The following is a 144,179-nucleotide window of genomic DNA, read 5'->3' on the forward strand; positions in this document are numbered from 1 at the left end:
CATGTACATGTGGCATTGTGCATGGTTCTTGGTGGTTGAGCCATGAAAAACGCCCAACTTCTTTGTGGGCATTTTGTTGGGTCTTAAGATGTTCATAAAATGGGTATTACATGTTGTAATGCAAGAGAGTGGAAAAACGTGAGATGAGAAGATATTTGCACAGGGTTATGCTGCCGGATTTTCTCTAGAATGGAGCAAGATGTAAATCTCCATGTGAAGGCTGAAAATATATTGTAATTTGTTGCTGAATAATACATTAGCTTGATGGTTTGAAGGGTGGGGTTTTTTACCTGGAAAGGTTTTCCCCACGTATATCTACGTTCTCTATTCTGTCTTATTCTTCTAGTTCTATGATTGTAGAATAAAAATCTGTATGTCGTAATGCTGCTGAATTTTGTTTAGATTGGTAAATTGCAATCACTTTCCTTTAAGATTTTAATTGTGAAAAATCAACTATGTCTGTTTCCGCTTTTATGGCATAGTAGTATGCACTTGTATTTGCTGATTAGAAGTTGTACAAGAAACTATTGTATACAAGATGTGCATGCTGATCTCAGATGAATTTCTGGGATGCTCTCATTTTCCTTCAATTGGTATCAGAGCCTATTTTTGTGAATTGCATGTTGTTTGCATGGGAGGATTCACAAAATTTTTTGGTTTTGGGTATTTCTTCTATTAAGATTTCTTAGCTTGCAGAGCTTGAAGAAGTTTGTTTTGAAGAAATTGACTGATAATTAATCCTTTGATGAGTGGAAGTCTTGCAGTTGATTTATTCTTTCAGGAGACAACAGACATTTCTTGAAGGATGGTGAAGATAGAGAAAATAGAGTTGGTCATGTTGAAATGACATTGATCTGGAGCTCTTGGTTGACAGCAGAATAACTCTTGATGCATGGGTATTTGAAGGTGTCTCTTTTGTTACCTGGAATGCATTGAGACTATGGAGTTGATCATTGGATGATCTGGAAGCTTCTGGATAGTCTCTCTCTCTCAGATGCATGTACTAGTAGTGGTTGTGGGATTGGTCTACAAGTGGGCCTGAAGTTCCAGTAATATGTTTTTCTCTTGGATGTTTATACATGCATGGCTTGGATTCTTATTCGTTGGATTCAAGGGGTTTATAGATTTTCCGAAAAAAATCTATGGTGATGTTCATCTATGATAATCCATTATTCTGGGTTCAGTTGTTTGGTATTTTTTTCAGACTTTGAGTCTTCCAGATGAGAAGTGGGTGTGGATGTGCATGGGTGTTCTTAAACACAATGTTTTTGCAAGTTTTGCATGGTGAAATAAAAAGCTTGTGATTTTTTTTGTAGATCTACTGAAGAGCTATTTTTTGGACTCGTGTTCCTTTAGAGTGGTACCAGATAGAGTTGCAGTTCTACATGCATGCATTCTTTGTGCATGGTGAGAGGAGGTGTTTTTCTTTCTCTGCATAGAGATGATGGTACGTGATTAGTCACTCAGCATTTCTGTGGTGATGCCTTGTTGGATTCCTAGACTATGGTGCTTGATGTGGACATAATTGGCAAATCAGATTTGTGCTTGATCTGGTGTTTGAGTCATGTTGTCTACGTGATTATTCTCTTTGATCTCATTTGTATATGTCACTAATGCGATAGTGGGTTTTGCATGTTGCAATGATTGGATCTACAAGTTATGCAGTCAGGTGGGTAGGCCACCCATTTAATTGCAGTGGGATAACTTGGATGTGGACTGTCTATATCCACTAGATTTGATTCAATGTTGGTACAGACTTGTTAGGTAACCTTGTTTGTGGTCACTTGTGCATTTGTGTGGTTGCTTTGAGATGAGAGGATGGATAATATTTGAGTACTTGGATAGTCAGTTATGGAGTCCTAAAGCATGGTGAATTTCCTTAGTGTAGAGATCTTGGTTTCACCCAATGTGATGTGTGAACCTAGATGATTTTCAGATTTGGAGGATGTTGTATCATTATGTCATGGATAGCTTGGATACACAGTTTAGTGGGAGCTTGTGACAGTGATGGGGTGACAGTGCAGGATTAGTTCCTGGTTTGGTTCGGATCTTCATAGAGGAGATGGATTTTATGATGCCATAGGTGACTTGGTACCACGGTTGAGTGGGAGCTTTTTGGCAATGATTTATTTATTGAGTGTTTGCAGATGTTGGAGGTTTGTCTTAGATCCTGTTGCTGCAGAAGCATCTTTGACATTTGCATGGTGCACTTGTTATCTTCATGGTGTGTGGAGATGGTTGCATCTTGAGGACTCATAGAGTTCTTGGAAAAGGTGTGGTTTATGCTTTTATTTGGTATGTTATCCTTGGTATGAGGATGGTTTCATTATTATGTCATGGTATACTCTTGATACGCGTTTAGAGTTGTGACATGTTATAGTATGTTCATGTGGAGCATGTTATCTATTTAGTTAAGATGGTTGGATCATGTTGTCATGTTTATGTTCCTGAGGCCATGGTTGAAACTTTGACATTGATGTTGGTTTAGTTTCTTGGTATTGAGTACACTGATCATAAGTTGAATACTTCATGATATTGTTGTGTTGCATTTGGAGTTGGCATGGATTGATTGGTTACAAGTGCTCATGGATACTTATAGACAGTGGTGATGCTGATTTCTCTTGGATTAGAGAAGTATTTGTTGGGACGGTTGATGGTTTCAGCAGAAAGTTCGAGGGGTAGTCACCTGATATGGACTTGAGAGGAGATTGTTCTTAGATGAGTCTTGGTTGGAGACTTGGGTATCTTGATGAGCATTCTCATTCCCCACTCTTGGTCTGCTCGGTGGTTTGCTACTTGAGAGGTATAGCCCATTGTTTCTCTCAGTTGCATTATATTTATGCTTGTCTTTCATGGATATGGATCTTGAGCTATGGTACATGAGTTAGTTCTGAAGGATTCATTTGAAAGATGGATAACATGATTATCTCCTTGAGGTGTACTTTCATTTATGATGACAATAGGAGATTTTAGTGGGCTGATTTTCTAAAATGGGAAATGGAGTTGATTGATCTTCTTTGAGAGGCTTACATCCATGTAGATTTATGATATCATATTATGTTTGATCTGTTGAGGTTGAATAGTTTTGGATGTTGTTGTGGCTTTTCTCTTGGGGTTGTGAAGGGGATCATACATGGCACAGTTGACATTTAGAAGTGTTTGTAGAAGGACATGCTACATGCTTATGGTTTGCAGTTTCTCTCTTTGGCTTTGGTTATCTTCTTGGATGTTTAGGTTCACATAACATTGTTTTTGAGATTTGTTGGAGCTATGTGGTCACTCTTTTGTGGTCAAATTGTTATCGCTTGTACTTCATTGTTTTTGGGTGATGACAAGTTGGTTCCTTTATCTCTTGTCTTTGTTGGATGTGGAGAAGATAGGAGATTTGTGGAGACTGGATGAGAGAGATGTTTCTTGCAGTGTTTTTGCTACAGGATTTGCATATCTTTGTGGATAGTCCTTGGTACTACATGGTTTCACTTTCTTTGTGTTCTTATCAGTAGACTCAGTATGCTTTTGATTTTTCAGATTCGACATTATCCATGCAGTGGGAGTTCTTGTATGTGTTTGGTCTTCATCGACTGGTTTGCACATAGAGCTTGAGGTTGCAGTTTATGGGTTGGTTATGTTGCTGGCATGAGTTTTCTGGTGTTCGATACCTTTGAGGTATAGGTGATTGGATGAGTTAGCATTTACTATGGATGCTATTTTCAATCTCGTGGGTTTATCAATTGGATTGGACAAATCAGTTTGGTTGTTGTTCTGGCTGATGTTTTATCTTGTTTTCTAGAGGATAACTCCACAGTTTTGTTGGGCTAAGAAATTGATATTTTTTATGCTTCTGTGTACCTCATGAGCACAGTGGAGTGATGGCAATGTGTGTAGCCTTTGTTATCGCATGGATCTTATGCTTGTGTTATTTGGACAGGTGTCTAGTTGGAGCACGAGAGCATATGTTATGATTTATGTTGTTTCATGGATGGCTGTGATGATATAGTTTCATCGGTTCTCATGCTTGTAAGGAAGCCATTTGGCTTAAGAGATTGTGTTCTGATGTTGGTGTTGATGCAGAATAGATTACTATTTGGTGTGACAGTTAGAGTGCTATTTGCCTTGCGAAGAATCCAACTTTCCATGCCAAAACGAAGCACATTGATGTGCAGTTTCACTTTGTGAGAGATATGGTGGAAGATGGAAAGGTAAATTTGGAAAAGGTAGATACTGTGAAGAATGTTGCAGATGCATTAACGAAACCAGTGGGCACTGAGAAGTTCAGATGGTGTTCGGAGTCTATGGGCCTTTCAGCCTATAGCGGTTAGTTCCTGTTATGTTCCTATTGCTCTTACAAGGTGTTCGACAAGTGGGAGAATGTTAGGAATAAGGTGTCTCAACCTTGTATAATTCCTATTATTATTATTTGTTTTGTAAAATGTATTTTTGCAAATAATATGTAAATGTGAGTGTACATGTCTAGTTGGCATGTTGATCACTTACATGTGTCGGCATCTTGAAGTGTGTGAAGGAGATCATGGCTAAAATGGTTATGACGGATTCCTATGACGTGTAAGAGCTATTTAAAGAATGAGCTATGACAGGTGTAAGAGCATCTTATGACATGAGGCCTATTTGGGTGCCCCAGAATGAGTGGTTGGTGTGTGTAAGAGAATATGCCAAAAATAGGTTGGTATGACGGATTCCCTTACACTTCTCTTGTGACCGCTATTTTTGGTGGATTCTATGACAAGCTGTCATTGCCTATTCAAAGGATGGACGCCCTTTTCTTGGTATTGCATGTACATGTGGCATTGTGCATGGTTCTTGGTGGTTGAGCCATGAAAAACGCCCAACTTCTTTGTGGGCATTTTGTTGGGTCTTAAGATGTTCATAAAATGGGTATTGCATGTTGTAATGCAAGAGAGTGGAAAAGCGTGAGATGAGAAGATATTTGCACAGGGTTATGCTGCCGGATTTTCTCTAGAAAGGAGCAAGATGTAAATCTCCATATGAAGGCTGAAAATGTATTGTAATTTGTTGCTGAATAATACATTAGCTTGATGGTTTGGAGGGTGGGGTTTTTTACCTGGAAAGGTTTTCCCCACGTATATCTGTGTTCTCTATTCTGTCTTATTCTTCTAGTTCTATGATTGTAGAATAAAAATCTGTATGTCGTAATGCTGCTGAATTTTGTTTAGATCGGTAAATTGCAATCACTTTCCTTTAAGGTTTTAATTGTGGGAAATCAACTATGTCTGTTTCCGCTTTTATGGCATAGTAGTATGCACTTGTATTTGCTGATTAGAAGTTGTACAAGAAACTATTGTATATAGGATGTGCATACTGATCTCAAATGAATTTCTGGGATGCTCTCATTTCCCTTCACACTTCACCCAAATCCTTTCAAAATACATTTTGAACTGTTGTGTTTTGAGTGTTCTTTCAAAACCCATTTTGAACAGTGATTTCAAAGGGCAATCTAATCGAGTCAGTATTTGAGCTTCACTTTTCTCCAGTCACATTGCATTGATTCAATTTGCCACTATTGTTCTCATTAATTGTGGTTGTATTTAACAATACTGCAAAACCATTTAAAAGAATTACAGCCATTACTTTAATAAGAAAAAGCTTAGAAATTGGCTACTTGTGCCATATTGTGATGGCTGCTGCTACCAAGGTTCAAACCCCCTTGGACTTTTGTGATTGCAGGCTTTATGCCCTCGCTAATCCAATGTGCTTGAAAGTTTGACCCTCCATATGCTGTTGGTATTCATGCCAAGTGACTTAGTGCTTTAACTGTACTCTGGATCCCTATTGGGCTAGTGTACTCACGAGCTTTGTGCTTGCAGGCTTTGTGCCCTGTTGAGCTGTTGTGCTCACTGGCCTGGACTATTTGCATTCATGTTGTGTTCACGCAGGGGAAGATGTCAGTGTTTGTAGTCTTGGGCCAGCTTCAAAATTCCCCCTCATATTATTCTGTTCATTATAATACAATCAGGACATATTTTTGTCATTTGTTGTTGAAAATGTTATTTTTGTCATTCACTATTCAAACTGTAATGATATTGATGCATAAACAGTAATTTTAGTCTGAGTTGTCTATAATCTGATTGAATATTGGAGCCCGATAGTGTTGTTACCCAAATAGGTGTTTGTGGAAAGTTGATAATCAGATTTGCATTATTGTTTTAGTTCAAGAGATCCACACACTTTATCCACATAGTCTAGTTGTCTTTATGCCCAAAGTGAATTAGTCCATGGATAGCACAACCAGAGGTCATGCAAACAATACTTGTATTAATGAGAGATTGAGTCGCCCCAATTTTTAAAACCATGGAGCTAAATATTTGATGAATGAGATATCACTCACAAGTGGAGAATAGTCTGCCGCACAATTTAAAGAAGTCACGATGCTTGACTGAATTGAGGATAGAGATTGTTTTGATTATCTCTATCCCTTGCGGATCTTTTTTGTATTGTCACAAAGAACATTGTATAATTAGTAATTACTAAATAATGTGAAGTTCAAAACATTATGTAATATGGGTGTTTGTGTTTGTTCAACAATAAAGCAATTTACTATGCAAGAAATCAGAAGCCTGTTAGTAATTTATTTCACAAATTTTGTTTGTATTGTTAGGCTACCAGTCTATACGCTATTATACAGCAGCATCTTATGACGTGCTCAAATTTTAAGGTGGTGCCAGAGCTTGTCCACTATTGAGTTTGTGGGCTGTAAACTTAACAGAAGCAAGAAGTAAATCCTGCACCTGACATGCACTGCTGTGAAAAATTCAAATTGCTTAATAGTGTGCATAAGAGTCACCTGGTGTGCAGCAGCAGTCCTACAAGGCAACATGAGTAAAATATGATCAGTGCAAGATCCCTTAAATGCAATGCAGGTATGGTGAGAACGGATGTTGAGGTATCAATCTCACATCATTTCTTAGATTTCAGTTATTGTCGCAACTTGTTTAGTATCACTGAAAATGATGCCGATGATATGTGCGTACACCCTACTTTTGTTGTTTAAACACTTTTCTCAAGCAAGATTTGTCAACATACTAATCTCCCCGGGCATATGTCCGTGCATGTGCTGAGATACAGGTGGGCCAGCTTGGTTTTGGCTATGGAGGGACCAAAATGCACCTCCATAACTAAATTGTTTGTATTTTTTAATAAATTAACATTCATTTATAAATTTTAAATTAATTAATAAAAGTGCATTTTGATCTCTGCATAGACAATGCCGGCCAGCTTTTGGTGCTTTATGAGAGATGTCTCATCATCCATCCTTCAAATTATCACCTTCATATCACTAGATTGGACATTTGGGATCACTTCATCAGCCCATCAAAAGATATATATGTATTTTTGTTTAAAATATTTCCGTGTGCTTGGCCTGATACCAAAAACACCAGCTAAACTTGATGGCTATTTAATTTTTTAATTTCTAATCCATGTTTATAGGTTTTTCTTTTGTCATTTCCCAACAAAGTATACACATCATTTGTTGCTTGTACAAATCCTTAAGAAGAATAAGATTTAGGATTAGAGCTGCTTACATTGTAAAAGGCAAGTCAATGTAAAGGTCCTGAAGATTTCAATAATAGAATGTACCAACAAAGTCTAATGAGTCCCTTGAGTCTACAATTGTGGCCAACATAAATCTTCTCATGAAGCACTACAAATCAAGGTGTCAATAATACACCAAGAATTACATCAAACCTCCCTGAAATCATGTAAACCCTTAGTCTAGTCACCATATTGAGAAGTAGCCCCCTAATCTATAGCATTTCAAACCAGGTGTATCTGACAAAGTCAATGCCAGAATCTATATTAAATAATAACAAACCTTATTTCTAGTAGTGATCAATGGTTGCTAGTTAACCCTGGAATTTCTTAGGCATGGGGCTTGTTGGTTCCCAAAATCACAAATTGAAAATCCAAGAGCTTGTTACTTCTCCAATAGGAATACAATCAATTTTGGCCAACGAACGAGAATTGCCTTAATTCCCTTGCACTTTAAGCTCCACTACATCTAGGCGGGTAGACCTTCACCTCAAATGTTGACTTCACAGTTCAAGATTTTTCTATAGCGAATTTAAGCTTTGCAAGTTCTCCGGATGGCAAGGTCCTCAAACTCGATCAAGATGAAACTAAATGTTGAGTGTGCAAATTGATAAATTGTACAAGGTTGTTTAATAATGGATTTGAGGTTTGTAAGTAGAAAGTTATAGATTTTCTAACTTAAAATATAGATCCAATACTTCAATGATAAAAAAATCAGTGCTTTAACTTATTTGGGTAACAGAGTCAACTACAATGAAAATTATAACATACAACTTTATAAAATTCTATGCACATAAACTATAAACAATTTAATGATCTAGATGTGATGGATCAAATATATATACGCAATTCTGAACTAGTCCAAGTTGTGGTTTAACTCCCAAGGTGGAGTAGACAAATTAGATACAAATTCCAAAACAATTAAATATTTCACAATATCTGTGATGATCAAATTTAAAATGCCATACCACTTATTTGACCAAAATTGTTTAAATTTTTTTTAAATGATTATAAAGGACGAATCACCTATAGCAGTTTAAATCTCCATGCCTTCAATAAAGATGAACAAAAGATCTTTTATTTTATTATTAAAATTAAATATTTGAATTCATATTACAAAGTCATTTTATGCTCCTTATTCCTCCTTACGAAAATATATCTCTTGTATAAAATGTTTCTTGGAATATGTCTTTTTGTATACTTTCACTATGGAGTATTCTTTGTTTATATTTTAAATGAAAGTTGTATCTCTAGGCGGGAACACACATCTCTAAGGGCCCATTTGGCAATGGGAATACAAGTGGAATAGGCATATGTAAATTCTTAAAATTTTAAATTCTTCGTTTGGATGCACCAAATCGAAATTGGAATATGAAGTAAAATAGGAATACGTATTCCAATTTTGGCCCAAAAATAAGGTTTTGCAATTCCACCCAAATAGGTGTTATTGGAATACGTATTCCTATTTCACTTTTATTTATTTTAGAAAACATAAATTTTGAGCTCCGCGAATTCTCCATCGAATATTGGCGGAACCAAACAAAAAACAGAAATACGTAGCCCCATTTTCTATTGCACAATAGCTATTCCTATTCCCGTATTCCTATTCCCGCAGCCAAACAGGCTCTAAGGGAAACCTTTCATAACAACAAATTTTAATTTTTAATTGCACCATCTCATGAGCATATTAATAGAGTTGTGGGGCTTTTAGTATTATTGATGGCATCTCTCCAAATAATAATCTTTCTTTTACGAGTTTTAATCTGCCGCTCGTGATCTTGGATAGAATCGATCTTTCTATTGTTGATCGATTGTAATCACCTTCACCCGTAACCAGTCTTCCGACTTGAACATTTTCATATTTCCTCCATCGCATATTGCTCTGTTGGCACTGCTTCAAACTCTCACCGTTGCTTGTCAACACCACATAGTACCTCGGCCCTTCTCACTTGCCATCGTAGATGTCTTTGATGTCGTCAATGCTTAACTTTGTGACTTCTGTATTCATTCACCGTTTATTGCTATTGGATTGGTTGTATCCTATGCTGAGTAGACGGGTTCTTATCTGCTCTTTTCTATTTCATTCTCCTCCCCCAATAATGGCAAGAGTTTCTTGCCCAACTTCCTCTATTTTTCTCACGCAGACTCAAACTAATGAATGTTGATTTCTTGCGTTGGTTGCTCTCAAAATATTTACAGTATCAATATTAATGATGTCTTTCTTATTCTGTATACTTGTAGATTTCCTGTTATTGTATCTTTCACACAATTAGAAATAGACGTGCTTTCTATATGAGACTTGTATCAATACAAGGCTTGGAGACGTCTGTGTGTATGTCCAAATCAAGATCATATTCACAGGCACAAATAGTCACACCAAAGATTTAAAAATGTCAACATCCTCTTCCCTTAGTCACTTCAAATTGACACTTGAATTTCACACACTCCTTAATATCAATCCAGAATAACTCAGAGGTTATATACAACACTAAACCTGATATGATGATTAATTTTGCCCGTTACTCCTATTTTGCAAAGGAGTCATTGTTTCCTTCAGTGGCTTTTTATCACGGGTAATGATGTTTGCATAATGATCATTTTTTGCTTGATGATTTTTTAAAGAAAATGTGTATTGACGTATATCATTTCCTCACAAATTCCAAATTCTCCAACATTTAGTTTCCCTGCTGTTAAACAGCAAAATTTTTACAATGGTTTTAATTAGCTATATGTAAGACTAAGAAAGCTTTATCAACCATGAATCAATGCTCTGTAGGATGCGTTTGTAAATCTGGCTACCACTGCTATAAGACAGTATGTGGAAGTTGGCATGGACAATTATTATTCATGCACTACCTATCAATGATGTTTCCTTTTGTATTTTGGTCTGTAAAGTGCACGAGAGAGGAAGAGTTCATTTATGCTAATCATTTATTACTTTTTCAATAGATCATTAAAGGAAAAACAATCACAAGGCAGTGGTTGAGAAAGTTTCTTTTATCATCAGAAAAATAATTTTACAAGAAGACCTAAGATTCACCTTTCCAATAAGAAAATATCTGGGTTTGATTCTCCTCTCACATATTCATTCTATCTTTTTATTTAGTTGTGACAATTTTGGGATTCCTATGGCATTTAAAATTATTCTTTTCTCCTTAAATCACTCAATTCAACCAGTAGATGAAATCAACTAATAGTTCCATATCCTTTGAATGGAGCTTAGAATGTTGCTATTTCTTCCCTAGAGGTTCACTTTGCATATATCAGCCTACCAATAAAATTTGATTATAAGGTCAAGTCAATCTTTGAAGATATTGTGAATGCAGTTTTCAGAATTATTGGCGTTGAAAAGTTTTTGATAATTTCTGAGGAAGCAATTGAATTCAGATATTCATACAAATCCTCACAGATCAAAGGTTTTGTTGAGCACAACAAGTCTACATCAGCCGTACAGCCTGTAAGTTAAGAGGACAAAACTATTGCTGATTGTAGTCCATATCAGTGAGTTTGTAGGCATGATCAAAGGGAAATATACTTGTTGTAGCAGATTGATGAGTTTAAGTGCATTTTCAATTAGAATTTGGAGTTAAGAATGAAACCCCAGTCGCATACTTCATCTGTGCATCACTGGAAAGACTGACTTTCTATATAGGGACCCAATTTGGGATTCAAAATTAGTCATTCTCAGCCCAAAACTGTTGCACAGGGGCAGATTGAATCTCTAGTGGAGCAGATTGGTAGTTTTTAGAGACCCAAGATAGCACTCATCAGTTGTACTGTTCTTCTTGATCAAGACTGATGTCGCCATTGCTGACTCCCAGCAAAAAAAAACATTAAAGTTCTAAGCAATTATATAGCTTCAGATTTCAGTCATTTAGAGGCCTTCCTAGTACAAATTTCATGTGTAATTGAATTGGGAAATAAAGTTCAAAGTGCATTTGAGTTACTAGCAATATTTTCAATTGTATTTTCATAATAGATTTTCTTAGCATTATTTTCAGAATATTTTTGAGGTGTTCTTTTAGTTTAGCTAGCTTGGATATCTCAGATTTTAAGCATTTTCTCTAAACCAAGTAAAAATACAAAAAAATAAATAAAAATCTCATCATATCCCCCAAAAATTGTATCTCACTAGTCAAAACTGAGTTCTGCAATCAAACCACATCATTCCAAGCCATGCACCCAATTGGTATCTTTTAGAATAGATATGTTAGTCCTTATCCTTAGATCCATTGGTATATGTATTTATCCTTATCCGTGGATGAAAGCATACTAAGCATAGTGAGGCTAGTTCCACTTTTGTTTGACATGAGTAGAGATGTGTATGTATGTCATTGCTCTTATCTTATAGTGTTTGGTGAGCTACTGTGTGTGGTCATCAAGTACTGTGATATGCTTTCACCCAATGTGTAAGGGGAGGTGTTGGGGATTAGTGTTCACAGTGGTGTTAGAAATATTGCTTCGTAGGATGCATATAATAATTCTTTTGTAGGTTTGTTAAATAGGTTGTATAATAAGTGGTAGAAATTTTAGAAATAGTGCATCGTAGGATGCATATAATAATTCTTTTGTAGGTTTGTTAAATAGGTTGTATAATAAGTGGTAGAAATTTTAGAAATATTGCATCATAGGATGCATATAATAATTCTTTTGTAGGTTTGTTAAATAGGTTGTATAATAAGTGGTAGAAATTGAGCTGTTAAAATAACTCAATATAATTAAGGAGGTTGTTTTGGAAGTTTATTATAAAACAGGATCAATGAATCCTATAAATATATATGAGATTTTATTGGGAAATTGATAAACATGAAATCATTTGTGTTCAATTTTTTGTAGCTTCTATCTAGCTCACTTTAAATTTGCTTACAAGAACTGGGCTTATACTGTTATCTCATGTGGTCCTTGCATATGTTAACCATTCTAATAGATCAATTTTAGTATTTATGAAATAATATCATTTCTTTTTTCCTTTTTGTGATTTCAAAATTCAAATATATTTTGCATCGAGGACATTTGCATATTGAAAGGTTAATTAGTTATGAATAATTGGTTTTAACCCTTGACCTTCTCTTTCAGTTTTCTTTGTTAAAATTTGTTTCTCGTTCTTTAAATATCATTGTTCCCATTCTATCTAAGCATATCAAAAAATAAAGAAATATTGCTTTGATGGATGCTGGAAATGCATTTCTAGATGTTTGGACATTAAACCGTGTGATGCCTTTATTGCAACTACCCGAACCATACAATTTTATCCTTGGTTTTTAGTTCTACCGGCAACATATTTAATAGCTCAAACAATTACCAATTATATTTTGAAAGGCTTCCTTATATTAAAGATATGATTGTATAATTCATCCTTGATAAATTGGTTGCAGATTCTGTTTTGCATAGTTTAGTTATGCAATAGCTAAATATTATCAATGATCACTAGTGATTTTTTTCCTTTACAATATATAATATGACAGATCAGCTGCATATTTTCTTTTACATAATTTAGAAATTCATATACAAGAACAAATTAGATAATACAGGATATTGATGAGCATCTTTTGATTGTTAACTTTTAGGGGTCATGTCCAAACCATGGCAGAGAAAATTTCTCCTTTTATGGCACCATATTGATTGTGCCCAGTGGTGGTCCTATGAATCAGGTTAAATGTGAGAAGTAAGATTTCAAACTATGATACTTTTCAATCTTTTTATTCAAGAAAATGAAATTTTGCTTCAGTTTCTTAAAGATTTGTTCATTCTCGATCATGAATATAGATGGGCAATTCATTTGAAGTATCTCTAATGTTTCTATGTTGTAAATTTGTAATGCATCTGTTAAAAGTTCAAATTAATGTCATATGGTCTTTAAGATAGTTTTGAATGGTTTTGGTTCAAATATGAATGTTAATCCCTGTTAAGGATCCATTGAGGGATAAAGCATATGGAATTGATCATCCATACTTTCTAACAAATACATTTACATAGTTTATTTTGAAATTCTCTAATGTCTAATTCTTTCTTTTTGTCATACCAGTTGTGGCACAATGATGTTGTATAACTCGGAAACACGCTTGATAACATTGGCCCCAAAGAAGACAAAAGGTTCCAAGGTGTGTTCTAGATATGGTGGTTTCATTGTCAATAGCATTCCAAAATGGGGAAAATATGAAATAAAATATGCAATTACACTCATATATTTTTCCCTTTTGGTGAAAACTGGGTTGGTTTTTTTCCTTGAATGAGTCTTTAAAATGGTCTATAAGGGTCTGTTTGGTTCGTGGAATTTAAAAAACCTGGATTTCTACAAACCTTGGTTTAGCCAAATCAAGGTTTTGCAAATCTTCATTCCGATTTTTGGGATTTTACTTGAACCGTTTGTTTCACTCGAAAGATGTGTGTGAAGACACATTTTTATGCGTAAGCTTGGAGTTGAAGGCAAATTTCAAAAAGTAGTCCAATCTATTGTTTTTACACTCCTTAAAAAACATAACCAGGTTTTGATTTTCAATTCCTACTTGCTAGTAGGAAGTTGGAAAATCTGGTTTTGAGGCAAAATTGGAAGTCCGGTAAGCTAATTCCATTTTGCCAATTTTGAAACAAATTCAAAAATTTTCAAATCCGGATTTTGAAAAGGCCAATTCCTATCATCTTCTAGGAACCAAATGGACCCTAAAGGTTTCTTGTATGTGGATATTTTTTTTTCTTATTTGTTGTTGTCTTCTATGTCAAAAATCAAGAGCAAAGTCTATTTTATATGATATTAAATCAATGTCATTATGCTTTTAAGTGAGACCTCCTAGGTGGATGTGCTTTATCATACTTTCACTTATAATTTGATTCAACATTTTCTTGAGAACTCATACAATTGACAATTATTCCTTTGTTTTTTTAATTTTTTTTTTTAAATAATGAAAAGTGTCTTTAATTGAAGGGGAAAATATACTTCAGTTTTTGGTGGTTCTTGGTCACAATATTGCAGACAAATAACTAGGCTAGTTTGTTGCCCTTGTCAGGATTTTTGGTAATCTAGTAATCAGCTAATTTTCTCTTGCTTGCTAAATTCAAAAATGTGTTTTACTGCTTCATCACACTACAAATGAGCTCCTACCTATCATCCCATTAGCATAGTGCATCAACAAACTTTTTCTATCTTCATTACATTATGCATAGTTGATAGTAAGTTGTTGGGTTGTGCAAGTTGCTATAGTGTATGTCATGGTTACATAAACTGTCTGTTATTATCTTTGTGATGGGTGCAATAGATCTTTAGAAACATTTGATATTTGTATCCCATTAGCCCATTATCTTAATGCACTAACATTGCTTTTCTATATTTGTTGCAAAATACATTATTAATAGTAAATTGTTCGGTAGGTGCAAGTTTCTATTGTGTATGTCATGCTTACATTACCCAACAGTTGTTGTCTTTGTGATATGTGCATACACTAGGTAGGTCTTTAAAAAAAATTATATATTAGTATCCCATTAACCCATTAGTCGACTTTGTCTTTCTAGCCCATTTGCCCATTAGCAAAGTGCACCGACATTGCTTTTCTTACTTTGTTGCACTAAGCATAGTTGATAGTAATCTATTGGGTAGGTGCAAATTGCTATTGTGTATGTCATGCTTACATAACCCAACTGTTATTGCCTTTTTGATGAGTGCATATGCCAGGTAGGTCCATACAAAAATTTGATACTTGAAACCTATTAACCCATTAACCAACCTCGTCTTTGTAGCCCAATAGTGAAATGCACCGACATTGCTTTTCCATCTTTGTTGCACTATGCATTGTTGATAGTAAGCTGATGGGTAGGTAGAATTTTCCATTATGTATGTCATGCCTACAAAACCCAACAGTTATTATCTTTGTGATGCGTGCATATGCTAGGTAGGACTTTACAAAAATTATATGTTTGTATACCATTAGCCCATTAGTCAACCTTTTCTTTGTAGCCCATTAGTCCATTAGCGCAATGCATTAACATTGCTTTTCTATATTTGTTGCACTATGCATAGTTAATAGTAAGTTGTTGGGTAGGTGCAAATTGCTATTGTGTTTGTCATGCTTACATAACCCAACTATTATTTTCTTTGTGATGCATACGTACATATGCTAGTTAGGTCCATACAAAAATTTGATACTTGTAGCACACTAGCTCATTAACTGACCTCATCTTTGTAGCCTAATAACGAAATGCACCGACATTGCCTTTCTATCTTTGTTGCATTATGCATTGTTGATAGTAAGCTGATGGGTAGGTGGAATTTGCTATTATGTATGTCATGCTTACATAACCCAACAGTTCTTGCTTGTGTGATGTGTGCATATGCTAGGTAGGCCTTTACAAAAATTATATCTTTGTAACCCATTAGCCCATTAGTTGATCTTATCTACATAGCCCATTAGCCCATTAGTGAATTACACTGACATTGCTTTTCTATCTTCATTGCACTATGCATATTTGATAGTAAGTTCTTGGGTAGGTGCAAATTGCTATTATGCATTGCATGCTTACATAACTCAACTATTATTACCTTTGTGATGCATGCATATGCCAATTAGGTCCATACAAAAATTTGATACTTATAGCCCATTAGCCCATTAAAGGACCTCATCTTTGTAGCCCAATAGTGAAATGCACCAACATTGTTTTTCTATCATCACTGCATGATGCATAGTTGATAGCAAGTTGTTGGGTAGATGCAAATTGCTATTGTGTATGTCATACTTACATAACCCAATTGTTATTGTCTTTGTGATGCATGCATATGCCAGGTAGGTATATACAAAAATTTGATAGTTGTAGCCCAATAACGAAATGTACTAACATTTCTTTTCTATCTTCGTTGCACTATGCATTGTTGATAGTAAGTTGATGGGTAGGTGGAATTTGCTATTATATATGTCATGCTTACATAAACCAAAAGTTATTGTCTTTGTGATGCGTGCATACACTAGGTAGCTCTTACAAAAATTATATATTAGTATCCCATTAGGCCATTAGTCTACCTTGTCTTTGTAGCTCATTAGTCCATTAGCGCAATGCATCAACATTGCTTTTCAATATTTGTTGCACCATGCATAGTTGATAGTAAGCTATTGGGTAGGTAAATTGCTATTGTGTATGTCATTCTTATATAGTCCAACTGTTATGATCTTTGTGATGCATGCATACATCAGGTAGGTCCATACCAAAAATTTGATACTTGTAGCCCATTAGCTCATTAACCGACTCCATTTTTGTAGCCCAATAACAAAATGCACTGACATTGCTTTTCTATCTTCGTTACATTGTGCATTGTTGATAGTAAGCTGATAGGTAGGTGGAATTCACTATTATGTATGTTGGGCTTACATAACCCAACAGTTATTATCTTTGTGATGCATGCATATGCTAGGTAGGTCTTTACAAAAATTATATATTAGTATCCCATTAGCCCGTTACTCAACCTTGTCTTTGTAGCCCATTAGCCCATTAGCACAGTGCACCGACATTGCTTTTCTATCTTCATTGCACTATGCATAGTTGATAGTAAACTATCAGGTAGGTGCAAATTGCTATTGTGTATGTCATGCTTACAAAACCCAACTGTTATTGTCTTTGTGATGCGTGCATATGCCAAGTAGGTCCATACAAAAAATTTATACTTGTATCCCATTAGCCCATTAACCGACCTTGTCTTTGTAGCCCAATAGCAGAATGCACTGACATTGCTTTTCTATGTTCGTTGCACTATGCATTGTTGATAGTAAGCCGATGGGCAAGTGGAATTTTCTTTTATTTATGTCATGCTTACATAACCCAAAAATTATTGTCTTTGTGATGCGTGCATAAGCTAGGTAGGTTTTCCAAAAAATATAAGTATCCCATTAGCCCATTAGTCGACCTTGTCTCTTTAGCCCATCAGCCCATTAGCGTAGTGCACTGAAATTTTTTTTCTATCTTCGTTGCACTATGCATAGTTGATAGTAAGTTGTTGGGTAGGTGCAAATTGCTATTGTGTATGTCATGCTTACATAACCCAACTGTTATTGTCTTTGCAATGTATGCATACGCTAGGTAGGTCCATTCAAAAATTTGATACTTGTAGCCCATTAGCCCATTAACCAACCTCTTCTTTGTAGCCCAATAGCAAAATGCAGCAACATTTCTTTTCTATCTTCGTCGCACTATGCATTGTTGATAGTAAGCTGATGGGTAGGTGGAACTTGCTATGATGTATGTCATGCTTACATAACTCAACGGTTATTGATTTTGTGATGCGTACAAATGTTAAGTAGGTCTTTACAAAAATTATATTTTTGTATTCTATTAGCCTATTAGCCCATCAACCGACTTCGTCTTTATAGCCCAATAGCGAAATACATCAACAATGCTTTTTTGTCTTCGTTGTACTATTGATTATTGGTAATAAGCTGATGGGTAGGTGGAAGTCCCCATTGTGTATGTCATGCTTACATAACCCAAGTATTCTTTTCTTTGAGATGCGTGCATACTCCAAGTTGCTCCCTACAAAAACTTAATATTTGTAGCCCATTAGCCCATTAGTTGACCTTGTCTTTGTAGCCCATTGGCCCATTAACACAATGCATTGACATTACTTTTCTATCTTCATTGCACTATGTATAGTTGATAGTAAATTGTTGGGTAGGTGCAAATTGCTATTGTGATGTCATGCATATAACCCAACTATTATTGTTTTTGTTGATGCGTGCATACTCTTGGTTAGTCCTTTCAAAAAATTGATATTTTTAGCCCATTAGCCTATTAGTTGATTTCGTCTTTCAAGCCAATTAGCCCTTTAGTGTAGTGCATCGATAATTTGTTTCTATCTTCTTTACATTATGCATAGTTGATAGTAAGTGGATGGGTAGGTTGAATTTGCTATTGTGTATTTCATACTTACATAACCCAACAGTTATTGTCTTTACAAAAATTATATATTAGTCCACCTCATCTTTGTAGCGCATTAGCCTGTTAATGCAATGCACTCACATTGTTTTTCTATTTTCGTTGCACTATGTGTAGTTGATAGTAAGTTGTTGGGTAGGTGGAAGTTGATATTGTGTATATCATTCTTACATAACCCAACTCTTATTGTCTTTGTGATGCATGCAAACACCATCTAGGTCATTACGAAAATTTGACATTTGTATTCCATTAGACCATTAGTTGACCTCATCTTTGCATCTCTTTAGTCAATTAGCTCAATGCACCAAGATTGCTTTTCTATGTCCCAACCCAACAATTATTGTCATTGTGATGCATGCATATGCTAGGTAGGTCTTTACAAAAATTATATATATTAGTATCCCATTAGCCCATTAGTTGACTTTGTCTTTGTAGCCAATTTTCCCATTAGCACAGTGCACCGACAATGCTTTTCTTACTTTGTTGCACTATGCATAGTTGATAGTAAGTTGTTGGGTAGGTGCAAATTGCTATTGTATTTCATGCTTACATAACCCAACTATTATTGTCTTTTTGATGTGTGCCTACGCTAGGTAGGTCCATACAAAAATTTGATACTTGTAGCCAATTAGCCCATTAACTGACCTCGTCTTTGTAGCCCAATAGCGAAATGCACTGATATTTTTTTTCTATCTTTACTGCACTATGCATTGTTGATAGTAAGCTGATGGGTAGGTGGAATTTTTTATTATGTATGTCATGCTTATATAACCCAACAGCTATTGTTTGTGTGATGCCTATATATGCTAGATAGGTCTTTCCAAAAATTATATTTTTTTATCCCATTAGCCCATTAGTTGACCTTGTCTATGTATCCCATTAGCCCATTAGTGTAGTGCACCAACATTGTTTTTCTATCTTCGTTGCACTATGCATACTTGATAGTAAGTTGTTGGGTAGGTGCAAATTGCTATTGTGTATTACATGCTTGCATAACTCAAGTGTTATTGTCTTTCTAATAGGTGCATATGCCAGGTAAGTACATACAAAAATTTGATACTTGTAACCCATTAGCCCATTAAGGGACCTTGTCTTTGTATCCCAATAGTGAAATGTACCGAGATTACTTTTCTATCTTCGTTGCACGATGTATAGTTGATAGTAAGCTATTGGGTAGGTGCAAATTGCTATTGTGTATGTCATACTTACATAACCCAACTGTTATTGTCTTTGTGATGTGTGCATACGCTAGGTAGGTACATACAAAAAATTGATAGTTGTAGCCCATTAACCCATTAACCGACTTCATCTTTGTAGCCTAGTAGAAAAATGCACCGACATTGGTTTTCTATCTTCGTTGCACTATGCCTTGTTGATAGTAAGTTGATCGGTAGGTGGATGCATAGTTGATAGTAAGTTGATCGGTAGGTGGATGCATAGTTGATAGTAAGCTATTGGGTAGGTGCAAATTGCTATTGTGTATGTCATACTTATATAACCCAACTATTATTGTCTTTGTGATGCGTGCATACGCTAGGTAGGTACATACAAAAGATTGATAGTTGTAGCCCATTAACCCATTAACCAACTTCGTCTTTGTAGCCTAGTAGAAAAATGCATCGACTTTGGTTTTCTATCTTCGTTGCACTATGCATTGTTGGTAGTAAACTGATCGGTAGGTGGAATTTTCTATTATGTATGTCATGCTTACATAAACGAACAGTTATTGACTTTGTGATGCATGTATATGCTAGGTAGGTCTTTACAAAAATTATATATTAGTATCCCATTAGCCTATTAGTCGACCTTGTCGTTATAGCCCATTAGTCCATTAGCACAATGCATCGACGTTGCTTTTCTATATTTGTTGCACCATGCATAGTTGATAGTAAGTTGTTGGGTAGGTGGAAATTGCTATTGTGATAACCCAACTGTTATTGTCTTTGTGATGTGTGAATACGCCAGGTGGTCCATACAAAAATTTGATACTTGTAGCCCATTAGCCCATTAACCTACTTCATTTTTTTAGCCCAATAGCGAAATGCACCAACATTTCTTTTCTAGCTTTGTTGTACTATGCATTGTTGATAGTAAGCTGAAGGGTAGGTGGAATTTGTTATTATGTATGTAATGCTTACATAATCCAACAATTATTGTCTTTGTGATGTGTGCATATGCTAGGTAGATCTTTACAAAAATTATATATTAGTATCCCATTAGCCCATTAGTCGACCTTTTCTTTGTAGACCATTAGCTCATTAGCACAGTGCACCGACATTTCTTTTCCTTTCTTTGTTGCACTATGCATAGTTGATAGTAAGTCGTTAGGTAGGTGCAAATTGATATTGTGTGTCATGCATACATAACCCAATTGTTATTGTCTTTGTGATGCATGCATACGCTAGGTAGGTCCATACAAAAAAATTATACTTATAGCCCATTAGCCCATTAACCAACCTTGTTTTTGTAGCCCAATAGAAAAAGGCACCGACATTGCTTTTCTATCTTGTTTGCAGCATGCATTGTTGATAGTAGGCTGGTGGGTAGGTGGAACTCGGTATGATGCGTGCATACACTAGGTAGGTCTTTACAAAAAATATGTATTTGTATCCCATTAGCCTATTAGCCCATTAAGAAACCTTGTCTTTGTAGCCCAATAGCAAAATACACCGACATTGCTTTTTTGTCTTCGTTGCACTATTGATTATTGGTAATAAGCTAATGGGTAGGTGGAAGTGTCCATTGTGTATGTCATGCTTACATAACCCAAGTATTCTTTTCTTTGAGATATGTGCATATGCCAAGTTGGTCATTACAAAAACTTAATATTTGTAGCCCATTAGCCAACCTCATCTTTGTAGCCCATTAGCCCATTAACGCAATGCACTAACATTGCTTTTCTATCTTCATTGCACTATACATAGTTGATAGTAAGTTGTTGGGTAGGTGCAAATTGCTATTGTGTATGTCATGCATACATAACCCAATTGTTATTTTCTTTGTGATGTGTGCATACGCCAGGTAAGTCCATTCAAAAATTTGATACTTGTAACCCATTAGCCCATTAACCAACCTCATTTTTGTAGCCTAATAGTGAAAAGCACCAACATTGCTTTTCTATCTTCCTTGTACTATGCATAGTTTATAGTAAGCTGTTGGGTAGGTGCAAATTGCTATTGTATATGTCATGCTTACATAACCCAACTATAATTGTCTTTGTTTGTGTGTATACGTCAGGTAGGTCTATAAAAAATTGGATACTTGTAGCCCATTAGCCCATTAACCAACCTCGCCTTTGTAGCCCAATAGCCAAATGCACCGAAATTGCTTTTCTATCTTCGTTGCAATATGCATTGTTGATAGTAAGCTAATGGGTAAGTGAAAATTGTTATTGTGTATGTCTTGCTTACATAACCCAACTGTTCTTTTATTTGAGATGTGTGCATATGCCAGGTTGGTCCCTACAAAAATTTAATATTTGTAGCCCATTAGCCTATTAGTCGACCTGGTGTATCCACACATCAAAAATAAAATAACAATTGGGTTATGTAAGTATGACATACACAATAGCAACTTACACTTACTCAACAACTTACTATTAATTATGCTTAGAGCAATGAAGATGGAAAAGAAATGTTGATGCATTCCGATAATGGACTACAAATACTAAATAGGTTAGATGAAGCAAGTTGATTAGAAACAAGATACCATACTAACCAATTAGCTATTCATGACAGTTTGTTATTTTTTTTCTTATAAAACGATAGTTTCCAATAGGCTTACTTTGCTCAATCATTGGTAAAATTTAATGCAAATCAAAACATTGATTGAAAACACACAACCCCAAGAGAACTTGATACAATAGCATAAAATGGAAGGGAGATAGGACACGTGTGTAGGAAAAATATTTAACATTATCTATCTATAACCTCAATTATGGTATATACTTTTGATAGTTGTAAAGGATGTTTAGGAATGTCGCTCGATTCACTCGTGAGGGTTTATGATACAAAAGGACTGATAAGGATGCATAAAAAATATTTAGAGGATTCCATTTCCATGCCAATTACATCCAAACAATTAGAATCCAGAACTACATATCCAATGGGAGCAGTTCAAGGATCTTGATCCTGTGGATACGAGTATGTAGGCAGCCTGGTAGGTGAAGAGATACCTCTAGCATGCAAAGGCCTTGGACATAGTTAGGTAATATTTAATCATTATCATCACACTATAAGTTAACAAAGACAATAACAGTTACACATGAGATTCATAATTGCAACTTGCACCTACCCACTAGCTTAAACTATCAACTATGCATAGTGCAACGAACATAGAAAAACAATATTAGTGCATTGTGCTAATGAGCTAATGACTTATAAGGATGAGGTTGGCTAATGGGCTAATGGGATACAAATATCATTTTTTTGTAAAAATCAACTGATTTATGCATGCATCACAAGGACAATAACAGGTGGGCTATTTAAGAATGACATTGACAACAACAACTGGCACCTACCCAACAAGTTACTATCAACTATGTATGGTGCAAGAGAGATAGAAAAGCAATGTCAGTACATTGTGTTGATGGGCCGTTGGGCTACAAATATCAAGTTTTAATTTATAAACGCACAAGGCCCTACTAGCTTTGGGAATACTCTTCAACAAGTTAACCAACAAACGGCAATAATACACCAAGTTATTGATCCTTCCAATCACTATGTTCCTCACCCAAACAACCTTCGCTCCTAGATTCTTTCATAGGAGAGAAAACAAAACAATTCTAGATGTCAATAAGATCTCCAAACCAAGAATCTATCGAGATACACATTTTTTAAGAACCTACAAGGCATATGCATGGATCGTAAATACAATAACACTTGGGTTATGTAATCATGATATACACAATAGCAACATACACCTACATAAGAGCTTACTATCAACTATGCATAGTCCAACGAAGATGAAAAAAAAATGTCGGTGCACTATGCTAATGGGCTACAAATATCATGTTTTAGTTTACAAAGACACAAGGTCCCACCCCTATCAAAATACTTACTATCAAGTAACGCAAAATACAACAAAGATAGAAAAACAATGTTTGTGCATTACATAGTGCAATGAAGATAGGAAAACAATTTTTGTGCAATGTGTTAATGGGTTCATGGGTTAAATAGAAGTAGTTGACTAATGGGATAATAAGCTACGAATGTTAAGTTTTAGTAAGGACTTACATGGTGTATGCACGCATCACAAGGAAAATAATAGTTGGGTAATGTAACGACATACACAATAGAAAATTGCACCCCAACAACTTACTATCAACTATGCATATTGCAATGAAGATTGAAAAGCAATGTCGTTGCATTGTGCTAATGGGCTACAAAGACAAAGTCGGCTAATGGGCTAATGGACTACACATATCATGTTTTGTTAATGACCTACTTAGCTAATACACACATGATAAAGAGAATAATAGTTGGATTATGTAAGCATGACATACACAATAACATCTTTCGCATGCCCAACAAATTACTATGAACTATGCATAGTGCAATGAAGATTAAGAAGCAATGTTAGTGCATCACATTAATGGGCTATCAAGATGAGGTCAGCTATTAGGCTAATGGGCTACAAATATCAAGTTTTTGTAAGGACCTAACACACACACACACACACACACACACACACACATATATATATTCATCAAAAAGACAATAACAATTGAGTTATGTAAGCATGACGTACACAATAGTAACTTGCACCTACCCAACAACTTACTATCAACTATACATAGTGTAGTAAAGATAGGAAAGCAATGTCAGTGCATTGTGCTAATCAGCTAATGGGAAACAAAAAGGAGGTTGACTAATGGGTTACAAATATCAAGTATTTCCAAAAAACCTCAACTAAACATGATAAGGTGAATCAATTTTTCTTCACAGTGAACATTATGTGTCACCGCTATCTCATGTTGAGAGCAACGAAAAGGACTTCGCAGCTTCATCCCTCTTTGAGGGAGACCTACTACCTGTGCCACCCTTGATTCACACCACACTTACGCTCCAAGGTTACCCTTCAGCTTGGATCCATGTCTTGCCTAGACCAAAACCATGCTAGTAGGAACATCACATAGCATAGCCCCAATTTTGCACCTCGGCTCAACTCCACACCTTGCCTATACCACAACCATGCTAGAGGGAACATCTCATAACTTAGCCCTATTGGATGCACCTTGGATTGATCCTATGACAAGATCCTACATCAAATTGACACAAGGCTTGACCTATACCACCCCTATGTCTAGTAAAATTAGTTTGAAAGTAGATGATTAATTTTCCTATTGACCTTTTTCTATGTTATGGAGTTAGGTTATAAGATATCATTCATTATATCATGCACTCTTTTATCTTGCTAGAAAACTAAATAGGTTAGATGAAGCAACATGTTTAAGAAAAAGATACCTTGCTAACCAATTAGCTACTCATGAAAATTTTTTATTATTAGTTTTCTTATAAAATGATAGTTTCCAATAGGCTGAGTTTGCCAAACCTTTGGTAAAATTTAATGAAAATCAAAACATTGACTGAAAACACACAACCCCTAGAGAACTTGATACAATACCATAAAATGGAAGGGAGATGGACACATGCATGAAGGTAAAGCCTTTAACATTATCTAACTATAACATTAATTAAGGTAAAGATTGTTGATAGTTATAAAGGATGTTTAGGAATGCTGCTAGATTCGCTTGAGAGGGTATATGATAGAGAAGGACTAATAAGGATGGATAAAAAATCTCAAAAGGATTCCATTCCCACAATAGTTATATCAAAACAATTAGAAACCAGAACTACATATCAAATGGGAACAGTTCAAGGGTGTTGATCCCATGGATACAGGTATGTAGGCAGCCTAGTAGGTGAAGAGATACCTCTAGCATGTAGATGCCTTGGACATAGTTAGGTAATATTAAATCATCACATTATTAGTTAAAAAGACAATAACAATTAGGTTATGTAAGCATGACATTCATAATAGAAAATTGCACCTATTCAACAACTTACTATCAAATATGCATAGTGCAATGAAGATGGAAAAACAATGTTGGCACATTGCGCTAATGGACTAACAAATATCAAGTTTTAGTTTACAAAGACACAAGGTACCACCAGCTTTGGGAACACTCCCCAACAAGTAAACTAACAAACCGCAATACTACATCAAGTTACTGATCCTTCAAATCACTATGTTCCCCACATAAACAACCTTGGCTCCAATCAGTTTGTTCCTCACCCAAACAACCTTCTCTCCTAGATGCCTTCAGAGGAGAGAAAACTGAAACAATTCTTGATGCCAATAAGATCTCTAGAAACCAAGAATCTATTGAGATACATATTTTTTTAAGAACTTACCAAGCATATGCATGCACCATAAATATAGTAATAGTTGGGTTATGAAAGCATGACATACACTAGCAACATACACCTACTCAAGAGCTTACTATCAACTCTGTATAGTGCAACAAAGATGGAAACAATGTTGGTGCATTGCACTAATGGGCTATAAATATCAAGTTTTAGGTTACAAAACCACAAGGTCCCACTACCTTTGGGAACACTCTCCAACAAGTAAACAAACAAACCACAACACTACACCAAGTTATTGATCCTTCGAATCACTATCTACCTCTCACAAACAACCCTTGCTCCTAAAAGCATTCATAGGAGAGAGAACTAAAATAATTCTTGATGCCAATAGGATATCTAGAAACCAATAATATATCTAGTTACACATTTTGTAAGGACCCATTGGCATATGTATGCATCACAAAGACAATAACGATTGGGTTATATAAGCATGCCATACACATTAGCAACTTGTGCCTACCCAAACACTTACTTTCAACTTGTATAGTGCAATGAAGATTAAAAAACAATTTATGTGCATCATATTAATGGGCTCTACAAAGATGATGTCGACTTATGGGCTAATGGGCTACAAATATCATGTTTTAGTAAGGACCTACCTTGCGTATGCACGCATCACAAAGAAAATAACAATTGGGTTATGTAAGCATGACATACATAATAGCAACTTGCACCTAACCAACATTTTACTATCAACTATGCATAGAGCATGGAAGATAGGAAAGCAATTTTGGTGCAATGTGCTAATGGGCTAATGGGTTAAATAGAAGTGGTTGACTAATGGACTAGCATACACAATAGAAAATTGCACCTACCCAATGACTTAATATCAACTATGCATAGTGCAATGAAGATTGAAAAGTATTTGTTGCAGCATTGCGTTAATTGGCTACAAAGACGAAGTCGGCTAATGGCTAATGAGCTACAAATATCATGTTTTAGTAAGGACCTACTTGGCTTATGCACACATTGTTGCCCCACTTTTCATCCTCTACCTGAGTAGTAAAAGTGATTGCTTGTGTCTTAGTAATTTCCTTTTTGTGTTTGAGTGTAAGTCTCAACCCCTTGGGTGGAAAGAGTCTTCATCAGATTTTTCATTTTTCCCCTTCTCCACATTTCATAGCCGGGTGGTTCTCCTTTTTGAAAGAGGGATATTGTGGGTAGGTTAGTGCCTAATCCGATGGAAATTCACATTGCTCATTCAAAGATCATTTACAAGAATTCTATCTGCTTGCGATCTATCATTTTCTCAATAAGAACAGAAGCTTGCAGAAATTCAGACTTCATCTTCTCCTCAACAAGTTTTCAACCCATGAAGATGATTTTTTGCAAAGAGCTCCAAATGATGCATATAGGTCAAAGTAAGAAAATAGCGAAGTGCCCTATGACAAATTCATGTTCCCTTTACGATTGTCTACCTCAGGAAACATTCAAGATTCATCACAATTCTCATGATCATTCCAAGCAGAAAACTCAAAACCAACTTCTCCTGAGCAAGTTTTCAACCCATGATGTCAGTTTTTCGCAAAAGGAAATTTCGAAGGAAAGGAAACAAAAGATGTGGCCCTGATGAATTTTTGCACTCCTTTTAGATATTTCTAAACCCAAAGAAGACAGTAGTCTAAAGGTTAATTAAAAAGGGAAGCCTAGGCAGAGAAATGGAAATTGCTTCTTCTCGGTAGGTTTTCAACCCATGAAGACAATTTCCCAAATTTTAAAGAAAATCAAGTTTGTAAGTGGAATGGACTCACATTTTGTGCGTAAGACATCTCAAGATGATAATAGAAATAATCTAACCATTGTGAGAAAGAGCTATTAAGAAAAATTCAACTCAGTGGATATTTTACCATGGAGTACTCTATTGGTAACTTCCTAAAACTTAAAGGAAAATGGAAAAGTAAGTATGAAAATATAGAAAGTTACTATTGGGCCAATGAAACAATGAAAAGACACCAAGATATCCGTTAAAACTAAGCATTTACTATTTCAACGGATCTCTCTTTCAATTCATTCATGTGGCACGTATTTTGAAGATCAATGGATGAATTGAAACTCCTATATAGATGGAAACATGAACAGTTATACAAACTATCACTCTCTCTTGAACTGTTATTCTATTAATTTGCATAAATTTTTCAAAAAGCCAGCAGTTGTGCATTTGTTATACTTTTTCTTTTTCTGGATTCAAAATTCATTTTCAAATAGGATGGCAACTAGATTTGTGGGTTTCAACAGGTTGAATGGAATTAAGTCTTCACTAGAGAATTTCACGGATATTTCTCGCCATTTTTATGACATGAAGGATTTTCAAAGGAGAGTGAACTCAGAGCAAATCCATCCCATTACTATGAAACTCTGAGGATGCAGGCTAGTCGAGACAACTAGTTTTCCGGTTGCAGCTCAGGCTCCGAAATTAAGCTATGAATGCATAAATCATTACAACCCAAACACTAGACAAATTATATTTCCATATGACACAATGTTGATCTCCATTGATAGGCAAACCATGGTGAATTTCCTTCGAATTCCAAAACGAGAAGAATTTTCAGATTTGACATTTAGAGGAGCCATTTTTGAGTTCTCCACGAAGAAGATGATTTGGAGAAAGGAAATCATGCAGTCATGGTTCCAAAAACCACAGAGCGCCAAGAGTAATGTTCCTAAGACTCTATTCAGGACTAATTTCAAACCTGAGATTGTTGACATCTTGGTCCTCTTGCACAAATTGAAAGGTGAGGTAGAAGCTTTAAAACTTGTTGAGCAATATTTCTTTTTGGTGCAAGTCATCTACTCTGACACCTAATATATTGATTGAGCTCACGAGGTAAGCAAGATTCTGTCCAATGCTCTTAGTGTGGAAAAATTCTACAACACATTCTATATGCCCTCCTTCCTCATTTACATGTTAGCTTCTTTACAATTATGGCCAGGCCTCCCAAGGGTAGAAAGTTTTCCTGATAATGTGTTAAGTCTTATGAGTTCTACCCATGTCTATAATTGGATAATAGTTATGCAGAGTATATAAGAGTTAATGATGCATTCACCATGAGAATTTGCAGGGAGCTACAGGGATGTCCAGAAAGGAGATTCAACCCTGAAGCCATGGAAGCCATTAGCCAATTTGGGAGTTGCTTCATTCAATTATCATCCTTTTCATATTTGTGTCTTGCAGCTTTTGATGGTTTCCCCTTGAAGCTGTCGAGTATCCTAGCGATATGATTGTGTTGATTGAGATCGTGCAGCAAGCAATCCAAGTGAACGTGTTGAGCGAGAGTTTAAAGAAGAAAGGGTATGAGTTTCCTATGAAGGTAGGAGCTTTCAGTTGTGAGTCCCATTTTGATGCAAAGAACATGCTAAAAGTGTTCAAAATGAAATATAAATTGGATATGTATGAAGTCCTAAGGCCCATGTTTGATCCGAATGGATATACAAGGGAAGTATTGTAGATTGGAAGTGTAATCAAACATATCACTACCATTGAAGACTACTAGGTTGATTGCAAGGATTAATTCAAGAGCTGTGATTGTGCTTTTGCTAGGCTAACAGTTGGATCAAGTGAAGATGTATAAAGTTAATATTAATGTTGAAGGAGTAGAAGATGATGGTCAGAATATTTATAGTAACACCTATCTGACCAAGCTAAGAGGCACTCTGATCAGCTCCAAACCTTATGAAGATGCAGGACAGGAGCTAGATATAATGATGGCCTAGATTATCAAGAGGACTGAGAATTGGGTTGAATGGACCACAGCCAGAAGGAGTCAAAGTAAAAGCACATCCGTTCAAGCTTCTCCAGTAGTTGTAGCGACCTCTTCCTCTCAAGGTGGCACATTAGGTGTAACATTGGCTATCACTCAATGACCGGCTCAAGCATCAAGCGGAGGTGATCAACCTCCCAACAAAAATGTTCCTTTAGCTAAAACTTGTCAAGATGGCTCCCTCCCAGTGATTGAAACCCAACCAGAAGCTGAGAAGAAGAAAGTGGAGGATCCAAAAGATGGTGCGGTCACTCCGGGCCCCTCGCCTCATAGTAGCTCAATTCCATCTATAAGTGCCACACTTCTCCAGCCGAGTAGTCTTCAAGTGTAGATAGTGGACTTAGGAGATGGAGGAAGTAGTGGTAGTGAATCCACTAAATTTGGTGAGGCGACACAGAAAACTTTAAAGGCGGAGAAAGACCAAGATTCTTCAAAGCTCATTTCACAAGCTCCAAAGAAACCCTTCTCTTCGACCGCGAAATTAATCACTCTGATCAAGAGGAAGATGTTTAGCATAGACTCCCTTGGGACATCCTCCAAAGTGATAGGCACAGATTCATGTTTGGAGGATACTCTGGATAGGAAGAGAAAAAGGAAAGATGAAGGAGCTCCCAACAAATATACCTTATCTCTTGCTATCTGCTCTAGATCATCACTGAGTAAGGTCAAGAAGCAGAAGACCTTGTCCATTCTCGGACAAGATCCTAAAACAAGGCATCTAACAATGGAGATAGCAAAGCCTACGAAAGAGGGAAGAATCGAGGATATGACAATTGATGATTTTAGCTTGCATTCGGTGGATCTCAGGGAAGCCAAACATGATACCAAGGTTGGCTTATGGAAATCAACAAATGAGGTGATTGAAGGACAACTAGAAAGCCTTAAATTGTCAAAGGTCAAGATGAAGGCAGAAATACAAGAACTAAATGGCTTCATCAGGCAATTGGTCACCCCATCGGCAAGCATCTCCGGAATGCCTATTACTAGTAATCCTACTACTACAGATGTTCAAGTGCTCATCTCTCAGCTCCAAGAAGACAAACACTTTGGGCAAATTGGTAGAGAGTGGAGCGAGAAACTTAAGTTGGAGGGACTCTCCATTATAGAACAAATTGGAAATGCTATATTGAGGCTGGAAATAGAGAAAGATAACATTTCGTCAAATAGAGCCACCTTGGCCGCGGAGAGAACAAAGGGTGAAGATTGTGTCTCTCTGCTAAAGATGATCACTCATATGAAGACTAAGGAGGTTGTCGAAGCAAAGATCCTTCCTAAAGGAGATGAACCCTTATTTAAATGGCTTTAAAGCATGTAGTTCAAGTCCAAAATGATCTTGGCAATAGAAGAAGGGCTTAAGGAAACTGAAGCTAAAGTGAAGAAAGATCAAGATAGAGATTATGAACTCTTGAGAGGTTTGCATACAGATTCGCAGACTAGTGGGCAAGGAAAGGGAACCATTGGAGTAACTATCATGCAGACAAAGTTCTCCAACTTCATAGATAGTTTTACAGAGATATCTTTCGATCACGAGAATAGAGTTTTCAAACTCCAAAAACTTGGTGGATGTGTACATGTGGCCATGGATGAAATACAAGATCGGCTAAGTGTTGTCAAAGATTTTGCAAGAGAACATTTTAAATGGCTCTTAAGATATACTAATGCACATGTTCATAGGCATGAAGAATTAATTCCAATTATTGTTGCCACAAAACCTTATAGGACAAAAGCAGAAAAAGGAAAGAAGGCAAAGTGATTCATTTTCTGCCTCTTTTATATTTTGATGTAATCATTGTAATAGACAAACTAGCTCCTTGTCATTTTTCATTTTAGAGGAGATGAACTAATTAAACTTCCTTTGTAACGGTCATCTCAAAATCCTATATATATTGGAATGAAAGATATAAAAGGTCAGCTAATTTTTGGTGTGAGATACTTGATGTTGCAAAGCCAATTGAATGGTATTTTATGTCAATTATTTTCTGTTCCACTCTATTGAATGTTAATTGTAAGTTTTCTCTTTTATTTGAATTAAAACAAGGAATGAACAAAGCTTCATTCCCTTGTTTTGAGACAGTGAACTAAATATGATAAGTATTGTCATCGTAGGTTCAAGAGAGATCCTTTAGTTGTTTTCCTTCAAGTTAATCTTTCTTTCTCTATAATTAGTTTCCTACTAGATCAGTTTAGTATCAGTTAGTATGCACCATTGAATTGTTAAGTCTTATGAGTTCATAAGATGTGTGAATTCATAAACTTAATTAATCTTCTAAAATCATTTCTTACTTGAGTTAAAATCTTGTATAGGTTTGGCTCAGTTTACCTCTCTTGTTCTCAGGTTAAGAACATACCCCGCTTTAGATTTAGAAACAAACATAATTCATTGGAAATCTGCAATAGGGAGCTGTACCTAATAATTCAGAGGAAAGTTAGTCTTTTTAGAAGCAACTTTCCAACTATTGTAACCAAATATTGTTCATAAATTTGGGCATCTAAGAGTTAAATAAAAAAGAAGGAACAATTTGTTTACCAATACGCATGACAAAGAGAATAATAGTTGGGTTATGTAACCATGACATATGCTATAGCAACTTGCACATACCCAACAACTTACTATGAACTATGCATAGTGCAACAAAGATTAAATAGCAATATCAGTGCATTGAGCTAATTGGCTACCAAGACAACGTCAACTATTGGGCTAATGGGCTACAAATATCCAATTTTTATAAGGACCTTCCTAATGTATGCACACATCACAAAGACAGTAACAATTGGGTTATATAATGGGCTAATGGGCTGCAAAGGTGAGGTCAACCAATGGGCAGCTAATGGGTTACAAATATCTAGTATTATCAGAAAACCTCAAGTAAACATGATAATCCAAATGTATTTTTCTTTGCTGCTAACACTATGTGTCACCTCTATCTTATCTTGAGACTAAAGAGGACTCCATTGCTTCGTACTTCTTGAGGAAGGTCGACTGCCTGAGTCACCCTTGATGCACACCACACTTACCCTCCAAGGTTACCCTTCGGCTCGGATCCACGCCTTGCCTATACTACAACCATGCTAATGGGAGCATCAGATAGCATAGCTCCAAGTATGCACTTCATCTCAGCTCCACTCCTTGCCTACACCATAACCATGCTAGAGGGAACGTCTCATAGTTTAGCCCCATTGAATGCACCTAGGATCGGTGCAATGATGGGATCCTACATCATAACTATGTGTGCCTAGCACACTACATAGCCTCACCGGATACTCCTTGGATCAACACAAGGCTTGAGCTATGCCACAGCTATGTCTAGTAAAATCGTAGTATCAAAATAGATGATTAACTTTCCTACTGCCCTCTTCTATGTTATGAAGTCATGGCATAGGATACCATTCATGATATCATGCATTCTTTTATCTTGCTTGAAAACTAAATAGGTTAGATGAAGCAATAAATAGGTTAGATGAAGCAACTTGTTTAGGAAAAAGATACCTTGCTAACCAATTAGCTATTCATGACAGTTTGTTTTTTTTTCTTTTTATAAAATGATAGTTTCCAATTGGTTGACTTTGCTAAACCATTGGTAAAATTTAATTGAAATAAAAATATTGGTTGAAAAATACACAACCCCAAAAGAACTTGATACAATACCATAAAGTGGAAGGGAGATAAGACACATGCGGGTAGCTCAAACCTTTAACCTTATCTAACTATAACCTTAACTCAAGTAAAGATTGTTTATAGTTATAAAGGATTTTTAGGAATTCCACTTGAATCACTTGAGAGGGTGTATGACAGAGAAGGACTGATAAGGATGGATAAAAAATCTCAAAAGCATTCAATTCCCACACTAGTTATATCAAAACAATTAGAAAACAAAACTTCATATCGAATGGGAGGAGTTCAAGGGTCTTTATACCATGGATACGAGTATGTAGGCAACCTAGAAGGTCAAGAGATACCTCTAGCATGCAGATGCCTTGGATATAGTTAGGTAATATTAAATCACTATCATCACATTATAAGCTTAACAAAGACAATAACAGTTAGGTTATGTAAGCATCAAATTCATAATAGCAACATACAACTTACTATCAACTATGCATTGTGCTAATTGGCTAATGACTTATAAAGATGAGGTAGGCTAATGAGCTAATGGGATACAAATATCAAGTTTTCGTAAGAGCCTATCTGGTGTATGCATGCATCACGAGGACAATAATAAGTGGGTTATTTAAACAATTTTTGATCCTAATATAAAGATCTCTAGAAACCAAGAATCTATCGAGATACACATTTTTTAAGAACCTACCAAGCATATGCACACTTCACAAATACAATAACAGTTGGGTTATGTAAGCATGACATACACAATAGCAACTTACACCTACTCAACAACTTATTATCAACTATGCATAGTGCAACGAAGATGGAAAAATAATGTCAGTACATTGGGCTAATGAGCAACAAATATCATTTTTTAGTTTACAAAGCCACAAGATCCCACTAGCTTTGGGAACACTCTCCAAAAAGTAAACCAACAAACTACAACACTACACCAAGTTATTGATCCTTTGAATCACTATTTTCCTCTTACAAACAATCTTGGTTCCTTGAAGCATTCACTAGAGAGAAAACTCCAATTATTGTTGATACCAATAGCATCTCTAAAAACCTAGCATATGTCCAGTTACACATGTTGTAAGGACCCACCTCCCATATGCATGCATCACAAAGACAATAACATTTATATGTTAAGCATTCAATACACATTAGCAATTTGTGCCTACCCAAATATTTGCTATCAACTAAGCATAGTGCAAAGAAGATAGAAAAACAATGTCTTTGCATTGTGTCAATGGGATCTACAAAGATGAGGTCAACTTATGGGCTAATGGGCTACAAATATAATGTTTTAGTAAGGACGTGCCTAGCGTATTCAACTTTGACATTCATAATAGCAACTTGCACCTACCAAACAGCTTACTATCAACTATGCATAGTGCAACAAATATAGAAAAACAATATCAGTGCATTTTCCATTGTGTCATACACATTATCACTTCGCTCCTACTCAAATACTTACTATCAACTACGCATCGTACAATGCAGGTAGAAAACCAACATTTGTGCATTGCGTTAAAAGGCTCTATAAATATGGTGTCGACTTATGGGCAAATGGACTTCAAATATCATGTTTTAGTAAGCACCTACCTAGCATATACATGCATCTCAAAGACAATAACAATCGGGTTACTTAAGTATGACATACAAAATAGAAATTTGCACCTACCCAACATCTTACTATCAACTATGCATAGTGCAACGAAGATAGGAAAGCAATTTTAGTGAATTGTGCTAATGAACTAATGGGCTACTGGGTTACGAATGTTAAGTTTTAGTAAGGACCTATATTATGTATGCACACATCAAAAAGACAATAACAGTCGGGTTATGTAAGCAGGACATACACAATAGCAAATTGCACCTATCCAACAACTTACTATTAACTATGCATAGTGCAATGAAGATTGAAAAGCAATGTTGTTTCATTGCGCTAATGGGCTACAAAGACAAGTTCGGCTAATGGGCGTCTAATGGGTTACAGATATCGAGTATTGCCAACAAACTTGAACTAAATATGATAAGGCAAATCTATTTTTTTTCAATCCTAAATATTTGTTACCTCTATCTCATCTTGAGGGAGTCGACTACCTGAGCTGCCCTAGATGAAAAACACACTTACCCTCCAAGGTTGCCCCTTTGCTCAAATCCATGCCTCGCCTACACCACAACCATGTTAAGAACATCACATAGCATAGCTCCAAGTTTGCACCTTGGCTCAGCTCCATGCCTTGCCTACACCACAACTATGCTAGAGGGAACATCTCATAGCTTAGCCCAGTTGGATGCACTAGGATTGGTCTTATGATGGGATCCTACATCAGAACTATGCATGCCTAGCACACTGCATAGCCCATCAAATACTCCTTGGATCAACAAAAGGCCTTACCTATGCCAAACCCATGTCTAGTAAAATCTTAGTATGAAACTATATGATTAATTGTTCTAATGACCTTCTTCTATGTTATGAAGCTAGGGCATATGATACCCATTCATGATATCATGCACTCTTTTATCTTGCTAGAAAGCTAAACAACTTAGATGAAGCAGGTTGTTTAGGACAAAGATACCTTTGTAACCAATTAGCTATTCATGATTGTTTGTTATTATTTTTTATCTTATAAAATGATAGTTTCCAATAGGCTGACTTTGCTAAACCATTGGAAAAATTTAATGGAAATCAAAACATTGACTGGAAACGCACAACCTCAAGAGAACTTGATACAATAGCATAAAATTGAAGGGAGACGAACACATGCATGAAGGTAAAACCTTTCACATTATCTAACTATATGTAATGTAAAGACTCTTGATGTTCAAGAATGCCGCCAGATTCCCTTGAGCGGGCATATGACAGAGAAGGACTAATAAAGATGGATAAAAAATCTTGAAAGGATTCCATTTCCACACGAGTTACATCAAAACAATTAGAATCCAAAACTACATATCAAATGGGAACATTTCAAGGGTCTTGATCCCGTGGATATGGGTATGTAGGAAGCCTAAAAGGTGAGGAGATACCTCTAGCATGTAGATGCCTTGGACATAGTTAGGTAATATTTAATCATTACCATCACATTATAAGTTAACAAGGACAATAACAGTAAGGTTTGGGAACAATCTCAACCAAGTTAACCAATAAACTGCAACAGTACACCAAGTTAATGATTCTTCCAATCACTATGTTCCTCACCCAAACAACCCTCACTCCTAGATGCCTTCATAGGAGAGAAAACTGAAAGAATTTTTGATGCCCATAAGATCTCTAGAAACCATGAATCTATCAAGAGACACATTTTTTAAGGACGTATCAAGTGTATGTATGCATCACAAATACAATACAATTGGGTTATGTAAGCATGACATACACAATAACAACTTAAACCTACTCAACAATTTACTATCAACTATGCATAGTGCAATGAAGATGGAAAAATAATGGCAATGTATTGCACTAATGGGCTACAAATAGCAATTTGCAGCTACCCAACATCTTACTATCGACTATGCATAGTGCAACAAAGATAGGAAAGCAATTTCAGTGCATTGTGATATAGGCAAATGGGTACAAAAGAAGCAGTCAACTAATGGGCTAGTGGGCTACGAATGTTAAGTTATAGTAAGGACCTACATGGCATATGCATGCATCACAAAGACAATAATAGTTGGGTTATGTACGCAAGACATACACAATGTTAAATTGCACCTACCCGACAACTTACTATCAACTATGCATATTGCACTGAAGATTGAAAATCAATGTCATTCTATTGCAATAATGGGCTACAAAGACGAGGTTAGCTAATGGGCTAATGGGCTACAAATATCATGTTTTAGTAAGGACCTACTTGTCATATTCATGCATGGCAAAGAGAATAAAAATTGGGTTATGTAAGCATGGCATACACATTAGTAACTTGCACATACTCAACAATTTAGTTTGAACTATGCATAGTGCAACGAAGATAGAAAAAAAAAAATTGGTGCATTGCAATAATGGGCTACCTAGATGAGGTCGTCTATTAGGATAATGAGCTACAAATATCAAGTTTTTGTAAAGACCTACCAGACATATGCACGCATCACAAAGACTAACAATTGGGTTATGTAAGCTTGACATATACAATAGTATTTTGTACCTTCCCAACAACTTACTATAAACTATACATAGTGGAGTGAAGATAGGAAAGCAATGTTGGTGCATTGTGCTGATGGGCTACAAAAATGAGGTTGACCAATGGGCGGCTAATGGGTTTCAATTATTGGTAGGAAATCTCAACTAAACATGATAAGGCGAAGCTACTCTTCTTCACTCCCAACATCATGTTTCACCTCTATCTCATCTTGAGACTAAAGAGAAGGACTACATTGCTTCGTCCCTCTTGAGGGAAGTCAACTACCTGAGCCGCCCTTGATGCACACCAGAATTACCCTCCAAGGTCACCCCTTAGATTAGATCCATGCCTCGTGTACACCACAACCATGCTAGTGGGAACATCACATAGCATACCCTAAGTTTGCACCTCAACTTAGCTCCATGCCTTGCCTATACCATAACCATGCTAGAGGGAACATCTCATAGCTTAGCTCTAATTGATGCACCTATCATCGGCCCTATGAAGGGAATTTACATCACAGCTTTGTGTGTCTAGCATACTGTATAGCCCCATTGGATACTCTTCAGATAGACACAAGGCCTATCCTACACCACACCTATGTCTAGTAATATCATAGTATTAAAGTAGATGATTATTTGTCCTATTGACCGTCTATGTTATTTAGTTAGGTCATAGGATACCATTCATGATATCATGCACTCTTCTATCTACTAGAAAACTAAAAAGGTTAGATGAAGCAAGTTTTTTAGGGAAAAGATTCCTTGCTAACCAATTAGCTATTCATGACAGTTTGTTATTATTTTTTATCTTATGAAACGATAGTTTCCAATAGGCTGACTTTGTTAAACCATTGGTAAAATTTAATGGAAATCAAAACATTGATTGAAAACACACAACCCCAAGAGAACTTGATACAATAGCATAAAATGGAAGGGAGATAGGACACATGCATGTAGGTAAAACCTTTAACATTACCTAACTATAACCTTAATTAAGGTAAAGATTGTTAATAGTTATAAAGGATGTTTAGGAATGCCACTCTATTCGCTCGAGAGGGTGTATGATAGAGAAGCACTAATAAGGATGCATAAAAAATCTCAAAAGGATTCCATTCCCACACCAATTACATCAAAACAATTAGAAACCAAAAGTGCATATCGAATGTGAGTAGTTTAAGGGTCTTCATCTCATGGATCCAGGTATGTAGGCAGCCCGATAGGTGAAGAGATACCTCTATCGTGTAGATGCCTTGGACATAGTTAGGTAATATTTAATCATTATCATCACATTTTGAGTTAACAAAGACAATAACAGTTAGGTTATGTAAGCATGGGATTCATAATTGTAACTTGCACTTACCCAACAACTTACTATCAACTATGCATAGTGCAACTAACATAGAAAAGCAATATTGGCGCATTACGCTAATGAGCTAATGACTTATAAAGACAAGGTCAGCTAATGCACCCATAGGATACAAATATCAAATTTTTATAAGAACCAACTGGCGTATGCATGCATCACGAGGACAATAACAGGTGGGCTATTTAATCATCACATAGACAAAAACAACTTGCACCTACCCAACAACTTACTATCAACTATGTATGGTCAACGGAGATAGAAAATCCATGTTAATGCATTGAGCTCATGGGTTGTTGGGCTACAAATATCAAGTTTTAATTTATAAACTCACAAGGCCCTACTAGCTTTGGGAAGACTCTTCAACAAGTTAACCAACAAAACACAACAGTACACCAAGTTACTAATACTTCCAATCAATATGTTCCTTACCCAAATAACCTTCTCTCCTAGATGTCTTTAAAAGAGAGAACACTGAAATAATTGTTGATGCCAATAAGATCTGTAGAAACAAAGAATCTATCGAGATACAAATTTTTAAGAACCTACCAAGCGTATGTACGTATCCCAAATACAATAACAGTTGGGTTGTATAAGCATGACATACACAATAGCAACTTACACCGGCTCAACAACTTATTATCAACTATGCATAGTACAACAAAGATGGAAAAACAATGTTAGTGCATTGCGCTAATGAGGTACAAATATCAAGTTTTAGTTTACAAATCTACAAGATCCCACTAGCTTTGGGAAGACTCTCCAAAAAGTAAACAAACAAACTGCAACACTACACAAAGTTACTGATCCTTTGAATCACTATGTTCCTATTACAAACAATCCTGGCTCCTAGAAGCATTCACCAAAGAGAAAACTCAAATAATTGTTGATGCCAATAGCATCTCTAAAAATCTATAATATGTCCAGTTACGCATTTTGTAAGGACCCACCTATACATGCATCACAAAGACAATAACAATTGGGTGTTAAGCATTTCACACACATTAGCAATTTGTGCTGGACCCACCTAGCATATGCATGCATCACAAAGACAATAACAATTGGGTGTTAAGCATTCCACACACATTAGCAATTTGTACCTACCCAAATATTTACTATCAACTAAGCATAGTCCAATGAAGATAGAAAAACAATGTTTGTACATTGCGTTAATGGGATCTACAAAGACAAGGTCAACTTATGGGCTTATGGGCTACAAATATCATGTTTTAGTAAGGACATACCTGGCAGATTCAAGCTTGACATTCATAATATCAACTTGCACCTCCAAACAACTTACTATCAACTATGCATAGTGCAACGAATATGAAAAAACAATATCAGTGCATTGTGCTAATGAGCTAATGACTTATAAAGATGAGGTCGGCTAATGGTCTAATAGGATACAAATATCAAGTTTTTGTAAGAACCTAGTTGGCGTATGCATGCATCATGAGAACAATATCAGGTGGGTTATGCAAGCATGACATAGACAACAATAACTTGCTTCTACCTAACAACTTGCTATCAACTATGTATAGTGAGATGGAGATAGAAAAGCAATGTTAGTGCATTGTACTCATGGGCTATAAATTTCAAGATTTAATTTATAAACCCACAACGCCTTACTAGCTTTCCTACTAGCTTTGGGAACACTCTCCAACAAGTTAAGCAAAAAACTACTACAGTACATTAAGTTACTGATCCTTCCAATCGGTATGTTCCTCACCCAGGCAACGCTCGCTCCTTGATCCCTTCCCAGGAGAGAATACTAAAATAATTCTTCATGCCAATAAAATCTCTAGAAACCTAGAATCTATCGAGATACACATTTTTTAAGGACCTACCTTATGTATGCATGAATCACAAATACTATAACTATACACAATAGCAACTTACACATACTCAACAACTTACTATTAACTATGCATAGTGCAATGAAGTAGGAAAAATAATGTCGGTGCATTGCGCTAGTGGTCTACAAATATCAAGTTTTTGTTTGCAAAGCCACAAGTTTCCACTAGCTTTGGGAACACTCTCCAATGAGTAAACCGACAAACTACAACACTACACTAAGTTATTGATCCTTCGAATCATGATGTTTCTGATACAAACAACCCTGGCTCCTAGAAGCATTCACAGGAGAGAAAACTGAAATAATTCATGATGCCAATAGGATCTCTGGAAACTAAGAATATATCTAGTTACACATTTTGTAAGGACCCACCTGGCATATGCATGCATCACAAAGACAATAACAATTGGGTTAAAGAAGCATGACATACACATTAGCAACTTGCACCTACCCAAACAGTTACTATCAACTATGCATAGTGCAACGAAGATAGAAAACCAATGTCTATGCATTGCGTTAATGGGCTCTACAAAGACAAGGTCGACTTATGGGCTAACGGGCTACAAATATAATTTTTTAGTAAGGACCTACCTGGTGCATGCACGCATGACAAAGACAATAACAATTGAATTATGTAAGCATGACATACACAATAGCAAGGTGCACCTACCCAAATTCTTACTATCAACTATGCATAGTTCAATGAAGATAGAAAAGCAATTTAGGTGCATTGCACTAATGGGCTAATGGGTTAATAAGAAGTGGTTAGCTAATGGGAAAATGGGCTACAAATGTTAAGTTTAAGTAACGACCTACATGGCGTGTACATGCATCACAAGGACAATAATAGTTGTGTTATGTAAGAAGGACATACATAATAACAAATTACACCTACCCAAGAACTTACTATCAACTATACGTAGTGCAACGAAGTTTGAAAAGTAATATTGTTGCATTGCACTAATGGGCTACAAATATCATGTTTTTGTTAGGACCTACTTGGCATTTGCACGCATGACAAAGAGAATAATAGTTGGGTTATATAAGCATTACATACACAATAGCAACTTGCATGTACCCAACAACTTACTATGAACTATGCATAGTGCAATTTAAATAGAAACACAATGTCAGTGCATTGAGGTAATGGGCTACAAATATCAAGTTTTAGTTTACTAAACAACAAGGTCCCACTAGCTTTGAGGACACTCATCAGTGAGTAAACCAAAAAATCGCAACACTACACCAAGATACTGATGCTTCGAATCACTATGTTCCTTGCACAAACAACCCTAGCTCCTAAAACCATTCACAGGAGAGAAACCAAAAATATTTCTTGATACCAATAGGATCTCTAGAAACCAAGAATATATCCAGTTACACATTTTGTAAGGACCCACCTGGTGTAGGCATGCATCACAAAGACAATAACAGTAAGGTTATATAAGCATGCCATACACATTAGCACCTTGCACCTACTCAAATACTTACTATCAACTATGCATACTGCAATGAAGATAGAAAAACAACATCTGTGCAGTGTGTTAATGGACTCTACAAAGACGAGGTTGACTTATGGGCTAATGGGCTACAAATATCATATTTTAGAAAGGACCTACCTGACATATGCACACATCACAAAGACAATAACAATTGAATTATGTAAGCATGACATAGACAATAGCAACTTGCACCTACCCAAAATCTTACTATCAACTATGCATAGTGCAATGAAGATAGGAAATCAATTTCAGTGCATTGTGCTAATGGGCTAATGTGTTAAAAAGAAGTGGTCAGCTAATGGGATAATGGGATACAAATGTTAATTTTTAGTACATGTCATGTGCATGCAACACAAGGACAATAATAGTTGGGTTATGTAAGCAGGACACACACAATAGCAAATTGCACCTACCCAACAACTTACTATCAACTATGCATAATGCAACGAAGTTTGAAAAGCAATGTCTATGCATTGCACTAATAGGCTACAAAGACGACATCGGTTAATGGGCTAATGAGCTACAAATATCATGTTTTAGTAAGGACCTACTTGACGTATGCACGCATGTCAAAGAGAATAATAGTTGGGTAATGTAAGCATGACATACACAATAGCAACTTGCAGGTACCCAACAACTTACTATGAACTGTGCATAGTGCAACGAAGATAGAAGAACAATGTTGGTGCATCGCGGTAATGGGCTACAAATATCAAGCTTTAGTTTACAAAACTACAAGGTCCAACTAGTTTTAGGAACACTCTCCAACAAGTAAATCACAACACTACACCAAATTACTGATCCTTCGAATCACTATGTGCCTCACCCTGGCTTGTAAAAGCATTCACATTAGAGAAAACTAAAATATTTCTTGACAAAAATAGGATCTCTAGAAACTAAGAATATATCTAATTACACATTTTGTAAGGACCCACTTGGCGTAGGCATGCATCACAAAGACAATAACAGTAGGGTTATAAAAGCATGCCATATACATTAGCACCTTGTGCCTACTCAAATACTTACTATCAACTACACATAGTGCAATGAAGATAGAAAAACAACGTCTATGCATTGTGTTAATCGGCTCTATAAAGACGACGTTGACTTATGGGCTAATGGACTACAAATATCATGTTTTAGTAATGACCTAACTTGCATATGCATGCATCTCAAAGACAATAACAATTGGGTTACGTAAGTATGATATACATAATAGCAACTTGCACCTACCCAACATCTTACTATCAACTATGGATAGTGCAACGAAGATAGGAAAGAAATTTTGGTGAATTGTGCTAATGGGCTAATGGGTTAAATAGAAGCGGATGGCTAATGGGCTAATGAGCTAATGCACTACGAATGTTATGTTTTAGTAAGGACCTACATGGAATATGCATCAAAAGGACAATAATACTTGGGTTATGTAAGCAGAACATACACAATAGAAAATTGCACCTACCCAACAACTTACTATGAGCTATGCATAGTGCAACGAAGATTAAAAAACAATGTCGTTGCATTGTGCTAATGGGCTACAAAGATGAGTTCAGCTAATGGACATCTAATGGGTTACAAATATCGAGTATTGGGAACAAACCTCAACCAAATATAATAAGGAAAATCTACTTTTCTTTACTGCTAACACTATGTGTTACCTCTATCTCATGTTGAGACTAAAGAGAAGGACTTCGCTGCTTCATCCCTCTTGAGGGTAGTCAACTACCTGAGCCACCCTTGATGAACACCACACTTACCCTCTAAGGTTACCCCTCTGCTTGGATCCATGCCTCACCTACACCATGACCATGTTGGGAACATCACATAGCATAATTCCAAGTTTTCACCTCAACTCAACTCCATGCCTTAACTACACCACAACCATGCTAGAGGGAAAGTCTCATAGATTAGCCCCATTGGATGCACGTAAGATCTATCCTATTACGAGATCCTACATCAGAACTATGTGTGCCTAGCATACTGCATAGCCCCATCAAATACTCCTTGGATCGACACAATGCCTTACCTATGCCACACTCGTGTCTAGTAAAATCATAGTATGAAACTACACGATTAATTGTCCTATTGACAACCTTCTTCTATGCTATGAAGTTAGGGCATAGGATACCATTCATGATATCATGCACTCTTTTATCTTGCTAGAAAGCTAAACAGGTTAGATGAAGCAAGTTGTTTAGGACAAAGATACCTCTGTAACCAATTAGCTATTCATGATTGTTTGTTATTATTATTTTTCTTATAAAATGATATTTCCAATAGGCTGACTTTGCTAAACCATTGGTAAAATTTAATGAAAATCAAAACATTGATTGAAAACATACAACCCCAAGAGATCTTGATACAATAGCGTAAAATTGATGGGAGATGGAGATGTGCATATAGGTAAAATGTTTAACATTATCTAACTGTAACCTTAATTAAGGTAAAGACTGTTGACAGTTATAAAGGATGATAAGGAATGTCACTTGAATCACTCGAGAGGGTGTATGATAGAGGACTGATAAGGATGGATAAAATATCTCGAAAGGATTCCATTCCCACACTAGTTACATCAAAACAATTAGAATCCAGAACTACATATTGAATGGGAGTAGTTCAAGGGTCTTGATCCTGTGGATACGTATGTAGGCATCCTGGTAGGTGAAGAGATACCTCTAGCATGCAGACGCCTTGGACATAGTTAGGTAATATTTAATCATTATCATTACATTATAAGTTAACAAATACAATAACAGTTAGGTTTGGGAGCACTCTCAACCAAGTTAACTAATAAAATCTAATATACACCAAGTTACTGATCCTTCCAATCACTATGTTCCACACCCAAACAATCCTTGTCCCTAGATGCCTTCATTGGTAATCAGGACACCATTGACAATTAATCATCTAGTTAATTGTTTACCATTGCTAAACAATTAACTAGATGATTAATTGTCGTATTGACCTTCTTCTATGATATGAAGTTAGGGCATAAGATACCATTCATGATATCATGCACTCTTTTATCGTGCTAGAAAGATAAACAGGTTAGATGAAGCAGGTTATTTAAGAAAAACATACCTTTCTAACCAATTAGCTATTCATGATTGTTTGTTATTATTATTTTATCTTATAAAATGTTAGTTTTCAATAGGCTGACTTTGCTAAACTATTGGTAAAATTTAATGTAAATCAAAACATTGATTGAAAACACACAACCCCATGAGACCTTGATACAATAGCATAAAATTGAAGGGAGACGGATACATGCATGTAGGTAAAATGTTTAACTTTAACATTATCTAACTATAACCTTAATTAAGGTAAAGATTGTCGATAGTTATAAAGGATGTTTAGGAATGTCGTTTGAATTGCTCGAGAGGATGTATGATAGAGAAGGACTAATAAGGATGGATAAAAAATCTCGAAAGGATTTCATTCCCACACTAGTTACATCAAAACAATTAAAAAGAAGAACTACATATCGAATGGGAGTAGTTCAAGGGTCTTGATCCCGTGGATATGGATATGTAGGCAGCCTAGAAGGTGAAGAGATACCTCTAGTGTGTAGATTCCTTGGACATAGTTAGGTAATATTAAATCATTATCATCACATTATAAGCTTAACAAAGACAGTAACAGTTAGGTTATGTAAGTGTCAAATTCATAATAGCAACATGCACCTACCCAACAGCTTACTATCAATTATGCATAGTGCAACAAACATAGAAAAACATTATCAATTTTTTGTAAGAGCCTACCTGGCATATGCATGCATCACAAGGACAATAACAGGTGGGTTATATAAGCATGACATAGACAACAACAACTTGCACCTACCCAACAACTTACTATCAACTATGTATGGTGCAACAAAAATATAAAAGCAATGTGAGTGCATTATGCTCATGGGCTATTGAGCTACAAATATCATGTTTTAATTTACAAACCCACAAGGCCCTACTAGTTTTGGAAACAATTTCCAACAAGTTAACCAAAAAACCATAATAGTACACCAAGTTACTGATCCTTCCAATCACTATGTTCCCCATCCAAACAACCCTCACTGCCTTCACAGGAGAGGAAATTGAAACAATTATTGATGCCAATAAGATCTCTAGAAAATAAGAATCTATCGAGATACACATTTTTTAAGAACCTACCAAACGTATGTACACATCACAAATACAATAATAGTTGGGTTATGTAAGCAAGACATACGCAATAACAACTTACAACTACTCAACAACTTATTATCAACTATGCATAATGCAACGAAGATGGAAAAATAATGTCGGTGAATTGCACTAATGACCTACAAATATCAAGTTTTAGTTTACAAAGCCACAAGATCCCACTAGCTTTGGGAACACTCTCCAAAAAGTAAACCAACAAACTGCAACACTACACTAAGTTGCTGATTCTTTGAATCACTATGTTCCTCTTATAAACAATCTTGGCTCCTTGAAGCATTCATTGGAGAGAAAACTCCAATAATTGTTGATACCAATAGCATCTCTAAAAAGCTAGCATATGCCTAGTTGCACATGTTGTAAGGACCCACTTGGCGTATGCATGCATAACAATGACAATAACAGTTGGGTGTTAAGCATTCCATACACATTAGCAACTTGTGCCTACCCAAATATTTACTATCAACTAAGCATAGTGCAGCAAAGATAGAAAAACAATGTATGCACATTGAGTTAATGGGATCTACAAAGACGAGATTGACTAATGGGCTAATGAGATACAAATATCAAGTTTTTGTAGGTTAATGGGATCTACAAAGACGAGATTGGCTAATGGGCTAATGAGATACAAATATCAAGTTTTTGTAAGAATCTAGTTGGCATATGCATGTATCACGAGTACAATATCAAGTGGGTTATGTAAGCATGACATAGACAACAATAACTTGCTCCTACCTAAAAGTTTACTATCAACTATGTATGGTGCGATGGAGATATAAAAACAATGTTAGTGCATTGTGCTTGTGGGCTACAAATATCAAGTTTTAATTTATAAACCTACTAGCTTTGGGAACACTCCAACAAGTTAACCAAAAAACTGCTACAATACATTAAGTTACTGACCCTTCTAATTGCTATGTTCCTCACCCAGGCAGCCCTTGCTCCTAGATTTCTTCCCATGACAGAATACTAAAATAATTCATCATGCCAATAAAATCTCTAGAAACAGGGAATCTATCGAGATACACCTTTTTTAAGGACCTCCTTGCTTATGCACCCATCACAAATACAATAACTATTGGGTTATGTAAGCATGACATACACAATAGCATCTTACAAGTAATCAACCACTTACTATCAACTATGCATAGTGCAACAAAGAAGCAAAAACAATGTCGATGCATTGCATTAGTGGTCTACAAATATCAAGTTTTTGTTTGCAAAGCCACAAGTTTCCACTAGCTTTGGGAACACTCTTCAATGAGTTAACCAACAAATTGCAACACTACACCAAGTTACTAATGCTTCGAATCATTATGTTCCTCACACAAACGATCCTGGCTCCTAGAAGCATTCACAGGTGAGAAAATTGAAATAATTCTCGATGCCAATAGGATCTCTAGAAACCAAGAATATATCCAATTACAAATTTTGTAAGGACCCACCTGGCATATGCATGCATCACAAAGACAATAATAGTTGGGTTATACAAGCACGACATACACATTAGCAACTTGCACCTATCCAAATAGTTACTATCAACTATGCATAGTGCAACGAAGATAGAAAACCAATGTCTGTGCATTGCATTAATGCGCTCTACAAAGACAAGGTCGACTTATGGGCTAATGGGCTACAAATATCATGTTTTAGTAAGGACCTACCTGGTTTATGCATGCATGACAAGGACAATAACAATAAATTATGTAAGTATGACATACACAATAGCAACTTGCACCTACCCAAAGTCTTAGTATCAACTATGCATAATGCACTGAATATAGGAAAGCGATTTCGATGCATTTCGCTAATGGGCTAATGGATTAAAAAGAAGTGGTCAGCTAATGGGATAATTGGCTATGAATGTTAAGTTTTAGTAAGCACCTACTTGCATGTGCATGCATCACAAGGACAATAATAGTTGGGTTATGTAAGAAGGACATCACAATAAAAAATTGCACCTACCCAACAACTTACTATCAACTATTCATAGTGCAACGAAGTTTGAAAAGCAATGTCATTGCATTGCACTAATCGGCTACAAAGATGGGGTAGGGTAATGGGCTAATGGGCTAAAAATATCATGTTTTACTAAGGACCTACTTGGCATTTGCATGCATGACAAAGAGAATAATAGTTGAGTTATGTAAGCATGACATACACAATAACAACGTGCATGTACCCAACAACTTACTATGAACTATGCATAGTGCAACGCAGATAGAAAATAATGTCAATGCATTGTGCTAATGGGCTACAAATATCAAGTTTTAGTTTACAAAGCAACAAAGTCCTACTAGCTTTTGGAACACTTTCCAACCAATAAACCAACAAACTACAACACTACATCAAGTTACTGATCCTTCAAATCACTATGTACCTTACACAAACAACCCTGGTTCCTAGAATAATTCATAGGAGAGAAACTGAAATATTTCTTGATACCGATAGGATCTCTAGAAACCAAGAATATATCCAGTTACACATTTTATAAGGACCTACCTGGTGTAGGCATGCATCACAAAGACAATAAAAGTAGGGTTATATAAGCATGCCATACACATTAGCACCTTACACCTACTCAAATACTTAGTATCAACTATGCATAGCGCAACGAAGATAGAAAAACATCTGTGCATTTCGTTAATGGGCTCTAAAAAGATGATGTCAACTTATGGGCTAATGGGCTACAAATATCATGTTTTAGTAAGGACCTACCTAGCATATACCTTCATCTCAAAGACAATAAAAATTGGATTACGTAAGTATGACATACATAATAGTGACTTGCACCTACCCAACATCTTACTATCAACTATGCATAGTCCAATGAAGATAGGAAAGCATTTTCGGTGAATTGTGTTAATGAACTAATGGGTTAAATAGAAGTGGTTGGAAAATGGGCTAATGGGTTACAAATCTTAAGTTTTAGTAAGGACCTACATGTCATATGCACGCATTAAAAGGACAATAATAGTTGAGTTCTATAAGCAAGACATACACAATAGCAAATTGTACCTACCCAACAACTTACTATCAACTATGCATAGTGCAACAAAGATTGAAAAGAAATGTTGTTGCATTGCGCTAATGGGCTACAAAGACAAGGTCAGCTAATGGGCATCTAATGGGTTACAAATATCGGGTATTATCAACAAACCTGAACTAAATATGATAAGACAAATCTATTCTTTTCACTCCTAAAAATGTGTTACCTCTATCTCATCTTGAGGATAGTTGACTACCTGAGCCACCCTTGATGAACACCACACTTACCCTCTAAGGTTACCCCTCAGCTCTGATCCATGCCTCGCCTACATGACAACCATGCTAGGAACATCACAAAGCATAGCACCAAGCTTGCACCTTAGCTAGCTCCACACCTTGCCTACACCACAACCATGCTAGAGGGAATGTCTCATAGTTTAGCCCCATTGGATGCACCTAGGATTGGTCCTATGATGGGATCCTACGTCAAAACTATGCGTGCCTAGCACACTGAATAGCCCCATCGAATACTCTTTGGATCGACACAAGGCCTTACCTATGCCAAACCTATCTCTAGTAAAATCGTAGTATGAAACTAGATGATTAATTGTCCTAATGACCTTATTCTATGTTATGAAGTTAGGGCATAAGATACCCATTCATGATATCATGCACTCTTTTATCTTGCTAGAAAGCTAAACAGCTTAGATGAAGAAGGTTGTTTAGGACAAAGATACCTTTCTTACCAATTAGCTATTCATGACTGTTTGTTATTATTTATTTTTATAAAATGATAGTTTCCAATAGGCTGACTTTGCTAAACCATTAGCAAAATTTAATGGAAATCAAAACGTTGATTGAAAAAATACAACCTCAAGAGAACTTGATACAATAGCATAAAATTAAAGGGAGACGGACACATGCGTGAAGGAAAAACCTTTAACATTATCTAACTATAGTGTCAATTAATATAAAGACTCTTGATAGTTATAAAGGATGTTTAGGAATGCTGCTAGATTCGCTTGAGTGGGTGTATGATAAAGAAGACTAATAAGGATGGATAAAAAAAATTGAAAGGATTCCATTCCCATAGGAGTTACACCAAAACAATTAGAATCCAAAACTACATATCGAATGGGAGCAATTTAAGGGTCTTGATCCCATGGATACGAGTATGTAGGCAGCCTAGAAGGTGAAAAGATACCTCTGGCATGCAGACGTCTTGGACATAGTTAGGTAATATTTAATCATTACCATCACATTATAAGATAACAAGGACAATAACAGTAAGGTTTGGGAACACTCTCAACCAAATTAACCAATAAACTGCATAGTACACCAAGTTACTAATCCTTCCAATACTAATTGAGATTAAAATTTGTTTGTGCTCAATCAATATATCGTATCGTTGATCTGATATGAAGTTAATTAGACTTCAATCTGATTCATTCAATCAAACATTTGATCATTGCTCGATCAAAATGTGAACATAAAATAACAATTTCATAGATAGAATCTACACTTACAGGTTCATAATATACTCTTGTTCGAGAGGTATTGAGATCTAATACGAATGAGGATCAGATCAATATTATTCTAAGTCGTATAATTATGTATGTATATGCACATATATATCAGTATACTTATTGATATATATACATGCATATATAGATTATGCTATTGATTATCATTAATATGACCAAAGCTATTATCTTCAATTTTCCCTCTTAGCTAGGGAAGATAAAGAATCTAACCAAGTATATATCACAATAGGCTCCTCTATTTTGATAAGAGATATCACTAACTCGTGATATCAAAGGATATAGTATGCTCAAGAATATCAAGTCACATGATATTCTTCTAATATATTCAAGTTATGATATGCGCACTAACATCAAGTCTCATGTTTTTTGCCATAACAAATCATAGCATATCCATAGAAACACTTATCCACCATGATTATCTCATAAGGAATATAATGATGTTTAACAAATAAAAAGTCTCATGATATCTATCAAAATGTCCAAGAGATACTAACTGTCATGACATATCCATGAATATCAAGTCACATGATATTCATCATGATAGTGAACTAATCATTGTAAAGTCACCACCTTACAATGTTAGATATAAGTGTTCATTACTCGAAAGATCTTCACCTTTCAATAATGTACACAGGGGGGCCCATAAAGTAATGGAGTCACACACATGGCAAAATAGTTTACATGGAGTTACCACATATTTGTGGTTTTGTCATGATGTCACACACGTGACATCCAATTCAATTCCATGACCTCACGTATCAAGTTTTCTCTCCCTTGAGTGTAATTACTTGTGCTTCTTGATCCTCTTGAAGATATTCCAAATAGTTGATGCAACTAAACTATCTCAAAGAGAAATGTCAATCATAGAAGAAAACAAGATTGCTCATCCCAAGGTTATAGCATGAACTAATGAACATCATTCAAGGGTATGAAATACTTATCGTTTAGATTGATACATCATAGAGCTAGTCTTGAGCTAGGTTACAATATTGTAGTAAGGTTCTTTTTTTTGCTACTTTGTTGTTTCCAAGAAAAGAATCAAGAATGTCACCACCATGTATATATGTTGTCTACTCCTTGGTTTCTATACTTTTCTGGTCACTAGAGAACTCATCTTGACACAATATTCCCTCTCTAAACCAATATAATCATTGATGGTCAATTTAAATAGATCCTCTAGATGCTTCATCTATCATGGGAGGATACTTCTTATACGATCCCAATCATAGAAGTTAACTCTTCAAAAGGCACATTATCTAGCATGACCCATTTATGTCTTGAAGGTAATAGATACAAGAACATTTTGGAGCCAATTTTATAAGCTTAAGTCCTACACAATATTTTTAGCATGCCTAATGTTTTGTGCTTCCTTTCTTGCAAGAACATCGTCGGAGACAAAGGAAAAGATCAAGGAAAATAGCTCTTACAATACATATAGAAATACAAATAAGAGAGGGACTACAATGAGTAGATGAATATAATTCTCAAGGATGCTAAATACTTTTCTGCACATCAACATCCATGATACAAGTTTCTTTAATGGGGTCCATATGCATCAAATCAGAAAATGCCTCCAATATAAGCATTTTTTAAACAATGGGAATGGAACATTGGTTATTATTCCTTCCACAATATAGAATTCCCACTTATTCCATTTCATAAAAAAATTCAGTCACTAATGAGAAACAATCATGCATGAATAATATCAACCTCTAACTTTGTTAGTCATTAACCTTTATATCTAAAGCAAGAATCCTCAAATACCCAGTCAATTCAAAGTATCACATCCACAAAAAACAAGATGAATGAAGACCACAACAGAGCTTGAGTTGCAATGCTGGTCATGAATCATAACACCCAATGTAATTCAGCCCAACCTCTCATTAAAGCATTTATTAATCGAACTTTAGAATGTAATCAATATTAGTAGTTTGATACAATGTTTAATCAAAAAGCCATACTAATATATAGTCTTCTATCAAAATAACTAGAAGCTCTCAAAAGTAGAAATAATGCTTAGAAAAGATAATGGAAGACTCAGTCTTCTGTGAAATACACTACTCCATTGCAACTAGTGGTCAGCCATTGTGACATCATGGAAACGCAGTTATCAACAGCAAGATTGGTTCAATTAGGTATATTGATTAGGCTATATGCATGAACACTTTATTTTGGATTTGTATGCCCTAGCGATCTCAGTTCTACCTACATACAAGGATAACTTTAGTGGCTAATATTCACCATTTGGCTAATCTCACTCATGGGGAACCCCAAATTTGGCTTCTTCTTTTTTGCACTTTTGGGGTGTCCATGTCACTTACACTTTACCAAAATTGAGTCACATGCTTAGGCTAATCACCAATAATAATACAAAAGTATGTATATTTTAGTAATGACTTCGCCAATGGAATCAAATTTTTCTACATAGTAAATTAAATATTTTCGCCTCTAATTTTAAAGGCTTGTCTTAATTGATGGTCATATTCACCAAGATTTGGCAAAAACTTAAGTTACACTACAGATTATATAGATTCAACATGTGTCTCTATTGTAAAGACTTTGATGAAACTTTTTATCCTTTCTCACTTTTTCGCATAATAGATTTGATTGGGGATACGTGTCTTTACTTTGGGAACTTTATTTAAAACTTGGTATCCTCTTAAAAGTTTGGCTTGAAATAGGATTTAGGCCATTGATTCAACGATTAAAAATAATAGGGGTGCTTCCTCCAAACCATCATTCAATAATTTGGAGGGAAACTACAATGATAAAAGTGGGCTAAATTAACCTTAATTTTTGATAATTAATTAGGCTCCATATAATAATAATAAATTAATAACAATAATAATAAAATCATTGTTTCTAGGTATGTGTATATTTTTCCATAATTTTCATCAATAATGAAACATTCCCCAGGATTTTATAGAATTTTCATATGATTGAAAAACAATCAGCAATAAAATTAAAAAATTCCCTACTTAAAAATAAAAATTCACCAATAGAAATTTAAACTTTTTCCCTTTAACTATTGTTCGATTCGCCAAAATTTTATACCTTTTTCTAAAGGCAGGTTTTTTAAAGTTATCCCTACCTGCATACTCCTCAATAGAGTTCAATAATATAGGTATTTCTAGCTGACTGGTCCAAAATCATAGTACTCGTGAGTTAGATAGTTTGTTTACCTATTCAAGGGGGATCCACTATTAGCAATATCAGCTAGATTGAGACCTGAACCAATATCCTCTTCTATAACCTACTCTGCGGAATGTTGGGTCAATTGGAATCATAGCTAGATAATGGATACCAAAAAGTGTAGATTAAATGAGTATTACTGACTTAGATACTATTTGTATGTATACTAGCACTAGCACCCAAAGGAGGTGCAGGGGATACACCATTAGGTGTTTGATGTGAAAGCATAAACGAATCTTTACAACATAAAAGGAAGTGTCACTAATTGCTCTTTGTGGAGAATATATATCCTCATGTCATCAATGAAATGAAAGAAGAATAAGTCTTTATTGTAGAAGCTATCAAGCATGTTTGAGTTTGCCTTGTTGAATAGAGAGAACCTATAAACTATTATTGATAAAAGGTAAAAAATTGAGGATTTTGAACAACAAGATTATTTTCTTGAAAAGGGAGCTTTTGATAATTGATTGCATTGCAAAGTTTTATTCTTTCTTCTTCAAATAATGTTCAATGTACCTATTAGAAAAAAGAAAAAAAATTTAAAAAAATCTAATTCTTGCTATGATAATTAGAGAACCCAAAGTCAAACATTATATATTTTTTATTATGGCAGGGGAATAGAACTCATTTGTGAACTTTTAAAAACAATTTTTTCTTCTTCAATTTATTTTAAATCATTCTTTATTATATTCTAAATCCTAATGATGAATCAGGTTGAGTGTTTCGAAATGTCTGATTAAAAAATAAAAACAGAGTTTCTATGAAAACTTAAATCTAATAGGAAAGCATGGACTGGAATTTTTATTGCATCTATTGTATTCTTAATATTAAAGCATGGACCAAAAATTTTATTACATCTATTATATTCTTAATATTAAAACAGGGATTGAAAATATTATTGCATCGATCATATCATTCTCTTCATAGATTATTTCATTTCACAATCTTCCTCATTGGGATACTTAAAGCAATTGCATGCCCAAAATTGTATTAAATTTGGCATCCTTTCAAACATCGTTCCCTTTTTTATCATTTAATATGTTAACTATTTGCTTAAGACCTTCCACATGCCTTCATCTAAATGAATGATTTTCTGGCCAGATTCAACTTCAAGTAGACAAATCTAGTAAGATTTCATCTATGTTGCAACATTATGTAACACAACAACTACTAAAAAGAATGGCTCCTCCTAAGACTTAGACTCAGTCATTGCCTCCTTACTGCCTAGAATCTACTCTGGTAGCTCATGCTTTCGAGGATTTTCAGATAAATATTATTTGGAGACTCATATCTATCTCAAATGTATTGCATTCATAGTACTGACATAGCAATGTAAGTTACTTTCCTTTAAACTATGTAAGCCTCCTGACGGAGCCTAAAAATTTAGGTCTCCATTTGTGGAATGATGTTGAAAATTGATGATATCAAAGAATTTATAAGCATGAACAAGATTGCTTATGTAACCATTACCAATATTAAAAGTACAAGGACCCAAACTCACTATTTGAATGAAGTGGAAATTACCTTCAATTTGCCCAACTTGTTGAAATACTATGAATATAAATTGAAATAATACTATTGGCAATGGTGAGTGAAGCATCTGCAGCTTGCATGATGTTTACATAGAATACACTCAGCAAATGGGAAAATATTCTACAGCATATAGAGGTCAGCATATTGGAGATATGAGAGATATGATTTACTCAGTCAGTGAAATATATGTTCTCTTCAAGGAAATATCTTGTCCTAAGGACTTCAGACCAACTCCTAATCTAATGCTTGTTAGGACTTGATAAACATGGCATTTGCATTTTTGGAACCTTTTATAGAAAAATTGATGGTTAATAGTAGTGTTGATCCTTTGAATAATTCATTACATTTGGGCTACAACTGACCTTGAATCTCTAATACGTTTGAAGATAGTGATCCAAAGGTTTTATTACAATAGTCATTCTATTAGTTCCAATCTGATCATGCACTTCCTAATCTCCAGAAATGTATAAAAGATCTGGAGGAAGAAAGAAACTCTATTCTGATTGAGGAAAAGGATAGATTAAAAGATTATTACTCTCTTCTAGAGTAGTTCAGGAAGAAACAGGGGCATCGTATCTTCATCAATTTATTGAGAGGTTTGTACAGTTTGAGACTGGAGTAAGAGACAGAAATCATTGTTGCTAAAGATTATTGTCCTAAGGACTGCAAACTAAGTATAATCAGACATTTCATTGTCTCTAGTTTTACCAATCCCAGGAGGCTAGCTAGGAATGGGAACTGCTCTAGGAACATTTTGCGGACAGACAATTCCATATGCTTGGCATTTATTTACATACAGCAATCTATTGTGATACTTTCAGCAACTGCAGTTCTCTTGTTTATACCAAGCATTTTTTCAAAGCTTATATTCAAATTGTTGGGAGACTTCACCATCAATAAAGCCATGACATTACATACCTAGCCTAACACCTTGATAATTGCAATCAATTTAGTGTCTATACATGCACAGAAAAACCTGGGTGAATTAGCATGTGCTTTGCAAAATGCCCGATAATGTTGAAGGATTGGAGACATAGAATCCAAGTCGTCTTGAAGAAGGATGTGTTAGCAAGGAAAAACTGATGGATGCAAAGGCTTAATAAATACAAAACCAAAAATTTAGAGTTAATGGTAAAAAACTGAGATGCCATCATACCCTTTCAATTTTTGATACCATGAAGCGGTGGAATTATAGAGTTTATTATAAATCATTTTTTTCACCTGTCGATGGTTTGTGTTTTATACAGGTCTATAATGCATCAGAGAGGAGTGGCTCGAGCATTATTTAGATGGTTGACCATCACGCTCGACAATGCAAGCATGGGCATCCAGAAGTACAACTTACAAAACCCTTCCAAATGTCAAAAGAAATATTTCAGGGAATGTGGTGGATTGTTTTGGAACGATTTAAGTCACCCGATACCTTGAATGCAGATTTTGATCGACGTCTATGTATTCCAAAATTGGAGAGATTCGAAGGCCACGTAAATCATTGCCCGTGATTTTATTGTTGTTCAGAGTATATGATGATAGTCGGGAAGTGTTGGTTTTAACCCCTTATAATAATACCAAATTATAAATTAGAAGCTCATGATATGTAAACAAATATTTAGTTATTTGTTTTGAAGTGGTGTGTCATTTGGAAATAACCATATGACCCATCGGTCTCTATAAATAGGAGATTGAAAGAAAATGGACAATACAATTCATATTTATTCTAAAAAATTTACATATTATGATGCACCTATGATGTATTATATTTTCCAATTAGCGAAGAAATGAATTATTGAACAAAGCCTGTGGATTGAATTACCAAGCAAATTTATATGCGATTCAGATAAATTCGCAATAGATTGATCATATGTAAGGAGTGTCTTTATTATGATTTTATTTCTGGCATTATTATTTATTTTAAGTTTTGGAGTTCTAAATTATTATTGTGTCCTTTATAAATATTTTTATTTATTTTCTATAAATATTTTAAAATTTTGATAAGTGGACTGAGTCATTATTGCATTTTAAACTCGATAAACATAGATATTGTAAAATATTTAATTGTTTCTGTATTTATGTCTAGTTTGTCTCCATATCGTAGGAGTTAAAGTGCATCCTAGACTGGTTTAAAATTGCATTCATATAACTGCTCCATCGCATCTGAATTGTTAAAATTATTTATAGTTTAATACATTGAATTTTATAAAGTTGTACGTTTCAACTAATAATACTGACTCTGATTGCCCATTTAATTAAGCGCTGGTCTTTATATTTCTCTTGATTCATCATCCATATGCTGGCAACTGTTTCATTTCTTTCCTTTGAGGAATTAATATATTCATTTGTTGCATTAATCTATAATTATTCTTTATTTAAAACATTATCACATTTATACAATCATTCACTTTTGTTCTTAACTTGTAATTTGCAAATTTGAAATTTTCTATAATTCTTTCCGATAGGAAAACTTTCAATATATTCGCGTTCTAATCAATTTGCTATAAGCATCTTGGATTTAAGGTTATTGTCCAAGATCAAGTATACCCGCCATGGTTTTGCAGAGCCAGAAGTGCAAGGAACTCGGACCGCATTGTTCAATTCCATCAAGTTGGCCTTAACCAGTTTGATATCCCAACATCGAGCAGGCAAAGCTCATAGGATTCCAATCTGCGGTTTTGGGAACCAACACCTCCCACTGATAAATAGTATAATATTTTACACATCGTGGAAACTAGTTTGAATTTGCTAAATTTCATCCAAGAACTCCAAAGCTTATGAAATAGACAAACAACTATATTAATATATATATTAGTTAGCTTCACTATTGAAAGAAGCCTTGAGTTATCTTTACATTTCATAGTATATTAAACCCATCAAAATATGTATTGCTTCCATATCTTGCAAGAAAGAGACAAGGATATGGGGTATCTCATATACTCTGAAACATGGCTCCTTCAAATACACACAAAAACACACATTACTTTCTAGTTCTCCAAGGAAAGAGACAACAAGGTGGTGTCTCATGCTTTTAGAGAATATACAACATTTTAAAGTTGCAAAATTTATTGAATAATAGTATATAGCTACTCCAAATCTAGTTGATAACTTGTTCAACCTCTCAAAGGCAACTTTACTGTCTGATTTTCCAAGCTCAGGAGACAACGAGGTGATGTCTCATGCTCTCAAAAATGCTGCCACACTGCATGGCTGCAAAATTTATTGAATCTGATATAGAGCTACCCATATACGTACAAGGACTTCTAGAGTTGTGACAGTGCAATGTCCATGACATTCACAAGAAAATCTGCAGTGCAAAACAAATGATATCATTAAATATCTTGGTTCCCACCTGAAGTTTAAAGCATGCCAAAACAGGTCCTCTTATCATTCACCATAATGAAGAAAACAATCTTCCAAGTTTAACAGTTTATTTGCCATATCGTTGTAATATGATATTAGAGAAATAAAAGAAAATTATTTGTAGAGTATGAACCAAAATATTGATTCAAAAAGATAAACACAGTTAAATCCAGAAGCCTTTAATACTTATTAAAGTGGACTATGGAAGCATAATGTCTTTTAAAGAAATGATGTACCTGAATCTTCCTTTGTGAAGCACATCGGAGGTGTAATTCAAAAGACATTTCCATACATCCTTCCTTTCCAATCAGCACTCCCATGTCTATATGCACATTATAAACCATAAGGTTGAGCATGTAATCAAAGCCACCATATTGGTCAATAACCTTATTAGTATGAATAATGGGCACAAGAGACTTGATATTAACAGCCAACAGCCAATTAACTTTCAGTTTTACAAATACAACTGCAGTTTCTATTTGAGCTGGTGTTTTTGTAGGTCTGTCAGTTATCAGCTCAACACCAATCATCAAACCACACCCCCTTGCATCTCGAATAACTGAACTAGAAAACTATATTTTAGTTAAAGCTGCAAGGACTCACCCGAGTATGCTCAAGGCCAATAAAAGGAGGAAATCAAATAAAACTTGCTCCAATTGAAATTCTAATTGGAGGCACTATGCACAATAAGTATACTTTAAAGATGTAAAAGTACATCATACATTTCATTTTGAAACAAAACTAAAGAAATTGATACTCTAAAACTATTCATTTGTATTTTCTAAATTTTAGGAAGGCTATAAATTCCAAATGAAACACACGAAAGTAGCCATAGGAAAGCGAAACAAGGTGTCAATGAAATAAAAATAAAAAGTACAGCCAAAAGGAAAGAATAAGATAATAGTGTTTTCAGTCAATGAAAAACAACACCATGTATACAATGGAAAAAAGATTATGTCTTGGTCTCAGAGATCTTCAAAATTCAAAAAAGCAGGAGAAGCATTAATCCATGGAAAACCTAAATTGAACAAGTCACCTTCGTATTTTTCTTGAATCTATCTTAAACAGTTGATTAAGTAAGACCCCATAGAAACAAAGTGTCCCTGTGTCTTTTCTTTATCCAAGATGTTTAAAACGACATGGCCACCAGCAGCATAGACCAGATTTTCTCCAAAGGTATTAAAGTGTCATCGTTGTGTTTGCACTTGACTGATTTCTAGAGTAGTTATGGCTGCTCTGAGAGGAAGGCCATTCCCAATTCCCTGCCAGTTACCAACAAATTTATGACATCATTCACAATATTCTTGAAGACTGTCAATGTACTACAATGGGAACTTTTAACTAATAGATCACCTTAGCAATTGTAAAAATGTTAGGGACAACACCCTATGTTTCAAAGCCCTAAAATGAATTCCCAAGTGACCAAAACTAGTATGAACGTCATTGGATATGCAAACACCACCAGCTTTCTTGACACTCTCATAAGCAAGCTTCAAGTAGCCAGGTGTCATTTCTACTGATCCACCAACACCCTGAATAAAGAAATCCATACCGAGAATATTATTTCATATAACATAAAAGGGCAAAAATAAATGTAAAACAATCTTTTGTAGTTTTGAACAACCTTCATTCTTGCCCATTTACTTTTGGGATACATGTTTTCTTTTAGAAAACAAACCAATCCAATAAGGATATCAAAACATGCCTATATAGGTTCTGCAATAAAGCCATCGACACGGCCAGAGGTTCCAAAATCAATTGTCTTGGAAATCTTCAACATATTTTGCACCATCATAACCAAATAGACCACGATATGGATTTGGGTTGATGCCATGATGAACTCCAGTCTGCAAAAATGTTAATTGCTTAGAATTTATTTCTTTATCATTCTGAACTGTACGCATATACCTTCTGGTAACTTAAAGTTTCTAATGCAGCTTCATCTTTCAATGGGCTCTACTCATGAAAACTAACCTTAAGCAATTGCACATACTATTTCACTTTCACAAGTTAAATAATGTTGGTGCTATTACATTTTTGGTTTAGGTTTCACTCCCTAAGTAACAACTTAAAACTTCTTGTGAGGAGATCTAGTGGAATTGTAATTCCTTAACACGCTTTATAAATGTAAGAATTTGGTTGACAAACCTGAGCAACATTAGATTTCTATTTGCTCTGAGCTATCATCCCCATTGTGGTTGCACTTGAACCATGATATGAATTTCTCACTGAAATCATATCATGATTACCAGTAAACAAACGATCCATCGTTGTTGCTAGTTCATTGGATTCTGTGCCTAAATTTGTAAAGAAAACAACCCGCATAGAATTAAGAGATTAGAGTTGAGCATTTGTGCATATCTTGAATAAATACAACGATATGGTAAATCTATATTGTAAACAAATAGTAAATATTAAATGATAGAAAATACAAATAAAAGCATACAAATATCAACAAGACAAATTGGTCTAGAGCTAGGATTAACAGTACACCAGAAAAGTTTGCGCTGATGCAAATTACAAATCTAAACAGTACTTAAAAATAGTCATTGCAATCACAACTGGTAAATTTCATCTAGCGAAATTGTATCATATTCTTACGCCACTTACACTATAAGTATATCCAGTACATTTCAAAACATGTGAAGACATGGCAATGTTTTTCATTGTTGTACCAAACATCAAAAGTCTCTTCTTTACATGATAAAGAAACTCATTTGAATCCAATAGCTTATTTTGTTTGCTGGGCTTGAAATAGTCAAGTATGAAAGAGCTTAAAAAATCATTTATTAAATTGAATATTTAGTTAATTTCTTTGATAATTTCAGTGTAATAAATCTGTATTATCCCTGATATAAATGTGATGTTGTTCAAGAACAGTAGGAACTTTTGAAAGGTGTTTAGGATCATATGAACAATTAAAATGAGAGTACCTTAAGATTTCTTGGAAAATTTTCAGCTAATGCCTCTGCAAACTTTGTAATCACATGGTGAAGGTAGATTGTAGGAGTGTACTACAAGAGTCGAGTCTGCTTCACAATAGCATCAACAATATCAGTGTAACAATGTCCATAGGACATAGTCACAATGCCTCTGAAAGCATCCAAGTATCGGCGTCCATTCTCATCAAACAAATACTACATCTTCCCTTCAACAATATTCAACTGCCAAATATATTTTGTTAAAAATAGTTTATAAGAAAAAATATATCTCTATTGTGATGAACATTTTAAACTAAAAATGATGAGGAATTGCTAAATTCAAACAAGAACAAAATTACTCGATTATCTTTCACAATCTGTGCAAAAAATGATCAAGTTTTTAAATCACAAACAAAGTTTAAAATGTTTGATTCTTTTTATCTAAGTCACAAGGTTTGAATTCGAGTTTTAGTTCATCGATCATAAAATTTGAATGAGATTTGGCAAGGATGAAAATTCGGCAAAAAAATCTAACATTATTTTTGGTTTTATATATTTATGTAGTTATAAATATTAGTAATATATCCACAAAATTGTCAGAATAGCTTAACATTGCTAAATAATTTAACTAAATAGCTCAATATCAATTTAAAACTATGTTCCCCTGAGTTTTCGGGATGAGGAGGGCAGGGAATGGTGGGATGGCAAAGTTTTTTGGCAATTTTGGGGACAAGAGGGGACGACAAATGGGGACAACTATATATAGAGAGAAATTTTAAAATATACATTAAAAATTGCAAATATACATGTCATTCATATGAAACTAAGCACAAATCATGTTATTTAAACATTATAGAACCTTAACATACACCATTTGAATGTCATCTAGGAAACAATAACCAATTTCAGTGCTTAATTGTCAATATGCATATCAATATGTGAACAAAAATATTTAAATATAAGTTTAGCAGTGAACAATATCATAAAAATCTAGAAATCTAAATATGCCTAAAGGCTAGAGGGCTGTCATAAAATTTCATCATGACGTTCAAGTTCAACATAGAAAATAAAATATAGAAAATTGAAGTAGACTTCTGCTCAAGCTCTTGGAAGCAAAAAAATCACCTCTTCTTGCAAAATGAAAACCCCAGCCAGCTGTAACACACTCCAACTTCACAGGCAAAACCAAACAAATGACAAAAGAACCACAATGTGGTCTTTTTTGACCTTTTAGAGCATTTGGAGAGGCAGAGTCCATTGGACAACCAAGTAAGGACAAGCTTTTTGTTTAAAAATAAAAATTAAGCTTCACAAAAAATGGGGACGGCTGGCCGTCCCCGGTACAATTAGGGGACTTCTAGATGTCCCCTTTCCGTACCAGAGATGGCAAGCCGTCCCTCTTTTCTTTCCTAGAAGTCCCCGAGGTTCAAGCCAAAGTACCAGTGCTATTGATAATGCAAGGAAAAGGTGGAAAAATACCATGCACAAAATGTTTGGAAAATTTACAAAGAATGTTCAATCCAAATGAAGCTTGATAATGTGCATTAAGCATAACCAAAGGGTAAAAAATAGAGATTGAGAACCATTTGGTCCACCAATGTGTATACTCTGACAAACAAATTTGATTATTTCTATAAAACATTTGAGATTTCAACTTAGAATAAATAATAGTACATCGTAAATACACTATACACATGGAAATAAAATAAAAGTAAAACATACAACTGAACCTTTAGACCAAAAAATAGGTAGAACAAGCAAGCTATACAAAACATAAGCAAGCCAGGAAAGAGGCCAAAAATTGTTGATGTTTATCAAAGTCTCCAAAAGTGGTAGAGATTGTAAAAATGGTATCACATGGTCCCAAGGAACCTTCTTTAGGAACCATTTCCATGGAGGAGGGAAGAAAATAGAAGCCCCTTGTTAAATCCCAAAATTTGACCTAATTTTAAATTTGCTCATAGCCGTTGGATTTAACGGATTTTTCTTTCATAATCATGTGAAGTAGGTAGTTATTTATATCCATTGTATTAATTGTTAATGAAGATGGTCGTTATCCATTATTTATATGATGTTTAGCAGTTGCTTGATTTTGGAATTATGATTAATAATTAAAGTCTTTTTTATTTATATGAAAATTATTATGGAACATGTTATTATGATGGAAGTGTTTCATGGGTGATTGTAGGAGAAGATGAAAAGGGGAAGCATTGCTAAACGGGATCAATAGAATGGGATACTAGCTTAGTCCAGTCAATATGATTGACAGGTATGATCTTAAACTTCTTAGCAAGGACCTAGCGACTTGAACTTCAGGATACATCTATAGGACCCGCATGAGCTATTAGAAAAATAATATAAGGAACATAAAATAATTTAATATGTACCTCAAAGGATTATTAAGTGATCTTTCACCATATTATTATAATATATATTTATGTACATACACATAGACATAAAAATGAAGTGACACCCTAATGTTATTTTCTAATAATATTATGTTGCCACCTCACCAAAATATCTATGTCTACATAGATAAATATAAACCATAATAATATTTGAATTATAACCTTCAAACTTTTCTTCCATCCTTTTTATTTTCTTTCTTGTTTGAAATTGATTTAACACTTGGCGTTTTTAATTGCCAAGATAATTCTTATGTTATGGAAGCCAAGGAGTCACGTCTTTTCCTTTTTATTGAAGTCGTGAGTGAGAGGCAGGGACATCTTTTATTATTAAGACTCTTGACTTCTATTTCCCAAGTATCTGTCTTTGATATTATTTCCAAACACTCGTCTTCTATCTTACAAGCATTTGACTTCCATCTACCGCACAGAATCCCTACATTACCATCTAATGTACCTCTATTCAATTTAGCATTGCCAATCTCTTTTCTATTTGAATACAATATACCTTTCCTGCTGAGAAATGTGACTGTAAATCACTTTGTGGATTTCGCTTGAGGATCGTTTAGAAAGAGAATTGAACAAGTAGCGTTTGGCAGGGCTCCAAACCTTTCCATAAATATATTAGGTTATGTGGTCCATCAACCTCAAGTAATTTATGAATTTATTTATCAGCTACTCTTGTAAACCGAACTTCTTAGTAGTAGGCAATTGTAATATATCCATCATGTTCAAGTACTATTAGTTGACTCACTTAAGGAGTTATTATCCAATAGTAGTAATAAAGTATCCATGACACATAATCATATTTCTTATGTGTTTGATAATTAGAACCAAATGTTATTTGCTGCAAGTCTTTACTCTTCTAAATCACAAATTGTGATAAGCTAGAAAATATATAAAATTCATGATTCAATTGAGAATCATCAGACATAGTTGATTGCTCTGAGAATCTGAGCACCTAGGACTCACTGGCTGAATAGCCAAGAAAAAGGTGAAGAGGTGAGATGGAATCTAAAAGACATGAAAAAGAATCAGATATGATACAATAAAACTAAATACATTTAATTAATAACTCATGCTCGTTCTTATAATGTTTTCTTGTTGTCAAGTTGAGCTATGGTGATCAGGTCATTGAACCCATTAGAAAAACCTTGGCCATGGTAGTTCAAAAGCAAGTTTTCCATCTATTGATCACTTGATGTCATCGTTGCCAGTTATGCAGACATGTCCATCCATAACTATGCGAACATTCTAAACACCAGAATGCTTTCTTGGTTGGACTAAGAATATCCCAAGCTCAATCTCAGGGAAGGGAGGGCCTTTCTAATTCAATAGATTGTGTGGAGATAAGTATGGTAGAAGGTTGGGAGGTTAAGCCTAAGTTAATGCTTCTCCTCTTACCGAAAGTCGAGGCTTGCACAACCAGCTAAAGACCCACCAGATGATAATCGTATGTTTCTTTTCTTCTTCCATGATAAGCATTTATTTTACTTGTATGTAGAAAAGATAGATAATCGTTAATCTAGTTATTTCAGTTGATCATGGATACAGATATTTTCATTTAATCGTTAATCTAATTATTTTAGTTAATCATGGATATAGTTATTTTCAATTAATCATTGATAGTTAAAACAACTAATGTCATATGAAAAGAAATTCAGTTATCTCTTCAATGAATGTTGGGGAAAATCTCTTTATAAATTGTCTTTGTTTGTTATGAAAAAGAACATTTGTTACACCCCTACTAGTTAGGCTCCAAATTTTTTAGGGTTTGGAGTGGGGATTGCAAGGCTTGGAATTTCCCATGCTAGTTTAAAAGGTTATGCTGCCACCTCCTTTGTCTATGATTTTTAGATTCTTGTCAATAAATTTCAGGATCACTTTTGGAAGGATATTTTAGCATTAGTTATTCCTAAAAACACCAGGAGACTCCAACTTTCTAAAATTTTGGAAATCAAAGTTTTAAGCTTTTCTACTACCATAGAATGCATGGACCACCTGCTTTTGATTGCTCCTAAAAATCATCAAATAACACCTACTAAAATATATAAGGTGTCACCTACTAAAATATACTAGAACTATGCGTCTTTTCTCCCTAGAATTATGTGTGTAACAAGCAAAATCTTGGAATTTGATTTTCCATACTTTGCTCATCTAGTTCACTTCTCAATTTCATACCTCTGCTTCTCTTTCATAACATGGATCATCATATACCTTTGGAAGGAATTGAATGAAATAATCATCCCACAAGCTATGTGTTGCTCAATAGATTGATGAGTAATTGAATCCCTTGCTGAAGCTTGTGCAAGTTAGCAGTGAACAAAATAGAGAGTTGGAAGTTACCATTTTCAAAAACCCCAACACTGTTGCTCTACAAATGGTGCCCAAGCACCGGCATATCATGTAGAACAATGCTCGTGGTAGTGAACACTTTCCTACTAGGAACAACCCGAATGTCACAACTAGATAGATGTGCCCACTTGCCCAGAAACCCATCATCATTATTCCACAATACACACAAAACCCTTAAATCAAAACCCACAAGAGCTTGAATCAAAATCCAAAAAGCCCCTAAATCTGTCATGTCCCCAAATTTTAATGTAATAATTCAATTTAATTAATTAATTAAATGGTCCCAAAATTTAAATAATATAAACAAAAAGACCTTTAATTAGTTACTTTAATTAATTAATATGGGCTCAAGTTAATAATATTTGTATTTATGGTTCCAATTGATTTAGTATATCTCAGACCCTTTTTTATTTAATTGTTTCCGTAGGTAGGTGTGACCATCGGCTATCTTTGTAAACCCTCAAAAAGCTTCTCCGAAGGGTATTTAAGCATGACATGTAGGTAGTAGTTGGTATGCAATTAGGTTTATTATTCTTGTACTACGAATTCCCATTGGGATTCTCTGTTGTTCACCATTTCGAAAGTGAAAGATCTTCCCTACTTGGCTCTTCCAGTTTCAATGGGATTCAACCCTCACCCTATTCCATTGTGTTTTACTTTGCTTCAAGTCTGGCACATCTAGAGCGCCATCTTTGTCTATGAATATACATTCTATGCGTAATTATTTGTACTAACATTTTATCCATCATCTGAAGTGTTACTATTATTTATCTATGTACTATCACCTACAATATAATTGCTAACTGTAGTGATTTATCTTTATTGTGTGGATGCTTGCAATACATTGGAAGGTTATTACATTTCATTATCCTTCTCTCATACAAGCTAATAGTACAGCCTCCATAGAACATTGTTTTTGCACCATACGAAAACACCTTCTCTATTGGAGTCCCTTTGTACTTGCACTGTACGGACTGCTACAAAAACATTGTACGACTCCACAAATAATTCATGCGGAATAGTGCCCCACCATATGGCTTAGACACATTACTGTATGACATACATGTCGTACGGCCTCTAGGCCACCATCACCGTACGGCACCCAGGTAGTACATGTTGTTTCTTCACACCCTGCAACTGTCGTTTTGCTCGTTGTGTGGACTTCTCGATTCCAGTAGGGCAGGCTATACAAGCTAACGTTTAACTGAGAGAATTGTCTAATCTGGAACCTTAGCCTGCAAATGGAAATGAAACATTACAGTTGTATCAGAACAATTACATTCGGGTTGAGATCCCCTTCGAATTGATTTCCCCTTCAGGTTGAGATTCCCTTTGGATCAAGTTCCCTTTAAGTCAAGATCCCCTTCGGATCGAGTTCCCCTTCGGACCAAGTTTCCCTTCGGATCAAGTTCCCCTTCGAATCAAGATTCCCTCTAGACTGAGTTCTCCTTTGGATAGAGTTCCCCTTGGGTCAAGATTCCCTTCAAACCGAGTTTCTCTTCAGACTAAGTTCCCCTCTGGGTCAAGATTGCCTTCGGACTGAGTTTCCCTTCGGATTGAATTTCCCTTCGAGTCGATTTTGCCTTCGGGTCAAGATACCCTACGGATTGAAGTCCCTTTGGATCAAGATTGCCTCTAAGAAGAGATCCCCTTCATGACGAGATTGTCTTTGAGTCGCAATCATTTTCAGGCTGAGTTCGCCTTCGGAATATTACAAAATCAAAGCCCACAAGACTGTTGAATCAAGCCCAAAAATCCCTTAGATCAAAACCTAGAAGACCTTTAATCAAAACTCAAAAAGCTCTTACATAGAAACACAAAAGACCTTGGACGAAAACCATTTCAGTGTATCTGAAATTCCATCTATGGAGTAAACAAGAGAAAGGATCATTCCTCCAAATGCCCAGGAAATATCCTAAATTCCCACAATTGAAAACATATCATATGACCTTTTGATGCCCATAACAGTGAGGATGGTGATGTAGAGGAAGAGGAAGGTTGCCATGAATTTTGCAATTCTCACCCTCTAGAAAGACCATGACTTGAACTCCCCTAGCTCAAACAAGGGTGTAGGCCCTGGTTTTGTGTAGTTCTTTTCCCTTGTGTGGGCAGTCATTCCCAATGGCTTCCTCTCTTGACAAGCTTAAGATCCTCCTCCTTTCCTTTCATTTCTACTCTCTTTTCTCTATTGAAATAAACACTATGTGAAATACCTAAATTGGATTGAAAAGATGAGGCCATGCCACTACTTTGAAGAGAAAATTGATGACTGGCAGATACTGACTGCCAAGGACATGATGATCACACAAAGCAGCACCTACTTTCTCAACTTACCTTCATCCATCATATAATGCCACACCACTACACCATCCACACTCAACTTGCACTTAGATACAAATTTGGTTTCACCTTTTTCTAGAGATTATAGAAATTGTGATTATTGAGTTAAAGTTTTATGAAGTTCTAAATGAGCACTGTTGTGCTAGTAGTGTTTCTCAACTCTGAGAATATAAAATGGCTTAGATTTATAGATGATTGAAGATCAAAACTGTGAGGATAAAATAAACAATCATAAAATTACTTGTGTTCTTGTACCCTGATTTAAAATGATCTTCCAATGACTTCCTTCTACACATATTTTCGAGTTTTATTTCAATTAATTTATTAATGCAACATAACCATGCCTTAGTTGATTTTTTATTGTACCTTGATTCAAATTGATGTTGTTCTGGAGGCATCCTATATTTGTGGACATCTAGGTGACTTTGGGGTACAATTTCATATAGACACCAAGCTTTCATATTGTGCAGGTAATCTGCATTAATGCACCTCTGGGAAACTTTGGAGTGTTGTTTCCTGTAAACATTTAGCTTTTCTTATTTATTGAGATTGTGTCAGGACTTTTCTATCATATTTCATATAATGCAGTCTCCAGTTAGTGAGAGCCTACTATCATTGTTGTCCAAATAATAACATATTTTTGAGGCATTCTATCAATGTCTATGTTTCCGTATTGGGCATACATGTCTACCAAGGCAGTTACAGCAACATCTCACAAAATTTATCCATCTTTCATGATTTGATGCATGCCAAAATCATATTCCAAAGCTCCCATTTTGGGACATACAGGAAAGATGTTGATAAACAATGCCAAGTCTCACTTTTTCAACAAATATTTTTTGTGCATATCGTGCAGTCATGGCAATACATGTGGCCACATTTCTTTGAGGCATTTTTTCAAAAACTTCATGCCTTGTCTCTACTTCCATATGTTGCATAGATGTCCAATAGGGTAGTTGAAATTACAACATCTGACAAATTTCTTTGCCCTTGGAGACTTGGGTCTGTCAAAAATTAAACATCAAACTTTTGTTTCTGTGAACCCTTTCATAGAAGAAGTCATAGTTATCAAATGGTTGCAGGTCATATAGTTTGCACTTCATTGGAAACGTTTAAATTTATTATTGCAATAGGCAAAATAATTGATATAGTTTCCAAAGGCATCCTTAGCAACCAGGCTGCTTCCAACACCCCTATATCTGTAATTAACAGAATATAAAGGATGTAAATTCATTAGAGGCATTGAAGTTGAAATAATATTTGATAAAAGATATAAGTTACTGTGGAGGGGCGAAAAGGAGAGAAAACAAATAAATAACTCCCAGCAATAGAAAATTCATCAAGTTTCTTTTGTCCATATCAGGCACCCTATCCGTAGTGAGCGAGTAAATCTGACAGATGCACAAGGATTACAAAACCTGAATTGAGAATCAGTTCCAGAAACCAAATTGTGTCTGATGGCAAGATGACATCTGTGCAGCAGAAGAAATGAACAAAGCCAACATTTTAATTTGAAAAGAAGAATGTATATATGAGACGGAGTTGACAAAAAGGATGGGTTTAACAAAAAAAAATTAGATGCAAGTCTCTCTAAGTAATAAAAAGCAATTAAGAAACTCGGATTCTTGCTTGTGAAGAATGCCCCGCTTTCCAGCAATACCATCCATGTCTCCTCTTCAAGCATACAGAAGCTGCTAATATGCCAACTTCTTAACACAATTAAACCATAATTTCCAACTATTCCAAACCATGGATTTTCTTTATAGGTTTATGTACATTCTACGTGGTAATGTCCATAGGAAACCTCCTACCATCTGCAAGGTGTCTGATTCAATAATCTCACACCTTAATATTTTTTCCTTTTCTTGCCTTGGAACATTTATAGACCCTGTGACAACCCATAGAGCTGATTGATAGCCCAATCAAAAAGTGTTGTATAAAACTTTCAATAATAATTGTTTAAAATGTGTGCAGTTTAACAGATGCAACTAGAAAATGTAGAAAAATAATTAAGAAACGATTGAGTCTGATTGGTTTCTTGAGCATCAATTAATCACTGTTTATAGCTATTTCCTCTGTAATAGTTCCATGGCAGGAACTATTAATGAATACACTAAAAGTGGTTTCATGAATGATGGAAAAAAAATGCTTTAATCATTGAACTTATCTAGCACTCAATGACATTAATAGTTGTTTCCATGGATAGTGTCAAACAACTCAAAAATAATTACAACTTCTCTTCCTGTTGCAGTAGAGGGATAATGGATTCTCCTAGTTAAAATGATTCAGTTCAGGCATTGGACCTAGATTACACCCCACTGCCTTCATCTTCCCAAGAAAAAATTCTCCAATTTTACATTGACCTTTGTGTTTTGGTCCTAGAAAAAAAGATTTACACCATTTCTTGGGCTATAATCCAAATACTTCCAGGTATCTTTTTTATTCCTCTATCATTCATCAATTTCCTTATATTGTGAGCAGCAGCACCCAGCTACTGACTTTTGCATGAATGTCTAAAAGAAGAACATAAGGTTTTTAGGATCAAATTCTAAAAGGAGTGTTGCCACAAATTCTCCTAGCCTTATATTTTTATGAGATTTAGAGGAGCCAAGTAAACTCATCCACATAGACACCTCAGGTTTTAGTGGCATTTTGATGATGAAAGTTAGGGCTTCCTCAAGATTTCTTGTGCAGCTAAGAAGGTCGACAACACACATAAAGATCCATTATCATATAAAAATCACTACTACAATTGAAGTATTTACAACCCTCATCCACCAGGCCTTCTTGATTGCATGCAAGTTAGAGCCAAATGAAGCTTACATGATTGAGATGGTAAATTCCATTATCGAATTATTTTGAATGGTACATGGTTCAGTAGATCCAACTTACTATTTATGTTATGTAGCATTGGGCAATCACACTCTTTGACCATCTAGACAAATTCTGAGAAGGTATTCATCTTCATTATCTGCTGGAACAACAATTTTGAGTTATTATTAGTTTCATCACAATGGATTCTTGTAGATGGATCACTGTGAGTTTAGACGATGAAGTGATTGGACAACCAATAATCTTCATATATTGAAGATTAGTGAATTGCCGAATCCCGTCTAGCAACCTCACTTCAAGTACTTGAGAAGCTGTACAGGCTGTCAGTGAATGAAGATTTTTACATCCAATTGCTTTGAGATGAGTTGAGCTTAACAAATTTCCAATAGAAATTGGAAAGAAAGTCAAGTATGGACTTCCAATCTTCAACATTCCCAATTTAACCAAATTTTCATTTTCTTCAGGAGGCCATAACCCCTTCTCACGTTGTGTTGGCTACAGAAAGAGTGTTGACCCATTAATCCCTCTTTCACAATCCACCCCCTTGGCCTTTTTAGACCAAACAAATAAGCCCAAAGTAGCAGACAACCTGCAAAAACTCTAAGTTATTGTTAGGCAGTATTAAACCAGTACAAGTGCCAAATATTAATGGCAACATCTAAACAAAAAAATAAAACATATATTTTACCAGGGGGCACACTTTTTTTCATTTACCTTTATATAAGTGATGTTTTAGTTTTCTATTTAGCCAATTCCCATATTAATGAGGGTCATGTGCCCTGAGCACTCTGTACACTTAATTATCTCCAATTATTAATAATGATTTGCCCCTCTTTTGGAATGATTATAGTGAGAAACATGAGTAGTTAGACTTATGAGCATTCCTACTAGCAACATTTGTCCTCCGCACAGTTTAGAAATGCTCAAAACTCACTGAACAAGAAATTCAAAATGACTGTAGAGGTGTTTATTCTTTGGTTGTAATAAGGCTCATCTAATGCCATTCATATAAGTTTTACAGCAAGCTTCAAGCTTTACATTATAACACTCAGATATACCCTTTTAACAAAATATATTCTAATTATATTTGAGAAAGTCTTTGAACAAAAGAAGGGTAACACACACAAAAGTTCAAAACCTTGCTGATTCACAGAACTCCTACTTGATCTCCTAGCAAATATCAGGGTGGGCCCCTGCATAAACGGCCCCGGCGGGCCTCTGCATGCACCAGGCCTATAGATAGTATAGTAGGGCCAGAATGGTAGGCATCGAGACCCCAAAGTTAATTAAAATAATTTAGATATTAATGTTGGCCCCTAGAGCTCAGGAAACAACAGTCCAAAATGTTATAACATTAGAAGTACCTCATGCATCATCAATACAAAAGAGAATGAAGCAAAGCAATAATAGATGCAGCAATGATTACATAAATAAAAAAACAGAGAAAAATTTGTCAAAGTTGCAATAGAAGAATCTTTAATTTAAGTCAAGAAGTCACCCTCCTGGCATTAATAGTAGATAATAATCAATAATAGGTTCAGATTCAGGAAATAAAGTGATTATCATGAAAAAAGTGATTGGTTTGCATATGAACAATTGGAAAATTTGGGTTTTCTAAGTCCACTAATTTTGAACTCATATGTTGCAGTTGTAGACCAATTTTGGTATGCAACCAAACTTTCTTCCTTATGATGTTTAAAATTTATTTGTAGAGCCCTAATTGAAAACATGAGGAAACACTCCACATATTGGACATTATCTAATAGATGTCATCCTTATAATAGTACACAGATCTAGCATCTTGCATGCATGAATTCCTTTTATGCCTATATTTTTGGACCATATTGTGGTTCTAATTAGGTTGTTTTATCGTTTATATGTATACCAGTTTGCTAGTTTAGGAGAAAAGAAGAATGGCGTACTTGTGGATAATTTTATTCTTTCTACAAATTCTATCATCTCTCTATAATGAGTGCTACGTGCTATGTCTTCCTTCTATAAAGAGGCGCAGTAGTATCGCATTTGTAAGCATCACTGTAGTAATAGCTTCACATTTCCAAGCATCACTATAATGACTGTTATTTCTTTTATGAAAGACTTGTTGTAATGTTTCCAATTTTAATTAATTTGGGGTCCAAGTTATTAATGTTTGTATTGGTGGGTGATTTAGTATATCTCGGACCCATTTTTAATTAATTGTTCCATAGGTGTTGACCATCGACTATCTTTGTACACCCTCGGGATGTTTATCTAAAGGGTATTTAAGTACGGCATGTAGATTGTAAGCAACATGCAATTTGGATTATTTCTATGTACTGCGAATTCCTGTTGGAGTTCTGGATTGTTTTCCATTTCAGAAGTGAAAGATCTTCCCTATTTGGCTCGTGCAGTTTTGGTGGGATTCAATCCTCTCTCTATTCTATCTATGTATTACTCGTCTCAGATCTGGCAAATTGGAGTGCCATCATTATTTGCAAATATTTATATCTATATCAATCTGTGATTGTTATTCTATACTTATACTAGCTTTATTTAGCATCTCTGGCGAAGGCAATCACTTGTATAGATCACTCTCAATACACAAGCAAAGCAACCTGCAATATCTTCCATTCCCCACGACAGTAATCATCCGTACGACTTCATTTCCTCATGCTATATGGCCTCCTTCCTCTCCTTCTAGCATCCCCCCCAACACCACTGTACGGGCATTTCTTGCACCATCATACAACTTTTCCCATCCGTACTGGATCTCCTTGCTAACCGTACGGTCAGCTTCCAACACACCGTACAATAGCCTAGCTAGCACCGTACGGCCATAATCCCTCCAACTATATAGTCCTTATTTCCTTGTACAGCCATCCATTATTCCTCCACCGTACAATCCATATTACCTCCCCATACAGCTCTGTCTACCATACCGTACGACCACCGGACATTTCCCCGCAACACCCCATACAAGCAATCTTTGGCACATTTGCTCAATCCACCGTACAGTCTAAAGTCAGTACACACTTAATGCTAGTTACGCCTCTTGGATTGGGGTTCGGAACAATATAGTGGTATCAGAGCTAGTGATCTTGCCAGCCTATTGGGATGATTGAGAGATTTTGGAATTGGGATAGCATTATGGCACCAAGCAACGACAAAGAGTGGTGGCTGCAGACACTAAATGGGATTGGCAAGGAGCTCAGCAAAGGTGTTGATCTTCCATTAGATTTTTTGGAAGTATGTTTGTGTAAGGTTAACCAATCACCTTCAAGATTTATACAAAGAATCCTCTCACTAATTAAAGATGCCTTAAGTCAACCTAGGCTTTTAAGACACCATGGCAAGCGGAAAAAGTTGGCAATTGTAGCATGTCTCAATGAGATCTTGAGAATATCGGCTCCTAGAACACCATATGATGATAACACCATGATAGAGATCCTACATTTGATTGTTCATAGCTTTCAGAGTCTAGATAACATTAGTGCTGATCCCTTTTGTAGAAAATCTACAATCTTGGAGAATTGTGCAAATGTTAAAATGGGTAACCTCCTCTTAGATCTTGAATTGCAAAATCTGGTCAACAACATGTTTCATCACTTTTTGGCCATCATCAAGGAAGATCATGATGCTAAGGTTTCAGTTGCTATGGAGAGCCTTATGATTTTGTGCATTGAGGAGATGGATGAAATATCCCAACCCATCACATCTATGTTATGGGCTATTCGTAATCTTGAATGTGTCCCCTCTATAGCCACATGTAGATTGGTCAGTCATATTTTCAAACATTGTGAAGAAAAACTAATATCTCATTTGCACAAGTGGGAGAAAATACATGGCAGTAATAAGGAAGATGCATTACACCAGAAGGAAGGCATTATTACAGGGCTACTCCAAGAGGAATTTTTAAATCTTTCTTCTACACCAACCTAGGGAGAACACCAAAAAACTGAAGAGGTTGCTTGCATAGATCTTGTGAAGACATGTACAGATCAAGTTATGCCCATCACCAAGGTTGTTTCCGTGACTGTGTGTCTGTGACCAAAGCTATGTCCATCACCATGGTCATGTCTGTCGCCAAAGTTGTATGTCTGTCACCGTGGTTGTATCCATCAGCATACTTGTGTTTTTTTGTCACCATCACCGTGGTCATCATGGTGTCTATCATTGCCACCATGTCTATTGCAAAGTCCATCACTATGTTTCTCACCATCATGTCTATCACCGTTGTTGTGTCCATCACCGTTGTCGAGCTTATGTCAGTCACCATTATGTCCGCCACCGTCCTGTCTGTCTTTGTCGTTGTGTTTGTCACCATCATCAAGTTCGTATCTGTCATTGTTGTTGTATCCATTGCCATCATTAATGTCGTTGTATTCGTTTTCGTCGTTGCATCTGTCACCATCGTTGTGTCAATCACCGCCGTTGTGTCCGTTACCGATGCCAAGTCTGTGCCCAATGTCAAGCTTGTGCCCATCATCGTTTTCGTGGTCATCCGTGTCATCATTGTGTGTCCACCAGTGCAGCTACAACCATTGAGACATTGCTCATTGTCGAGGTTTTATCCATCATTGAGGTTTCAACCGAGGCTTTTTGTGTTGCCAAGGTTTTATCTATAGCTAGAATTGTTGGGTTTGTACCAACATTGTCGTCTGTGTGTATGACCATACCCGAAGAGATTGATGAACATGATGACATCGATGTATGTTATGATTGGCATCCTTGGGATCCCGATGACTCAGGACACGACAATGTTTATATCAAAGTGGCGCAGCGAAAGTTTGATGAATATTTACTCTCCTTTCCTAAGTGTGTATGTGATCATGATGCTACATGAAGACTTCAGAAGATACAACTATCGACCCCCATGCATGGTTTGGGATCCTGGAGTTGCGAATTGCTTGAGGACAAGCAATTTTTGGGCAGCGAGGATTTGTAATCTTCCCAATTTTAATTAATTTGGGGCCCAAGTTATTAATGTTTGTATTGGTGGGTTCCGATTGATTAGTATATCTCGGACCTATTTTTAATTAATTGTGTTGTAGGTGTTGATCGCCGGCTATCTTTGTACACCTCAAGATGTTTATCCAAAGGGTATTTAAGCACGGCATGTAGATTGTAGTCGGCATGCAATTTGGATTATTTCTGTGTATTGTGAATTCCTGTTGGAGTTCTAGATTGTTTACCATTTTGAAAGTGAAAGATTTTCCCTATTTGGCTCGTGCAGTTTCAGTGGGATTCAACCCTCACCCGATTCCATCTATGTATTACTCGGCTCAAATTTGGAAAATTGGAGTGCCATCATTATTTGCAAATATTTATATCTATATCAATCTGTGATTGTTATTCTATACTTATACTGGCTTTATTTAGTATCTCTAGCGAAGGCAATAACTTGTACAGATCACTCTCAACACACAAGCAAAGCAACCTGCAATATCATCCATTCCCCACGGCAGTAATCATCTGTACGACTTCTTTTCCCCATACTGTACGGCTTCCTTCCTCTCCTTCCAGCATCCGCCCCCCCCACACCACCATACGGGCATTTCTTGCACCATCGTATGGCTTTTCCCATCTGTATTGCATCTTCCCGCTAACCGTACGGTTAGCTTCCAACACACCGTATGGTAGCCTAGCCATCAGCATACAGCCATAATCCCTCCAACCATATAGTCTCTATTTCCCCGTGCGGCCGTCCACCGTACAATCCATATTACCTCTCCATACGGCTCTGTCTACCATACCGTACGGCCACCAAACATTTCCCTGCAACACCCCGTACAAGCAATCTTTGGCACATTCACTCAGTCCACCATACAATCTAAAGTCAGTACATGCTTAAAGCCAGTTATGCCTCTCGGATTGGGGTTCAGAGCATTACAATTGTGTTCTATAAAGGTTTTGCAAATCATTGAATTATGTGCTTTTCTATGAAAGGTTGTTTCCTTCTATGAAGAGGTCCATTTGCTGCATATTTATAAGCTAGATATAGAACTGAATATACTTGACCTCAGACTAAAATTGGTTTTACACACAAACAAATTATTTTCTTCATGACTCCTTTTACCTCAATCTTAAGTTTCCCCTTTGATCCCTGCTTCACTAGATTGAAATTGCAAGTAACATGTTCTAAGGTCTCTCAATACATGTGTTGTCTTTAGTCTTCTCTCAATTTGCATTATCAATAAATGATATTTTGGACAAGTACCTTTATTTTCTACCATAGTTGTATTGTTCAAACTCCTACTACTTCATAGTTTCTACTTTCCAAATTATGTGAACTGTTGTTATTAACTTATTAAAAGTAAATATAAGTTTGTTCATTTGTAAATCTGCATTCTACAGCTCTTTAAGATTGTTTATTTCTATTCAGATGGTTCCCAAGCTACTATATGATTTCATTCTACTAATCTGTAGTAAAGATTTATTTCTCATTCTCCAGAAACATAGCATACTCTGTTTAAAACAAAATATACAATTTGTTTTATTGATGACATTGAAATGTTTATCTGTTTACTTCTATTTCATATTAATTGATTTTTTTAATGGATTTCACTCCCACCAGTTGTACTGGATCAAGCATCTCATTGACTCCCACCACCCTATTGACTGGTCAGTTGCACCCATGCACAGTTATAGCTTCTCATCCCCACCATGAGAATTACCTCCCAACTGCCCATGGTACCTTGAATGTTGCCAGTAAAACTATTTCCACATGGATCTAGATACATGAACCCTGTAATATTTCGTAGCTATACTGTTCTCTAAGGCTTGTAAACCAGAAAGAAAAATTTTCCTTACATACCCTCCATCTCACTTCAAACTTGGGACTCAAAGCTTTACTTATGTAGTAGCTCCATCCTTATCTGTAGCTTTGTTGAATGCATTTCGTCCAACAGTTCATGCCTGAGCTTTCACAACACACACAATGTCATCTTTTATATGTATACCAGTTTGCATGTTCAAAATTTGATTCACCAATGAGAATATGTAAACATAGCTATCAAACATTATCATTTATCCAAAATCAAAGGTGACATAGGCTGTAATGATATGCCAAGAACCTTAACATTCATACTTTGGGACATTAAGTGAAATGCAACAAATTTTGATTACTACTCATATGAGCTACTTTATCAAGTTCTTGAGATCATTATCAATTCCCCAAAATTATCACAATGAACTCTATAATATTGCATGGTGCACATTTAGTTACTTTATAAATTTGAAACTTATATTCAAAAGCCACCCATAAATCCAAACAATTTCATCTTATCAGATTTGGTCAACAAAGCCATTATTAAAATCAGAAATTGCTTGCTTTAAATCTGTTCTAAGGCTCTCATGCAAACCGTGGCCATAAAACCCAAACCCATTTCAAGTTGTGTAAAATCCAAATCTGTATTTAGCAGGAATGGGAATCAAGAATAGATTCCATGAAATCAGATTTTATGAACCAAAATATGCTCCATGATTTTAAACCTTACCCATTCATTGTTTCCCATGCTTAAATCTAGAAACTTGGATGAATAACTGGATTTCCAATTGCGTTTGTACTTCAGATTGGACTTTTGATTTACTTCAAAAATTAATGCATATACATTAGCATAAAACGGTTTCTTGCACCAAAAATCTAAGCCATTCAAAATCAACGTGGAGTATAAACAAAGAATCCAATTCCTCTAATTAAAACACAACTCTGAAATTTGTCAGAACTCAATGGATTATAATATATGAAATAGCAATCCCAATACAAAATCAAGAAATAAGAGGGAAGTGCAGAAGAGTTGTCATTATATTTTTCAGTCCCTCTTTACCTATTAATCTGTATAGTTGAGAGATAGATTTCTCATCTGTAACTACCAGATCGGTTTCTTGTCTCTCCCTTTTAAAAGACTGCATTAAAACTATATGAAAAACCAACCTATTCTCTCCTTTATCGGGTGGTTACACAAAACCACCTCCAAAAACTGATTTCCACCTCTAATGCATTGGTTACACTTCTTCATTTTAATATCATCTCATTATGTGTTTTTATCTTTCTAAAGACTCTATAATGGTCAACTTGACAATTTTCCATTGTTTATCTTAATTACATCTTTAGATAATTTGTGTGATCTCATTATAAGAGAAACTGATCGTATAATAGTTTTTTGGACATCAGATAATTCGTAGTGCCTGGTATTTTTACCCAGTGATACATAAGTCATCTTTGAATGTTTCTCCATCATTGTATAGTGGGAAAAAATTACTCACTTAGAAGCCTAAGCCTAGGAAGCATTTTTAAACAACATGGACTCTGACTGAGGAATCAATATTGATTATTATATATTTCAACAATCTGGGTGCTGGTATAACAGATCACCATCCTTTTCTAGGTTTTTTAGATCCGCCAGAAGTAAGTTCATTGGTTTTAAATCACCATCCACCTCATCATAATCATAACTGTTACTTGTACATCTATTTCGCCTTCCTATGAGTATTTAAATTCACTTTCCTTCTTTTAGCCTGTCATAAATGATTAAACAGCCCACAAGAATACCACCCAATGCTTTCATTGCCCAATGTATGTGTGAATGTACTAACTAATCCATGAAATTTGAATTGTTTGCCACATCCATGCAAATTTGATAAGAACCAAAGATCGTATCAAATTAGTACATTGATCTAAAACCACCATTAAGAACTTTCTCACCTAATATGAACATGAAAGAATGTTCAAGCTGGGCAAACCAGACAAAAGGTATGTTAATGTGGTAAAATCGATCAAGCCTAGGACATTCTGGTATGTCATATTATCGCTGAATATTAGACATTTTCTTATCCTCAAATTGTTCTTCCAAAAGACATCACTTGCAAATTTGTTAAGAAGCTCATGTTTCTTCTTCTCTACAGTCATTTACTTAATTTCTTTCTCATTTGTTAGAGGCACATGAACAATGAATTCCCATACTTCATGTTGATGATTTTGTCCATCTTGTTTATTCTCCTCCGGGATCATGATTTAGTGCCAGTCTTGGAGAAAAATACACAAAGTTCACTTCTTGTGTGTGTGCCAACTTTGCCAAGCAAGCACCTGCTATCAAAAAATGATCATTACAACAGCTGATCAAAAGATCTGGATGTACTGGATTGAAATAAAGTCCCACCACTTTTGAACCTTATTAATGTATTAGAATAGATTCCCCTATTTTTTAATTTGATTGCGTGTCTATCTGGTAAATGAAACCAAAGTTATAAGGCACCAGCAAAATAACTTTTTGAAGATTGATATCCATTTCATAGATCAGTCTCAATGTTGTTGATCCATCACAACCATCTAGATTGAGGACCATCAAGAGTACTATAAGCCTTTAATCACTATCAGTGCAGTTGACAGTTCCTTTTGATCCTGATGTATATATAGATTTACTATTCATAGGATGAAACATGTTACAAGTCTGCTATGAAACTTGATGGCACAATCTAGTTGGGTAGAAATCACATAAATTTGCTTGATCTATTTAAATGATATTTGATTTGTCATTCATATAAAAAATTAAAGAAATCCAGTATGTATTTGTGGGAGGAAAGTCCAATCCCATATTTCTGCTGCTATTTTGCGTGGGCATGTCATAGTGGTATGTCCAAGCTACTTACACACAAAAAAACGGCTTCTTTGGACAGTATGTAAGTAGCTCTTTCTAACCCAACTTCATGACCGACTTGTTTGAAGACCTTGCAAACTTTTTTGAGGACGATTGTAATGGGAGACCCTACCCCTACTCTTTGAAGGGTAAGGGTGAGGGTGAGGAGGACGCTCTAGAACTTGATTGGTATCTACAGTGTTGGGTCCCCAGCTGCAACAATGAGAGGAGGGGGGGTGTTGGGAGGAGATTGGGACCTACCCTCCACCCCATTGTAGCTAGAGTAGGGGGCACTATAGAGGTAGGGTGAGGGTGGCCTATACATGGAAAAAGAAACATCTTGATTGGCTTTGATGAACATGGAGGAAAAAGTAACTAACTCCATCAACGAAATGCCAACCATGATCTCTTGGTTAGGATATCGAAGTTATCTACCTCTTGATTAATCAAGTGATAAAGAGTAACTAGACCAGCTAGTTACCCCCTACTATTCTAAAGGCAACATAGGTGACACAGAAATAGAAATGGGCTCTAAGCTCATTTTTTACCATGGAGGACTCGATTGGTAGCTATAGTATCGGGTCCCCAACTACAAGAGGGAGGGGGGGAGCATTGGGTTGGGGTGAGAGGGGATTGAGAAGATTAGATTCCATACGTAACATGCCCACGATGAACCCTACCAAGACTCTAGAATTGAGTAGGGTCGCCCCGGTGGGGGGCCTCTGCAACTTTACTCCGTACCTCTATCCAACTACTCTAAGGGGGGTGGTGGGGGTAGTCTAGAGGTAGGGGCCTACCACCCATCCCATTATAACTAGAATAGGGGCCACTATAGAGGTAGGGCAGAGGTGGCCTACACATAGAGAAAGGAAGATCTTAATAGTTGAATATGGATCAAAATGTAATTAATACCATCAATTGAACACCAACCACAATCTCTTGGGTAAGCTATCATAGTTATCTACCTCTTTATTAATTAGCTCATAAAGAGTAACTAGACCAGCCAGTTACCCCCCTACTATTCTAAAATAACGCATCCAGAAGGCAACATAGGTAATGCAGAAATACAGATGGGCACTGAGCTCATTTTTTACCAGGTCTCAATCCCAAGAAAATACACACTTTGATGCTTGCTTCCCTGCCTTTGTTATTGATGGTTCCAAGTCTGCTAACAGATTATGGTTTTTGAAGTGATGATTCAATAGGATGTTGGTTATAGTGTTGATACATTGAATGATTCAAGGTAAAGTAATCACGTTGATGCCACTCAAGTCTCCTCCTTCTTCCCTACTAGAAAGCATGTAGAAAGAGCCTTGGATGACCTAACCAATCTAATTGTCACTTATGAAGGAAAGTACAATCAATTTCTTTCTATGTCTAAAATTACAAGCCTTGTTGTAAAAACTTGAGGTATTTTCTTGATTGGTATGTGGCATACATAAAGAATGGAAATCCAAGGTTAGTATCTGTGAAGAGGTTCACTCTCAAGTACATACTTGGAAGATCCTGCATAGGAATTCAACCAACTGATATTGTTCAACCTCCATTGAAGTTTTTTTTTAATCTATTGCCCAAATATGAACGAAGAAAATCTTGTATAGGGCTATTTTTCCAAGACTTAGCATTTTCCTTGCTAGTTGTAATAATTCCCAAGACCTCAGCCATTATTTGTTATAAAAATTGAAATAATTCTAAATTGAAAAGTGTTTGTATGAAAAAAAAAAAAAAAAAAAAACTCCCCAACTCAACCAACTTCAATATGTGCAACATTCACATCAATATCAGTTGTTAGATATTATTGGTTAAAGTTAAGGGATTTAAAAATAAATTACAAGAAACTAATTTCAATCTAACACACATTTAAACATATTTCAAGTGTTTTTAGATTTGCATAGTTCAAATTCTATATTTATTGCCTACAAGTAATGAGTACTTTCTCTTTTGTTGCATGTTTAATTGTTCTTTTAATTCATACCAACAAATCTAACAAAGTTCTTCTTCTCAATATTAAATAATGTTCTTTTTGTTGTCACTAACTTTTTCTGAACTCCATGAATTTTAGCAAATGTTTGCGATACATTATGTGCTTTCTATTGTAGTAAGGTTGTAGAGATCACATTTTATTCATGACTCAACATTTTCTAGAGATAATTATTATTAATTCACATACAATGAATGAACATGCTTCAATTTTTGTCTTCTTTATCAATAACTATTTTAATTGGTTCATTTCGAGTTATTTGTTGTATTTTTCTTTATAATTTGTTAATTCTATTACTTGTTGTAATGTTCTTTACAATTTGTTCTCTAGTAATCTGTTGTATTGTTCTTTATAATTTCTTAATTATATTGATGGAGCAATGCACTTATGAACAACATCATTTGGTTAAGTTATATTATATTCTTACACCCTATTTTTTAACTTTCAGGCTATTAGAGGAAAATGAAGAATGTAATATGCATCTTGTTCAGTTTAAAAAAATTATGGATTACTGCATCTACAAGTGGTCTTTTTGGATATGGCATAATAAAAGCACTACAGTTTCAACAAATAAAAAATGAAGCACTCATAGTTTTCTTCTTAAAATATGTTGTCAAATCTAGGAGCTTTTATTCAACACCACTTGGCTTAGTGGAAATGTTTTGTATGAAAAAGTTTTTAACTAGCTAATTGTAAGGTTGCAATGATTGACAAATTAGTATCAAATGTCATTGTTCAATAATATTCATGTTCATGGTACATTGTCTTTCTTGTGGATAAACTCTCACATTATTTTTTAAGAAAACATTGATATTAAATGCAATAAATATGATTTCTTGATTCAAGTTAGTTTTAGATGATTTTGTTAAGTGCTTTGGTAGAATAAAATATAGGGAATAACTATAGTGAATATTCTATTATTGATATTTTGAAACATTAGATGTTAAAAATTATATTAGAGGTAAATTTTTATTTTTATACATTTGTTCATAATGTCTCTAGAGGTGATATTTATAAAACATATAGTCTTTCTTAAGACAATAGCTACAATTAAAAAAAATTATTGTCAACAAAGAAAACAGTGAAATTGTCTCTAAGAGAAAATAAATACCTTTGTTTTATATCATCTTTAAGAGACAATAATTAAAGATGACAACTAAAGAAATAAAACAAAAATTGTCTTTAGAGACAATCAATACCTTTGTTTTATATCATCTTAAAGCGACTATAATTAAAGAGTTAGAATTAAAGACATTATTTACGACAATAAAAAACATTTTTCTATCTCAAATTAAGAAAATTGACTCAACAATTGTCTTTATAATCATCTTAACCTCCCCTATATGTTGTAGTGCAAGAGCTATTGATAGTTGATACCATCACATCAAAACTTATAAATATTGTGTATCTTTATCTCACACGGTTAACGTTATGATGGCCATTGTATCCTTGTTCCTTCCATAGGAAAATTTCCATTCCTATGGTGTGAGGACACATAACATGACGTGGTTGATTCAAGGCTACTCTTCTTCCATTTATTACTATTACAATGGACTATTTATGAATTCCTGTACAACTAGTCAATTTTTTTGAGCACCAGTAAGGAGTTATATATTTAAGTCATTGTTTTCAGTAGGAAAGAGATCAACATGATTGGTACCCATGCATATTTTCACCTTTCTTTCCATTACACTCATTCTCCCATACAAACAATATTGTTGTAATCATCATCTGAAAAATGTCTAGCTATCTAATAACTATCCCATCTTCAGTGACAATTTGAGTAGACTGTTATTACAACACTTGGATCCCAAAATTTCACAAAGCAAATCAGTTTTGAAGAATACGATAAGACCTGAAGTAACTATCACCAGAAAAGTTATATTTTATTTGCAAAATACATAAGTGGTTCCATGTCATCATTTCAACTCAACTGAAATCTTCTGAACTATGTTGAGGCGGCATATGATCCATCGCATTATTATAAACACACCATTTCAAATGATAATTTGATAAGCTACATATATGATTGATTAATGTAGATAACATCAAAGAAGTATTGTTTTTAATAAAAACACCTAACATACGTAATAGTTACTTGTTCATTATTTATTATTGTGTCAAATACTAACCTCTTCTTGATTTGTCTTTTATCATCTCATTCAATTTTCTTTGGTGTCTATGTATTCTCGATGCCTATCAGGCTAGCAAACAAAAAACTCTATTGAGAAACTTTATATTGCACAACCACTGTAATAGATTACCTAGAAGTCATTCAACCAGTGTTAATCATAGAATTCATTCAACAAAGATTATTTGTCTCCATTGTAAATATAATTTTGTTGTTACTTGAGACATGTTTTTATGGCTAACCTTTGTTGCATTCCTATAACATTTGTTAATACTTCCAGAATAAAACTGAATATTATAATACTCTAGGCTGCGCTCATTTAGTGAATTCAAGTTATAACCAACATGTTCATATTTCTTCAAAGTGTTGCTCGCAAGTCATAGCTAACATAATTCTTCAACCGATCACAAGAATTTTTACAATCCTCTTTCCAACCTTTGACTGAGACTATCAATTATAGTCAAACATATAACTTCATGACAACTTTAAATCTCTCCTAGACTTTGCTCTGATAAGAATTCATCTAAAAAATCTTCATATTTCCAGAGTTTTGAACAATCTAAAAATCTCAAATTAAATCAGATCTTTCTTAACCTGGCCCTAATACCATGTTATTGATGATTAAGTTTATATCCAATAAGAACTATGAATGTCTTTTATTTTTAGAATTGGATTATTACTAATCTTTGAATTCTATTTACAAGATGTAATTAGAATTTTATGACTATTCAATATTGATAAATATTGAATATTGTTTTGCAACTCTAAATCTAATATAAATTGTATTAACCAAATTTTAAAGGCAAGATAATATATTGATTCTGATGCTCTTCTTCCTGATAGGTTTGATTATATATATAATCAAGTGGAGAGTCATGTCTATGAATGGACGTGTCTCCACAAAGTAGAGCAATGTCCATTCATGACATGCCTCTCTTCCTTTATAACTATTTGTTTACTAGATAAACAAGCCCAAATACTAATTGGGATTAATATTTGTTTGCACTCAATCAATACATTTCATATTGCCGATCTAATATAAAGTATAATCAAACTTTTATTTGATACATTCAGTCAAGCATTTCACTATTGCTTGATCAAAATCTGAAGAATATAAAATAGCAATTTCATAGATAGAAAATGCACTTGAAGATTGATAATATACCAAGATTCTATAGGTATTGTGATATGATACAAATGATGATTGTTGTCACCTAAATTTGCACCCTATCAAATTACAAGAGAAATTTGATAATTTAGGCCAACATTGGAACAGCCAAAGGCTGTGGGTAACCTATCAATGGCTGAACCTCCGGATTCTAGGCCGGCTCCTTTATGGGAAAACACCTGATTGATTCTTCTAAGACTATTTTCTAGCTGAGGAAAGGGTTAAGGAAGATTGCAAAACTGAAAAAAGTAAACTACTTCCTAAAAGGTGATGCACCAAAAATGTTTAAAGAAAGGTTTCAACTAATAACAACCATTTCACCATCAAAATGCAGGAAAAACACTAATAAGCACTCAAACTTTATATTGGCCTGCAACAGTGTTTCACATTAAGGTTTTGATTCTCACTTATTAAGAAAAATAGAAATTTTTAAGTTAATATGATGAACATTAAACAAACACAAAACATGACCTGCAAACAAAATACACTTCAGTGACAAGGTATAAACTGAGACAAATTAACAAGGAACCCTTGGATTCACAGACTAACCTTATCAAATCAGAAAAAACTACACAGTACCTGATATTCACATCACAATTTGACTAGCTGTGGAAATCATCTCCTACTTACACAATACCACTGAAAAAGATTGAGGCTTGAAAATCCTTTCCAAAATGAACCTGTCAAATGCTTGTCATATATTCAACTTTTCTTCAAAATAGTTACAGAAAAACACATAACAGTACTCAGGATAAAATATCACTCAATACTATTTTGCATAACTCAGAACTGGCTTCTAATGAGCTCTAAAACTCATTAAGTACAAAACCCAACCTCTTGAGTCGTATGCAGAATGTTAGCCTCCAAAATAAGGCTTAGAAACTTCCAAAATGAAGTCCAATAAAGTCTAAGACTTCATTAACTCACAACTACACCCCATGACTCATCAAAACCACCCAAAAAATGCTCTAACAAGTCATAAAGAGCCATAAACCAATAGGACAAAGTCAAATCCGACCTCCAGACCTTCTCCTAAAAAGGTTCCTCATGTTTCCAACTTTAACCTTTTTCAATCAAGACCATAAAATATGGAACTAATTCAATTCCCCTCCATTTTGCATTTAAAATAGAAGAATATAAATTTAATGACTTATAAAATTGTCATTCAAATATATCTTCTTTACAATGTGACATATATATGCAAGATAGAAAAGAAACAAAATAAATACACATAAGGTATTGAATAAAATCTTTCCCTTCTCTTAAATCAAAACACAAAGCTTTAAAAAACATAAAAAACCCTATCAAATACCCGTGGACTTCAAAAGATCCTTCAAAATGATAAAGGGCAGAATATGTTAAAGAAAACATAAGTTATTGTTTTCTCATTCTGGGATTTTCGAAATGGAAGGGGTGAGGGTTTCATCATCATTTTTTTGATGGAAATTTGATGGTTCTTGCACTGGCGTCATGACTCTTCTTCACATCATTTGATCTTGATCCATTGTTGGCATTTGTTGTATCTTCCATTGCAGACGTAATTGAAGGTAAAAAACTTAATTTCAGTTTTTGTTTCACTGTTGTTGTTCTTATGCTGGAGATTCATTTTTTGTTTTATTGGCTTTCCATACACGATGCCTTCTCCTGAAAGACCCATCTTGAAAGGTAGACATCGTTTGCATTTTCCATATCCAGATGTGATTCTGTATGAGTAAGTTCTCACTGGCAGCCTATAAGGTGTTAAAGTCGCTGTCATGAACACTTCTAAAACCCAAATTGGGTTTTCCTGTAGTTATATCAGCACTTAAATTTATTTATTTTCTGCTAAATCACCAAAGTCGTATGTTGCTGCATGTTGAATACATTTTTTATTTTATTTTATTTCCAAGGTATTCCATGCTGTATTTGATGTTCTTGCCTCTAACCAGCTATTATACTATACAGATTACTTCGTTATAAACGACCTTGGAAGCTATATTTCCAAACCCGAGTAGGGTTCCCCTTGTTTTTTAATATCTGTTTCAAAGTCTCATCTCTCTGATTCGTCTATAAACATGAGAGTCTGTGATAACCCTCTTTGCTAAATCTGCAAGCTCTATTCTTGCGACTTCAAGTCCTTCTGAAGGGCAGGATTGTGATGCATGTGCTCTTTTGTGCTTTCTCCTTGCCAATTTCATATCCTCCAGCGGAACTATAGAAACTGCACTCTATCCATGAGTTGTGGATTTAGTAGACTAAGTGGTTATAATGTTTCCCTTCACTTTGCTATAGAATAGTAGCCTACAGTGTTTGCTATGCTCCACGCCCAACTATATAGTAGAAGGGGGACGAAGCGTCTTTTTTGCCTTGCCCGGCACATGCCTTGGTATAGTAAGTGATCATGAATAGGTGAATCTCTGGCTATCTCTCTTTTGCACGTGGTTGATCCAAGTCACCATTTGTGCTTTCTCCAATATTGCTTGCAAGTACTTTCCTTGTGATTTTATCCTCAACTGCAAGTGTCTTTGAACCTCTAGTTATTCATGTAACCTCCTTTGTACCACTATCTAAGCATTCAGGGCATCTGCAATATGCAATTGTCTCATGATGGCTTGGTGTGATATTGTTGTCTTTTATCATTATGTCTTGATCATGCTCATCCAAGCTTCTTCCATTTTTGGTTATCTCAATGTTCATTTCTTTGTGTGGCTGTTTTCCAAGCCTGAATTTCTGAAGATGACTCTTGAGATGGTATAGTGTAAGTCCTTTAACATCCATCATTCTCATAACTCATGAGTGGCTTTTTCTGATCCACCAAACTGGGCCACAGCACAAACTAATATCTCATGAAATTTTGGAGTCCACCTAAGTCTAGGCTTGGGCTCAGCACAAATAGCAAGATCCATGCCAAGAGAGAACTTTGGGGACTGAGATGTAGGACCTTCAAGCCATAGTAGGATCTCTAAATTAGACTCTTCCATTCTTGATAGAAAATTCAAGCATTTTCAATCACATACGTCATTCTTTATGTGCAAGGTCCTTATGGGCATCACGTTCAGACTTGAAGGATTGACATTCTTTCCAAGAGATAATTGATGGATGTTTTCTCATGAGTCCCATCACAAGATTCAAGCTCAAATGTGTTCTCTTTACTACAGCAGACTGCTTTCTTGTTTTCCAAGCAACAATTAACCTACACTTCTGGATTTTAAAAAAAATGTTGATTGAGTTGACTTATAGGGTTCGAGCAGGGGCTCGTGACACCTATAAACAACTTCATTAGCAGTTGCACTTGTTGTTGATCATTTTAATATCTCTGCTTTCTACACATGGCACAAACATGTTAATAATGAAACCACTTGTATGCATTGTTTTGATTTTCAGACTCTGATATTGCTGCTCCATGATTAATTGAATTTACTGTTCTTGTTCAAATCAAGATTAAGGTTAAATGATACAAGTGTTTATGTATGTTTTACGGAACCAGACATTGCTTAGATCGATATGGATCTAACCTGTACCTTTCTTTGACTTTTTTGCAGGAGTTGGACGCTTAGGGAACCAGGAAGAGCTCAATTTCAACAAGGCAACTTCGGGAATGCAGACTCAAACCAGCCATATACCCCCAGGCAATGACTAGTTCCCTTTCTCTACTCTTGCATGTTCATTTGTATCATTTATTTTGTTTTCTACATGTTCCTTATTTGCACAAGAATAGTGAATAGGTTACTCTCATGGCCTTGTGTGAGAGATTTTGATCACTTTTTCATTCGGTACATGTCCTTTAATTCTTTAATGTATAAACTTCAAAATGAAAATTGTCATTGTTTAACACAAATAAAGAATTTTCTCATTTTATCAATGCAATGTACTTTTTTCGTTTCTGTGAACATTGGCAAATGAACGCAATTGATAAACAGTAATGAATGTTAAAACAAAATTTCATATGTAATGAAATTTTGATAACAATGATCAATTTCAATAAGATCAATATTATTCCAAGTCTTATAATTATGTATGTATTATGTATGTATGTGTCTATATCTATACATTCACACACACCCACACACACACACACACACACACACACATATGCATATATAGGTCATGTTATTGATTATTGTTAATCTAACTGTTATCTTCAAAAGTTTGCAAATGTGATAGAGAAGGAATTTTATTGTAGACTTCCTTGGATATTCTTGTGTTAATATTATTTGAAGCTCCAAAGGGAAGATGGATAGAGAAATGAATGGGGATACTTGTAAGAAAATGTGCATCTTCATCATTACCTATATTGACTTGAGGAATAGAGGTTTCCTAAGAAGGATTCTCATTGTCTAGAGTTTCATCCTTATCGAATATTATATTGGGAGACATATCATCAAGGAAATGCATATAAAATAATATTGTCTTTTAATGTTTTGATGTCTGATGTAAAATCTAGGAGAGAGGAGGTTCTAAGGGATATAGGTGTTAATATTTGAATCTTGTCCCTCTTACACAAAAGTAATCCTATGAGAAGATGAATCGTCATTGACCTCCAATCCCTCATCTCCATTAGAGAGATCACTATAAAATAATTATCATAAAATACTCCATTGATAAAAAATAATTTAGCCACCCACTTTTTTGAAGACTAATGCATATAGTAAATGACCATGTACATACAATGTGACTTGGTATAAATATTTATGATTGGATAGACACAAATTTTAAAACTTCAAAAATATGAAAAAAAAATCACCCTAAGTTATTGATCTTAAATTTAAAGAATGAATAGTGGTTTTTTAAGCTTTTGCCCATTGAAGATGTAATGGAGGTTTGCTTGGTTCCAAGATATTTTACAAAGTCGAATCTCACAAATCAGAGATAACTTATATGGTGTTCTAATTAATTACCTAATAAGTGTTCACCCCATATAATATAACTAGCTTATATATACATATATATATTGCGCTGAGAGTAATCATTCTCGAGGCGCCTATTTTTATTTAGTCCCAAGGTTATTTTAATCATAGTTAGGATTTATGAAAATAGGTGCCTCAAGAACAATTACTCTTGGTGTTTTATATATATATATATATATAAGTTAGTAGCAGTCGCAGCACAATATGAAAAGTATTTACTTTTTATTTATATTTTGATAAGGTTATTATAAAACTGTTAATTAATTTTTAATTAGAATTGTATAAATTTACTATAAATTATGCTTCGAAACATTTTTTAAAATTTAATTTATATGGAGTTTAATTTAGATTTAAAAAATTACTTTAATTTTGGGATATTGTAATGTAAAATGTTATAGTGAAACATAGATATGTGGTTAGGGACAAAGTTACCATTATAGTTAATGTTAACCTTAGGGATAGAATTAGGGTTAGGGTTGGAGTAAGGGTTAGGGTTAGAGTTATGGTTAAGGTTAGGGTTAGAGTTACGGTTATGGTTATTGTTAGAGTTATGGTTAAGGTTCGGATTAGAGTTATGGTTAAGGTTAGGGTTAGAGTTACGGTTATGGTTATTGTTAGAGTTATGGTTAAGGTTCGGATTAGAGTTATGTTTATGTTTAAGGTTAGGTTTAGAGTTATGGTCATGGTTAAGGTTAGGGTTAGAGTTAGGGTCAGGGTTATATTAAGGCTAGGGTTAGGGTTAGGGTTAGCGTTTGAGTACAGGTTAAGGTTAGAGTTAGGGTTAGATTTTGAGTCTAGATTAAAGTTAGGGTTAGCATTAGGGTTAGAGTCCAAATATGGTAGAGTTAGATTTAGGGTTAGAGTTAGGGGTAGAGTTATGTTTATGTTTAAGGTTAGGGTTAGAGTTATGCTCGTGGTTAAGGTTAGGGTTAGAGTTATGGTTATAGTTAGGGTTAAGGTTAGGGTTATTGTAGGGTTAAGGATGGCTAGGGTTAGGATTAGGGTTTGAGTCAGGGTTCTGGTTAGAGTTAAGATTAGGGTTAGGGTTTGAGTCAAGATGAAAGTTAGGGTTAGAGTTAGGGTTAGAGTCCAATTATGGTAGAGTTAGGTTTAGGGTTAGAGTTAGGGCTAGAGTTATGTTTATGGTTAAGGTTAGGGTTAGAGTTATGCTCATAGTTAAAGTTAGGGTTAAATTTAGGGTTAAGGTTAGGGTTATAGTAGGGCTAAGGTTAGCGTTAGAGTTTGAGTCAGGGTTAAGGTTAGAGTTACAGTTAGAGTTAGGGTTTGAGTTGGGATTAAAGTTAGGGTTAGGGTTATGGTTAGAGTCCAATTATAGTAGAGTTAGATTTTGGGTTAGAGTTAGGGGTAGAGTTATGTTTATGGTTAAGGTTAGTGTTAAGGTTAGGGTTAGGGTTAGGGTTAGGGTTAGAGTTAATGTTAGGGTTAAGGTTAAAATCAGGGTTAGGGTTAGTGTTAAGGTTAGGCTTCAGGTTAGAGATAGAGTTAAGTTTAGTATTGGGATAAAAATTAGGGTTAGGGTTATTATTAGGGTTAAGGTTACAACTAGAGCTAGAGTTAGGGTAAGGGTTAGAGTTATAGTTCGAGTTAGATTTAAGGTTAGAGTTAGGTTAGGTTTACAATTAGATTTAGAGTTAGCATTAGGGTTAGGCTTAGAATTAGGGTTACAAATATAGTTAGGATTAGAGTTAGAGTTAGGGTTAGGGTGAGGGTAAGAATTAGGGTGAGGGTTAGAATTAGGATTACAAATATAGTTAGGGTTAGGGATAGAGTTAGAGTTAGAATTATATTTAGAATGAGGGTTGGACTTAGGGTTATACTTAGGGTTAGAGTTAGGGTTAGGGTTAGTGTGAGGGTAAGTTAGGGTTACGATTAATGTGAGGGTTACAGTTGGGATTAGGGTTAGGGTTACAATTAGAGTTAGACTTAAAATTAGAGGCAGTGTTAGTGATAGTGTAGGTATAAGAGTTAGAGTTAGAGTTAGAGTTAGGGTTAGAATGGGGGATAGGGTTAAGGTTTAGGGTTAGGTTTAGAATTAGAGTTAGAGTTAGGGTTCAAGTTAGAGTTAAGAGTTAAAGTATAGAGTTGGGGTTAGGGTTAGATTTAGGGTTAGGGTTAGGGTTACTTGGTTAGATTTAGGGTTAGGGTTAGAGTTAGGATTGGGATTAAGATTAGAATTAGGGTTAGAATTAGAGTTAGAGTTATATATCTAGTGTTAGGATTAGGATTAGGGGTAGGTTTAGAGTTAGAGAGTTAGACTTAGGGTTAGGGTTAATGTTAGAGTTAGGGTTACAATTAGATTTAGAGTTAGAGTTAGAGTTAGGGTTAGAATTAGGGGTAGGGTTAGAATTAGAGTTAGAGTTAGAGTTAGAGTTAGAGTTAGAGTTAGAGTTAGAGTTAGAGTTAGAGTAAGATTTAAGGTTAGAATTAGGGTTAGAATTAGAATTAGCATAAGTTAGAGTTAGGGTTAGAATTGGTGTTAGGGTTAGGGTTAAGGTTAGGGTAAGGGTGAAAATTAGAGTCAAAGTTATAGTTAGGGTTAAAGTTAGGGTTAGAGTTAGGGTTAGAGTTATAGTTAGGATTAGAATTAGGTTAGGGTTAGGGCTAGAATTGAGGTTAGGGTTAAGGTTAGGGGTAGAATTAAAGTTAATGTTAGAGTAAGGATTAGGGTTAGGGTTAGAATTAGGGTTATAAATATAATTAGGGTTAGAGATTGAGTCAAAGTTAGGGTTAGGGTAAGAGTAAGAATTAGGGTTGGCGCTAGAATTAGGGTTACAAAGTTAGGTTTAGAGTTAGGGTTAGAATTAGGGTTAGGGTTAGGGTTAGATTTAGAGTTAGGATTTGAGCTAGAGTTAGAGTTAGAGTTAGAATTAGAGTTAAAACAAGGATTAGAGTTAGGGTTACAATTAGTGTTAGTGTTAGTGTTAGTGTTAGTGTTAGTGTTAGTGTTAGTGTTAGTGTTAGTGTTAGGGTTAGAATTGGGGCTAGAATCGAGGTTGGGGCTAGGGTTAGGGTTAGGGTTAGGGTTAGAATTAGAGTTAGAGTTAGGCATCAAGTTAGAGTTAGAGTTAAAGTTGGAGATAGAGTTGGGGTTAGGGTTAGGTTTAGGGTTAGGGTTAGGGTTAGAGTTAGGGTTAGATTGAGAGTTAGAATAAGAGTTAGGGTTAGAATTAGGTTGGGGTTAGGATTAGAAATAGGGTTAGAGTTAGAGTTAGAGTTACATATAGTGTTAGGGTTAGGATTAGCATTATATATAGTGTTAGGGTTAGGATTAGGGGTAGGGTTAGGGTTAGGGTTAGGGTTAGGGTTAGGATTAGGATTAGGGTTAGTATTAGGGTTAGGGTTAAAATTAGAGTTAGAGTTATAGTTATAATTAGGGCTAGAGTTAGAGTTAGAATTAAGGTTAGGCTTAGGCTTAGAGATACAGTTGGAGTTAGAGTTAGGGGTTAGTTTTAGAATATAGGTTAAAATTAGGGTTATAATTAATATTAGAGTTAGAATTAGAGTTAGGATTAGAGTTATAGAATGGCTTATAGTTAGGGCTAGAATTAGGGTTAAGGTTAGAATTAAGATTAGAGTTAGGGTTATAAAGGGTTAAAGTTAGGGTTAGGGGTAGAATTAGAGTAAGAGTGAGAGTCAAAGTTAGGTTTAGGGTTAGGGTTAGAATTAGAATTAGGATTAGGGTGATAATTAGAGTTAGAGTTAGAGTTAGAGTTAGAGTTAGAGTTAGAGTTAGAGTTAGAGTTAGGGTTTGTGTTATTATTGTAGTTAAGGTTATTTTTGGGTTACTAATCATATTATAGCTGATGTTAGTGCTATTATTACACTTTACCTTAGTGTTAGGGTAGTTGTCAAGTTAAATATTTATGTGGGTTAGTTCTATTATAGTGCCCATGATTAGTGTTATCGTGATACAAGTTATTAACCTTTTTCATAATTTAATCCCTCTCTCTCCCATCCTCTCTCTCTCTAACTTCACCAAATAATATCTCCACCCATATAAATACACCCTCTAATATCTCTCTCTAGTCTCTAAATACGTCCTCTAATCCCTCTCTCTAATAGCTAGATACACCCTCTTATCTCTCTCACCCTGCTCTCTAGATATACCTCATAATCTATGTCTCCCTCTATGCTCTCCAAATACACCCCTAATCTCTCTCTCTCTCTCTCTCTCTCTCTCTCTCTCTCTCTCTCTCTCTCTCTCTCTCTCTCGATACACCCCTTAATCTCTCTCTCTAGATAAACCCCCTAATATCTCTAGATACACCATCATACGACTATCTCTTTCCTTATCTCTAATATCTCTCGCTCTACTGAAAATATGTCTCTATAAGAAATATAATATGAGCTCCCTCTTGTCTATAGATACTCTCTCTCTCTCTCTCTCTCTCTCTCTCTCTCTCTCTCTCTCTATATATATATATATATATATATATATATATATAGACACACACATGCACATGCACTTATTAAAAAATTATTATTATTTCTAGTTACTAGTACATATAGGGTCATGTTAAGGTGTATAATTTACTAAATGCTTAGTACAGTCATATATAGAGTAAGAGTTAGAGTTAGGATCCAAGGTTTACAATTTCATTTATATGACACTCAGTGTTATGGTTAGGGTTAATAATTGGTTAAATTTTACACTAAAATAAGGGACATGGTTAAGGGAAGGATGAGATTTAGGTGTAGTGTTGGAGTATTTGGAGTACAACTATGGTCAAATTTGGGATATATGTTATACAAATGACTTGAATAGTGGAAAAATCTCAATTCATGAAAGGCAAATTATAAGTCCTAACACAACTATTTAGATTATGTAAAAAGTGTGAAAGAATATAAAAGAATCAATTTTATGAAAATTATTTCTCCATGATGATGTGAGAACAATATATATTGTTGAATTTTTAATAATGCTAGTGCAATTTTTATTGCAATAATTAAGAATTGTAATCAATAAATATGTCAATTATTAATGAAATCTATTTAGACTTATGATTTTCTTTCTTAATCAACGTATTTAGCAGCCAGATCCATTGAAGAAATATTTTGTACAACAATAAATTCATTTTTTCTTGTTCTCTTCGTCATGGAAGTTACATAGAACAATGGGGAAACAAAACTGTCAATACAACTAATTAGAAGTAAAATTATGAAATCGTAGACAAGAATGAACTTTATACAAAAAAAATCTCTGTAATGATGTAAATACATGTCACATTCTTCAATGATGAGGATTCTTTTGCGACCTTTATTTGAACAATGATTGTGAAAGGCTTTTTTCATCATTGAGGGAAACCCATCCACTTTTGTAGATGTATCATGCAGGAATTTTTATGCATCTTGCATATGCATTCCTTTCGTTTCCTCAACATAGTCAATTGGAAATATTGTGTTCTCCACAACTTTAATTATAGTTGTGCACGTCTCTTTAATTATTTGTAGATATTTGTCAAACTTAGTCTCAAATAAATCATTTGATGTCATTAAAGTAGCTAGGCTAGTATCAAATAATGTTTGATTCTCTATTTGAGGCATCCATTACTCAAATAGTAACCTACAAACTTATAAACAATCATCAACATATAGAAATAATCAAAATAAAAAAGTATTAATAATTAACATAAATTCATTCAAATGAATAATGTTCAAAATAACATAAATAAAAATCAAAACTATTTCAAATGAAATAGATAGATTGTAATGTTTGAAATATGATGGCATTGCCCTCCACTTTTCAAACATTATATACATACATACGTATACATATACATATACATATATACATACATATATATATACAAATACATACATACATACATATATACATATACATACACACACACACATATGTACTACGAAAATTATTTAAATAAAACACATACAGAATCTAATTAAATAATAACAAAATATAAACTAAATATATGATTCATTTATTTAAATTAATCATTAACTTAAATAAAATATAAATTTTATTGATAAGGTTACCTTACCATCCACATTAATAATAAAATTTAATTATGAAACATGAAAAATATAAATATTTTGAAAAATGCAAATATAAAACTATTATGAAATATACAAATCTAAAACATGCAAACCAAAAGCATTTTGAAATATGCAAATCTAAAACTAATATGAAACATGCAAATGCAAATTAAAAATGTACAGATGAAATGTATTATCAAATATCTAGTTCAAATAGATTTTGAATAAATTTGAATTCTAAATCTAAATCAAACATGCAAGGCTAAACTATAAGAAACTTATTGAAATTGAAATCTAAATCAAAGGAGAATAATATGACTAATTTAGAAACTAAATCTACATTTGAATATAAATACATAACTAAATCTAAATCTAAATGCAAAATTAAATTAAAAAATAAAAATAGAAATAGAAATCTCACAAATTACTCCAAAACTTTAATCTACTCCTCTTCAAAAACTCTAATCTTCTCCAATAATCTTCACCTCTTTCTCCCTACAAAAACACAAAATGAAAATCAAATTAGGAGCATTTGTTTTATAACCTATGAGAGACTCCTCATATCCCACAATAGATGTCTTTTGACATTCCACAAATTTGTTTCAAATTCCCCCACTCCCCACAAAAAATAAGCACATGAATGTGCATGCAAAAATGTATTTAACAAAAAGAAAATGTTTTATATTTAAAAATTTAATGAAATTATTTCAGTCCTTTTTTTGGGTTAAATTTTTTGGCCTTATTTTTTTAGGTCCTATTGTTTGGCCCCTTTTTCGAGCCCTATTATTTCGGCATCCATTTGGTTTCATATTATTTTGGCCAACTATTATTTCTAGAATATTTTTCTATTTTATAATTTAATAATGATAAAATATATACTAAATATATGATTCATCTACTTCAAATAAAATATAGATTGTATTGATATGGTCGCATTTTCATCCACATGAATGACAAAATTATACTTTGAAACATGAAAATATAAATACTTTGAAACATGCAAATGTAAAACTATTATGAAACATTCAAATATGAAAAATGCAAACCAAAACTATTTTGAAATATGCAAATCTAAAACTAATATGAAACATGTAAATCTAAAGCTAATTTGAAATATGCACTTTTAAATTTGCAATTGAAAAGTATTATAAAATATATAAATCAAATAGATTTTGAATGCAAATCTAAATCTAAATCATACATGCAAGACTAAACTATTAAATGCAAGCCTAAACAAATTTGAATTGAATTCTAAATTTAAATGAAACTAATTAAATTCAAAATCAAAATCAAAATAGAGTATTATAACTAATTTTGAATCTACATCATCTACATCTACATCTAAATCTAAATGAAAATCTAAATAAAAAATAGAAATCTCACTTACAAAAAATTACTCTAAAACTTCAATCTTCTCCTGTTCAAAAACTCCAATCTAATCCTCCAATAATCTCCACCTATTCCTTGCTACAAAAACATAAAATGAAAATGAAATGAATAGATTACACATAACCAAGGACAATGACCCTAAGTATGGCTTTTACAAGATTTGTGTTGGGGAAGTGAGACTATTGTGTCTAACTTTGTTTTTTCTTATTATGAGTACAAGTTTTCATTCTATAAAACCACGTCAGGTGGGGTTTTACCCCTTTAGACAATGAAAAATTAGCTAAGAGACAAGTTTTTTTTTAAACATATTTTTAGTTGCTTATAGTTTGGTAGATGTCTAGTTAGCTAGATTCCTAGCAGGGGCCTAGTTCCACTTTCTCCCTATCCTTTCTTGTTACATTTTTAGTAAGTGATTTAGTTTTTTGTTTTAAATTTATTTTAGGTATTTTTGTTTAATATTAGTTTCAATTTAGGATCTTTGTTGTTTTTCCCTCTTTTCCTAGGTTATAGTGTCTCACTTTGCTAATTCAATGCATATTTATTAATGGGAAATGGTATTTTTCCATGGATCAACAAAGTAATTATTTTTCATTATTACGGGATGGAAAATTTGATTATTTTCTTAGAATTTTTAGTTTTTACCATTCATATCAATTTGTGTGTTTTTAATCTAATTAGAGTGAAGGTCATTTTTGCACTTGAGATGATGTTTTCCTAAAATACTATGCATTCTTACATTCTTACATAGTAATGCTTCTTGAAGATTGCTAGAATGAATAGTTGTATGGAGTTGTTGGCTATAAATTATAAAGATTTTTATTTCCAACCAACACATTAGAATTGTTTTCTTTTCATAGGCTAGCCTTAACCCCTAACCTATTAGCAAGTCCCATTGCTTGCAATTTGACAAATATTCATGGGAGAATGATCTAAACTTAAAAAGCTAAAGGAAATGAAATTGTGAAAGAATAAAAAGTTCAAAAAAACCAACTCTTTGGATAATATGGGTAATCTCTTTTAGGTATATGGATGTGTGGATGTTAACTACAGAAGACTTTAAGATGGATTAATGGTATCTTTTTCAAGGCTATGGTCTTCTAGCTAGTAGTGGAGTTATGTCTTGGTCATCATTTTAAAGAAAATTTAACTCGGAGTTATCGAATCTCTAATTAGTAATGATAAGTTCTTATATGCTTAAAAAGGGATAAAATAATTATATGCATACATTCAAATTTCAACAACATTGGAATTTGAACTTGGGTATATATGTTATTAATTTATATTGAAACTCACTCATTTAATGAGATTTTGGGTCTTCATTGGTATTCTAACTTGAAATGCTCTATATTTTTTGTTTGATTTGATTATATCACTTAATTAATTACTTTTAAGCTTCAGTAAATCCAAAGTTTGGCACTACTAAGTCAATCACTAATTTATCCATTAAGGGTATTGATTTGTTATTTTTTCAAAAGAACTTGCTTGAACTATGGATGTTTTCATGACTTAAATAATAACTCAATAAAAATATGTAGCTAACTTAAGTAAGAGGTCCTAGAGTCTTCACAAGCCTTTCCAATCTCCTAAAATATCAAAAACCATTGAACTTTACCCTCAATCTACACAACTCAATCACTATCTTAAAATTTTAATAACTAATGATGCATTTAGTGTTACATTTTTATGTTCTATTTTTTCATCATTTTTTAGCTTAAATTTGATCACCACATTTTATTTATAATGGATCATTTTAAATGTCAAAAGCTTGTGCATGCATATTTTGCATGTCACAAGCTCTTAAGATTTTTTTTAGTGTTTAAATTATTGAAAAATAGTTTTTTTTAATATTAAATTTTAGGTGCCTAATTTCCTCATCAGGTGTCCGTGTGTGTAAAAATTGGTTTTTAGTAGTTGCAACACAACAATCTATCATTAGATGTCAAACTAGACCAAAAAGATAATCGGATACATAACAATGAAAAACTCAATAAAGTGATAGGTTGCTTCTTATATAATGCGAGTATGAATGCTCTCAGATTTTTAAAGCTACCAGTTACTACAGACAACTCTAGAATTAATAATTTTACATGAATGCAAATTAATCTATTTTTTTTTAAAATTGTATACAAATAAGATGATAAATTAATCCATATGAATCATGATTTAATATGCAAAATAATGTAGAATATATACAATAAACAATAAGCAATACTCAATTCTTCTCAAATGTGATGCATCATTAGAGCGAATTCAGCATGATCTCCTTACTCTTCAATCGTACATAAGAAATAAGAGGCAAGAGGCCTTATTTTATAGGTCTCAAGAATGAGTTCGAGTTGAGCTCAATTGGTATACCTCTTGTTGATAAGATATCTTAGGAGGTGGAAGCATGATTCACTTCCCCCATTTCAAGTGATAAGATAATTAAGTAATTCATTTATATAAATAGCTCAGTTAACTAGTTAACTAGTTCTCTTTTTATAACAATGATGCAATGCTTGACTTAATTTTCCTACTTGATTTATGCATAGTCAAATTAGCTCCTTTATTTACTTTTTGATTTCATATTTAGATTTGAACTCAACTTTTCACTAAAACTCTATTTTTAAACTATTTTTAACAATTTTAAAATTTTGGATATGATAATTGAATATTTATCTCATTTAATAGGATTTTTTCAATTTTTGAATATTTAATTCAATAACTGTGGATATTTTTAGAATTTCTTTTTATCAATAAACGGTTGAAGCCTTATATACTATATTAATAAAGATAAATTACAAATGTCTTCATTCAAACGGGCACTGGTAGGAAAGAATAGAGAAGAAAGCCTCCAATCTTGCCTAGGATCTTAGTCCTCGACAAAGTACATAAATACCCTTTCATTCCCTAATTTTAGAGTTTGATTATCATGTAACCTTTCTATGCCAAATTACTCCTTTATCTATTATTCAATAACTAATTCTTTGATACAATTATATTTTGGAAGAGCATCTTCCTTTTCATTATTTGTGGAATTGTTTTTTTAAAATCCATTAGTGTATCTGATCAAGGTCATGATCATCCTCTCAAATTTCTATTATACTTTATGCTCTATTGATGAAGTATTTCTTACTGATTCTCTACAACCACTCAACACTTTATTTTTACATGTTAGTACTTTCTATCAATAAATAATTTGTTTTTGATTTTTTTTTTTAACATTTTGAAATCTAGGTCAAATGCAGGTTTACTTTTAAACTTAATGTTTAAGAGCCTAGTCCATATTAAATTAATTTAAGACTCCATTCCTTAAAGGTTGATATTTTTATAAACTAAGCTCGGACTATATTCTACATTTTCTGAAATCAAAGGGTTTAATTGACTTGAATTAATTATTTTATCCTTATATTAGTTCTATACTTCTTACTAAATTATATTATATGATTATAGATATTATTCCTCACCACTTATAATTTAAAGACCTTCTACTGAAATTGAGAAGAAAGTATACTTAAATTTCCACTTTAAAATTAATGACTAAATGTTTAGGTCTACTTATTGATTTTTAAAGTTTATATTATGATCCATTATCATTATATTTCAGATTCTTAATTGTTTTAATATTACTCTTTTTTCTTCCACTCTAAATTTACCTATTGATTACTTATTTATATGCATGGTTGACAACGAGGGAGAATCTAATTTCCCCAAAACCAAATGTTGGTTGTTGATGAAGATCCTTCCCTTGAAATAAATGGCACAGATGCATTGAGAATCTCCTAATGAAGGAATAAAATATAGTCATCGATGTAGATGAGCATTATTTCCATCAGATGGTTGAGATATCACAAGGAGACTCCTCCCAACAAAGGAAGTGGATAACATGAAAGGTGGGGACCCCCACCATGTGGCACAATTCTAGGTCTCAAAGCCTCACAGAAACACTATGGAGTGAAGGAAATGCCAGAAATGTGACACATGGCAGCATGATGCAATTCTAAGCTTCAGAGTGTTGAAGAAACAATGCAACATGAGGAGGCACCAAAATGGAGATGTGTGGAAGCATCTCGTGTCATGCCTAACCACTACTACTGTTTTTTCGCTTATCAGGACTTTGAAGTTATATGTTTCTTTCTGATGTTATGAACTTGGTGTTAATGTCCTTGGGACATATGTTTATTTCAAAACATATTACTGTCTTAAATTACTATGTTTGATTTCTCTGTTTTAACGAAATTGCTGTGTAAACATTTATAATATCTCTGTTAGCAATAATGTTAGAAAGTTTAACTTCAGATTGGTTTGGTGAATCTAATTTGCATACATTGCAAGGTGATTCATTTGCTTAGATATATTGTTTATAAATAGTGGTACCTTTTGGGTTAACAAATGCACCTTCTGTGTTCATGAGCCTAATGAATGGTGTATTTAGAACTTACCTAGACAAGTTCGTAGTGGTTTTTCTAGATGATGTTTTGGTGTATTCTAACTTTGTTGAGGAGCATGAGCAGCTTTTAGAGCAAGTTTTGGAATGCCTTCGTAGGAACAGACTGTATGCCAATCCTGAGAAGTGCGAATTCTTCAAAATGGAGATTTGTTACTTAGGACATATCATTTCAGGGGATGGAATTCCAATAGATCCATCCAAAATTTGGGCTATTGTTGATTGGCCAGCACCTATGAATGTGTTCGAAGTTTGAAGTTTCATGGGCTTAGCAAGCTATTACCGCAAATTTGTATCTAACTTCTCTAGGATAGTGCATCCTATCACATCTCTTCAGAGAAAAGGGAAGAAATTTGTGTGGACAGATGAATGTGAGGTAGCATTTCAGAAACTTAAGGAATGTTTGACCAGTGCACCAGTCTTGGCAGTCCCTAATTCTGCTAAGGAGTTCGTGGTTTGCACTAATGCATCTTTGGATGGCATAGGGGCAGTGTTGATGTAGGATGGACGCATTATAGCTTATGAGTCTAGAAAGCTAAAGAGTCATGAGGTGAATTACCCTACTCATGATCTCGAACTTGCTACGATTATGCATGCTTTGATCAAGTGGCGACATTTTCTTCTGGGTCAACGATTTGAGTTACATTCTGATCATCGAAGCCTTCAGTATCTTTTCACACAACCAGACCTCAACGCTAGGTAGTGAAGATGGATGGAGTTCCTATGTGAATACGAATTCGAGATTAAGTATGTCCAAGGGAAGGAGAACATGGTGGCTGATGCACTTAGCAGAAGGCAACATGAATTATCTTCTCTAATCCTAACAGTGGATCTTAAGGATAAGATTTTACAGAACCTTTTTGCAGATCATTGGTTTCAGGATGTTAAGGCTGTTATGGACAGTGGCAACATCTTAGAAGGGCATTTTGAGGGGTATTCAGTAAATCCTAAAGGTTTACTATTGTATAGAGCGAGTATGTATGTTCCTGAGTTGTGTAATGCCCCACCAAGGGATCCAAAAAAATTTACTAAGTTTGCCAAACAATTTTTTTTTTTTAAACATGAAAGATAAAACCATTCATAACATTTGCGGAAGCAATAGCAACAATTCAAATGAAAATAAATATGACATATATACATAACAGGCTACATTCTTTAAAGATCCCTTAACATTGTATCACATCTAAATTAACTATTCATCTAACATCCCATCCTTATGAAATAACAATGATACATCCAATGTACTTAAACAATATACAAGTGTCCTTTTGTGATTATATTTTAGTTTAGCTCAATCATCCACTGTACATATCACAGGGTATGAAAAGCTTAAAAGAATAAACATCCATATAAATAAAGTACATCATCATCCATTATTAATCCATGATGCAATTAAAGTAAATGAAACCACATATCATACATGATACATCATCACAGAAGATATAAACATCCATCATAAACGTTAACTATATATTACAAACATCAATAACTAAGTGCACGGTTCCTCCCAACCGTAAATAGCATCATTAGACCATCGTGGATTCTAGCCATCCCTCCGTGCGTAACATTTCAAAGCACCGAAGAGATCATTGGTATTAACATAGTAGGAATGTCACTCCTAAAACATCCTACTAACATGCAAAGTAAAGCATAATAAATCATCAACTAACATATGCAAAGTAAAGCAAATCATCAATATAAGAAACATACCAGTAAATACAACCATCATAAGGTATATTATCTATCATAATGCTCCAAGAACATAATGAAGAATAAATACCAACCAAGGATACTCCAGCCACAGTGTCTCGGACGGATCTCAAATGATAAGAGTGAAAATACACTACCACCCGACCGTGTGGAACCTAAGTGGTCCACTCCCACCATGCTGAGGAGATAATCTCAAGTCCCAAACAGGATATCAATACACATAGCATAAAAAGTTCAGGAATCCTAAAAGTATACTAACTCAAAGGTTCCATCACACAAAACTGACATCTAATTCCCAGAGGCACACAAAGACATGTAGGAAACCTACTCTGCAAGCGAGAAAGTGTCATCGAAATTATTGCGTACAAGTTACCCTGGCAGTTAGCTAAACTCCACGGGTCCATACTGATCTCATGCGGCCACTAGTATCCTCTCATACTGACAAGGCATACTACGGAATGCACTGTCGCAACAATGCGTTCTCACTACTCCCATCCTAGTCTGTACAAGCACTCAAGGCATGGGCGAGAACATCAAAACAATTATCTTTTTAGGTTCATTTAATCCCCATTTAGTGTGTAAATGTTATCACTTATTAACCAAACTTACAATGAGTTACCCTGGCAGCCACTTAGGGCCCCGGCCCCCATTGCAAGCCACTTCCCGACACTACAAATAGATTACTACCCTAAGCTCATGGAATCATAAATCTCAAAATCATAAAAGATAATCCATAATAAAATCATCAAATATCCATAATAAGAATCATCAAATCTCCAAGATAAGAATCATCAAATCTCCATGAGTATCTGAAAAAGCATCCATAGAAAATCATGACCACAACAGTTCTCTATTGGCAACTGAAGGCATCACTGATAATCATAAGTATCAATTGGTTTTCAATAACCAAAATATATCTCAAGATAAATGGTTCTCAACAAGCAACCAAGAATATCTCAAAATCATATTGATCGAAGACTCCAAAATGGTTGAGTCAAACATGTCACAACATGACATCATCAAGAAATAAATCCACATTTTAGTCCCATCATGGCGATCCAAGGATAACTGATCGATGACTCAAAAATGATTAGCTCAAGCATCTCAGATATATATACATCTCAACTTCACACATGAAGGCTAAAGAACAAATACAAACATTTCATAGAGCATACGATCACATAACCATGGTTGGGCTTATAAAGATCAAGACCAAATAAGATCAACATGCCATCACATCTCATAACCCCTGAGCCTCTGGTAACAACCTAGGACTGGTCAACACTAGCCAACCCAAAACCCAAAACAAGAAGCATATAGAATACACGATGCAAACACATGTTTTGGTTTACTAAATTCACATAGTTGAATAATGTGTAGGGGTTTCCAGTTTTCTATTTGCAAGCATACTTCAAGTGTTTTAAGTTTCATCATTTGACCTACAAGTCAACCCAATTGTTCCCCGATAGCATTACCCTTCCATTATTAAGAATTACATTCTAAGAATAACTTAAGGATAAATATTCACTAAACTAATCATCATTGACCTTTAATTAAATTGCTTTCTTTATATTTAACCATGATCAATATTCTAATTGATTAACCTTTCAACTTTTTTTAGGATCATTATTTGTTATATTATAAGAGGATCAATTATCATTCTTCGAATAAGAGATTATAACTTTATTAAAATGATCAATTACATCAATCAATTGACCTAGGTACACCATCCATGGTCTTTTATCATTTAATAACACTTAATTAAGACTTATTTAAATATTACTAAAATTTAAGCCTCTTAATTCAATCGTTGTAAAATTAAAGTCATCACTAATAACCATTAAAATAACTAAAGTTCTTATTCAAGTTATTAGGATAAGACTTATCAACTTTGATATCAGTATTTCTACAATCTCATTAAAAGAATTATATCAATTAAATCTCTATTACATAACTTAATTATTAATTAAATCCAATTTAACTCTAGTTAATTGATTTAATTAATAATTTCACAACCAAACCATCAACCTAATGAATATGAGTTGACTAATAATTAAAAGTCAGCCATACACAAATATTCATGTTCATAGTTCAATAATAATAACTTGCTAATATTTAATGACAAGCTATATTGAGAATCTTATTAATAGATCACATTCATCATTAATAATTGAAAGCAATGTAATAATCATCATCAATAATTGTGAACACTAAAAATAACCATCATACATACATGAAATGTAGAGTCTAAGTAATCTCATCACATAATAAACTGAATCCATAGCACAATATCTGATAATCTCAAAAGAATGTTGCTAACCAACAACATAAAACTAGTTCTAAAAGAGTTCAGCAATGATAACAAAATGTGAACCAGGGGCAGGCACTACAAGTTGGGTGATTTGAGAGATCTGATTATGTTAGAGGCCCACAAAGCACCATATTCAGCTCATCCAAGTGTCAAGAAAATGCATGCTGATCTTAGGCCGCATTATTATTGGCCTGGAATGAAGAGTGATATAGTGGATTTTGTGGCTCGATGTTTGGAATGTCAACGCGTTAAGGCTGAACATCAGCACCTTGCGGGATTATTGCAGCCACATAGTATTCCAAAATGGAAATGGGACACCATTTCTATAGATTTTATTACTGGATTGCCTATGATAGCTCGTAGGCATGATGCTATTATGGTGGTAGTGGATCGATTTTCTAAGGTTGCTCATTTTATTTCTATTAGATCATCCTATAATGCAGCAATGGTTGCCAAAGTATATATGGAACAGATAGTTAAGTTACACAAAATTCCTAAAAAGATTATTTCTGATAAGGATCCAGTGTTTACTTCGTCTCTATGGAGATCCATGCAGCGAGAGTTAGGTACTCAACTGAATTTCAGTTCAGCTTATCACCCAGAAATAGACGGACAAACTGAACGTGTCAACCAGATTATGGAAGACATGCTTAGGATGTACGTAATGGACAGACAGAATAAGTGGGAGGAGTATCTACATTTGGTAGAATTTGCGTATAACAATGGATATCACAGTTCCATAGGTATGGCACCATTTCAAGCATTGTATGGTAGACCTTGTAGGACACCGCACAGTTGGGATAATTTGGAAGACAGGACTCTTTTAGGACTTGATATGTTGCAAGATTTAGAATAGCAGGTCAAGAGGATCAGAGAGCATCTTATTACTGCTCAAGATAGACAAAAGAAATATGATGATAAGCATAGGATTGACCGTCAATTCTTGGTGGGTGATAAAGTGTTTCTCTAGGTAAGACTGCGTAAGAGCCCTATTTGCTATGGAAAGGGATCCAAGCTAGCACCACGATTTGTAGCACCATTTGAAATTCTAGAATGGATTGGACCTGTTGCCTACAAACTTGCCTTGCCACCGAGTCTTTCTCGTATTCATAATGTATTTCATGTTTCAGTTTTGCGTAAGTACATTCCTGTTATTGCTCACGTGCTTGACTGGAAAAATTTGCAGATTTTGGATGGTCAAATCATGTTGGAACCAGTGTAGATCATGTAAAGCAGAACTATGAGTTTAAGAGGAAGAGAAATAAGGCAGGCAAAGGTCCTATGGGACCCCAATGATGAAACATCTGCTACCTAGGAGGACACTGAAATGATGAGAGCAGCTCATCCGCACTTGTTTGCTGACTTCCAGGACAAAGTCGAATCCTAGTGGGGGAGGGTGTCATGCCTGACCACTACTACTATTTTTTTGCTTATCAGGACTTTGAAGTTATAGGTTTCTTTCTGATGTTATGAACTTGGTGTTAATGTCCTTGGGACATATGTTTATTTCATAACATATTACTGTCTTAAATTACTATGTTTGATTTCTCTGTTTTAACGAAATTGTTGTGTAAACATTTATAATATCTCTATTAGTAATAATGTTAGAAAGTTTAACTTCAGATTGTTTTGGTGAATCTAATTTGCATACATTGCGAGGTGATTCATTTGCTTAGATATATTGTTTATAAATAGTTCGATTTGATTTAATAAACTTGAGGATATATATATATATATATATATATATATATATATATATATATATATATATATATATATATATATATATATATATATATATATAGTTATGATGTTATGTTACAGTTTTGTGTTTTATTGATGCATAAGTGTTAATGATTTCTGATGTATGAATTTATACACTTTGGGCCGCAGGGCATTCATTCATTGAATTGATTATGGGGTTATAATCCTAGGTTTATTGATTTGTGACTAATGATAATAAGCAGGGTTAGAGTAATCCTTATTAGTGTGAGTATATATATATATTCTTTTGAGTTATTAAGGGTTAAAACACCTAATGGAAATAGCATGTTTCATGATGTGTTTTGAATAGATCTTTTGTACTTAGGTTCATTCTCTAAAATCAATTGTTAAAAAGAGGGGTTTAAAACCCACGGTTGATATAGCACATGAGGCAATGGTTTAATGCATATGTTATTTTGAAATGAGATTTTTTTTTTTTTAAACCCTAAAGGGTTTTCGAATGCAAAACTTTGGGAAATGTATTTGAATTGTTCTTGCCAAAAACATAGTGGTGGTAGTGGATAGTCGTACGCACGACTCTGTGTATGGTTTCAGTTTCCTTTAATTCTTATTAGGCAGGCATTATTTTGGCATTTATCACCCATTCGACCATTTCTTTTTGGTTCAGTGTTGTTGGGTTTTGGCTGGGAATTGGGTTGTTTTACCTTGTGAAGTGAAACACCTGTAAGGTGTTGCTGATGAATAGGCGATATGGTTGAGAAGAAACTATGTTTTATGATGCTGAGTTTGTTGTATTGCTCTCGGAAAGGATTACTATTGCTTTTTCTGCTATATTTCTTTATCAATGGCATGCTAGTTGGTCGGTGTTCTCTACTGGGAAGTGTGTTTTGGACTTGGCTTTTTGGGCTTTGGCATCGAGCTAAATTTCAGAAGTATTTCCATCTTCAGTATTCAGGTAGGGGGCATTTTTCTACCCTATTCCTTACTATTTTGGGTGTTATTTGTTAAAGGGAAATAGGAAATGTTGTTGTTATTTTATACCGACACCCAAATATGGGTGTATGCAGGATTAGGTATAAGGAATGTCGAGTTTTGTATGCATCCATGTTTGGATGGAGGGTACTCTGTATTTTCTTGCACTATTGTGTGTATTTGGAATAAGTTGAGACTTATATTTAGTTTTCTATATGTAGTTTTGTATTTCTATGGTGTTAAGTTTGGTGTGTTTCAATTTCTTGTATGAAATAAGTTTTGTTACATAACCGGCATATGAGAAAGGGTATAGTTTCATTGTGAGATACGTTTTAGACAGAGTTTGGTTATATGTAAAACAACAGAGTTTGGTTTATATGTAATACAGATTTTAAATGTCGACTGTAAGCAAAGAAATGTGACTTTATAGAGTCGAACCCTATAAGAGTTGTGTGCTCGCAACTTTATAAACTTATATGGACTAAGGGTTTAGTTTTTATGTCAAAACTGTCTGCATAAGGTCAAGGTGTTATTATAGGTTACAATGTTTTTGTTGGATTAGAGGTGTATTATCCAAGTTGTTTTTTTATGAATATATCCATTTACATACAAGATCAATGTACAGTTGACCCGCAGTGAAAGTATTTAAAATGCTAGTATTAAAATATTATATGTTATGCGAGTTGAATGAACCTTAAAACATAGAAAAGCCTTCGAATATCTTTTTTAAACTGTAGGCGACATTTGGTCAAATAGTTAGTATAAAACGTAGACAATGATGTTATGGTGTTTATCAATCTAGTATGATTGAGTTTATTTTTACGTTGTCGATTGCTGATTACAGTTGGAATACAATGTGGGTCGAGTTTATTATTAACTATTATGGTTAATGTCTGACATTAGGGATACTTAGTTGATTGTTGTTTCAGTTATATCATTTTGTCAGATAGTTATGAGATAGTTTGGAACAAGTGGGAATATCGTGCGACAGCATAAATTGTTATTTTTTTTTTATATGGAAATTGTTTCTTGTAAGGAATTAGGAATTATAGTTCGATGTGTGTTAGTTTTTGGATGAACAAGATGTTTGTTGTGAATTGGGTTATCAAGGGCAGCATTTTGTAAATTTTATTTTATAGAATTCGAGATTATCAGAGGAAACGTAGAGATAGCTTAATTTGTTTATTATAATATGAGGGAGATTGAGTCATAACTACCTGTTGTTTTGAGATATAATTCACAATTGAATTTGACATCATTTGATAAACAAAGGCATTGATAGTTGTTGTTATATATCTATATCAATGTGGTCATTTCGTGAACAATTAGTATACGCTCTATAGTATTGATATATTACTTCCTTAGTACTTTTGATTATAGGCATGATGAAGGTTATTATAAATTTTATGAATCGTATTTTACATTGATTTCAAATGTTATATTTCATTTGTTGTTGTGATTATAATTGAATGGTGGCTTTTGTTATACAGTAATATAACTGCAGTAAACACTTGAATATTAACAACTTTGTTAATGGTCATTCGTTAAAGCAATGTCTATATTTAGTTCCTATTATGTTTAATTTTTTATTATGAAGTGTTTTAATAGCATTTAAGGATCATTTTAGGATAAGATGTTTTACGAATGGATTAAAGGATTTAGTATCATGTTGTATACTGATTTAATATCTGTTGCATGTACATTCTTGGTAAATCTATTTGATGTGTATTTTAAATAGTTGTGATGAACATATATCGGGGTGGCTGAATTTGGTTTATCCTATTCAGTTAATTAATTCAGTGATAAATTTAAAATAAATTGGGTGGGTTAATTACATATGAAAGATAATTGGCCTTACCTATGACTTAAACCTATATGGTTAAGTACAGAGAACAAGGCATATCTCTATTCTTTCATTGACAAGTATAATAGAGAATAACATTATGTGTCGACTATGAGCATACCATACACGGATGCAGAATCTTAGTGCCATAACGATGACACCTCAATATATATATGTTTCATTTACAGGTTATTCTTAGTGTGAGTTTAATTTTGCATTGTAAGTAAATGTTTACTTCTTGCATATTAATTATGGAACTGCACTTTGTTAAGTGAATCAGATTTCTGCATTATGATTATGTATATGTTTAATCTAATATGTATGCAGGTGGATTACATTTTTCAACTCAGTGTGTACTGAGCCCCCTTCTTTGTGTTGTGTTGTATTTCTATGTGTTTTCCAGGTGCTTCGAGTTGATTAACATGTAGCTAAAGGATGATTATTGAAGTTACTTCTTATAGCAGAATTTGTATCTAGTAGAGTCCATATGTTGGACATTAGTGATTAAGAATGATGTTGTACTTCATTATTGTACTAAACTCAATTTGTATTAGCATCATTATGGAAGCATATTTGGATGATATCATCTTTCATTGCAAGATTTTCAGATTGAGAATGGTTTAATCTTTGTTCTTGCACTTGTAATCAGTTGAATTAATTTTTTAAAAATTATTGTGTTTATAGTATTTGTTCTTTGGTTTCTAATCTTTCGGTTATGCTTAGTGTGGCATTACATCTCGCATAATTTTGGGCTTTGAAGACTTGCGGAGACATTGGTATATGAAGAAATTCCAGAATGGCAATGCATGGGAGCATCTCGTGCAGTTGGTAAAATGAGTAGATAGCTAGTGAAAACATCAGAGTCATTGATCACCATAGCAAACCTAACCAAGAACAAACTGAGCCATCTCAGTCAATAAAGAAACTAAGCAACACAAAATGTTAGCCACTAACTTTAGTGGTGTTAACCCTCTACAAATAACCTAGCCCATGGAAGGTCTCTCGGATAGGATATCAGTGATGGCCTGAATGGGGAGCAAAAATGGTCAACACAAACCTCCATTGCATGATACAAAGAAATGGAAAAATCCATTCTCCCCCTCAAACACAACCTAACAAGCTCTGATGAAAAAGATAGAGATAAACCCAAAGGTGTATATAAGATATTTAACTCAAGGGCCCAAGAATGATTTGGAAGAACATAATACCATACGCTGCCTATTGATCATCATTAAAAATCATGACTTTTGTTAAGTGTCTAGTTCATAATTGTAAGTCTAGATCTATATCATGATCTTACTTATTAATGTGATTTGTTGTGTTATATTACTATGCTTTGTTATAGTTTAAAATGATCTTGAAAATGCTTATACTTATGAAAAGGGAAACAAAACCACATTAATCCTATAGGCTATGAATAAATTAGATGATGCATTGTATATATAACCCAAATAGTTTTATAAAATGATTATCATTGTATGATGTTTTAAATATAATTAAAAGCTAGAGTTAGGGAAATATCAAAGATGATTATCTGAAGCTTGAGTGATGAAGTCCTCTCCTTCTACACCTTTGTTTGCTAGAAGATTCATTTATGTGTTTCCTTCCCAATAAATGTGTTGTATTCTAGTTTCTTCAAAGTTATCAATGATGCTAAGAACATTCTCTAGCTTTTAGTTCATAATCCAATTAGGATTTTTTCTTTTTCTTAGAGAATTTAGAATAATCTATGAATCCCCTTCTATAATTAGTCTCCTTGTTCCAAATTGAAGGCTCGGCTTTAGTCCTTCTTGTAAAGCTCTCTTAATGATCCAATTTCCAAAATAAGAATGTATAATACATCATATGTCTACCATACCAAGGTTACCTCTAGATGCTCCATCAAATTTTAATTTCATCCACCCAAATGGTGGTGGTTCCCATCTATATACTTCTCTTGCTTTATGGTTTTTCTTATGATAGATTAGTGGGGGATTGATAAGGTTGACCCAATTCTTTTTCATTAAGGCATCTCATTCATAAAAGGTTATGTCTTCTTTTGATGATCTTCTTAGATGATTATTCATGAATTCTATTATGCTTACTTCTACTTTATTAAGGAGTGAGGCAGTACTAAGCTTAGTGTCACTAAATATCTACCTTTTCCATTCTTTCCAAACTCCCACATCAAAATAGATGGAGATATGTTCCATAATTTATTATAAATCTTGGAATTATTATTGTCTAGCCATCCATTTAGATGACTTCCCAGTTCACAACTATAGGAGAGGTCCAACTTATCTTTTAATGAAGCCAATACCAGCATTCTTTCGCATAGGAGCATTGAAAAAAAGGTGATCAGTTATTTCCTCATTTTCTTTGCATAAGTTGCATCTTGAAGGGCCTTCAAAACCCATCTTTCAAAATCTATCAACTGTTAGGATACTTTTTTGTGTAGCTTCCCATAAAATATACTTGCCTTTGGAAAGTAGGCTTGATCCCAGCATAGTTTAATAGGTCTACTGATCTTTTCCCAACTTTGAGAGTTGATTTTAATGTTGTATCCTTTCTTTACCCTGTATTGCCATTCTTTTGAAGCTCCCCATATTAGTCTATCTTCTCTAACTATATGGTTGACCTTTCTCTATTTAAGAATTTGATCCAAAGCCTCTTTTTCTTTACATGTCAAGCATGTGCCTTCTAGATTTTTTCATGACCATATATCCTCCCCACTCACACTTGTCATCTATTTATAATTAGCAACCTATTTACCCCATAAATTTACTAAAGTGTTTTTGATGTTAGGGGAAATGTTGAAACTATCTATAGCTAGAAACCCATCCTAGGAGTCTACCCAAAATAGGGCTTCTTCCCCTTTTCCTATATCCCAAGTTACATATTTAATGATCAAGGCTTAACACTTTATCATAAAGTTCCATGCCTCTAATCCTTTGGGTGGATTCATGGTTCTCAATAATGAGGATGGATCTTCAATATTTAAGTATTTATTTTATAATATGTTTGCCCATTTACTATCTCTCTCTTGGTACATTTGCCAAACTAGTTTTGCTCCTAAGGCTTCATTCTGCCAGTTAAAATTCTTAATTCCTAAACCGCCTAATTCTTTTGGTAGTCTATAGATATTTTCCCATTTAATTAATGCAAACTTATTTTTATCCTTAGTTCTACTCCAAAAGAAATTTTTGAGTTTCCCTTCTAATTTTTTATTGATGTTTTTGGGAATGGGAGACATGACAATTGATATGTTGGAATAGATAAAAGGATAGCTTTGATTTTTCACTCTTCCAGCCTTAGTTAGCCATTTTCCTTTCCAACTTTTTGTTTGTTTGTCGACCCTATCCAAAATGTTGCTCCAGGTTTTAGTTTCCCTATCCCTTTTTCCAAGTATATTCCTAAATATTTTCATGGAAAGGGTTCATTCTTGTATCCCAAGCAATTGAAAATGTAATCTTCCATTTCAAGTGGTGTGTTGAGGGAAAAAAAATCTGATTTCTCAACATTCATATTTTTCCCTAATGATTTCATGTAATTTTGTAGAATTTGTAAAGTATAGGGCTTCTTCTATTGTGCTCCTTCCTAGTAAGATTGTGTCATCGGCAAATTGTTGATGAGTAATATTTGCGGTGTTGTTTGCTACATTGATACCTTTAATCTTACCTTCATCTTGGATTTTCTTTATTGCTCTACCGAAGTCTTCCACCATGATAATAAACAAAAAAGGGGAGATTGGATCCCCTTGGCAAATTCTCCTGGAAATGCTGAAAAAGCCTTTCGGAGTACCCTTATTAAAAGTGAAATTTTTGGAGTTGATATACATTTGAATATCATATTAACCCATTAATGAGAGAACTTAAAGGCTTATAATATTTTACATAAAAATCTCCAATCTACCATGACATCAGCTTTTTGTGTATCTAGTTTTATGAGCATACATGCTTCCTTCTTCCTGATTGTTGAGTGAATAGTTTCATGAATGATCAAAATTTCGTTTAGGATATATCTACCTAGGATGAAACTAGTTTGTTCTTCTGAAATAAGGGTAGGAATAATATTTTTAAGATGGTATGATAGTGCTTTGGATATGATTTTGTAAATGGTATTACATAGCGTAATAGGTCTAAAGTCTCCAAGTTCTTCAGAGATCTTTTTCTTGGGTATCAAAGTCAAAAAGGTATGATTAATCTTTCATAATAATGATCCTACATTTCTTGAAGTTGCAATTGCCTTCCAAAGGTCCATTCCTATGATTTTCTAACATTTTTGAAAAAAGAAGGTTTGGAAGCCATCTAGTCCTAGCAATTTATCTGAGTTAAGTTTCAAAAGAGCATTTCTAATTTCTTATAGAGTGAAGGGTTTATTCAAAAAAAGATTATCTTGTGGCATTACCAATTTAGGTATTACTTTCAACATCTTTTCTTGTGTTATTTGATTAGAACAGTCAAAATTATTTGAAATATTTTTATAATAATCAACTAAAACTTCTTTTGTTTTAGAGGGGTTTTCTTCTATATATTTCCTTCATTGTTTTAAGTTTTAGTATTTTGTTTATTGATCTCTGATTAAGAGTGTTGTTATGAAAGAGCTGTGTGTCTCGATCCCCTTCTACTAACCATTTCTCCCTTGACTTTTGTCTCCAAAACACCTCTTCTTTCACTAATATATCTTTTTGTTTAGCTACTAATTCTTTTTCTTTATTATACTTTTTGTTATAGATACCTTTTTGGATGACTTCTTTGCTTAATTTTTTAAGATCTTCTTCGTTGTTTAGTTTTTCTTTAAATATGTTGTTAAGTGTGTTTTATTCTATTTTTAAAAAAAATTATTTAAGCATTTTTAGTTTGGAAAAGCAATACATTTTAGATCCTTTAAAGTTTCCTTCTTGCCACTATTATTTTATGGTATCCATGAATTTACAATATAAAAACCACATTTTTTCACATTTGAATGGATTCTTACATGGTTTTATGGGTTCAACTAATTATATTCTAACTGGATAATGATCTGATCCTACATGTGGCATAATCCATGATTGAAGTGCCAAATCTACATTGTTTAATTTTTTTGCTATGTAATTGTATCCTTTTCTTCTATTGTTCCATGTGTAGATACCTTTTCTAGTTGGTATATCCAATAAACTATTTTTTTCCACCCAGTTTCTAAAATCTATAACTTCTTGCGATACCACCTGTGAACCCCCAGAATTTTCCACCAAATTTAGGATTGCATTAAAATCACCTCCTATAATAAGGTTGTATGTTGGGTTTGCTTCCATGAAAGTGTTAATCTCATCCCATACTCTTTTCTTGTTTGATGTTTGAGTAGGCCCATAAACATTAATTAGAGTAATTTGAAGATTATGTTTGAAACTTTTTATTCAGTTTCCCATCCAATTGTTGTTCATGACCATTATATTGAGTGCTAGTTTCGTAGGATTTCAAATGAAACCTATACCTCTTGATGCCCCATTAGATTCTACAAATGTTGTTTTCCAGTTACCCAATTTCCTTTCTAATCTATCACCTTCATCTTTATTCAACTTAGTTTCTTGAATTAATACAATATCTTATTCGAATAAATTAAGATTATGTTTTAATAATCATTTTTTTTCTAGGGGCATTGAGTCCCCTTGCATTCCAAGTTATAATCTTCATTGTTCTATGGGAAGGCTCTTTCACTTCCCTGCTTTTAAAAAATCATTAATATTTTTCTATTCCTTTGCTTGTCCATCCACAATTCTCAATTCCTTTAGTGATTTCCATCAACACTTTGTTTTTTGTTTACCACACTTCGCAGTTTGGAAGCCTTCCTAGTTGATAGACTATATGAGCTTAAATCTTATTTTACTTGTTCCTCCTCTTCTATTACTTTCTTAAATATTTGTTCTTCTATTTCTATTGCCTCAATCTCTTGCTCCTTTCTTTCTTCAAATTATTGCTCTATCTCTTTTCCTCTATTGTTTTGTTCTATTTCATCTAGGACTCAAAATTCTTCACACATCTGACAGTTTTTGTAATGTTTATCCTCTTCATTCCTTGTTTCTTCATAGTTGTTTTGATCTTCCAAATTTAATGTCTTAATGTAGGTGTTAACCTCCATCGATATTGAATATTTCTTCAATACATTCCTTTTCTTAGATATATGTTGTTTCTCTTTGTCACTATCAAAGAGGTCTTTCCCATTGTCAAGAGTCTGCTAAAATTTGTATGTTCATTTCTTAGTCTTTTTTTGGATAGTAACATTACTCCAATGTTTTGATTTTGCTAGAGGTATAGTATCTTCCTTACCATGTTCTTTAGATTGTATATCTATTGCTCTGTCTTTTTGACATTTCTTATTTGCTTCTATCTCCTCATGTTCTCTGATCTTGTCTTATGTTATCCTTAATGTAAGTTCTTTATCCTTCTTTTCTTGGATCTGTCTCTCCTTAAATATACTTTCCAAATTTTGTCTTGTTATGAACTAATTTTTTATATTTTAATTGATACTTTAGAATTTCCTAAACTTTCATTTTCTTGTCTTAGTTGCCTATTTGCTCATGCTTCCCTTCTGCTATATTTATGTTCTCTTTTATTTGTTGAGTTGTTGACTTCTTCTTTTTAAAGATAGTCTATCTTCTCATTTTCTCTATGTTGTTGATCTCCTAATATTATTTGATCTTCAATATCATTCTTCGTGAGTTGAATATCCTCAGAAAGTCTGATAAGATTCTTTAGACTATCTACAAGCTCTTCTAGAAATCTATTTTCTCCTTGACATAATTCACACTATTTAAATGTTTAAATTTTATTTTGAATGTCCTTATTTTCAATTTCTTTTGATTCCTTCATTCCTATTTGAATTGCCTCTTGTTATTTTGAAATCTCTCTTCCTCTTACTGTCATTTCTTCTTATTTTGATTTCTCTTTCTATAGTTTCTATGCGAATGCTTTAGTTTCTCTCTCTTCTTTTGTCCCATATTTTGATTATTCTTTCCCGATGTTGATGCTACTTAGTTCCTCCTTAATATTTTCAATTTTATGTTCTATATTGAGATTGGTTTTAATGTATCCGTTGATTACTGCTTCAGCTTTTGTAAATACTAATTCATATATGGATCTATTTGTTATGATTTTTTTTGTTAAATACCTTATGACCTTATTATGTTTTCATTAAAAACTTGATGTTACTGGAATTTTGAAAATTCACTTCAATGCCAATCGAATTTCCTAGAGATTTACCTACTTTTATGAGGGTTTGTATATGTTTTAGTTCAATCAAAAATAATTTACATTGAATCCAATTAGGAGAAAAATATTTCCTAATATTGTCTTCACTCCAATTTGGGTCCCAAGCTAAGGATTTAACTAAATAACCTTTATACAAGTAGTATGCATTTGAGATCAATTTATTCCTAATATCTCTTTGCTTACACAATGTAAATACAATAAACAGTTAGAATAAGTTATGGTACTTACTTGATATTGATAGATCCTTTCTAATCTTCTTACTAGATTGGATATTAGTTTTTCTGGTCAACTCTAGTATGCATATATATGTAGATCAATATACTATTTTATTAATGATTTTTTTTGGTAAGTAAATTACTTTCATTTTCTTGTTGATTTCTAAGAATTACTAATCTTTGTCACAAGGTGACATGGATCCACCACAAGGTCAGGTGAGGATGACCCTTCTTCAACAAAGGTAAACCTTAATTAGTGTGCAAATAATTTTTGTGTGAAAATGATTTCTATGTAATCAAGGTGGAAACAAGACTAAAGGATTGCATTGACAGACCTACAAATTACCCAATAGATAAAGATTAACAACAATAGACAAATATATACACAACCAATATAGGAATATGCATTCAGCTATCTAAAAGCTATTAGAGAATCATGTCCATGAGATCTAGAGGAAGAAGCACAGTTTTGCAATCAAAACACAAGGTTTGGTCCGAGTTGCACCAAGAACCAAAATTGTCACATTATATTAACCTTCAAATCACTAAATGAGAATCAATGAATGAACAATCTGAGAGGCCACTTTGGAAAAAATTGTGCCTCTAGCATTGCAACCATATGATAAATGGGAATAACAGATGCCCAAGCCATAACCCAGTTAAATTGGTCTAGTTATTTTTTCGCTTGGTTGATTAAAAATTCCTATATAACTCTCATCATATTAGGTACAATAAAATGAACAATCAGTTGTTCCCAGCTAGCAGGATCAATTTTAGTTTTTCAACGTGATCAAATTACATGTGCAAATGTATCACTTGCATGCCAATTTTAAAGCACATTCCCCAACTAATAATGAATGGTTGGATATAAAGGCTCCATACATTGGCCCAAGAATGGAAATCAGGGATGTAACCATGCATGTATTGGCATAGTCTACCTACAAGGATCCCAAGTATCTACTATTTTTGTTAATTTGGGCATCAATATATGATCCGGAATGCTATGAAGTACTAAAGCCGATAGTAACTTTTCCCATGTCTCTAGAAAATGTAGCATAGGTCTAGGGTCCCTTGGCTCCTAGGAATTCATAACAGCTATTCTCATTGCTAGAAGAATAACTTTAGTAACAAGTTGAGTGTAAGGAGTTGAAGAAGCAAGTTCTGTATTTGTGTAAATGCCATAATCACGAGGCTCATTCCCCTCGAGAAGAATGATGTTGAAGTGGTTCCCAACCTTGAAATACTCTTATAAGTAATGGAAAAGAAAATGCAGATGCAATACATGACAAATTGCACAACTTGTAGTCCTCCTGATATTTAGACTATAAGTTCTCAAAGAGCAAGTGATCCAATGTCATAGTACCTACCACAACACTTTCCTAGATTCTATCTAGTGCTCTATGTTGTCTAGTTGTTTCTATCGTGCAGTCTCTTTTTGAAGTCACTCCTTCTCCTTTTGGTATATTTCCATAGACTCTCTCTTGTGCCTTAAATTCTTATCAAACTTATGAATATTTGCCTCTACCATATCTAAAATCAACTTCACATTGTGTTGTAACTCTGGCATAGGTGTTTGATCCTCCATAGCTTTCATTTTAGCATTTTAGCATTCAAGTTTCAATTTCTCTCTTCATTATATGTTTGGTTTATCAATGATTTCCTCTAGTTTAATTATAGTGCATCTCAACTAGTTACTCCAATGAATGTAATCACCCATATAGCTCTAGATTGTGCAAGCACTTGTTGTTTTATAGAATCTAGATAGATACAGATAGTTCAAAAGCCATAAACCTGAAGATCATCATGTGTGCATCCCACTTTAGGGAAAAATTGGATGTCATGTTCTTGTGCATATGTTTCAACCACTTCCTTCAAACTCAAATAAGGTGTGCCCATGGAATTATTCAAGTGAATCTCATTTCCCATAGAAGCTAAAACTTTTTATTGGGCATATGTTGTTGTTGCCTATTGCTATTGAAGTGCCTCAAATTGGTGTTGATCTATCATCCTAAGATAGCTCACATTCTATCTAGCCCCAAGTTGTTCCATAGTCATACATGGATTGGATTATCATGGATTGGGTATTTAGAATGCAAAGTAATACCTAAAGATAAATATCCAAACTAATCACCCATCAGGATATCATTGGTGATTAGTCTGTATATTTATCTTCAGGTGTTATTTTTTTAAACCATCTATATTTGTGATATTTCTATCAAGATTTAACTGTGTAATTTTTTTAACCATCTATATTTGTCAAACTTTGACCAAACTTGGTCAAAACCTAACCAGGCGTTGTCAAGCTTTTGACCAACTATAGTTGAACTTTCAACCAACTCATTGACAAGAGCATCGTTGTGAGTTTGGCATCCTTGTAAGATGGGCTAGGATTTTCGACCAAGATAGGTTGAAGTTTCAAAGACCACATATGTAAAAATGTAAATGTCAATTTTTAAACCTTAACCAAGACTGGTCGACCTTTCTACCAGCCTTCATTAGAATTTTTACTAAATGACTGACCAGGATACCCTTGTAGGTTTGGCATCCTAGTCAGAAGAGCCATGCTTTTTAACCAACAATGGTCAAATTTTTGACAACCACAATGACCAAAAATAGATGTCAATTTCAATCAAGACTTGCATGGAAATTTTGACCTGAACAAGGCTTCGTCAAAATTTTGATAGGAAAAATACTGACAAGGCTATTTGTGGATCATTCAACCATTTTTTATCAAAAATAGAGGCACATTCTACTAGTGGTTGACTCTAGATAATTTTCAACACTTCATGTCCTAAAAGAATAGATGAATGGATAAGTATGATCCCAAGTCTAGAGTTCTGGATACTAGTTAATATAAAATGTGAACTCATTAAACTAGACCATGGGAAAGAAGAATCCCATTATCTAAAGTTTGACTTTGTAGAACTGTGATGATTTTCAAGGTGGCATGGTCTTCCTCCAAATAGATAGTTAAATTGAACCCATGAGATTCTCCAATACAAAAAGTCTTAGGTCTAACATAGTTACTCAAGCTCAATGGTCTACATAACTACATGAGAGGCACAAAGCAAAGAGGAAACTTTCCCAAGGAAAAGTGAAGGACATTTTGGGATCCGCTACAATATATTATGAGTTTATAATTATCCCCTTATGTAAGAGATGACTTCCTTACAGCTTTGATTGTTCTGGACATCTATTCTCCTATGGTTGTCAACATTTTTTTAAACTTTAGGTACTCAAAATATTGCTAAACTACACCCATTGTACCATTGTCCTCCTTTCGTCTAAGGGTCTTTCACATCATCTGGGATAATATCCATGTCCTAACATCCACATCAATTCTTCCTTAGAGGTACATTTTAATTAAGGCAATGTATCAAACCTTTCCTTTATCTTGATATTTTAAGATCATTATTGGTCCTCCAAAAATTTCCTTTATCTTAATGTTTCTTACAAAGGGGTAAGTAGTTTGAATATATGCAATTTGTTTGGATGGTTGTGTCAATACTTACAATGGTCAAGTATATGTTAGCACTTAAATCATTTTGATGGCCTTACCAAGCACCAAGATATTACTCTAGGCTTAGAATCTTGCATCCTCCCATCCTATTTACAAGAGGAATCATCATATGGGGGAACCCAAAAACCAGAAGCCCAAGAATCAAATAAAACATGCTTTGGTCAAGGGATGAATGGTGTCCAAAAATATTGTACCTTGCAAGTGTGAAAACTACCTTTGTCAAAAAGTTTAAAACCCTAAAATAGTGGATCAACATTAAACACAAAAGGTAACTTTATACTTGGAATACTTTATATCTCATTCTTATTAGAAACCTAGATTATATTGTCTGGATGAAATTTTTGGCAACATGGACAATTAACACTGAATCTTCCTAATGTCATTGATAAAACAATTCATTCAATATTAGATCATGCGACACATGGGGCTAACTAATGTTGTGTATTAGTGATGTGATAAGTCTTAAATTTTGAAATAACAACATATTTATCATAATAATGTAGGAAGCTCAACCATAGACAAAGTGGTATTCTTAGCAAGTGGTGAGAAGTGGAGGACTACCACCCATACTCACCAAAAACTACAAAACTTTTTCCAATAGAATGTCAATAGGACTCTACCATCCAGCTAGGATTGAGGCCTCTTTAAAGGGGTGAGTAGAATAACTTGTCCAAAGCTCAACCTAAAATCAACAACATTAAGAATAGGCTCCCTAAAGGGATTCTTGCAAGCTCTTGGTCAAATTTAGAAGGAAAACTTCACCTGTGGGATCCGACCCACACAAAACCAAGGAGAAAAAATGAACACCCATGACAAACACCTAGGAAGACCAAAGACACTATCAATGTCTAGGGCAAGAAAAAATCCTTCTAACAGTGTCAAGACCAAGAAACTAAGAAAAACAAACTTGCACCACCTAACAAAAGGAAACAAATAAAAAAGAACCCACTTCTATAAGATGCCACCTGTCATAAATTCTAGTTACTAAGGTGACCTAACTTTGTGACATTAGAGGCATTTTGCAAGTAGGATCTTCTTTCACCCCTATAAAATAAGGGTGGAGCGAAAAAAGCTCTACCCTAATGAGATGACAAATATTGAAAGAAAGTAGAGACCCAATGAAAAATGAGAAAAACCTAAAAGAAAAAAACATAAAAATAAAGGCAACCACCCTGACAATAGGAAGAAAACAAAAACCAAGGAATGTAAAGAAAGAAGAGGTTGAGATTACGAACCTAAAACTATGAATGCAGTGATGCCACAATGCTCAAACATATTCATCATTGAACACAAAAAAGAACTAGTGTCATTACATTCAAAGTTGTATGAAAATAATAGTGCATGAACAAGGTCGCAACCAAAAGCATTCACTTTTAAAGCACAAGAGATAGTGTAGAGTAAAGTAATAATTGAGTCCTTTTTGGTGTCTTAAATAGCCTAGTAATTATGTCAACTCAGTTGTGCTAATTTTACTTACCCTTCTTCAAGAGACTTGCCACATGTCATGCTTGATACCACAAAAAATGTTTCTCAACATCAAGGACATGAGGGCAAAGGATTTTGTGGAGTTTGAAAGTTGAATGTCTTTTAGTGATCATATGGGATATCCCTAGCATGGGGACAAAGACCATCACTTCTTCCTTCTAAATGAGATGATGATACCCATGAACAAGGGATGTGGGAACCCACAACCCAAAACTAATATACAAAATACAAAGGCTTGCCTCCAAAGAAACAAGGTGAAAAGAAAAAAGAGGGAACCCAACTTTTTGCTCATAAAAGGTAGGGACGGGTATGCAAGGCATAAAAATAGCAATTGAATGGGACATTTACCTTATGTATTTGAGAACTCTAGAGCTTATTGTTAAACATACCAATGTCCAACCTTAGGAAAAATATTCTAGCAAGCATAAAGTTAGGATCTAAAAATCCTAACTCACCATAATCCATGAACCTAAAATGCCAATCTTTTGAGATGTGTTCTTGAAAGGGGTGTATCATTTAATTCCCTGAAGAAAAAAGAGAAATCAAGCTTGCCCAAGATTTATTCTTTTTTCTTTATCTAGATATCATATAATTTAAGGGATTGAGAATCTATTTCCTCCATCTTTTAGATTTTTTTTTAAGGTATAAGATGTGGTACATCTTTCCCTTGAATCATCAAACTTAGTTTTTTATTGTGGGGGTACTCCATTCACCATCCCATCCTTTTGCATGATTGATCTATCTGTTTAGTCCTCTTCATGAACTTTCTCTTCTCTTTTACTTGTTAACTTAGTTGGTCTTTGATTTAGCTTGTGACAAGAGAGAGGTTATCTAGTTAAGGTTGATCATCTTCTTGGTTTGCACTTATAAGAATAGGATGAAGGGTGGTTAGCAAGATCAACAAAGGAGTGCCAAAATTCATGAGGCAAGTCTTCCACCAAGTCAATGGATTCCATGTGAAGTACCTACCTACCAAGAGGAGGAAGAAGCAAAATCCCCAAAAAAAAAAACTAGACCAAACCTAAAACAACAAAAGACCCAACTACACTACTTATAAAGGCCCGCAAAGTGAAAGCAAGAAAAGGAAATTTATAAGGTGAACCCAGAGGTATGCCAGAGAAAAATTTACAAGAAACTATACAAATGGTACAATAAAAGGGGAATGAACACCCTTCTCCCAATTCTTTACTCAAATTAATGTTTGAGAAACTATCCAGTGAGGAGTAATGGGATAACCTCTCTTATCAAAGAACTAAGATGGTATGTATTAGCCATGTAGATCTCTAAAATCTAGTAGGGCCCAAGCTAGAGTTATTGGAACTTTGTATGCTTTCCTTTCTTCTCATAGGTCTTGTCTTAAACAAGGACTGGGTATGAAATCCAAAAAGATTTATATCAATTTCTCTTGTCAAACCATCACTTGACCACTACTCAGTGTTCCGTAGAATGCATGAGGGCTTCGTCCCTCTATTCTTCTAGATAGATGGACTCCACATTATTATCCCTTTCATCAATCTCTCACACAAACAACAAGACTAGAATCTATAGATTCATAGGGAAAAGTATATTTTATCCATAGACGAAGTAGAATGGTGTGATTTCTAAGGCTGCCTTAATTCAAATATGATCCACCCAAAGGGTGAATCTGAGATTTTGGTACTAGTCTCATGAATTTCTCTCTAGCAGGTGTTCCATACCCTCCAAGATCTTCTTATTGTTTGATTATTCTACTTTTTTACCTTGTGGGTAATAGTTTATTGAATATTTCAAGGTAACACCTCTTTCACAAGCTCACTCCAGTAACTAAGTGAAGGTGAATGTTGCATCATTGCCACATATGAGAGAAAAGGGCATCCTAAACCTTGTAGCAATGTCTTCCTCAATAAATTAGATTACTACATCAACCATGTTGTTTTTACATGGGATGTCTTTGAACCACTAGGTACAATAATCAGTCATTGTTTGCACATATCAATGTCTAGAAGATGAGTTGGTTTAAAGGTCTAGCCTTAAAAATAGGTTGCAACAACATTGCCAGATTTTTCTCTCTAGAAGCAGTGGTCTGACATGTGTGGTACTTCCTCACATGAGTATGGTCATCTCTAAATAAACAAGGCCAATAGTAACCATCCATGAGAATATAGTGAGAGGTGACATTAGTAGAGCCATGCCCAATTCTAAAATTCCCATGGAATTCATTGATTAATTTCTTAGATTTCTTTTGTTCAAGGTACCTGAGGTAGATGCCCTCAAAGTTTTGATGGAATGAGGTTCCACCCTTGATCATGAAATTTGAATTATTTAACTAGAGCATGCAGTCTTTATGAGCTGAGAGTCCCTCTGGGCATTGTTTATTCAATGGAAAGTATATCAAATTAGCATACCACAAATCTTAGGCTAGGGACCCCACTATGTAGGTGTGACATTCAATTTGAGGGTTTATTCAAGACATGGCCTCTTATAGTCTTTATCTATAGACTAACCACATGGGTTTCATTTCTAAATCAATTTTTTGGAAGATAACCATCTATTTCACCTTTTTTTTTTGTATGGGAAAGGACTTGATAGCCAGGAATGACACAATTATGTGTACCTTTCTCTGAAAAATGTAATGTTAGAATTTCTTAACTACCTAGAAAAGGGTAAATTCTTATTTCTCCAAGGTTAAATATTGCACCTTGACATTCTTAAATGGGGAGCTCATGAAATCAATAGGTATATCTTCCTCTTTAACATTTTGAGTTAATATAGACATAGTAGAGCATATGGGGGTGAACGAGTAAATGTAGAATGAGGGGTCATATTGAGGGCTTCCCAAGGCTGAAGCTTCCACTATAGCCTATTTTATTTGAACAAAGGCTCATGTTTCTTCTGGTCCTCACTCAATTTTACTATCCCTTTGCATTATATCATTAAGTGGTTTCACCAATTCAGTGAATCCGATGATGAAGCATCAGACAGAAATTATCTTTCTGAAGAAATATTTCATTTCTTTCTTGTTAGCAAGCATCTGCAAGTCCAACATAGCCTCCACTCTCTCAAGGTCAATAGTAATACCCTTCTCAAAGATGATATTTCCTAGAAACTTTATTTTAGTAACCCTGAATATGTATTTCTAAGGGTTTAGAGAGACACTGTACCAACGACATCACTCATATACATTATCACGGTGGGTAGGATAATTACACATGTTTTAGGAAAAATGGTCAAATCATACATGTAGATGCTTATGCACTTCTCAACTAAACCCTAAGCCATTTGTCTTTAAGAAAATGTTCCCTACTTGGTGGTGAACGTGGTCTTGAGCTAGTCCTCATACTTAATCATGATCTGGTTATAGATTGACTACCCATCTAAGAAGAAAATCATCTGTCATCCATTTATTATTTGCATCACCTTATCTAGTAAGGGAAAAAAATAGTTATCTTTCATTGGAGGTTGATACCATTTCAACTGAAAATTGTCAGAGGTGAAAGCCTTCTATAGATTCAAGAGTGTTGACAAATGTAACAAGGGAATCTGGAACAAAATTGCATTTATGTGGAACAACCTCAATACCAAAAACATCAAAAACCTTGACCGCACTCTAGACTAGGTTGTGTTATGCTACCATATATTTATCATGGCACATAGATTAACTTTGAATTTCCCTAACTATAAGCTTTGAATTTCCCAAAGATCAGACGTGTGTCTCCCTTTCAAAACATGAATAGAAGGCCCAAAATTAGGGCTTTATACTCTGCTACATTATTTTTGCAATAAAATCACAATTGATTTTAGGCAAGGAAAGACCTCCCTCCTAGGTTAATCAACTCTACTATAGCTCCAAACCTACATTTGGCCTAGGATCCATCATACTTTAGGACCCACAAACCAATGTCAATTGGAAGGGACTTTGGAAATAGAGCAATGGGTAATCCATTTTTTGGTGGAGAGGATTTTGGTTTGTCTTCCTTAGTGCGAGACATATAAGATAGATTTATCTTTAGAGGTGATGCCACGATGGGTCCCTCGACAATCATCCATTTATATGTGATCATAGGCAGACTACTTAACATAGGAATTTATTCTTGATGTTCTCACTCGATGGTGTCCAAAAGATGGAGAGAGGCCAACCTACATTTGGCCTAGGATCCATCATACTTTAGGACCCACAAACCAATGTCAATTGGAAGGGACTTTGGAAATAGAGCAATGGGTAATCCATTTTTTGGTGGAGAGGATTTTGGTTTGTCTTCCTTAGTGCGAGACATATAAGATAGATTTATCTTTAGAGGTGATGCCACGATGGGTCCCTCGACAATCATCCATTTATATGTGATCATAGGCAGACTACTTAACATAGGAATTTATTCTTGATGTTCTCACTCGATGGTGTCCAAAAGATGGAGAGAGGCCAAATCAAAATAAGGCTTGCATTCTAACTCAAACAAGCCCTTGAAATGAATCCTACACCAAGTATCAAAGAGGAGACTAGACAGAGATGTACAATAACCCTGAAGGTTGATATCATGTTTCAACCTTATAGTAATTGATAACTGGGTCCTAATTGAGGGAATGGACTTGGAATGATGTCTAAGGTCAAAATATTTAAAGTTCAATTAAGGTCAAATTTAAGTTGAGAAGACACTACTTAACTGATCATAATCAGTAAGAACTTTTTTTATTTGAGGTTTTTTATCAACCTTTATTTGGTTTACCTCCCATCTCTAAGAGAACCAAAAGTGGGAAAAGTCCATTGAAATATACCCATTAAGGTCCATTAACCAATTTTGTCTTAAGGATATCTCATACATCTTGATGATATCTCATACATCTCGAGGATGTCCACCACTTGAATGTAAATGACACTGGACATTTGGGTCTCTTAGATGAGTTGGATCTTTAAAAAAATTAGTTCTTCCACTATCTTGATAGTAGTTTTGTCAAGTTGGACAATTACACCTCTATATGGGGTAGGGACCAAATCAATCTTCTTATAAATGGATAAAGGCATGACATTTCTAAAAGCTATGGAATTGACTACGCAATTATGAAGAATATATCTATAGATTTTTAGGTTGAGAAGGAAGGGAGGATCCTTAGTGTTTTTCTACAAAATGGTCACATTAACATTGTTGAAAGTCACGATCTTCATGATGGTAGGATGTGCTTTGAGGGCCTTAAGATGTTGTATAAGGGCCCTTCACTACTCATAGAGCCTCAATAACATGTCCATTTGGGACATGGTGGTATTGGTGTTCTTCATTAAACTTCAAGTGTCAAACTTTACTCCTAAAGATCCTATACCCTTTATCAAAGATTTGCAAAGCTATTGAGTTTGACCTCAAGGGGAGGTGTGTTTACATTACCATGGGGATCAGGAGGAATATAAGTGTATTTTAGTGTAATTGACATGGTGAAGGGGCCTTTGGTAGATTGGATCCTTGTACTATAAGGAGCCCATGAGCTGTTAAAGGAATTGGCCTCAAAGGATAGGATGGAATCATCAATGAACCCCTGGAGATTGATTTCTTCCTTATCTTCTTTTTCTTTTCCAAAAAAGATGATTTCACTAATGAAGATAGAGTTATGAGGTTTTGTCAGAAGCTCTAGAGATATTTTCTTAGACCATGCTTGTCAATCGAAGAGGGATATTTGGATTAGCCTCTCTAGAGTGGCACATGTGGCCTTTGAATGTGAGCTAGTATCTTACAACCAACACCAATTAGTTAGAGGTAAAATTCTACAAGGTGTGTGGAGTAATTAGACCCCACACTCCCTTGAGAATCAAATTGGTTTAGGGGAATGCCCCCATTATCCAATGTGTTTTTCTATTTTTTGTTGCCTAACCATTGATTATAATTATCATTGTTGGTGTCATAGGGGCCAAAGTTAAAGTAACCTCTCTACCCCAAGAACACATTCCCTTGATGAGGGGGATCAAGTTATTGATTTGCTTCCATAACCTTGTCCAATTTTGACTCACTCATGGCATTAGTCGCTCTGGTCATGACTCTCCAAAACCATTCCATCTCTGTAATGAGGCATGTAACCTAGTTTCAAGGCAATAGCAACTATGTTTTTAGGCTTTCTACAATGGCAAGAGCTACAAGGATTTTCCCACTTGGTATAGTTGAATGGAGGGAAATAACTTAATACGATGATCCAATCTAGAAAGATTGACTTGGAAGAAAAGTACTGGGTATTGGGGGCACCACCTTTTGGGGCCCCAAGTGGGAGTATTCGTGAGCCACGTAAGGGGCAACATGTGATGGACAAGTGTAGTGGGAAGTTAGATAGGTTTTAAGTCCCACAATAGGAAATGTGTTGCAAATTTTAGGATGAGGATCTCATTCATACTAAGGTTGACATGGCATGATCTTCCATTCATCTAACAAATGTTGGGTAATTTCATTGAAAATTTCCAATGTCAGAGCATAAACCTTGGCTAAAGTATCTTAGTCTTCTATGGGTATTATCCATATAATAAATAATAAAATGATTCATTCCAGCATATGGAGTAAGGTTGAAGGGAAAGGTTTTGTGCCAATTCAAAAGCATCTAAACACCTTCTAAGGGTGTGCTAGATATAATTATTGAAGGTAAGCGATAGTTCATTTGGTTCTTTCTGAATTCTAATGAATTGGTGATGGCATAAGGTAAAATCCTCTTACGATCATAATGCTAAAAGAAACATCTTATTCATGTCACTCCATCCACCAATGGAGTTAGTGGGGAGATTTAAATACCAATTCATTTCATTGGGACTTGGGGTCATTAGGAACAAGAAAAAAAGCCACATCTCCATGTTCTAGAATATTTCTAACCCAGGTATCCTTGAATGCATGGATGTGATCTTCCATCTTTTATGGACCCAAATGCTCAAACTTTGAGAACCTTTTTTTAGGATAGGGTGGCATGTCATGCATCATAGTGAAAGACACCATGGGTGATTGTTTTTCCCTAAGGAATGTGAGTGGGTTGGCTATTGTCCCAGTTGGAGGTTGGGATGAGGGTGCACTCTGAGTAGTTGTGGGTTGAGACCCAAAGGTTTGATCCTTATTTTTTCACTTATTCTTCTTAGCTCAGACTGGAGCTATGAGCTCTTCAAACTTTGTGGAAATGATAGACAAATCCAAACTCTTGAGGCAAGCTACATAAAAGGAGTCTATTCAGCACAAAGTATAGGGGCTAAGGTATTTACTAAACAATGATTTAGGTGGAGACTATTCAAGGTCCTCCAATGCAAAATTAAAGGTTGGATGAGTTGGTGAACTCGAACTTTTCTATGAAAAATTTAACACAACACGATTTAATGACACTAGAACTCACCATAGGATACAAGGGAAGTTTTTAAAGGTGTTAGATTGTCTTTCTCAACACCATTTATCTACTTATGGGACTTTGTTTTGTGTTCAACCAACTAAGACAATCTTTACTAGACACTGATGTTCAACCAATGTCATCTAAAAGAGTGGAGAAGAATAACTTCCCACCCAAGAGCTCATATAAACTAGGTCACACTCGTATAGAGATAGACAAAGTTGGATAAGGAGGTGATAGATATTTATAACAAGGTAGCTTGTTAGTCATTGGCTTCCACTTGTATTTGTTTAGGCATTGAGTCACTGGTCATTTTTAGGTGAATATCTCATAAGGAACCAGAGAAATAGAAAAATCCTAAAGGGTTCATAAATTTAATCAACCTATAGTCTACCTTTGTTATTCGTTACGACTGTTAACAACAATACATACTTGGATGGAAGAACTACTTAAATCTATGCACAAACAAGTGCTACAAATAAAACTAGTACCAAAGTAAACAAAATCATTCAATTTTATCCAAGCCAAGGAAGATAATAATGTCAAAATAGAAATTTTCTCATTGTAAGATAAATGAATCCCATAACAAGAACTCCAAGACTCCTTTACTCAAAATACAACTTAAAAGACCAGCAATCACTAGGTGGGACATAGATTACTCCAAGAGACAACATATGCTTTCATTAATTCTTTCAAAATGCATTACAATTTGATAACATGATGTGGATGATAAAATCATCAATTTTATCGACCCTGAAAAAGTTAGTCTTCCTCCTACTTATATATAATATTTACATCCTTAGGGTAGGAAATCAACCCTGGCCCTAACTTATCTACCATGTTTATTACCAATTTTTACAGCCATTTACATTCAAGAGCTTCCTCAAAACAAAATAAAATTGTTTTTACATACGTGAAATGAATAGGAAGGGGGAGGGAAAGAAAAAGGGGAACTTCTGAGAGGTATTAAATCACAAAGGTGATCTTCACAGGCTTCTTTTGTTAGGTTCTATCAATTATCTCCTTAGGGTTCTCATCGAATGATAAGAGCACTCCATCATTTGTAACAATCTTAAATGTATTGCAAATGCATGGGAAAATATGCAAGAAAAAAGAGTCTTTCTATTATCATTCATTTCCCACGTGTATCATTTAAGTATGACACCTTTTATGATGGTGGATGCTAAGCTCCATAGGATCTTAAACACTCTTCGCCATGAAAGAATAGATGAATAGATGAGTACAATCCTAGGTCTAGAGTTCCAGATACTAGTTACTACAAAATGCAAACTCACTAGGTCAGACCAAGGGAAAGAGGAATCTCATTATCCAAAGTTTTACTTTGCATAACTATGATGCATTTGGAGTTGGCATGATCTTCTTTTGAACATATATTTCATTAGACCCCCAACTCATAAAAAAAAATTTACATAGTTTCTCAATGTAATGGTCCACACAACTACCTGAGAGGTGCAGAATGTGGAAGAGGAAACTGCCTAGGGCCAAACAAAGGACATTTCAAGGTCCCTAAAAAGATATTCTACATTTATTATTATTCCCTTATTTATGAAGTAACTACCTTACTCCTTTGAGTTTTTCTAAACGTCCCTTGTCCTATAGTTATAACTACTATTTCAAATTTTAGGTGCTCAAAACATCACTGAACCAAACCCATTGGACCATTGTTCTCCTTTCATCTAAGGGCCTTCCATATCACCTAGAATGTTATCTTTCTCTTAACATCCACATTGGTTACTCCTTGGAGGGACACTTTAATTATAATAGTGTGCAAGGCCTTTCCTTTATCTTGATATTTGAGGATCATAGTCGATCCTCTAAAGCTTTCCTTTATCTTGATCTTTCTTATAAAGGATTCCATATTTTTAACACATGTAGATTCATTGGACGATTGCATGAATAGCTATAAGGGTTGAGCATATGTTAGCACTTAAAACATTTTGATGACCTTACCAAGCCCCAAGATATTACTCCAAGATCAGGATCCCACATCCTCCCATCATATTCACAAGAGGAATTGTCATATTGGGGGACCCAAAAATCTAAAGCCCAAAAATCAAATAAAACATGCTTTGAAAAGGGGATGGAATGGTGTCCAAATAGATCATAACTTGCAAGCATGAAAACTACCTTTGTCAAAAAGTGAAGGGAAGGTCTCCAAATCCTAAAAACTTGCAATATTGGATCAACATTAAGTAGCCAATAAAAAGGAAACAAATGAAAAAAGAACCCACTCCTACAAAATGATACCCCTGTCATAAATTCTAATCACCATGGTGAACTAAGTTTATGATAATAGAGGTATTTTGCAAGATGGATCTTCATCCACCCTTGTAAAATGAGGGTGAAACCAAAAAGCTTCGTTGTGACAAGACTATGAATATCAAAAGAAAGCAAAGACCCAAAAAAAAATGAGACAAAACCCACAACCAAAATAAAGACAAAAGCATGGGAAAACACCCAACAATTGGAAGAAAATGAAAACCAAGGACTACAAAGAAAGGAGAGGTGGAGATTATCAACCTAAAACTTCAAATGTAGTAGAATCTTGATGCTCGAACATATCTATCAGCGAACAAGAATAAGAACTAGTGCCACTAGATGTGAAGTTGCAAGAAAATAACCACCTATGAATTAAGTGCCAATCAAAATTGATCACTTGTAGAGCACAAGTGCTATTGTAGAATAAAGTAGTAATTGAGTTATTTTTACTATCTAAAATAGTCGAGTAATTATGTCGATTAAAGCATGCTAATTGTACTTACCCTTTGTCAAGAGACATGTCATGTCATGCTTGAGACCACATTAAACTTTTTATTGTCATGAAGGACACAAGGGGAAAGAGTTTCATGGAGTCTAAAAGTGGACTTTCTTTCAATAATCCTTGAGAGCATCTATGGCACAGGTTCAAAGATCATATCTCCTACCCAATGAATGAGACAACGATTCCCCTAGAGAAGGGATGACAAAACCCACACCTGAGATCCAAAGACAAAACATAGAGAATTGCCTCCAAAGAGACAAAATGAAAGGTGAAAATAGGGGACCCAAATTTTTAATCACAAAAAACTAGGGGCATAACAATGTCTGGAGCATTTCTTGCAATGATACTTTTATCCTCCTCTAAACCTCCTTTCTTAAATTGCTTGAGTTGCATGAAGTCGGTGAATTGATTTATTGGTTGATTATTATGAAATTACCTTCAACTATCAGTGTAATTACACTCATCCTTATTGGCTTGTAGAGATCCTAGAAAATATGATTTTTGTTGTTTATAACTATAAACCTTTTTAACTCGACAATTGTACATCGTGCTAGTATTAAGTGTTCTTCCCTACTGATATAGTCTTATGCCCATTTTCTAAGTTCACAGGGTGGATAATTCAAGTAATATTTCTTTGTTGTAAAATCATGCATTTTAATTTTTCCAATCATGTTTTTTTTTTAAATTATATTCAAGAAAGTTTTCTAAATTCTTAAGCCTCATAGACTACAACATTTTGTTTTCCTCTAGTTCCTAATTATTGATTTCTCCACTAAAAAAGTGAATCAACAGAAGCTTAAAAATTTCATATATTTAAGAAAATATATCTTTCTTCCCATATCATTTTTGCACATATATGCATAATTTTCATCTTAGCAAGTTATAGGTCTAGAATCTGACAAATTATTCCACTAAATTCTTAGTTTATTGATAACAATATAATTGCATAAAGGATCTTATTAGGTTTAGTCCAAGTACCACTGATTCTATAATGCCTACCTCTAGTCTAGTTTTATCTTTCTTGTAGGCTTCCAAGAGTAAGTCTAAGTCTAGGAGGAGTGGATGTAATGCCTACTCCTACTTGACTTTTCTGATTTGTTTTGCCCAGATTCTTTTAGGCCTGTTCTATTATTATGTTTTATGATAAGCAATGGTGGATTACTGGAATTGATTAATTATAATTTATATTCAATTAATATATGTGTTGAGTTACTTTAGTACTAGTTATTTTATGTATGCATGATTATACTTTGATGATGATTGTATACAATGATTTCAATTATTTCATGATGTTAGTTAGATGAACTATTTTTATGTGGTTTCTATGGATAGTTACCCCATACTTGCATGTTTATGGTGTGCATGTATGTTTTCTTTATGTTTGACGTTTCTGATGTGGTTGAGGAAGGGAGTCGTAGTCACCTACTAGTTGGGATCTACACGATGTACCACTTTCTATCATTATCTGTTTCTGTTAAGAATATATGTGTTTGTACATGCGTGGATTTTATGCAGATTGCAAGTACTAGGTATCAACTTCCCTGAATTGTTAGGATGAGCTTACCCTATCGTAGTATTTCAATGGTATAAGTGGGGAGATAACTCTTGAGTTTGAATCATAAACCCTAAGCCAATTATCCTATAAAGTAGGACAAGTATCTAAGTTAGTTTACCCATCTGAATTCGTCAAGTGACGTAAATTCATGATTTACACCCTTGAGTTTGATTCTGTTCTTTGTCTTAAGTTGAATTATCGTATTTTATTTTGTGATGATTTTATGTTATAATTAAATCAAATTAAGAGATAACTTAATTATTTAATTTAATGAAAATTTTATAAAGAAATTTTGATATTTAATTATATTTAAATAATTGAGAAATTAATTAAATAAAAGAATTAAATTTAAAAGATTTTATTAAAGTTCTATTTTTGGCGTATTTATATTTATTTAATTTAATAATAATTTATTTAAGAGTTTTAATTTAATAATCAATTCTAAATAATATTATCTATTGAATTAATAAATATATTAGTAATGCATCTCATGATTTAATAAGAGAGAGAGAGAGAGAGAGAGAGAAAACATAATTTAATAAAGTTTATTTTAATTAAATTGCATAAAGCTTATGCACGAAATTAAAATATAATAAATTTATTAAAGAGAGAAAGCAAATAAATTTAATAAAGATATTTTAAATTGCAAAAAGCATGCATGAAAATGTAAAAGATAATTAAATATTAAGAGATAATGATCATTGAGTTCCCTTGCATGATTACATATTTAGAGCCCCAAATTTAGGAGAGAACTCTTTATCAGAGATCTGGAGCTCATTTTGCGATTACACAGGTTTTGGAGGAGCAATTTCGGAGAAGATGGATTTTAGGGAAAGGAGAATGTTTGCGTGCTTCGTGTGATTGTCACTTTAGCATCAGATCTAGGTAGGATCTCATGATTTTTTTGTGCAGTAGTTGCTCATTCTTGACTTCTTTGTCTTCTCTGTGTTTGCAAACCTGTTTTCAAAATTGAATTGAATTTGAAACCTTTATTCATGATTTTATTGTTCTGCATTTTGCGATCATCTTTATGTAAATCTATGTTTAGAATTTCTAGAATTGGGTTGAAACCCTTGTGTTAAAATTTATTGTTCTCTACTCTTGAATACATCCGAGAAAGAGTTAATTTGAAACCCTTGTTTGATTATTTCTATATTTTGTAATTGGATGTTGAAATCGAGATTTGGGTTTTGAAAAGAAAACAATTTTTTTTATAGAATTTGACTAGTTGGTTTGGATTTCTATATCAGATTTCTCTTGGAAAATTTATCAAAAATATATATATTAAATAATGTAACAAATTACCATGTAATTACATTATTGAATATTTAAAAAAGAGGAATGTGAATTTTGTTTGTGGGGGCATTGCATGTTTTTATATTTTTATTTTTAAAAATATTTTTAAAAATATTAAAATATATATAATTAAGGGAGGGCAAGGGCCACAACCTCCCCATTCCCCATCTCCTCCCTTACCTCCATTGCTAACGCAGCAGGGGTTCTTGATGCAGACCTGTTGCAGCAATAGTAGGTACTGCTGATGTAGACCTATTGTGGCAGTAGCAAGGTTAGGCACAACAACGACCTGTTGGCCCCATTTGTTAGCCTATGGGCTTTAAAAGAACTATTGGCCAGTAAGTTATTTCTTCTTTTTTTAAATAAATTATTTTATAATATTGTTTTATTATTAAATGTTAAATTTGATAAGTGTTTTGACTATTAAGTGTTTTAAATATATATTAAATTTTATTATTATTAAATATTAAATGTTATTTAATAATATTATTATTAGATTAATAATTATTTTATTAACAAATTAATATAAGTTATTTTTTTGATAAATAAATAATTATTATCTATTAATAATGTTATGATTTTTTATTTAATTTTTAATAATATTTAATTAAAGATTTTAATTTATTTATTATTAAAATGTATGTTGCAAGTTTATTGTGAATTAAAAATTGGGATAAATGGTTATCTTCAGTAAACTTGGGTTATGCTTAAAGATTCAATTTTATATGAAAATGATTTTAACATTAGGGGATTTTTATTACATCTTTTGATTAGTCAAAAATTATAGTAAACTTGATACTTTGAAAAGACGAAAAAATGTGTCTTATTTTGATTATTAAATTTTTTGTTTGTTTGATAACGAATTGAAATGTGAAACAGTATTTAAACAACTTTGAATGAATTAGTTGAATCATTTGTGATTCTAGTGAACTAAAAACCTTAGTCAATCTGATAACTAGAGAAATGAAAATTGAAACCCTATTCTTGTATATCTAAATCTTGTGTTTGAAAGCAAAGTTGAAAACTTGCAACCAATAAGTGAGAAGTAAATCATTGTGTTTTTTAAACCTAATATTTTGTGAAAGTTACTTTTGTATGTACTCCTTTTGATGTGATTTTTATTGTTATGGGTTTCAGGGTTGACTTAGCTTTGACCAATCAGGATGTTTACCAGAGGCTCGAGAGTTTTGTTTTATGATGTCATGATGATGTTTTGATCACATTCTTTTATACCCAGTCATGGTAATGTGTCTTGTATGCTCAATGAGGTATTTTAATCTATTGATTCTTATTGCTTTCTAGTGTTCTTGTGTGAATCTGAGGTGAATGGTGTGACCTATCTGATATAACTCGAGTCTTCGATCAATTGTATTTGGATTGCTTTCTAGTCGCTTGTATAGGATTGAGGTGTTTGTATGATTTGTTCTTGGTGATGTCATGTTATGACATGGATTGGTTTATGTGTACTTTCTTGGATCAATCTTGTTACAATGATTTTTTTAGTGATGCTTGTATTTTGACCAGTGATTTCAGTACTTGTTAGTTGCTTGTTTAAGAATTGATGTGTGGTTTATGGTTGTATGAGACCTTTTGATTTTACTGAACTTAGGGTAGGTTATTTGTACGTCATGTTGGGAAGTGGCTTGCAATGGAGGCCAAGGCCCTAAAGAGGTTGACGAGAATCTATTGTAGGTTATGTTAATAAGTGATAACATTTCATTAAATGGGTTTAAAATTAATTAACAAGATATTGGTACTACAGAAAGTCACTAGGGGGTTGGAGGATTAAAAGACTAGTTGGGTAACCTTAGAGCTGACTCATTAGTATGCCTTGTTAGTATGTAAGGATAACAGTGTCCTATAGAGTCACTAGGGGGTGGAGGATTAAAAGACTAGCCGGGTAACCTTAGAGTTGGCTCGTGTGATGACACTTTCCCACATGCATAGTAGATTCCCTACATATCTTTGTTGCCTCTGGGTTTAGTTGATATATGTGTCTTGGTACCCTTGAGATACTTTGCTTTCAGGTGATTCCTTGAACCTAGATGTTGGTTTTGACTTTTGAGTTTGTTATCCATTTGGGACTTGAGTTTATCTCCTCAATGTGGTGGGAGTGGACCTTTTTGGGTTCCACGAGGTTGGGTGGTAGTGCTTTTTCTTGTATGATTGAGATTCAACTATTGGATGTTGTTGTTGGATGTGTTTGTGTAGATGTTCCTTTTTATTTTTTCCTATATTTTTATGATGGATGGTTATACCTTTTGTATTGTATTTGATTTCGTGAATCTTATAAGATGTTGTTGTAATATATTTTTATGTTGTATATTCTTTCAGCCCTTCATACCCTCTGACCTATACAGTGGATGATGGTGCATTATGATTATTTCCAAGTGGCATTCGAGATTATTGTATATTATTTAAATGGATTCATACTTCTATATTATTATTAGATGTGGATTTATTATATATTAGATTTAGTGTTAATTAAAATTAACTGTGAATCATCGTCATGGGACCCTTAAGAGTTGTAACCTATTTATGTGTTGTTGATGTATGAGTGTATGTTATTGCTTCCACTGTTCTATAATTGTTGTTGTATCTTTATCTTTAAAAAAAATGTTTGTCAAACTTAGTAAAATTTTAGGTTAACTTCTTTTGGGTTCCCTAGTTAGGCATTACAGATTCTATCAAACATACTTTAAAGGGTATTTACTCATATGCAAATAACATCATAAGGTTCAACACATTTACCAATATTTAAGAAATATTCACTAGCAGGATAAGGATCATTTGTTCTAGTTTAGAATTTTCTATTAAGGTATCTTTTATTTCTATATCCATGTCAATTTTCTTGATAGATTCCCATGGTTCAATAGTATGTAATTGATTATGTCCTAAACAATCAAGATCTAATTCTTCTCAATCTTCTACTAAATTCTATATAGAAGAGTCTAAATCACTAAAAGTAGACATTTCAAAGCTATTTACATATGATGTATCTCCTTCTGATTCTTTATTTACATAATTGACTCATCCATATAAATGGGTTCGAGTTTTTTTTCCTCAATATTTTTCTCCTATAACCGATCCCTAAGTTTATCTTCTTTTGTAGCCAAACTATGTTCTTTGACTTTTGGAAATATTTTTGGCTTTGTGGGAAGAAGATTTAGTAACTTCTTTTTTAATTGTCTTCACAATTCAACTTATTAACATTACTATCTTTTTCTATTTTGATTTAGGAACATAAATCTTCTTTTTCTCTTCTTATGTTGAACTATCTTGACCAATTTTTTAAGTTTTTTAATGACTAGTTGAATTTTGTGTATACATCGACTTCTTTCCTTCTTGAAGACTCAAAGATTTTTTGGGTTCTCATATATTTATAAATAATAATAATCTTTATGTGATTTCTAATATCTTGGTTATCTTGTTTGAGATAGCTTATACTAACTATGTCATTCATCAGAGAAGTACTATTTTTTTTCTTTTTCTGAAACTGACGAGTTGATATTACCCTAAATAGAAGATATTGTATTTATTCTATCCTAGTATTTTAAACATGTGCTTCCATTATTTCTTACATCTATAGCTATATCATATAAGTTTTCTTGAGTAGAGATCATCCATTCTACCATCCAATTTCTTTGAGCTTATGGATTTTCTATTTGTCACTCAAATCCACATGAAGTCTAACCTCACATTTATTCCATAGATTTTTTTTTGGATTTATAACCATAAATTTTTCACGTGTAGGCCACCGACGTAGTTTATATCCAACTACTTCTTGTTCTTTACTCTTCATTTCAAATGTATAGATGCTTTTTTTATTTTTATTTTTGGATCTAGGGAGTCATTCTTTTATCATATCATATGTTTCTGCCATCTTAGTAATTATTATTCATTTTCCTTCGCCTTCTTGTCTTCACTCATCTTCCTTATGTCTTAATGATAATTTTTGACTGACCTATCAAGCTAACCTATCCATTAACTTAAGATAGCTACTTAGATCAAATAATGTGGATAAGGAAGATTTTAAAAGATAAAGATTAATAGAAGTTTTTTTATGTATATAAAATCAACTAGGTTTCCCTAACTCTTCTTCAAGATTGTAAGATCCATATGTGGCTTATTAATGGTTCTTGGAAAGTTTTTGGATAAAAATAATATGACCTTACAGATAGACTAGGTCTACTACTAGTAGACTCTACTTTTTGTTCAAATAGGGTTTTTTCAAGTAGTGTTCAAAGGTTTATGCTATAAACTCATCTACTTTTCACACAAAGTTTAGTTGATCACAAAGTATGGGGTGGTATAGGTATTCTTGAAATCTAGGTTGTGAATGTGTGATTAAAAATTAACACAAATTTATGAATACACATAGTTAAGATCTCGTGCTCATGCCCTATCATCACCTATGGTTCTAGCTAAATCTACTTTGTGGGCTAGGATTCCTATTGATTCCCTTGTCATGTTTGTGTATCTCATTGCATCCAACATAAATTTGGTGAACTCATAAATTTCATGTACATTTTGTTCCTTTTGGATAGTTAGTTAGATCTTGCATGCATTTCAATTATATCAAAATAATAAAAATATTACATTTATTTTCAAAATCATTTTTTCATATCTTGAACTTTCAATAAAAATACAAAAAATAATTGCATTTTATTTCTTTCCTAGTTTATTTTCATCAAGTATGATTTATTTTGAGTATTTTGATGACTTCTTCATTAGGCATGATGTTATAACCCCTAATAAGGTGTCTAGTCATAAAGATAAAGTTGTGATAAATGGAATTTCTCATAATTCTATTCCTAATTCATCTTCCTCTACATCTCTTCAATCCAACCTTTATCATACATTATTTTTCTCAACTTTTATTGAATAATTATGTGTTTAATATTGAATCACCTAAAATGGTTGTTCCTTCCATTAATCACTATTTAAGGATACCCTCATCCAACCAATCAACTTCTTACCATTGTTAAGGTTTGTCCTCAAATATCTATCAAATGTAAACCTAGAAGTCCTTTGAAATTCTATAATAATAATGATTTAGTAGCTCGTACTTAGAGTACATAGGACAATAGTCAACCAATTAATCTAATTCTTCCTATTTTCTTACTCCTCAATTGTATTTTTCTCTACCACCTTTTTTATCTCCCAATCTTGGAAAGGGGTATGATTTGGCTGAACAATTGCATGCCACTCCTACGAACATTTCACTATGGGAACTTCTTCAAACATCTCCTACATATCATTAATCCTTGAAAAAATCTTTGACTACACTTCTAATCATCCACCTTATCAAGATAATATTAATTTTTTGTTGGAATATATGCATACTATATCTATCATTCCTTTAATTATTTTCACTTATGATGACTTTCCATCACTAGAATTTCAAAATTCGCATGATGCGATTATGGTGCTTGATATTATTAATGGGAATATTATTTGATGAAATTTGGTTGATAATGGATCTTTTCTATCTATATGTAGCTTTGAAATGCTAAAAGATATCAAAGATGAAATGCTAACTCTCAATCTTGATAATGTTCCTATATGTGTGTTTGATAGCATTGCCAAGAAGATATTGTACCATGACATTTCCTATCAGAGTTCTTCTATTGTTTTTTTAAAAGACCCTATTCATGTGATTCCTAGACTTATCAATTACAACTTTTTTGGGTAGACCATGATCATACAATATGCATACAATCGCATCAACTCTTCATTAGAATATTTAATTCATCTATAATAATATAATGTATACTCTTCATATGGATGATAAACCAATTTTTTTTTAAATATTGAATATGTGAAGACTCCTAAAGATAAAAATGAAATAGAATCTAAATAAAATGATTAATCAACAAAAGAAACAGGTCCCTTTTCTCTTCCAAAAGATGATTGGAAAAGTTTGGATTTTACACCCACATTCATTGGATAATCTAAAGTTTCATATATTTCATTTATGAGATAAGGGAGACTTCCGTTGGTTTATATTGCATTCATGGGATATAAATTAAGGCACATAATACACTTTGTTTTTCTCATAACCCCGTAATAACATATGAATAATGTATATATAAATCTTATTTTAATCATTTTTAATATTGACCATTTATATTGACTTAATATGAACTCATAAAATTACTCAATATATTGTATTGAATTATTATTAATATTTAATGATGGAGAATATTTATAAATGATAATAATAATAACATTACCTTTGATAAACATCCATATTCATTATAATATTAAATAATATAATGATTACATTTTATATATAATAAATTGCTTAGCAATAGAATAATTAATGAGTCACAGGTCGAGTAGTCACAACCCACGACTATAGGATGGACATATAAATAAGGGGAAATATTAATTAAATAGGGAATCCATAAGATATTATAATCATGACCTGCAACTTATTGCAACAAAATAATCAAAAGGAACATAGGTGATGTCAGCAAGACTACTCCCCATTGCCACTCTTTCAATCATATTTGTATAGAGGATTTTGAGACATAAGCACCCTAAGAAATTGATATTTTCATGCAAACACAAGTTCATGAAGTGTGGCATGGCTCACATGGGTGGATAAAACATTATCAACATGGTAAGGGGATGTGGAGGATAGTTGGCACACACATGCCCAAGACACGTGTAGGAACCTCCTACTATGAAGAAGGTGTAGTAGATGAAACATACATACCAAGCATTGAATACTTTAAGGAAATGATTCTTGAAGGACGAATACCAAATGAAAGTAAGGGCCCGTTTGGCTACAGGCATAAGAATAGAAAATTAGAATGGAGAATGGGAATGGGAATGGGAATG

The 144,179-nt window shown here is 34.2% G+C and overlaps 1 long non-coding RNA gene and 2 pseudogenes across 1 annotated transcript; 1 reads left to right on the forward strand and 2 right to left on the reverse strand.

Annotated features, from left to right (window-relative positions):
- The first annotated feature begins 13,131 nt into the window (after positions 1-13,131).
- Positions 13,132-65,676, forward strand: LOC149567634 (uncharacterized). The gene is made up of 3 exons (XR_016361641.1): positions 13,132-13,231; positions 64,032-64,112; positions 65,466-65,676. It is a non-coding gene; the product is annotated as an uncharacterized LOC149567634 (long non-coding RNA).
- On the reverse strand, positions 58,823-63,325 carry LOC149567635 (alanine--glyoxylate aminotransferase 2 homolog 1, mitochondrial-like; annotated as a pseudogene).
- A 23,014-nt stretch (positions 65,677-88,690) lies between the features above and the next one.
- LOC149567636 (protein PHR1-LIKE 2 pseudogene) lies at positions 88,691-89,629 on the reverse strand (annotated as a pseudogene).
- Between the last annotated feature and the right edge of the window lie 54,550 nt (positions 89,630-144,179).

The sequence above is a fragment of the Cupressus sempervirens genome, chromosome 3 (assembly GCF_028749045.1).
Source record: "Cupressus sempervirens isolate cs-2001-9-10 chromosome 3, ASM2874904v1, whole genome shotgun sequence".
In the NCBI taxonomy this organism is placed as follows: domain Eukaryota; kingdom Viridiplantae; phylum Streptophyta; class Pinopsida; order Cupressales; family Cupressaceae; genus Cupressus; species Cupressus sempervirens.